This window comes from Prionailurus viverrinus, chromosome B4 (assembly GCF_022837055.1).
Source record: "Prionailurus viverrinus isolate Anna chromosome B4, UM_Priviv_1.0, whole genome shotgun sequence".
In the NCBI taxonomy this organism is placed as follows: domain Eukaryota; kingdom Metazoa; phylum Chordata; class Mammalia; order Carnivora; family Felidae; genus Prionailurus; species Prionailurus viverrinus.
Window position 1 is genome coordinate 77330044 of NC_062567.1, and position 138007 is coordinate 77468050.

At 53.2% G+C, this 138007-nt stretch overlaps 6 protein-coding genes and 2 long non-coding RNA genes across 16 annotated transcripts; 7 read left to right on the forward strand and 1 right to left on the reverse strand.

Moving 5' to 3' along the window:
* Positions 1-3457: 3457 nt before the first annotated feature.
* HOXC10 (homeobox C10) lies at positions 3458-7650 on the forward strand. Its single transcript, XM_047867054.1, has 2 exons — positions 3458-4208; positions 7373-7650. The coding sequence occupies exons 1-2, from the start codon at positions 3458-3460 to the stop codon at positions 7648-7650; spliced, it is 1029 nt and encodes a 342-aa protein (XP_047723010.1).
* A 10774-nt stretch (positions 7651-18424) lies between these two features.
* Positions 18425-21652, forward strand: HOXC9 (homeobox C9). The gene is made up of 2 exons (XM_047866848.1): positions 18425-19071; positions 20803-21652. Exons 1-2 carry the CDS (start codon positions 18534-18536, stop codon positions 21045-21047), a joined length of 783 nt encoding a protein of 260 aa, XP_047722804.1. The 5' UTR covers positions 18425-18533; the 3' UTR covers positions 21048-21652.
* Positions 21653-23512: 1860 nt separating this feature from the next.
* On the forward strand, positions 23513-74191 carry HOXC4 (homeobox C4). 6 transcript variants are annotated; one of them, XM_047865789.1, is made up of 4 exons: positions 23513-23635; positions 71335-71451; positions 72096-72540; positions 73035-74191. In XM_047865789.1, the coding sequence occupies exons 3-4, from the start codon at positions 72102-72104 to the stop codon at positions 73388-73390; spliced, it is 795 nt and encodes a 264-aa protein (XP_047721745.1). In that variant the 5' UTR covers positions 23513-23635; positions 71335-71451; positions 72096-72101; the 3' UTR covers positions 73391-74191. The 6 variants fall into 6 exon arrangements, with proteins under 6 accessions (XP_047721745.1, XP_047721743.1, XP_047721741.1 ...); XM_047865787.1 differs by having other exon boundaries at positions 23535-23635; positions 71600-72540; XM_047865785.1 differs by lacking the exon at positions 23513-23635 and adding an exon at positions 35770-35897 and having other exon boundaries at positions 71600-72540.
* On the reverse strand, positions 23678-27230 carry LOC125169913 (uncharacterized). Its single transcript, XR_007153837.1, has 3 exons — positions 27109-27230; positions 24812-25083; positions 23678-24359 (listed from the first exon to the last, which is right to left on the reverse strand). It is a non-coding gene; the product is annotated as an uncharacterized LOC125169913 (long non-coding RNA).
* On the forward strand, positions 27768-31285 carry HOXC8 (homeobox C8). Its single transcript, XM_047865790.1, has 2 exons — positions 27768-28225; positions 29598-31285. The coding sequence occupies exons 1-2, from the start codon at positions 27790-27792 to the stop codon at positions 29888-29890; spliced, it is 729 nt and encodes a 242-aa protein (XP_047721746.1). The 5' UTR covers positions 27768-27789; the 3' UTR covers positions 29891-31285.
* On the forward strand, positions 35770-49169 carry HOXC6 (homeobox C6). Of its 2 annotated transcripts, XM_047865792.1 has the most exons (3): positions 35770-35897; positions 46927-47272; positions 47997-49169. In XM_047865792.1, exons 2-3 carry the CDS (start codon positions 47119-47121, stop codon positions 48302-48304), a joined length of 462 nt encoding a protein of 153 aa, XP_047721748.1. In that variant the 5' UTR covers positions 35770-35897; positions 46927-47118; the 3' UTR covers positions 48305-49169. The 2 variants fall into 2 exon arrangements, with proteins under 2 accessions (XP_047721748.1, XP_047721747.1); XM_047865791.1 differs by lacking the exon at positions 35770-35897 and having other exon boundaries at positions 37449-47272.
* HOXC5 (homeobox C5) lies at positions 49638-53857 on the forward strand. Its single transcript, XM_047865794.1, has 2 exons — positions 49638-52028; positions 52743-53857. Exons 1-2 carry the CDS (start codon positions 51575-51577, stop codon positions 52955-52957), a joined length of 669 nt encoding a protein of 222 aa, XP_047721750.1. The 5' UTR covers positions 49638-51574; the 3' UTR covers positions 52958-53857.
* A 22523-nt stretch (positions 74192-96714) lies between the features above and the next one.
* Positions 96715-113202, forward strand: LOC125170367 (uncharacterized). 3 transcript variants are annotated; one of them, XR_007154001.1, is made up of 5 exons: positions 96715-96777; positions 109635-109690; positions 109770-109937; positions 110025-110158; positions 112443-113202. It is a non-coding gene; the product is annotated as an uncharacterized LOC125170367 (long non-coding RNA). The 3 variants fall into 3 exon arrangements; XR_007153999.1 differs by lacking the exon at positions 96715-96777 and adding an exon at positions 109485-109518; XR_007154000.1 differs by lacking the exon at positions 96715-96777 and adding an exon at positions 109498-109553.
* The last annotated feature ends 24805 nt before the right edge of the window (positions 113203-138007 follow it).

The window sequence follows — 138007 nt, forward strand, 5'->3', positions numbered from 1 at the left end:
ATCCCTGCTGCCCTTCCAGGTTCTGCTGTCCTACCGGGAAGAGGCGCACACAATGCCAGGGTTCTCCGGGTGGGTGGGATTGGTCGACAAGTAGGCACAGCCTGAGCACTGGTCTGGCCGGCAGCCCTTGGATTTTCACATCCCCAAATTGAGGCAAGAAGGGGAGCCCCGGCGTCAGACATAGGCACAGGTCTCTCAGCCCTCCCGGAAAGTTGGGAAAATGGTTTAACAGGGTGAATGCAGCAGCGCAGACTTCTCTGGACCCCAATCCAGTTCCCCAGGGGCGCAGGCCTGAGGGTCTTGGCTCTGCGGGGTAGGGCCGGTGGGTGCCGGCAGCGGCTTGGCCCGTGGCAGCCGGAGTGCCTTTGAACGCCAGTCCCGGACAATAGGACGGAAACGGCCTTTGCTCGTGGCCTCGGAAAAGACGGAGCCCAAGGGGGCAGGGCTGGGACCCACATCCGACTGTACTTCCTTGGACCCGCTCGAATGCTCCCCTCGCCCCCATCCTCACCCTCACGCTTTCCTTTCTTTCGCCTCCACTGGGGCAGAATCCCAAAGTCTGCAAAAACCCAACAAGTTATTCAAGTCTGCGTCCGCTCGGGGTCTCGTTTAACAGCTCCGGGTTTGCGTTTATCCTGCGTAATTAGAGGCAAACGTTTGTCCCACCGGGGGTCCCACTTAGGCTGATGAATTTGATTTCTTTTTTCATTAATGGGCCGTGTTTATCATACTTTTAATTATTTCAACTTTAAACACTATTCGTTCTTGTGAGGAGGTGAGAGCCGAGGCGGGAGGCTCCTTCTCCGGGGGGGGGGGGGGGGATAATTTCCATTAATAATGGCAAGAATTCTGAAGCGACTCCAACCCCTCCCATGGCTGAGGTAAGGAGTGAGTTTGGGGTGGGTGTCGGGCTGGTAGGGAGAGCCGGTCCGGAGGCGGAGTGACTCCGCTCCTCTCCCGTTAGTTCCCCAGGTTAAGTCTTGGGGCTTGCTGTTTTTGAGAGGTAATCTGGAGTTTGTCCTCTTCACCCCCCACCCCCTTCCTCGCCCCCTCCCAGGCTGGGCTCCCATTCTTTCCCCGCGAAGCTCTTGGCAACCCTCCACCACCCCAGCCAGATCCCAGCGTGGCCGGGGCAGAGGCTCCGGGAGGCCCCCAGCCACGGACACCGAGAGAAAAACTAGGAAAAGCTAAGGTTGGCCAAGCGGTACCTGGGTGTGAAGGAGAGGGCCCAGCAGACCCCCAAACAGGGGGCAAGGGCAGGAGACTGGGACGCCAAACTCCAGGGACAGGCACACCAGGCGGGAAAATAAAGGAGATGTGAAAGAGGGGGGGAGGGAACCCCCCCAAAGCCATATAATTCTCAATTGCTTTGGTCTTTAATTTCATCGCCCCATAAATGAGGAAATATCAGTTCCCATACTAAATTTTTATCCCCGGCTGATAAATATGACGGGGAATTTTCGTTGGGTCCTCGTAAAAGCGAACAGTTTCGATCAAACTGGTGGGGAAAGACTTATGCAGATAATACAAACAGAGTGGCCATAAAGTCTCCGCCGTTTCCCGCGGGGTGGGCGGTGGGACAAATGGCTCCCTGGATTGAGTGCCGCCCGGGCTGTCCCAAGTCTCGTCTGGGGCCTAAACAGCCTAACCTTGCCCCGGCCAACCCCTGCGCCGAGCCCACGGCGACCCCTGCAAATGAAAACACAAAACCCTTTCTACTCTCCCCCTGGCTGGCCCTGCAAACAAGTCACACATTACACATTTTCTTCCAGGATTCCCGGGGGTCCAGGGACCCCTGTGCCTCCTCTCTTGCCCCTTGGATGAGAGAGTTCGGCTGATTTCTTTCCGAAGTCCTTTTCTAGCAGCCGCTGGCTTGGGCCTCTCCAGGAGCGATCCAGCCTCCACACTCCACGCCAGGGCGCCCTGAGCACCGGTCCTTGTCCGGCCAGACTCCAGCCCTTTGGAAAATCGAAACCCCCGGCTTCGTCCGGGGTGGGGGGAAATGCGGGGCGACCGGAAAGACAAGTTATTCTCCAGATTCCGTTTCCTGAGGAAGGGGTGGAGAGTTTAGTTCGCTTTGGGAGAAAGGCCATGGAGAAACGGAAAGAACTATTTAAAATATACCCTGTCCCTTATTTCTCCTTTCCCTTTATTAAAAAATAAAACCCACAAAAACAGGCTGGTTCCTCTCCCCCATTTAAAAACACCCCCCCTCCCAGCCCATTCGTTCTGCAAAGGACACGTCTCTGGGTAGGATTTTGTCGCATCTGGTGTCCTAGTTTCCCCGTGTGATACGTGACTCCCCACAAACCAGCGGAGGCCCCGCAGGCTCCCTCTTTCTCTCTGGGAATATTCCCTGTTTTAGTGGGGGCAAGGTCAATTGGAAAGCGAGGGCCGCCAAGGCCTGCAGCAAAGCAGCCGAACCGACTCCAAGGCCAAAGCCTTCCAGCCCCTGAGATGGTGACCCAGGAGCCGCCCACCCTGCAAAGGCCCGGCTGCGCTCCTGGGGTCGGGGAGCCGGTGCCTCTGGTCTTCGGCTTCCTCCTCCCCCGACCCCTAGATCCACTGGAAACCTCCTTTACCCTCCTGGAGCAGTCCTGAAGTGATGGTGACCCTCTCCTTGGTCCACTCCAGACACGGGAGGTTCCTCCGTCAAGCCCCACGGGGCACTTAGAACTCAACCAGCTTCCATGAGCGGAGAGGTCCGGGAACTGAGCTCCCGGGCCAAGCCCGGCGAACCGGGACGCGGGAGAGCAGGAAGTTTAGTTCTGTTTGGGATTCCTTAACTTTTTCTCCCTTTCTCTGCCCACTGGAGCCCTCCCCACCAAGTTCACCCCACACCCATCCCAAGGGAAGAAGCGGGGCCCAGAGGCCAGGAGAGGAAAAGAAGAGGTGAAGCGAAGGGAAGAAGTACCTGAATCGTGTCTTGACCTTTTAATTTGAATTTGACTGTTTTGAGCCCCGAGATGCCTTGATCTCTCCCTCTCTCCTGCATTTCCCCCCTCTCCGCCCCACTTTCCCCAAGAGTTACAGGCTTGTTCCCGGGTAAACAAACCCCATTCTTCCTAGAACCCCCCCTCCCACCTTCCTCCACCCCTCTCCTGCCCCTGCCGCCCCCGGGGCGCTTCCTTTGTTCGCTGGGAAGGGCTCCGGCGCCCCTACCCCGAGGCGGCTGCTAGGTGGCGCTGTTACTCCACGCTGCGCGCTCCGCCTGCCGACAACTTGACCCCGCTGACGTCACGGCCGTCTGAATCATCAAGGCCATTTTCAAATCCCATTGGTCTAGCCGTCACATGGTGAGGACTGAATGCGCGGATAATTATGGAGCTGATATTTCCCCCCCCTCCCCTTCTTTTCCCTCCCGCCCCTCCAACCGCCCCCCCTCCCGGATGGGGAAAAAAAAAGATGTCAGCTCCTCCGCTGTAGTATTGCTCCTTAAAAACCCCTCTCTCTGAAAATGACATGCCCTCGCAATGTAACTCCGAACTCGTACGCTGAGCCCTTGGCTGCGCCCGGCGGAGGAGAGCGCTATAGCCGGAGCGCAGGCATGTATATGCAATCTGGGAGTGACTTCAACTGCGGGGTGATGAGGGGCTGCGGGCTCGCGCCCTCGCTCTCCAAGAGGGACGAGGGCAGCAGCCCCAACCTCGCCCTCAACACCTACCCGTCCTACCTCTCGCAGCTGGACTCCTGGGGCGACCCCAAAGCCACCTACCGCCTGGAACAACCTGTTGGCAGGCCGCTGTCCTCCTGCTCCTACCCACCTAGTGTCAAGGAGGAGAATGTCTGCTGCATGTACAGCGCAGAGAAGCGGGCGAAAAGTGGCCCCGAGGCAGCTCTCTACTCCCACCCCCTGCAGGAGTCCTGCCTCGGGGAGCACGAGGTACCCGTGCCCAGCTACTACCGCGCCAGCCCGAGCTACTCCGCGCTGGACAAGCCGCCCCACTGTGCCGGGGCCAACGACTTCGAAGCCCCTTTTGAGCAGCGGGCCAGTCTCAACCCGCGCGCCGAACATCTGGAGTCGCCCCAGCTCGGGGGCAAAGTGAGTTTCCCTGAGACCCCCAAGTCCGACAGCCAGACCCCTAGCCCCAATGAGATCAAGACCGAGCAGAGCCTGGCGGGCCCAAAAGGCAGCCCCTTGGAGAGCGAAAAGGAGCGGGCCAAAACCGCGGACTCCAGCCCAGACACCTCGGATAACGAAGCGAAAGGTAAGGCCGCCTGGGCCGCGGCCCGGCTGGGACGCTCGGGCACTTGGTCTTCGTGGCTGGGGCGGGGGCAAGGGGAGGGTTGGGCCGAGGAGGCCCTGGACGGTCCCGGGAATGCGATCCCGGCTTGCGACTCGTGTCTGCTGAGCGCCAGGCTGGTGGCGCGTCATTTGGCTAAGGAAGGTAAGCGGCAGAGTGGAGGGGCCGGGCCGGCAGCGGCCGTGGGCGCCGAGACCCGGGAGTGGTGCGCACCGCGGGCAGCCTGCAGGCGCCTTGTGCTGCCCAGGGCTGATGACGGCTCCCGGGCGCGTGCTGGCTTCGGTTTGCTTGCTTTGCGGTGGTGACTGGGGGGGCTGATGTCCCCCATACGGGTCAGAAGCTGGCAAAAAGCTTAAAATGGCGATCTTGGGCCAGGGACTAGGGAAGGCTTAGGAGAAGGGGGATTTCGCTTTCCTGCGTTTTCCCAGTTGAAAATTGTTTCCTTCGAAGCGCGATTTGTTGTTTGTGAGTCTGATTTGTGCTTGTGGTTTGGGCTCCTGCGGTTTGGGCTCAGCTGGGGGGGCCTCAGGCGGCGGGGCTGGGGCAGAAAGAGGTGGAGGTGAAGGGCTGACCGCCACGTCCCTCCCTCCCTCCCCCAAACGCCTGGCTTGGGGATGGCGTTGGAACAGGGCATTTGGGATGTTGTAAGTTCTTTTTTGTCTCCCCTGTTAATTTTTTTTCCTTTTTCTTTCTCTACTTAAATTTCAAAAAAAAATTTTTTTTTCGTTGTCTTCCAAAAGCAGCTTACAAATGAGTGGTTGGAAAATTTCTGTGTGCGTGGCAAGCGGTCTTCTCCTGAAAGGGAATGTTGCTTTAGTTGGATTTCATCGTGATTTGGGTTGGAGAGAGAAAGCCTATCCAGAGTTCAAGCTCAGGGTTCAAGATTCATTTCTGCTGCAGGAACTGGGGGCCTCCAGGACCTTTCTCTGACACCTGGAGAAAGAATGTGGGGGAAATGGGAGCAGCGGAGGGAACCTGAGGGGACCGACTTTCCCTGAAAAGTTGAAACAAAAAACATCAGAAAAGGTCCAACTGGGAGGAGAGGAATAAACCTGTTTCCCATGGCACTGGCTACTGGAGGCTGTATATAAATGGGGCTCTTTGGGTGTAGGGGGAGATGGAATACTGAGAGAGAGCTGAGCAGACTGGGGGCGGCCTGGATCTTGTGGCGCTTTGTATATGGATGCGGCGCACACGCATGCCTGGCGGCGACCTGTGTCACACTCACACACACGCTTCTCTCAGGCTTCGCGCACACTCACGCATGCTCGCTCCCTCTCAAACACGCACACACGCACACACGCTGTTTTGGCGGGCAAGGGTAGAGCTGTGCCCTCTTGGGTGTCTCCTCAGCCAGAAGATGAGCACGGGTGTGTTCATGAGGCTGCAGGAGTGAGGTACACACACCCACGGAGGCTTCCCTGTGGTACATGTGCAGCGTGAAAGTTTAATTTTGTGCCCCCTCCCCAGGCTCTGAGCTTTGTTGGGACACGATTTTAGGATGGGAAAACCTGCCTCCTAACCCCCCACCAAAAGCAAAGTCAAGGTTAACAAGTCTACCTCCTAACTGGGACTGCCCCCTTTGGGGTAGGCAACCCTTCCTCTCCTCCCCTGTCCACAACAACCTAAGCCCCTCCACCCCAACTAATCCCTCTAACTCTGCACTTTGCCTCTGCCTTTCTTGCTTTCACCACCCTCCCCCATATGGTGTCTCAACCAGGCCACAGCCAAGAGGGCTTTTGGCCAGACTTCCTCATTTGTAATTTCTCCCTTCCCCCCCCAAACCCAACAACCCCAATAAGAAAATAAATAGGACAGAGTTAGATGCGGAGAGCCTCGAAACAATTTGGCAAGAGGCTGCAGGTGCAGAGGCTGGAGCGGAATTAAGGACATTCAAATGTCTTAAACTATAGCCTCAAGTTTGCTTTTGTGTGTGTGTGTGTGTGTGTGTGCCTCTTGATTCCCCCAGGGCCCCGTCCCGCTCCCCAGGAAGATAAGAGCAAGGAATCTGGCAGTTTCATTTGGCAAAGCGGGGAGATAGAGCACAGAGCCATCAGCAGAGTCCTTTGCTGGGTGCCCTTCTTGAGTGTCTGGACTCTGGGGTTTTTTTCCCTAGAAAAGATGGCCAAGGTCTCCTGCTGCTTGAGGAGCAAGGCTGGTCCATTCCAGCCAACATGTGTACCAAGGAGAGAAGTTGTCAATAAGATAATGAGAAACACACACTATGTCTATAGCGTCTCCTTATATAAATAGACACGTGTGTGCCTATGTGTGTACATATGTGTGACAGTGTGCATCTCTACAGGAATACACATGTACGTACAGGCATACATATCTCTGTAGACTAGGTGGAGATTTCCAGGAGGCTGCATTTCCTCAGGATATCTCTCTCCCTTGACCTTAGGTCCCATGGCTAGGGCAGTTGTCTGAGGACCCCTCAGCACGCCCCAGAGCTGTTGCCCCTGACCTCTGCTGCCTGCACCAGCAACCCTGCTTCAGCTACTCACACCTGGGGGAAATGGCCAGGAGAGGAAGAGCTGGCAACGGGAGATTGAAAGGGGCAGAGTTGCTCTGTGGCACTTCAGGTGGGAACAAGGGCTGGGGGTCTGGTGCAGGGACAGCTGCGGTGGCCTCTGGCCACAGAGCCTAAGGCGACAACATCCCTCCACTGAGTTGAAAGGGGTCAAAGCTCTCTGGGAATTGCTCTAGGCAGCAGGGGGGACTCTGCAACCCCGTATTAGGCCTGGGAGGCGCTTTTCCTTCTAGTTGGATTTTTCCAGAACTGGAATGAAACACAGAGGAGGGAGGGCCTGGTGAGGTTGAGAGCGCGTGCCAGGGTCAGGAAGCTGAGGGAGAGTGGGAGTACTCAGAATCTGCTAGGTCAAGGTGGATTGGGGTAATTTAATTAATAAATGCTTTGGAGGCGAGAACTGTCTGTCTTTCCCCCCACGTAAGTCAGGACCCCAAAGAAATTCTAAGAGCCCTGAGCCCAAGAGGACCCCACCAGTCAGGCCTGTGGGGTGAAAGCAGCCCCCCTGTGCTCCCTCAGCCGCCCCCACAGCTGGCTGGCAGCAGCGAGGGTTTGCCTCTTCAAGGGATACTTATGTAAATAATGTTATTTTTAACAGAGGAGATAAAGGCAGAAAACACCACAGGAAATTGGCTGACAGCAAAGAGCGGAAGGAAGAAGAGGTGCCCCTATACTAAACACCAGACGCTGGAATTGGAGAAAGAATTTCTGTTCAATATGTATTTGACGCGAGAGCGCCGCCTGGAGATTAGCAAGACCATTAACCTTACAGACAGACAAGTCAAAATCTGGTTTCAAAATCGCAGAATGAAACTCAAGAAAATGAACCGAGAGAATCGGATCCGGGAACTGACCTCCAATTTTAATTTCACCTGAGCGCGCGGCCTCCCCTCCCCCTCCCCCCTCTCCCCGCTCCTTCCTTTCCCCGCCCCTCCTCCCTTTGTGCCTGGTGGTATATTTTTTTTTCCCTCCCTGAGTATAAATGCAACGCGCCTGCAAAAAAAGGCAAAGACCTCAGACTCTCCTTCCAAGGGACCTATGGTTCGTGCTGCGAAGATGCATCCACCTAAAGCATGAGAAATGGGGTGCCGGGGTGTGGGGTGTGGTGTGCCCGCATAGACAAGGGTGGGAGTGTGGCTGGTGTGTGTGTCAACCCCTCACTCACCCACGCACTCACACACACCATCCTGTCCTCCATGCAAAGTTAAGGTCGAATCCACCCGATCATAGGGGGGAAAAGAGGGGAAAAAAATCAACCAGAGAAGGTCTGTAATCTCGCAGAGCACAGTCAGAATCGCTCCTTCCTTGCTGCATTTCCTCCTTAGGATAATAGACGTTTTGGAAAGTTCGGCTAGTGTTTTGTGTGTTTGTCGTAGCGCCCAGCGCCTCCAGCAAACCCTCTCCGTGTCTTTACCTCCTGGTTGCTCTGAGAATCTGCTTGAAGTCTCGTATTTGTACTGCTTTCTGCTTTTCTCCCAATCCTCCCAGCACCCCCACATCCCCCCGCCACTGACATCTCAGAAATTCCATCCAGAGGAATACAAAAAAAAAATTTAAAAATTTAAAATAGAACATAGTGAAGCAAAGACAGAATTCCCCCCCCCCCTCCCAAATATCGCCCTGTCCCTGTCTGGGAGTTGTGTTATTTAAAGATATTCTGTATGTTGTATCTTTTGCATGTAGCTTCCTTAATGGAGAAGAAAATCCTAATAAATTTCCAGAATCGTAATCCTCAAATGGGTGGTTTTTTGTTTTTAAATGTTTTTTTTTAGCAACCCCCCCCCAACGAGGCTGAGTGTGTGGATGTGTGTGTTTTGTGTTTGACTCATCTCCTAGAGCCTTTCTAGAATGTCTCTTGGCGGGTTTAATGTAAGTGAGAGACCATAACGTTGATTTAAATATTATCCAGGTGACCACAATAAGTCAAGGTCATAAAACAGTAATGTCAGGACGGTCTTGGTGCGCGCGAGAGGTGGATTTTATGATCTGCAAATATAATGTGGTGCTGCAGTAAAAGATGCATTTAAAGGTGACTGGAGGAGGGAAAGAGGCAGAGAGCAAACTGCAATCTTGAGGAGCAGACGGATCTGATTGCCTGGGGTGCTGGGCCAGGCACACCCCACTGCTGCTGGGGGAACCCCAAGAGCCCCCCACCTATCCAAGGAGAGGAATAAACTTAACCGCCGGAGGGGGACGAGGAGCTCAGCCACCCCCCCCCCTCCTCGACAGCAGCAGCAGAAGCTCGGGCAGAGGCAGGAGGAGGAGGCGGCGACAAGGTAAGAGAAGCGGTTTCTTGTTCTTCTCTTGGCGGCGGAGTGGGGACTAGCGGCGTCCCCAGGTGCCCGGCCGTGCCGCGGGCACAACAGGGAGGAAGGTGTTTCGGGCATCTGAGCTTGCTGAGAACCCAGGCTTGCCTTGTGGCCGCTCGCAGTGGAAGGCAGTGGCCGGGAGCTCCCTCTCCTCCCCTCCCCGACCCCGCTGCCTTGGGGTTCGGCTGTTAAAGGGGTGAATTGGTGGTTTTTGGCTTCTTTCGCTACACGGGCACTTAGGGTCGCCTTGAGGTCGACACATGGGTCTAGATGTTTCTCAGTCTGGTCGTCTGCTGGGGGAAGCAGGGGGAGATTGGGCTAGAAAGGGCTGGAGCTTGAAGCTTGGGTTTCCTGCTTTCTGCTGGTTTGGATGTGAGCCTTATTCAGGCTCTCGGTCCCCACGCTCCCTGGCTGTGGGGCTTTGCCAGGCAAGTGGCCTGATTGGAAGAGGCTCTGGAGCACAGGCGCCTTGGTTCGGCCACCCATAGATGCAGGGAAGCAAAGCAGAGCTGAGAGAGGGAGAGGATCGGAGGGATTCCAGGAGGAGAGCACAGGAGAGCCAGATGGACAAGACAGGGGACCCAGCTCAAGAGTGGAAGGACCCTCCAGCCTCCCCCAGGGCCAGAGCCAGAGGCAGGGGAATAGCTCCACTGCGGTGCTGGGGGCGGGGCGGGGGGGGTTGGCGGCTGGAGGTCCCATTTCACCAGAGTTTCCCTGAGCAATTTGCTTAGACCAGAGGCTGATGAGGGCAGTCAGACCCCCTACCCACCCAGCCACCCAAAGTCTAGTCTCTAGTCCTTAGGGAGGTTGTGGGGGCGGAAAGGGGGACGGGGCTGAATTTCTTCCTTCCCCAACCCCCTTCCCTTCTCCTCCCGATAGATGCAAAGCCGAATCTCCCGCCCTGCTCGCTCAGCTGATCTGTGGCTTAGGTAGTTTCATGTTGTTGGGATTGAGTTTTGAACTCGGCAACAAGAAACTGCCTGAGTTACATCAGTCGGTTTTCGTCGAGGGCCCCAACCCACCTACCCGGCTCCTTCCCTCCCCAGTGGGACTGCCCCACAGCCCCCTCCCAGATAGGGCAAATGGGCACAGACTGATGAGGGCAAGCTGTGAGTGGGGCCGCAGGACAAGTCTGGAGAGCCCCGTTTTATACTGTCCACTCCTCAGCCTGTCCCAATCCCTGTGAGTGAGGGAGAGGAGTTTTTTCCTGCAGCTATTGTTTCCTGGGCCCAGCTGATGGAGACAGACAAAGAAAGTCTAGCCAATTCCAAGGAAATTCAGGAATTTGAGTAAGAGGTGGCCTGGTGGGCCAGCTCAGTTGGGTAGCTGGGTGGGGCAGGATCAGTAGAAGAGAGGAGAGCACAGAAAGAGAAGGGAGTCTCTGGAAGGGCCAGTTTCTCTCACCTGCCACCTCCAAAGACAAAAATCTGCCTCCAGTTGGCTGGGGCTGGAGCTTCCCCTTAGAAAAGTGGGGTGAATGGGGTGGGGGGGGTCCCAAGAGTTGGGGAACTCTGAGCGCCAGCTCAGCCACCCCCCCTTCCCCTTCTATAGTTCCATCCCCAATGAGAAAGGGCATATTTAGAGTATTAGTAGGTTACAGGGAAGCCATCAAGTCCAAGTAGAACCCCCCCCCCCACGCCCTACTGGGAAACATCAGGACAGGAACCTGGCTCTAGTCTCTGTCTTGCTGTCTGTGGCCCACAGGCCTGGGTCTGTTGTGTCTGTGGCTGTCAGGCAGCTGCTTGTCTTTGCGCTGTGTGGAAATGTCTGGGTGAAAGGAGGCTGCCAGCGCCCACCATTACCATATTGTTGGGAAGGTTGTTGGCTGATGCCAGGGGGAGGAGGGGAGGATAATGGAGTAAAGGAGAATCTGAGCAATGTGAAACTTTGCAAAGCTTCTTCCCCTCCTTTCTCCATCTGGTTCCTCAATCCTGGCCCTGGTGGCTAAAGAGAAGGCTCCCCAAAAAGGCTTCTCTGCCTGCAGAGAAAAAATGGGGGGGTGTCAGGGAGAATGGGGAGATACACCCCTGCTCTCAGAGAGATTGGGAAAGAGAAAGCCAAAAGGAGGAGGACAGGCTGTTGGTTCTCTTACTTTGGAAATAGTATGGTTATTAACACATTCTCAACTTGGAGACGGGAACACAATTGTGTCCCTGTAACAAAATATATACCTGGAGTTCTATATTCTCACAGTGGTCTGCTGGGGGAATATTTCTAACCCTGTATGAGTGTGAGTCTCTGTTTCTGTATCTCTGGCTCCTCCAGGCTCTCTCAAATCCCACGTCTATTTTTTACGTGAATACTTCACGTATTTTTCTGTCTTTCTTATACAAAGAGATTTCCTTTGACCCCAGGGAGGCTAGAGGAGAAAATGGAATAGAGCCTTTCTTCTCCCTAGCTGAATTTGTTAGTCTGTCTTTCCGTCTGTCCCCCAGCCCTTTGTGGGGGAAAAGAATCTCTTCCCTTGAAGGAAAACGCTCAAATCTCTCTATTGCTCCCGGGGAAATAGGGAGGTTTTCAGAGAGGAAGGCCAGCTGGTGCGAGGCAGGCAGGGGCTCCCCTGGTTTGGGAGCCCTTAGCAGTCTCTGAGTTTTCAAGCTGTCAGAATCACAGGGCCAGTTGGAGTGAAGGGAGTCCCAGGCAGGGGCGGGGTGCTCAGGAGTGCCTGGCTTGGGGAGAGCGTCCCTCATGGGCCGAAATTCACCAATGAACGACTTTTGCTCTTTGAGTCTCTCTCTGCCCCCATTTCCGTTTCAGAGCTGGTGGGCTTGATGGGGGGTGGCCACAGAGCCACGAGTCTGGGGTGCCCCCCTCCCCAAATCCTGGGAAATGGGGTGAGTTCTCATCCCGCCAAGGTGAGGGCCAGGCTGGTGGCCAGAGTCCACCCCGGGGCCCTGGGACTGTAGATTATGGCTAAGGCGATGGTGATTATTTATTCGCTTCGCTGGAAGGGAGTCTTCAGAAGAAACAGCGTGAAGAGGAGGGAAAAAATTATCTCTCTCGTCTGCGGATATTAAGATGGATTTTTATTTCTTAAAGGACCCTCCCCGCCGAGAGCGCATAAGCGTAAACTTAATATATGCTCCGCAGCCCAACTCCAGAAATCGCAATAAAAGTTAAAACCTCCCCTACTGGTTTTTTTTAATTATGATATGGGAAAGAGGAGCAGGATTTATAGAGCTGAACTCTCGGCGTGTGAGTGTTTAAGACTTGCGGGAGACGGAGGAAAAGGCAAGAGCTCGCCAAGGAGAGCTTTGGTCTCTGAGATAATCTCGTGGGCTGCGGGGGCTCCGGCTTAGCCCGGCGGATCTTCTGTAGCCTCCCTGGGACTTCGGCTCCCCGGTTCCCCCGGCACCCTCCGCCCAGGCCCACGGCTTTGCCCCGGCTCGGAGACGCAGCCTTTCTCGGGAACAGGTGAAGGGTAGCAGCGGCTGGGGACTGGGGGCTGCGGGTGGGAGCGTCAGGGCACTGGGCTTTGTGTGGGTCCCGTGCAGGGGACGAGGTTTGCAGTCCCGGGCAGGACCGTGGGCCGAGTGTGGCCCGGCGGGCGCCTCGGCCAGGAGGGGCGTCCGGGCCCGGCGCGAGAGCACGGGCAAGGTGGATTGTGTGTGGACTTTGGCCGCAGACGGAGCAGAGCGGGCTCCGGGGCGGGCGGAGGCCAGCCTCGAGGCGGGCGACCGGATGTTGAGTCTGTAGGAAGGACCTTGAGGTCTGTTTGGTGTTTGGGCTGCCGGGGGGCGGCGGCCCAGAGTGTAGAGCGCGCTGTGCGAGGGGCGCGGCGGTCAGCGTGGGCGAGGCAGCAGGCCCCGCACACCTCTGCTGCTACAGGGCCGTGTCCAGGGCGTCTGAACAGAGGCCGGCCAGTGGTCAGAGCTTGGAAAATAAACGCGGTTAAGGGTCTTTCTTTCTTTCTTTTCCACGTAAGAGGTCCTTCTCTCTCTCTCTCTCTCTCTCTCTCTTTCGGAGATACCTGGATTTGGTCCAGAACAGGTTGCCCGCGGGAGGGCCCCGCGAGCGGCAGCGCGCGAGGGAGGGAGAGAGGGAGGGAGGGCGAGAAAGAGGGAGGGAGGGAAGGAGGGCGGGCAGCGGCGGCGGCTGCGGTGGCTGGGGCTTCCCTCCCCCGGCGGGAGGCGGCTGCCCTGCATCTGTGGCCGTGGGGAGCCGAGGAGCAGGTAACGAAGGCGCTTCCCGAGGCGGGATTGGACCAAGCCAGAGGGACGGAGTCTTCCGGGTCTCTGCCCAACGCCCTGGAGGGGAGAGAAGGTAGGGAGATCGGCGCCTGCCCGGCCTGGCAGAGAGGCCTCGGGAATGTTGAACCTGCATTTGATTTTAGGCTCACACTCATGTTGTGAGTCTGTCTGCCTCCGGAGATGCGGTTTGCCTGTCTGTCTGTCTGTCTGTCTGAGACGTCCCAGACCCTAGGCTCTCCTTCCAAAAGCTGAAAAAACCGGGAATTTTCGTCGGAATGTGCACTTTCATTCATTGGATTCGCTGCAACACAGCAGGGCTGGTTGCTGCGCCCCCAAGTTGGAAGGGAGCTCTCCTCCAACGTTCTGGATGCCGGATCCTCTGGTTCCCTCCGGCACGGGCTGAGTTTCTGGCTCCAGGTTCGCGGGTTGCCCTGAGGTTTGAGGCCAGACAGCTCCTAGTCTGGCAGGGAGGGCGGGGGAGAGACTAGCGGCTCTGGCCCCTTAATTGTACTTCGGGCCCGTATTGTCTCTCCTTTCGCCACCTCCGCTTCCTCAGTCTGGGCTCCAAAGTCACTGCAAATTTCCTTGTGACACACACATCACACAAAGATCAGGTAACAAGGCGCCCAGAGCCATGGGGGCTTCGGGCAGAGAGCACCCCTGGTTCTGGGGCCGCTCCTCCTTCAGCCACTCCCCAGGCTGGGAAACCAGACCGGGTTGGGGGAGCCGGAAACAGCCCCGTTTGCTGCGGGGCGGCAGGGCGGGCAGGGGGCCGGCGGGAATGCAGGCCGTGGCGTTGAGAGGGCCACGTTCACAGGCCCTAGGGGTTTCACTCCTGCTGGGCTTAGGGGCCTGACTCCTGGCTTGTAGGGATCCCAGATACCCACCTGGGGTGGGGGCAGGACGCGGTCTCCTCGCGGCGGGCCAGGAGAATTCAGTTTCTGCTTCCAGCGCAGGCCTTAGCCAGGAGGAGTTGTGTGTGGGTGTGTTTTTCCCAACAAAGAGGGACCAGGAACGAGAAGGGGGGAAAGAAGAGGGGAACCGGGGAGGGGGCGGGGAGGGGGAGAGGGCAGCGGAGAGGTGAAACGAGCCCATTTCAGGGGGAGAAGGAAAATGAAAGCAAATGGAGCACGGCCTCCTCCGCGCGGGCGGGCGGGTGCTGACGAGCCGGGGAGCGGGCTCCCTGCCTGCGGCGGCTGCGGACCGGGAGAAAAGCCTGTTTTAAATTTAATCCGAACTTGACGGTGTGGATTGAACCGGAGGGAATTTAAATCACTGAGAGGGAGGCGCAGAGCAAGGGGAGGGGATGACGCTAACCTGTCCGTCTGTCTGTCTGTCTGTCCTTCCCACGGTGGTGCTAGCTTGGTTGTGGTCGCAGCTGTGCAGGTCTGAGGTGATGGAGTAAAGGTGCCCCTCCCCCTTAGGGGGCTCTCCTGTGCCTAGTGTAATCTTTTGGGGTCGGAGGCAAGCTCTAAGCACCAGAGCAGATGCAGAAGTGCCAGCTAAAGCTGGGGTTTCCCCCCCTCCCCAACAGGGACTCCCAGTGTCCTCCAGTCCCTCGGGTTTGCCCCATCGGTGCTGAGGAAAATTGAAGGGAGTGGTGGGGGTAAGAGGGAGTCTGGGAATCTGGCAGGAGATTCAGAAGGAGTAGGTGATCCTGGAAAGACGAGCGATTCCTTACTGGTGCCCCCACATCCTTTGTGCCCCCACATCTATAGGCCTGGCTTTGGGGGGGTGTGGGGGGAGCCTGAAGTTCTGCTTCAGGGCCCTGACCTGCCTGCCATCCCACCTCCAAATGCAGAGACTAGGGGGTACAGCCCACATGCAGCTGTGGAGCCCGAGGGGCCTCGGCCTGGTGAACTCAGGGACTCCCAGGCTCTTTCAGCCCCCTCCTCATGGCTGCTGCTCTCTGCAAGGCCTAGGCAAAGCGGGGCATTGGTGGGGAGGGGGCTGTGGGCGAGGCCTGCTTCCTGATCCACAGCTGTGTCTGTGCCTGAGTGGGGAGGGTCTGAGTTCACGCTCTCAAACGAAGGCGACAATCTCCCCTCAGTTTCACGGGGAATTTGACGGCAGCAGGGAGCCTGGGCCTTGGGATCCCGGCTGCCCCGCTGCTGTCGCCTCTGCTGGGTGGGCAAGCCGGGTGGGCAGGCAGCTCAAGAGTTGAAAAGAAGGCAGTGGCCAAAGGGGGTAGGAGAGAAAGGGGCATCTGCTTCCAGCCACTCTGTCTGAACGGCTCTCCCAAATAGTAGAGGCCCATGGAAGACGGTCTTTCGGGGCGCCTTTCTTCTAGGAGACCTGAGGTTGGGGCAGATGGGCCCTGTCGCCTGGCGAAGACGAAAAAGGAGGAGCAGGGCTGGAGACCTTCTCCTTCATCATGTCTTCTTAGCTCCTTGGCTAGAGCGTGGCTCAGCCCCCAGCCGCCTGGGTGGCTGCCTGGGCTGAGACGGGGTTCCACATCCCCCGGAGGCCTAGTGTACCCACCCCAGCAGGTCGCCCGGGAGGGGCCAGAGAGGAGGCCTCTTTCTCCTTTGTGTCCGGACAGAAGTGGCCGCCGCGCCCTGAGCCGGGTCCCGCGGCAAAGGCCCGGCAAGCAAGCGGACTGCACAATGCCACGGCTGCTCCCAGCTCGCGCCCTGCCCCGTCCTGCCTGCCTATCGCCGCCCTTCCTCCCTCACACTCCCCGCATGCCTTCCTCTCCCTGCTCTCCCATCTCTTTTCATCTTGCCCCCCCTCTTTCCTTTAATTCTCCCCTCTCCTTTTCTTTTTATCCCAGCCCTCCGTTTTCTTCTCTTTCCCTCCTTCCTTCCTCTCCATGGGCCTGGCGCCGCATTTCAGTTGTTATGTCTCAGGCTCAGTCTCTCTCAGGCTCTGTCCCCTGATGTCCTCTAGGTCTCTGTCTGGCCCCCGGGCCCGCTGAAGGCTACGCGTCTCTGCTCATTGCTGCCAGCAGCCGCCCAAGAGCCAGGCAGGGTCCCCAGCCGCCAGGGCTGGGGGAGGTGCTGACGGTGCTGGGGATTTGGAGAAAGCCTCGGCAGGGGGACGGGAGGGAACCTCCTGTCTTTTCCTTGAACTAGTGAGGGAGAAATTTTGACTGACAGCTAACCGGACTCCATCAAGGCCAAAGAGATATTCTATTTCTTGCTGTAATTTGGATTTCCCACACCAGTCCAGCCCGGGGGAGGGGAAGACAATCAGAGCTGAGGGTGAAGAGGCTGAGGCCCCGGGTTGTCTATCCCCAGCCAGGCACTTCTCACACACCCCCCTTGAGTCGAAATCTCAGCCCCGCTAGACCGAAAAGGAAAGAACCGGAGAGGGGGAGGAGCAGGGACTGGGGAGGGGGCCTGGAAAGCTGGGGTCAGTGCTGCAGGCTGTAGATCTCCCCTTCCCCCCTCAACTTTCCTCCCCCCCCCCAACATGCATGCTACACTCTCTGGGACACCTCTCTCTAGCCCTTCTCCACCCTAGAGGAGACAGGTCGACAGAGATGCAGGAGAAAACCATCCTCCACCCCCACCCCTGGCGTTTGGTCCCCTCCTGGGGACAGGAGTGGGAAAGAAGGGCAGGCGTCTCATGTCTGGGAATCCTTGTCCTTCTGCTGCCTCAGAACCTGCGTCTGAGCCTCAGCTCCTGCCTATCTCCCATAGCACAAACTGGGACCCTTCTTTTCTGACCCTGAAATTGCACCCCTCCTTCAAACTCCCTCTGCCATACCTAGGGTGCATTGTGTCCCTGGGGACATCACCTGCCCTTCTCCCTACCCCCAGCCAACCTCCCTGCCCCCTCTCTTGCACCCACACTGAGAATTCCCTGCCAGCTTAAAGCCCACCTTTACTAAACCACCATGGGGCAGTCTGATGGAAAGCAGAGGGCTGGGCAACAGACCCCAAATTCAAGGAGGAAGGTAGCAACCAACTTATTGGGGGGAGGAATCCAAGTTGTCTGATCTTCCCTACAATCACACTGCCCCCTCCGGAATCCCTGCGTCCGACCCCAAAGAAACTGCTCTCTCCCATCCCTCCGTTGCTTTTTTCCCGTTCCAAAAACAGCCTACAATTTTATTTAATGAAAGACACATTTATGAACAATCAAATGATCCTCATAAAAATTTTATTGAAGGACGTAAAAACAAGCTACTTGCCCACGACCGAGGTCGCTCTCTCTCTCGCCTTGCCCGCACTCACCCTGGCTCTCTGCAGACAGAGCCCTGGAGTGACTTCTTTTGGGGGGGCAGGGTGTCGCAGAGATGGAGTTGGGGGCAAAGGAGGGTGAGCAGGAAGACGGGATGGGGACGCCCCACTTAACTTGTGCTGATCTCTCCTCCACTTCTTCAAGCTGGCAAAGAAAGATAAATAGATAGAGACAATAAATTTAAAATAAAGGAGCTTGCATATCTGTGCCAAAGCAAAGAGAGGACTTCTGAGGATAAAGGTGTATGAGGTCCCGAGGTCCTACCCCTCCCACAGGCGGACCACCTTCCCCAAGCTGCCCTACCCCAGATTTGGGGGGCTGAGTTGGCCAGTGGCAGAAGGACGCTCCCCTTTCCCTCCTTCCCTCCCTCCACCCCAGCCTCCCCAGTCCCCTCCCACCCTCCCTCCCTCGCTGCTGCTGCTCCTGAAAGAAATACATACATACACACTATTTAAAAACGCATTTTTAAAAGCCACGTTCCGAACTGACAATCGCTGATCTCGGCTCGCGCAGAGACTGCGGGAGCGTCGGGGCGACAGAGACGGATTACGTCAAGAAATAGTTCCTCCACCTACCTCAGCCGGCCTCTCCGCCCCTGCGGGGCTCCCGCGCCCAGCTCGGCCCTGGGGGTCCGGGAGCCCTGGCTTCGGGGACTGGCATTTTCACCCCATTAAGAAATCCTCCAGGGTGGGGGGGGGGTGCGGGAGGCCATCTGCTTATGGGTGGACATGGGCAAGAGAGTGCTCTGATGAGATACCAGTTGTCCTGAGGGGGTGGCCGACGCTTTGGGTCCAGAGTTCCGGACCCCCAGGAAAACGCAGGTCGCGGGGATCAGCAGAGAGAAGGGGGTGGGAGAAGGGAAAAAAAAAAAAAAAGCAAGGAAAAAAAAAAGCCCCTGCGCATTGATCCGCGCCGTATTTTTGGGTAAATACGATCACGTGGGGGCCGGGGAGCCAATGAGCTGCGGGGAAAAGGCTGGAAAAATAATTACCTGCCTTGATTGTTCTGTGAGCAGATAAAAAGTACATATACAGTTCATACAATAATCTTATGTATGTAAAACCCTGTTACGATGTCGGCGACGGGGCCCATCAGTAACTATTACGTGGACTCGCTCATCTCTCACGACAATGAAGACCTCCTAGCGTCCAGGTTTCCGGCCACGGGGGCTCACCCCGCCGCCGCCAGACCCAGCGGTTTGGTGCCGGACTGTAGCGATTTTCCGTCCTGTAGCTTCGCGCCCAAGCCGGCAGTGTTCAGCACGTCGTGGGCGCCCGTGCCCTCGCAGTCGTCCGTGGTATACCACCCGTACGGCCCCCAGCCCCACCTCGGCGCCGACACGCGCTACATGCGGACTTGGCTCGAGCCGCTGTCCGGCGCCGTCTCCTTCCCCAGCTTCCCGGCCGGGGGCCGTCACTACGCCCTCAAGCCGGACGCCTACCCCGGACGCCGCGCCGACTGCGGCCCGGGCGACGGCCGCAGCTACCCGGACTACATGTACGGCTCGCCCGGGGAGCTGCGCGACCGCGCCCCGCAGACACTGCCCTCGCCCGAGGCGGACGCACTCGCCGGCAGCAAGCACAAAGAGGAGAAGGCCGACCTGGACCCCAGTAAGTTGGGAGCAATTTTCCTTTACAACCAGCGCGGGAGGGGAGGGGAGGCCGGGCGGGGGGGAGCCGGATTACAGCCCCTCGGAGCGGCGCAGGGAGCGCGGGAGAGGGGCGAGGGCGAGGGGGCGAGGACTCAATAAAAGCGAATTACCTTGGGGAGCTTTCAGGGGCAGGAAGGTCTGAGAAGGGAGCCCAGGGAGCCAGGTTGGGAGAGGGCTGAGGGGGGCTCCTCTCCCTGGAGCTGGCTTTGATGAGAGACCCCCCCACACACACAGACACACACCCCCAGCCCAGGCTTTTTGGCTCAGTTGCTACTTTCGAAGAAATGCAGACAGGGCCAGGGGATGGGGTAGGGTTGAGGTTCATTTTATGGTTTGAGGTGGGACTGGAGTGGGGGGGGAGATGAGGAGGACACTGGGGACAGAGAGGAAATACCCCAGGGAGAAAAATCACCCCTACCTCCCAGCCAGCATGGGGAGTCTCACCCCAGGAGGAATTCCTTAAAGAGAAGGTGCATGGACTTCTTATATACCCAGGAGCACTAGGTGAGGGGTCTGGGGGATTTCACAGCCTGGGAACTGGAGAAATCAGGACTTACAGAGTTGGGGAAGAGAAGTGGGGTCCCAGTCTCCTTAAACTTGAGAGCCCTCTTCTGAGGGTCTGAAGGAAAGAGGGTTGAAAACCGGGCTCAGGGATGAGGAATGGGGGGGGCATCTCCCCAGATTAGAGAATTATACACATACACACATACACACACTCCCCATCAAGGAGACTGGAGCCTTCTGAGTATTGCAGAGAAGGGCAGGGGTAGGTGTGTGGGGGTGGGGGTGGGGGCAGGTGGGAGCTGCTGGGCCAGAAAAAGGGGAAAGAAGGAGAAACAGCAGGGGAGGGGGTGCAGCCCCTGGGTGTGAGGAAGTGTCTGGGGGAGTCCCAGGAGGGGGCTGCAGGAAATCCTTTCCTCCAGCCCCATAAGGGGCCAGGGCCTAATTATACCCCTCTGAAGGCTTCCCTCCTTGCCCTCAGCTACTCCCATAAACCTGAAATTGGAGGCTTGGCTCCTGCAGAGCCTGTCCTGGGGCTGGCAGGAGGGGGGCACTGGAAGCCAAACAGGGAAGCTAAGATATAGGGGAGCCTGTCCCAAGGCCAGCAGCTCTCTGGGGAGAGGAGAAAGGCTCTCCCCATTCCAGCATCACTCTGAGAATTCGCCTCAGCAGGGTTGAACTCCGAGAGCAGAGATGGGCGCTGAAGAGGGTGGTGAGGGGCTTAGGGACTCTCAGGGTCAGGAAACAGAACTGCTGAAATTTCAGGACTTGGTCGTGGGCTGGGAGGGTGGGAGGGGGCAGAGGAGGAGGGAAGTGGGGAGGAGAGAGACCTCGCTATAAAAATAAAAAACAAGAGAGAGAAGCGTTTATGGGCCTATGAAACAGTTGGGAATTTGGACTTTTTATGAGCATATTCTCGAATTACTACTCTTGAAGCTGAGGACCAGACTGTAGGGGCTTTGATAGCTTTGATTTCCTATAGTTTTAGGTGCTAGAAACCGAAGAGGGGGAAGATGGGGAGAGGGCAGAACGCAAAAGGAGTCAGGGAGAAAATTCCAAAAACCAAACGTGTCCAAATTCAGGTTCAATCATTGCGTTTGGGGAGCCTGGCTAAGCCTAGGGGTAGGGTGGCAGGGGTCCTGAGCTAGAAAGGGGCTCCGCTGACCCCTGCCTGTGTTTGGCCCTCCAGGCAACCCCGTGGCCAACTGGATCCACGCCCGCTCCACGAGGAAGAAGCGCTGCCCCTACACCAAGTACCAGACGCTGGAACTGGAGAAGGAGTTTCTCTTCAATATGTATTTAACCAGGGACCGTCGGTACGAGGTGGCCCGGGTTCTCAACCTCACCGAGCGGCAGGTCAAAATCTGGTTTCAGAACCGGAGGATGAAGATGAAAAAGATGAATAAAGAGAAAACCGACAAGGAGCAATCCTAAACCCTGCCCCAGCCTGCTGCCTCGGCACAGCCATGGGAAAAACAAAAAACCCCACAAAAATACCCCAACCCAGGCGGGAGAGAGCACGAAAAGAAAAGGAAAGAGCAAGATAGAGAAAAGCCCATCAGCTTAAAAAGAGACAAAAAAAAGGAAGGGGAAAAGGAAAACTCTTGCGATTTGGGAGGGTTCAGTGTTGAGAAATTGGTGTTTTAGAGTTAGTTCTACCCAGCGAGGAGGAGGAGGCGGGGAGAGAAACCGCGTTCTCTTCTCCCAGCGCAACTGAAATAAATGACACACACAAATGTGATTTTTTTCCCCTCCTTTCTTCAGAGAAGCCAGTACTTGAATCGCTATATTTCTATTTTTTTTTTTCTGTATCATATGTGGTCCGGGCCATCCCTCCCCAGGCCTGGGGTGCTCTGCGTGCAGATTTTGTACAAAAAAAAAAAAAAAAAGACACACACACATACACAATAACAATTCCCAGCCCAGGAGCTGAGGGGCGAGGGCCCGGACCGTGCCGCAGGCTGGGTCCGGCGGCGCAGGCCGGCGCCTCGGGTGTGTACATAGCAGTGTTTCTTCTGATCCCCAGCGTCCGTCCTGTAACGTGCTTCTGTTTGTTATGGTAGAACAGCTCTGTGTTAATATATCGAAGTCACTTAAAAAACCAGAAACCCAACCGCATCCAGTTCTCGTTATTTCTCCTCCCTGTGGCTCCCAGGCTGCTGTCGTGGAGGAGGCAAGTGCTCAGATCCTTTGGGGGAAGCCGGAGCCAGGGAAGGGGCTCCCTCTACCTCGGAAGGGCAAGTGCCTGCCATTGCTCTCCAGGCAGGGTGGGGTGGGCGTGAAGACTCCAGGGGTGGGGTGGGGGCTGCTGAGGCCCGAGCCCAGCTCGTGCCTGCCCCGGCTGGCTGCCTTGTGAGTTTCCTGGTAGCTCGTCGTCGGAGTCCAGGGGTGGGGGGTGGGGGCATGGCATGAATGGTTTTCCCTGGCTGTAATTAATTGTAATAATTTATGAGTACACGAGATCGGAGGGAAGAGATAGGTGAAGATGAAAGTTGGGTGCTGGGTGAGGGCCCGGGCTGGATTCTTGCCTGTCTGCATTGGTGCTTCGAGGGATGGCTGGGAGGGAGGGAGGGTGTGCGGTGAGCGGTGAGGAAGAAGGCTGAGCAGGCCTCAGGGAGCAGAAGAGGCACTGGGGAATGCGTTGCGAGTGAAAAAAGGGAGAGAGAGAGAGAGAGAGAGAGAGAGAGAGAGAAACAGAAGAGGGAAGGAGAGAGGGAGAGAGGGAGGAAGTAGGGAGGAAAAAAAGGAAGAAAGGAAGGGAGGGAGGAAGGAGAAAGATGGCAAAACCAATACAATCAGATTTAGATCCACTTTCAACTTGTCAGTGCATTCTCAGCTTCTCTCTCTCTCCCTCTCCTAGTTCTCTTTTCTTCTCAATCTCTCTCTGGTGTTTAGTTTGAACGTTGGTTTGGGGTAACAGGCTTATGCTGAGTGGCTGCAGCATTTCTGGGAGATGACGTGGCCAAGGCCCAAGGAAGTTGGTCAGGGATTAGCCAGGAGTGGGGTGTTCCCTGGTGGTGGTGGGACCGCAGGCGCAAGGGTAGGCGGCCATACGTGTGTAACAGCCCGAAGGGGCTGGTCAGTTGCACTGCACCCCAGAGCGCCTTCCCCAGAACCGGCAGTTTTCATCTGCTAATCAGAAGCAGACACAAGCTGCTGGGTATGCTTCGGCCCGGCGCCCCCTTTCTCGGAAATCCCCCAATCTGGAAACTATTAAACTCAGACTGCTTGAAATATAGCCCTTTAATATCTCAGGCTGCCCATTCTGGTGAGGGTGCAGGGTGTTGTTCTGAATACTTGGGGAATACCACCGTAAAAGAAAATAATTGGGGATCCCAGTCCTTCCGTCGCTTCCTCCATCGCATCGTCTAACAGGATTGGTGAGGCACTTGTAGGGACCAGCCCCTTCCCCATCATTTGAATCTCCTACCCCCTCCTTCCGTCCAGCACGCCAGTTTGGGGGGCTGGAGGAAGGTGGGAAGGCACAAACATTTTGTTTGGGTGATATTTTGAGGGGAGCCATCAAAAGTCGCAAACGCTGGTTTTCCCAGTGGCTGAAGCACCCTCTCCTTTTTCCCACTTAAGAGACCTCCTCCCCAATTCCAGAAGCAGTTGTTCTCTTGGTCCTTTTGAATGGTGCTTTGCCCGTAGTTTTGTCTCTTTTCGCAAATCCTCACTCTCCCCTTTGGCCACTGCGCTGTTCTGAGACCCTGGCGTCAGTTCGCACGGGGCGGAGGCCAGGGCATCCGTGTCCCTGGGTCCTGACTGCGGGGACTGGGGCTTTTCTCCCAGCCCAAGCTCCGCGGCGTTTCCGGGCTTCCACCCCGCCCCTGCTCCAAGGCCCTGTCGCCTCCCCTCCTCCGTCAGCGCGGCCTGCTTCCTGCAGCCCGCCCGAGCCGGCCTTACTCCGGGCAGGAAGGAGGGCCGCCGGGCTCCGAGGGCCCTGGCGAGACCGTGGGATCCAGAGCAGGCCCACCCGGCCCAGCCCACTGTTCAGTTCCAGCTCAGCCTCCAGCCTGCAGGTCAGGATTCGATTCAATTTTTATTTATTACAATTCGTGAATTTAAACCACAACACAACGCAAACCCACATCTAGGGAAAGAAACGAAAGCTGGGGGAAAGAGGGGCTGGCAAACGCCCTCCTGCCCTAATCTTCCCCTCCCACCTCTCCTCTGCTCCTTTGTCAGAATCACAAAACCCTAAAGGTTGTTCCACTTGGGAAGGCAGCGGATAGGTACATTTCCGCAGCCCCGAAATGCCACTTTTATGGCGCTGTTTGTCTCCCTGCGCTGGATTCTGAATGGGGCCGAACAAAACAGCAGCGCGGAGCTGGCTAGACGTCTGGGCTTAATTGTTTTATGGTTTAAATAAGGTGGACACTCTTTCCTTTGAAATCGGATTATAGGAATGTTTTGTCTATGGCCCACGGAGAACGGGACCTCACTGGCTGGGAGGGAGAGGTGGAGAAAGAGCGCGCGTGAGAGACAGAGAGAGGGATGGGCTACAAACCAGGGGGCAAACAGTCGGGAGAAGTCACAGTCCCACCCCAAAGTCCTGCAGGCGGCGGCGGAATAGGCAGTGCGGAACCAACGGCAGGGTAAGAGGAGCGAGGAGTTTAGGGTGTGCGCCGCGGGCAGGAGGTCGCGGGAGCCTCGGAGCGTGCATCTGCGTGAGCGGAGGTGTTCTGAGCCCAGAAATGCGCCTGAATAGGGGGGAGATCGCGGCAGTTCCTTTGCACAGTGTCTCTTAATGCGGGAAGGGAGGGTGACAAAAAGAGAAAATTGTGTGAAACCTTTGACAAGGTTTATTTGGAGAACTTGGAAAACAAAAGGACAGAGGTCCCGATGAAACTCCCTTCTGGGGAACCCCCCCCCACATCTCTCTCTCCTCTCTCTCTCTCTCTCTGTGTCTCTCTCTCTCTCTTTCTCGCACCCATTTGGAAACTCCTTCCTCTCACTTCCCACCTTTGGGCCAAGGCTGGGACCTGCCTGCTCTGTTGGCTTTTTCCTGGCCCGACTGCATTGGAGAAAGTGGACGCGAGGTGGCGCTGTTGCTCAATGTTAGAGGCGGCGGCAGTGCCCCTGGCCGGCCTGGCCGCACTGACATTTGAGGCCCGGCCCCGAGGAGCAACCGGGAGAAGGCCCCGCGCCCCGGCCCAGCCCGGCCCCAATGGCTCTGAGCAAATCAATCCTCTCACCTGCGAGGTGTAAATAAATCGCGAGTGGCGGCGGGAGATGGGCCCTAGCTCTGGCAGCCGGCTCGAGAGGCTCAGGAGGGCGGGCGTCGAAAATAATCGCTTTGCGAAGGAGATAAGCACCAAGCAGGCAGCGCGTAATTAACACAAAAAGGCAGAATGACCCGGACAAACGAACATAAATCCGTGGTACCTAGGAGGGCGGAGCAGGCCTCGGGGCGAGGGGCAGAGACGCCCCAGCGAGGATGGCTGCTTGCGGTTCCTTTATATCCGAGCTCCGGGAGCGAAATCAAGCAGATACGTGTAAAAGAAAAAAAAAGAAAAAAGAAAAAAAAAAGACAATCAAATGAAAAAAGAAAAGGCGAGGGACCCCCCCCCAAAAGGGGAAATCGAGTCCAGCCAGGGGGTTCAGGACTGGTGGGCTCTCAGAGCAGACGGTGGTGGCGGCACACTCGGGACAGTTGCATTCCAAGACACAAAGGCCTGGAAGAATAGCTCTGTGGCAGGGTTTTCGCTGGACCATAAAATGTCGAGATATCCCCCCACCCTCTAAAAGATAAGGCGCAGGCCCCAGAGCGGATCTGGCCTGCGGAGCCTCCTCTTTCCAGGCGGAGAAGGGAAAATATTTATGACAGTCCCCAATGACCCAGATGCTGGGAACCCAGAGCCCATCTCCTTCAGCTTGGTACTCTGAGCAGAGTAGGCTCAGAGACCGCAGGGCTGGGACCAAGGCTGCAGCTGGCTCTGGTAGTGAAGGAGACCTCTGTCATGCCCCACACTGTCCTGGACCCTAGGGAGGCCTGCAGCCCTGGCACGGCCCTCCTCTGACCCTCCCCTCCTGCTGCTCCAGGGCCAGAGTTCCCGGATGTTGCAGAGTTTGGGCAGTCCCTAATTCAGGTGGAGGTGGGTTCCTCCAAATTCAAGGGATCCTGGAAGTGTCCTTTGCTGGGGCACCAGGGAATCTCCTTTGGGAATTGGGCTGAGAGTGGCCATCTTCCCAGCAATTATTTAGATAATAGAGGGACTGGGGGAGGGGTCATTCTACACCGTCCTTTCCTGCACTGCCATTCCTTATCCATCCCCAGAGCTGGGCTCCAGATGGGGAAGGCAGAGACCTGGATTCCTAACAGCCTCCTTCCTCATCCAACCTGGAAACCCCAGGATGTGGAAAGAAAATAGGTAGCAAATTTTTTCATGATGCAAAAAGCTAAAGATGCCTGTGTGTCTGTCAGGTCTTATTTTCCTGTGTGCCTGAGTGCACAGGGTCTGCGAGGTGACAGGGGCGCTTCTAGGCATGCATGATAGTTTAGGGAGCATGCACTCGATGTGTCTCAGGGTGGAAGGTGGCACATACAGGATGTGTGTATCCTGAGTGTGCCCCAGTATTGCCCTGTGTGTGACATCCCCGCACAGCCTTGGAAGGGGAAGACCGGAAAAATCGTTCTTGTTCCTCTTCCTCATTCGTATGCACACAGCACACGTATCCACAGCTCTCCCTCTTCTCCCTCTTCTCCCTTTTCTCTGTCTGTGTTAAGCCCCACATAACTGTACATGCTTATGGCCAGAAAAGGGTCCTGATGGACTAGGGTTCTTTTATCCGTTAGAATTACCTTGAATTTCCCTAGTCTTGGAGATAGGGGAGGAACCCCCTAGAGAAACTGTGGGTAAATATTTAAAGAGTGTCTGTTGACAGTTCCCATCCACATCCCGGCCTGGGCAGCCGGCTTGGGGAAGTAGGGGGTGCAGTGAAGCCAGGGGGCCCCTCCGGGCTGAGCTGGCATTTCCTATAGGGTTAGAGTATGTGGAGACAAGTAAGAGGCCTGCTCCAGTCCCTTCCAACCCAGATACAAATAGTCTCCTGAGAAGAAACATCCTGGATCGGCCCCGCCAGAGGGCCAGGGACCCTCCAGCGGCCCTCTCCTCTGTCCCCATTAACTGCTTTGCTCTCAGAGCCCCCAGCCAAGCCTCAGGCAGGAGCTGGTGTCTGAAGGGGCAGTGCTGCCCTGACTGGGTATATGGAGAGCGCCCCACCTCCGGCCCCTCTCCTCTACCCACAGCGGACAGGCCAGGGAATGTTAGGGATGGTGGAAGACAGGGCGGCCTCCCACCCTGAGGAGGGGCAGGAGACATGCGGGGTTCGGATGCCTGAAGTATTGGGGGATACGAGGTACTCATGTGCTAGCTCCTTTTGAGTGCCAGGCTTAAGGACCCCCTGGGGAGCCCATCGTTTGGGTTAGGGGACCTGCTCTCTCTTCGAGGCATCCGACCCCCTGGGGCGGGGTGGGGGGAGAGTCTCATACCTGTTGAGGTAACCTGAGTTGACCTGCTGGCTCAGGTATCTCTGAGAGGAAGGAAACGGGAAGGGGGGAGAGGCACCTTCAAATCCGAACGCGCACCTTGGAGAAGCTGGCCCCAGCCATTAGCTGGGGCTGGCTCACCACCCCCCCCAACACACACACACAGACACCACACCCCCCTCCCTCCCCCTTCCTCCCCTCCCCTTCCTCCAGGTCCCCCCAGCCCTGAACCCCTCAACCCCCCGCCACCATCCCTCCTTCTCTCTCTCTCTCTCTCTCTCTCTCTCTCTCTCTCTCGCCTGTCTTCATGTCGTGGATTGATGAACGCGAATCGCGTGTAAGCGCCGCCACCGCCGGGAGTCTGAGGAATTCGCCTGGGCTGTTAAAGGAAAGAGCTAAGTGCGAGAGCGCGAGCTCTACCTACCGACAGTGAAGAGAGCCGCCGCCGCCGCCGCCGCCGCCGCCCGCCCGCCGCCCGCCGCCGCCGCCCGCGCCCAGCCCCGGGAGCCGCGCGCGCCGAGCCGGCCGGGCCCGGCACCCAGGCGCCCCCCACCTGCCCAGCCCAGCCCCGGGGAGCCGGCCGGCCCGGGGTTCGCTCCCGGGGGGAGGGGACTTTCGGGGGTACCGGGCGGGGGGGAGTCGCGAGCCAGAGGGGAGGGGGCGGCGGGTTTTCATGTGCCCAGCATGAGCTCCTACTTCGTCAACCCCCTGTTCTCCAAATACAAAGGCGGCGAGTCCCTGGAACCGGCCTATTACGACTGCCGGTTCCCTCAGAGCGTGGGCAGGAGCCATGCGCTGGTGTACGGGCCCGGCGGCTCGGCGCCCGGCTTCCAGCACGCCTCGCACCACGTCCAAGACTTCTTCCACCACGGCACCTCGGGCATCTCCAACTCGGGCTACCAGCAGAACCCGTGCTCGCTGAGCTGCCACGGAGACGCCTCCAAATTCTATGGCTACGAGGCGCTCCCCAGACAGTCCCTTTATGGGGCTCAGCAAGAGGCGAGCGTGGTGCAATATCCCGACTGTAAATCCTCCGCCAACACTAACAGTAGCGAAGGACAAGGCCACTTAAATCAAAACTCGTCTCCCAGCCTCATGTTTCCATGGATGAGACCCCACGGTGAGAAGCCTTTTCTCTTTCCCCCTTGGTCTCCCGCGCTCCGGGGTCTTTCCCCCCTCCCTCGCCTCCTTTTTGTCTGCCCTCGCCTTCCCTCCTGGCTTTGGGGTCTCTCCGGCCCCACCCCCGGGGGCCTGAGTGGGTTTCTCGAGGTTGGGAGGTTCGGCTGGGGGTGGGGCGCGGGGCTCGCCTGGGGTATTGGGGGGACGGGGGGCGAAGGTGGTGTCCGGGTGCAAAGGGTTAAAAATCGTTTTCTCCACCACTGTCTGTCTGTCTGCCCGTCTCCCCCTCTGTCTCCCTCCCTTGCCATCTCTACAGTCAAAGTTGGGGAGGTGGCTGGGCAGGGGCCCCGAGGACCCTGAGGTTATCAGCCTTTGGAGCAAACCAGTCTTTCCATAAGGCAGAGAGCCTCAGTCCAGAACAGTGGCCAGGCTTTCTTGGGGGCAAAGGGAGACTCCTGTTTCCTTCCCCTAGCGGGATCAGAGGGTGACAAGACCCCAAGGACAGGTGCCCTGGCTCTCTGGGGGTACCCACTGCCTCCTCACAGAGAACTAGCCTTAGGGCCACCACCCCAACTTTGCTTTACTTCCCTCAGTTGGAGAGAAGAGAGGGAGCCAGAGAGGAGAGAAAAAGAGTGCACGGAAGGAGAGGGGCCATGCAGATTAGAGGGCTCTGGGCTCCAGAGGACCCAAGCCCAGCTGCCCCCAATCAAAGGTTTGTGGGCTTTCCCTGAGACCTTCAGAGTGGCTCAGGCCATGAGCCCCTCCAAGGGTGGCCCCTCATGGCCCAATTTCGAAGTAAAAGGGGAAGCGAGAAAGCGACAAGTTCCAGCGGGGATGGCCCGTGATTTATTTGCTGGTCTCCAGTTAGCAATCAGGCCAAGCAGTGATACATTCCAGGAGATCAATTATTTTTCTTCCTGGCAAGGCATTAGGCAAAGAGATTCAAGGAGGGGGCAGTGAGCAGAGTCCCTCTTCCTCACCCCCAGACCTTTTTCCTTTCTTTTGGAAACAAGACTGTCCCCAGCTCTGCTCACCAAATGCCACTCTGCACTTGTAAACAAAGCTGCAAGGGCCAGTTTCCTGAGCCTGCAGGCCTGGGGGGGACTCTGCAGTGCTCCCTTGGCCCCTGCCATCCCCCAGTTTCCTGACAGACCCCAGTCCCTGCCCCCACCCCCACCCCACCTCCCAAGGTGAAACCAAACAAAACAAGCCCCCAAACTTTCCTGCCCTTGCCTGCTCCCTGCTCTCTCGCCTGGTCTTCAGGAGGGAGGGAACTGGGGAGATCAGAGGGGGGACTTCAGGGGAGGAAGAGTGGCAGGGAAAAGCCGAGCCCCCACCCAAACATAACCAGACTGGGGTTCTATTCTGTCCAGCTCCGGGGCGGCGCAGCGGAAGGCAAACTTACAGCCGGTATCAGACCTTGGAACTAGAAAAGGAGTTTCTCTTTAATCCTTATTTGACACGAAAGCGCCGGATTGAAGTCTCTCACGCCCTGGGACTGACTGAGAGACAAGTGAAGATCTGGTTCCAGAACCGAAGGATGAAGTGGAAAAAGGAAAACAACAAGGATAAACTGCCCGGAGCCCGAGATGAAGAGAAGGTGGAGGAAGAAGGAAATGAGGAAGAGGAGAAAGAAGAGGAGGAAAAGGAAGAAAACAAGGACTAAGCAAAAAAGAGAGACCCCCCCCCCTTAGCAACTCCCTTGAAGTTTCGTTTTATGGTAGCGGATAAATTGAGAAGTTTACGACTGTCATTTGCTTTTATAGAGAATAGAATGACACTCACAACTCTAACTACCTGTCAGATACTTGCAGCTCTGGTTTTATTACCTTTGGACTTCCCCCGATCTTTATTTGTTTGGGGGCTGGAGGGGGGGGGGAGACGGAGACACAGCGAAAAGTTCGGACTCTGTCTCAGTCGTTGCCCCAACACACACACTTGTCCCTACCCCCACCCTCCGGAGTCCTGCCTGGATTTTGAGGTCTGAGACCTGGCCTCTTTGCCCCTCTCTCACCCCTTCCTGCCACTCTCCCACCTCCCTGCTTCTCTGGTATTTATTTTAGAGGGGAGCCCTCTCAAAATGCAGAAGACGACTTGTGGCTTTGTTTTTATGCTAGGGTTAGTGTATTAGGTTTACTTTTAATTTTTTTCCAAAAGAAAGGAAAGAAAAGGGAAGGAAGGAAGGGAAGCGCAATGTTTAAAGAAACGTTTAAAAATGATAGCAAGGAATGTCCCTTCCTCCTCCCTGGGGCTCCCCCACTTAGAAAGACTCCCCCCCCCCCTTGACTTTCTCTAGAAACCTGATGGAAACCTGAAGGAGATGCGGGTCTCTCCCCTCCCCCCTCCCCTCGGGGTAGATAGGAGCCTGCAGTCGCCGTTAAAATCCTACCTAGCCATCCCATGGTCACTCGGGCCCATGCCTTCCTCCCCTTTGCTGTCTGATTTCTGTTGTTGGGCCCAGCTTCCTCTGAGCTGTACCAGTCTTAGCGCTCAGAAATCACCATAATCATGAAAATAATAAGAATGATAATAATAAAAAAAATAATAATAATAATACTGATAATAAATCTTTAACATACTACCTAAAGGGAACCTGCAATAATCTTGAAGAAAGAAAAAAGACATTTTTGAAAATCCTAATATGCAAGAAAAAAAGAGAAAAAATTTAAAATTAAAAAAAAAAAGAAAGAAACCTCCAACGTATTTTATCACTACCTATAGAGAGAAATCCTGCTTTGAGAGTATTCGTAATGCGGTTTTGTTGTCGTTTGTTGCTGCTTAATTTCACTAAGAAAACCCCAACAACTGAGACTGCCTAGCCCACCGGTCCCGTGCGCTTTTATTGTGCTTCTAACCCCAGTAGAGTAGAGCTAAATTGCACTGAATGTATAGTTAACTCTGTCTTGAATTCTCTGTTTATGCAATGTGCTCGAAAGAAAAAAACGTTAAAATATATCTATAATAATAATTTTTGGTCATTTGTCTTTATGTCCAGCTATGAATGTAGATTTTGTGTCCCGGCAGCAGCCCTGTTCCTGGTCCAAGTACTTTGTATTGTATACGTGAGTCATAATAAAAAAAAAAAAGGAGAAAAACATATTTGAAGCTGGAATGACTTGCTTTTTTCCCAACGCCCCCTCCTCCCCCCCCCCCCAATTCTTTACTCCTCCTTCCCTCCTTATCCTCCTCTCCCAACACTGTGGAAAAGGTGTCCGCCACTGGTCTGACTGGGCTGGGGGAGCTCACGTGGAGAGGCGCCTAGGAGTGGAGAGGGCAGGCTGGGCAGGGAGGGCAGGTGAAAGGTGGGGGAGGTGTAGAGGAGGAGGAAGAAAAGCAGTTTGCTGCAAGTGTGCTTTTGGGAGAAACTTGGCTCCAAACAAAGTGGGGTTCTGGATCCCAGTGGGAAGAAAGCATCTCCCCCACTGAGTCACCTTCCTCTTCCTCAGCCTTGGGCTGGGCCCAGACAAAGAATATGCCCCTCCTGGGCCCCTCCCACAGCTAGGCTCTTTTCTTCCAGGGGCTAAGGATGAGACACTGGGGTCCTTTCTGATCTCCACATGCCCCTCGTGACCGTGACCAACCCTGGGCACCCAGCACCCAGCACTAGGACAGGGAGCAGGGTGGGAAGGATATGAGGCTGAAGGCCGCCTGGAGGACTTGGCTGGAGGGAGGTGGCTAAGGGTGGGGAGGAGGAAACTGAAGCCTGGAGGGGGGGAGGAAAGAAGGGGAAGGTGAGGGAGTTGGTACACCAAGCAGCCTGGGTCCATATTCTGATATTCAGATTCTGCCAGCAGACTCATCACTGTCCCCCAGGTCGCTAGCATCTACTCAAGCCTCTGTTCTGGCTGTTTCACGCTGGCCCCTGGCTTCACCTTGGCAATTGGGCAGCCAGCCCTGCCCTCATAGTGTGGGCCACTGGCCTGGGGGGTGGGTAGGATGGACCTGCTGAGTGGACAGTCCTCCATCCCAGCCACAGCAGGGGAAGGGGGGGTCTTCGTGGGACCCCTCATTCCCCAAAATAAGGGGTTGAAGGCTAAGGGACTCAGGGGGTAAAGGGGTCTCTCACTCCTTCCTGGAGCGTCCTAGACAGAGAAATCTGTTTATGCCAATAAGATTCTGGTCAAATAATACCAAATTCCAGAGATAACAAGTCTTCTGACTCAGTCAGGAGAAGGGGGAAAGGGAAGGCGATGGGATCTTCTGGTCCTTAAAACCAGATCCCCCCAAAGACTGAAATATTTTTGACAGCAGATAGCTCTCTGTCTCTGTCTCTTGTCTCTGTCTCTCTCTCCCGGTCAATTATTTCCCCTTAGGCCCAGGCTGACTCTTATTTTTGTGTAATTTCACCCGCATCTGGGTCCCTGGCACCCACGCAAAGTGGTCGTGAATACAGGATTGGGTCAGGCATCCTTGATAGGGGATGCCTGCGGCCGGAGAGAGGCTGCCGACTGCAAGCACAGGCTGCAAGCAGCAGGGAACAGCTTTGCACAGCTCTGGGGGAAATCTTTGGAAACTTGGGGTCCCTGCTGTGAGCTGCTTCGCCAGCCAGGTAACCCCGCTTGCTGCGGGAGGCCCAGGCTACCCACCGGGGAGGCCCCAATAAACAGCATTTCGCTCCGACCTCAGGCCTTCCCACGGGCGCCCCTTCCAGACTCCGAGGGCCGGCCGCGGGCTGTTTCATTTTTTAATGTGTCATTATGATTTCTTCTAATAAACATCGCCGGCTCCGTAGCCAAGTTGCTTGAACCCTACACTAAGTGGCTCCGGAGGACCTTGCCGAATTTTCCCCACACCCAATGCCCCCATTCATCCCTGGCCTTCTCAGCAATGCCCGTGGCCCCAAGCCGGGCGTCGGAGGGCGGGGTGCGTCTGGCGCCCGGCATCGCTTGAGACGCAAAGCCTCGGGTGGGCCAGACCAAGAGAGCTCCAGCCGCCCGTTCTTGCAGCACCCGCTCCCCCACCCCTTCTGCCCACCGCCTCTTTTTTTCTCGTTTGGAGAGAAAAGGAGGTAAAACCCGTTTTATGGGGGAACTTAATTGTGAGCGGGATGCGCTCTCTTTAGAAACGCGTCCTCCCAAATGCTCCCGCCGTCCCATTACCGGAATGGGGACCATTCGGCTGCAGCAGATAGGACTTTCTCCCATTCTTTACTTTTTTATTAGCCAATCAAAGTGGCTTCCGAAAGCTATTTGTGATTTGTGAAAAATAGTATCTTTCAAAATGCTGAGTTGAAGCATCTCGCTCATTTCGCCTTGAATTTATTATTCTAATCTCAACCGTAGAGACGGGATAATGCAGCTATTAAGTTGGGGGGTAAATTCGTTTCTCTGGATTTTTTTTTTTAATTCTCGGCATTCTATCTCCCTCCCATTTCATTGCAGAGGCCAAGGGAGGTGTGGGCCTGCAGGGGACCTGGGTGGGGGGTTGAGGGAGGTAGTGAGTGCTCTAAAGGGCTTTGGGGGGGGGACCCTAGGGTGAAAGAGTTGACTGGCCTTCCCCAGGCTCATCTTCCTCAAATGAGACGCCCCACTGGCTGCCTGACGGCTGCAGAAAGTTACGTGGCCCCAATTAGAGTGAACTCGGGACAGGTTGTGCCACAGACTAGAAGTAAAATTTCCCGTGAGCAGGCCGCAGTGCCGTCCCATTCTTCCAGTGGCCCATTGTGAAAAGCTGGGCCAGAGCTTCCTTGTCGTAATTTTTAACTACCTGTTATAAAATTTATGGGTGGGTTTGTAAAAGAAACTAGGTCTCTGCATCCGGCTGAGGGAACTGCTTCCCTCACTGAGGGAGGAAGTTTGGGGAGGGGATGAGGGACCCCCTATTGGTTGGGGTGGGGCACCCAGCCCTGGAAGTCCCTGTGCCAGCTCCAAGCGGGATCAAGGGGAGAGCTTTGGGCTTTCAAATCTCCAGCTGGTGCAGAGTCTTGGGCTGTTGACTAGGCTGGGTTGCGAATGGTTGGCAAATGATCTCTATGGGGGAATTTATTCTGGGTTCCCCCACATTGGACTCATCGCCAAAATTAGGGGTCTGGAGAAAGTGGGGGGACACCTTGGGTGCTTGGAAATTAGCACAGAAGGTGGAATTTGGAGAAGGATAAGTTTCTTTTTTTTTCCGGGCCTCCAAGGTGTATCCCAGCTGCTGGGACACCAGAATTTTTCTGAAAAAAGGCAGGTGGGTGTGGGTCACTTGACAAGGCAGAAAAGGCTTCAAACTGCCTTACACTCAAGGAAAAAAAAAAAGCGGGAACCAAGATCTTGGACCTTCATTTTATTTTCAATTCTAAAAAGATTGGGAATAAGCTGCCCTCTGAACCTAGGAATTGAGGAGACTTGACACCAGGGATAGTCTTGGAGAAGGAAAAATGTCATTTTCTCTGAGAAAGGAGCCTGAGGATGACGGGCTCTTTGGGGGTTCTGGAGGCCACCCCCAACTCTCACCCCTCCTGCTGCCTCCGCAGGGCTGCCCAGTATGGGTCTAAACCCTCTCCGCTCGTCAGAACACGGCCAGGTCAGGCTTGGCTAGGAGGTTTCCAGCGGCGTGTGTCTCCTGTTCCCGTCTAGGGTGGAGTGGGGGGCTGCCTGGGCTCCCCACTGGGAAGGATGTAGCTCTCTTCCTAGAAAAAAAAAAACGGTCGGAGTAGGAAGCGCATCCCTGCTCAGTCCCTTCACCCCTTCAGCAGTCACTGCTCCACCAATGGCACAAACCTTTGCAAAGCTTCGGTTCCCCCAGATCCGACCTTAATACCCCATTTATTAAGAAAAAGATTTAAAATTCCGTGTGGCAAAGGGAGGCGGCCGACTCAGCGCCAGAATCCTTCCTTTCCTCCTGTCGCGTCCCTCCTTTGCCCTTTCGGCGCTAGCCTGGAGCTGCCTGCCCCATGGGGAGTGGGCGGTGGGTGGGGGTGGGGTGGGGGTCGGGGGATGCTCCCTCTCCGAGAGAATTGGGTAAACATGGCGACCGCGGCGCCCATTTGCACACGCTACACAAATGCATCGCATTCCCGGTTGTTTGCAGAAAATTTACAGCTGAGTAATAAAAGTTTACGATCGACTCACAAGTTGGATTGGCCACAAGAAGTCATGTGGATTCCATCCATGAACGTGAACTTTTTATTGTGGTTTGTCCGTTCGGAGCGCTCCGCAGAACAGTCCTCCCTGTAAGAGCCTAACCATTGCCAGGGAAACCTGCGCTGGGCGCTCCTTTCATTACCAGTATTTTTTTTTATTAATCTGATTAATAATTATTTTCTCCCCCCATTTAATTTTTTTTCTCCCAGGTGGAGTTGCCGGAAGCTGGGGGCACCTGGGGAGGGACGATGGGGGGGAAGGGCAGGAGTTGAGGGCACCTCTCTCTCCCTTCCCGATCCTCTAGCCCCCCAAGGGGCAGGAGGAATGCGGGAGCAGGAGTTGAGATAGGGAGCTGCAGATGCCTCCGCCCCTCCCCTCCCAACCTTTCCCTCCTGCCCCCTTCTTGCAACTCTCTTTAATTTTATTTGGCTTTTTGATCATTGGGACTATTCTTTTTTATTTTTAAATTTATATAAAGTATATATGTGTGTGTGGAGCTGAGACAGGCTCGGCAGCGGCACAGAATAAGGGAAGACGAGAAAGAGAGAGTGGGAGAGAGAGAGAGGCAGAGAGAGAGAGGGAGAGGGAGAGTGACAGCAGCGCCCGGTAAGTGTTTCCTTATTGGTTCAAATATGTAACTAATGGTCCGTAGCTGGGTGGCGGTTTCAAGATAAGGACAGCAGCGGCTTGTCTTGGTTAGAGAGGAGAGGGGGGCTGGCGAGAGGGTGGGCGTGCGGGCAATTATGGGGAGGAAAAGTGGGGGGGGGGCGGTTAAGCTGTAATATGGTAGTGTGGGAAGTCTGTTGTCCTGATGTCACTGTGCGCCGAAGTTGGGGGTTGGGGGGCAAGGGGACTGCGCCTGTGGGGCTCAAGGCCGGGGTCTAGTGCGCTGGCCCGCTGCCTTATGCCCACCCTGTCCTTACCTATTATAGATCCGCGGCCTCTTGGCTAATAGGACTGGGATGGAGGGGGCCCGGAAGCTCAAACTCCAGGGCAAGAGAGAGAACCTGTAGGCTGTAACCATTGCCCCCTAAGCAAAGTCAGCCCCCCAACCCCCAAACAAACTTTCCGGCGCCCCCTCCTTGCCCGCAGCCCCCTCCCTCCCGGAGAGCGCCGCCGCTAGAGCTCACACATGCGCAGTGCGGGCCCAGGGCCGGGCTGCGGAGCAGGAAGAGAGCGCAGCTAGGCTGACGGCGGGGCCTGTTAATTGGCAATTAGGGGGGAGGCTGTTGGCTGGTGCGCGTCAGCGGAGGGGAGTGCGTCTGCCCACCCCCAGCTCCCGCCCCCACTCGAATGGACCGAAAGATGGGAGGTGCCCTGCACTGCGGGTGGATGGGTGGATGGGTGGATGGGTGGATGGGTGGGGGTGGGGGACGCGGTACTCAAAAGCCATCTTGTGCTTGGAGAAAAGGGGCCAATCTGCCTTCTCTCACCCGGCCCAGCGTCCCCCACCCCCAACCGCGGCCACCGCACCAGGGATACCCACTGGGCTGCTTCACCCGCCTCGCCTGGCTGCCCTGGGCTAGGATCTGCCTAGTCTGGGGCGGAGGTGGGAATTGGGGAGGCCCCAGGCTGGGTGGGGACAGGCCTAGGTCTCGCTGGCGGGGCTTCTTGGGTGAGTGGAGGCAGTGAGGACTCCAGGCGCGGCTGGCTCATGGGGTAGGGACGTCAGAATTGGGCGGCCCGGAGGGTCCTGGGCGCTCGGGATCTTCCTAATAATTGGTGCTAATGGCGTGTTGTATGGTCTTAACCCGACACATATGGTTTCATAACACAGTGGCTTAATTTCTTCCAAATGTACGTGGCCCTGAATGTGTTGCAGTTTGATATATGACCCCGCCCTGCTGCCTGGCCTGGGTCCGAGGCGGCCCCTATATGTGTGAGCTTCTGTTTATAAAGGGCGATGCACACACAAACGCTTACACACCCAGGCAGACACACCCCAGAGCTGGGGGAGGGGAAGCGCTTATTCCTTGGAGAGGTTTGAGAGTCTGGGGGCCAGACTCACCTTCAATCCGAGCTAAGAGCTGCCCCCCACCTCCAGTCCTCTCTCTCGTGGCTCGACTGGGCTTCTCCGCCAAGCCCCAGTGGGGGAGGGGAACGCTCCTCGATTTCCTGTTTAAACCCTGACCCGTCGCCTGGGGGTCGGGGGTGGGGGGGGGGGGGTGGGAGGAAGAACCTGTTTTTATCAAATTCTTAAAAAACATAATTCGCCTGCATTCAAATCAAACCCCTTGGGTCCGAGTTGATGGTGAATCTTCTCTCCCCTCCCCCCACAATCCCCTTCCCTTCCTCTGCTGCCCCCCCAAAATTCCCGTTTCATATCCGACATAAAGGCCTCTGAGGTATTCTCCCGGGGGAAGAAATGGCATTTTCTCTCCCCCTTTCACTCCCCCCCTCAATAGGACTTGTGTGTCGGCAGAGGCGTCTGCCGAGGGGCTAATTTCGCGTTCCTTGTTTACGATCGAGAAAAGCGCTTGGCTCTCCCCAAATGGGCCCAGCCCGCCGCCTGCTCAGGCTGCCGCGCGCTCTCCCGCCGCTCCAGCGCGGCCCTGGGGCTGATGCCCCGGGTACCAGGCCGCGGCCGCGAGACCCCGTGTCTGTGGGACCTGAGAAGGGCAAGGGGAGTGCGGTGGGCCAGTGGAGGGGCCCTGGAGGCCTGAAAATGGGAGCCTTTCTCCTGGCGTAATGTGGGAACCGCCGACCGGTGAGGCCTCTATTTCTCTCTTTCGCCTGTATTTTGTCTGCCCCCGCTGTCTGCGCCCCCCCACCCGCCCCGCCGCCGCCGAAGGCCGCACTGACTGTGGGGGGGGGGCGCGAGTCTCCTTTGTTTGCCCCCCCCCCGAGGAAAACAGTTTCCGGGGAAGGCCACTCAGGACAGTGGGGATTCACCTGGGATATTAGAGGGGCCCCCTCCCTTCGGAGGGTTGGGCCTGGGGTAAGGCTGGGGTATTTATCTCGGCCTACAGGGATCTAAACAGATGTGCTGCTGGCGAAATTTCAGGGTGCTGGGTTCATGGGTGACGGGTTACCGGCTGCATCTGAGGTGTCCTTATATAATATTTTTATCAATTGATTTTCTGTCCCTTCCTGGCTAGGGTCCTGCAGGCCCCCACGTCCTTCACCCCCTAGATCCTCCTCATGAGACAGAGGGATGCAGAGAAAGCATAGCAGCAGTGACTGATCCTGGTTTTCCAGTTTTCTAGTCTGGCCAGGGGATAAATCCAGCCCCAAACGCCAGCCCCTTCCTTCCCTCCTTACTTTCGATTTTCTTTCCCTTCTTTCTCTCCCTCCTGGTGCTCAAACAGAAGCACAAGAGGGGCCACCAGTGGCAACCCCCAGCATCCTTGCAGGCCAGATTCCCTGTAAACGCGGTCCTTAGTGCAGGAAAGCACTGGTGTGATTATCTAATAATAGCCAGGGCGGCTGAGACTAGAATCTGGCTCAAGGACTCTGCACACGCCCAGGACGCCCAGGAGGAAGGCTGGGCAGAGGCACTGAATCTGTGGGTCAGGTTCTGGCAACACTCCCTGGAGCCCAGGGCCCCTAGCGTTCCCCTCTTTGGGCACCTCAGGCCTGCCCCTTCTAGGCTTTGTCAGCCCTGCCATGGACTGTATTTCATGCACCAGTTCCTAGCTAAGGAGAAATGGGCAGAGCAAACCCTTTCTCCCCCTGGGTCTGACAGTTGTGATCCCCACGAAGAATGCACCCTTGTTTGGAGAAGGCGGCCTTTTTGGGTTGGCTGTTGTGTTGCAAAAACCAGGCTTGGTAGCTTTATACACTTATTATATACAGGCTCAAATGTACAGACTCTGACTTATGCGTGAATATATACAGACTCATGTTTCCTCGGTGGTTAATTGTATATTACCATGCTTATACTCGCTCAAACACCGTTTTATGTGCATGCAAAATTTTGTTAGATGGGATTGGGCTCAAGGAGGCACTGGGTGCACCAAGAAGGCTCTCTGGGCATGCTCTCCTGGAAATGTGTGCACGCTGGAATCGGAGTATGCGGGTTCCAGTAACCAACGGATGCCACAAAGGCTCTCTCAGACCTTATTGCCTTCACAGTCCAAGCAGCTGGGCCAGGGAAATATTGAATCCCTTCGGCTTTCTCTCCACACTTCCCCCCCAAACTTCCCCAACTCAGAGGCTGTTTACCAGGGGAACACTGTTGTGTTGAAAGTGAGAGTTTTGTGGGAAGCTCTTTTCGTGTTTTCGTGGGTAAAGTGGACGTTTGAGCAGTTCTGAGCACTCGGCTAGGCCCTGGTGCCTGAGCATTGCTGGGACAGCAAAGGAGATCTGAGTGGCTAGTTAATAAGGTGGCCTCTGGGAAGTAGTCTGGGGCAGCTGTTTGAAAAGGCTGGTGGAGAAGGCGAGACAGAATGGGTTAGGGGTGCGGTGAACATCTATCCCCGCTCTTACCCCTGCTCACCGGACCCCAGATTTGCCTGCGTTGTCTGGGGGGCAGATTAGGGGCTCTCTACGCTTCCCAAATAGGCAGATCTGGTTACGGGTGAGATTTCGTTTTAATTCTCTCAGCTACCGACTGAAGCGGGGCAAAGGCTGACCGGCAGAGCCGGAAAAGAAACTGGGTCTAGCTGCCTGTGGGCCTGGGGCACTGAGTGTGGCCCGGGGCTGGGAATTAACAGCCTCCTTTCTTAGCCTTCCTCCCTTTTGGGGCCCCGAAAAGACAGAGCAGGGGAGAATATAAATGTCCGTGAAAAGCTCATGAAAGAAAGTAAGAACAGGAAAGGGGCTAGTGGGGCTTTCCTCCACTCCCTAGGCAATCAGGTTCCTCCCAAGACTCCTGTCCAGACACGCTGCGGGTGCCGGGTGCCAAGACATGCAGCCTTCTTCCACCTTCTCCTGCCAGCGCTGGGGGCAGCCTTGGGCTTTTGGACCTCGGCCACCCGTGGGTGCTGGAGTGACATGACCCCCAAATCGTGCCCCTTACGCAGCCCCCCTGCCTCTGCCGCTGTGGCTGCAGCCGCCCCTGTTTATTGTGTCTGTGAGTTGTTTACTTGTTTTGTCTGCTGCCACCCTGCGTCAGAAACCCGCCAAACCAGCAAACTCACCCAGGAGAACAAAGTGCGGCGCTATCCTCTGCTCCCTCCCCTTTCCGGCACCCTGCTCCGGCCATTACCTCCTCCCTCACTCTCTCTCTCTCTTTCCCAGGGGACTAAGCAGAAATCGGCCTAAAATAGGGCAGCTGTTTATAGGGTTGGGGGAATTATGGGGACACCATAAACCTCCGGGTGTCCTGGTGGTGGAGAGACTTAGAACTGCCCTCCCCTCACCTCCGGCTTTTCTTCTTTCCCCTTGGCAACTGCTTGGTTAAGGGGGCCACAGTCATTGAGGAAGCCGAGCCCCCCTTACCCCACTCCTCCACTCCTTTCTGCAGGAGTGTTCCCTGAGACACAGGTTGTTGGGTTTTAAATCAGGGTAATGTTGGTGGATGCATAAAACTAGATAAAATGTTGTCACTCTCCCCTCACCCTCCCTTCTCCTCAGCCCCCCAAAATAGCAGTGAATTTAAGCAAATCCTACAAAATTAAATTGCCCCTTCGCTAAAGATCCTATAAATCTCCAATCCCGCCAGGTATAGAGTCGGAGAGGCCGCTGTTTGCCTCTAATCTTGCTCCTGGCTATCAAATCTAAAAGAGTATCATCGAAGTAAGTAATATTCTCATTTCTGAAATTAATTCCCCCCATCTCTCTCTCTCTTTTCGCCAGTGCAGATTAAATGGTTCTCTCAGATCTGCAAACAATAAAGGATAAAATTATTTATAGGGAAATGAGGACGATGTTTCATTGTTGGCTTATTGTTCCAGAACATAATAACATTTTATTTTCAACTGGGAGAACTTACGCCAGGGGAAAAGGGAAAAGGAAAAAAAAAAAAAAAGGCAGGGCACACCCCCCCACACACAAAACTCCTACTGTATATAACTTATATGACATTTACAATTTCCTCATGACAACTCACTGTGACGTCATAAATGCCATGCTCCTGAATTTTACAATGCTCATAAACCAACAAAGTGGGTCCAGTCAGTGCTTAGTGGGGAGGGGATATGCGAAGCCAGGAATTTGAGGATCCTTTGGCCTCATTCTGGGGGCGAAAAATATTCTTAATATTCTAGATTCTCATTCTTCCTCCTGGGCCAACCAGGGCCACTTGTTTTTCCGCCCTGAAATGTCACTCAGCATCTGAGTTCCCTCCCCATGCCCAGCGGGGATGAGATACTGTGTCCAAAGGCCCTTTCCTCAGCTGGTATTCAGCTGCTTGGGACAGATGTGGGACGCTTGGGGGCCAGGCCCCCAAAAGCCAGAAATGATTTCTTCCAAAGGGAGCCCAAAGGGGCTCAGGGCTGAGTGGGATGGGACAGAGATGCTTGGGATCTATTTTCCTTTTTAACCTTCAGTTAGTGAAGTGAATTGAGAAGCTAAACAAATGGCATTGTGGGAGCTTGTGTCGGCCTAGTGGAGTGGTGGTAAAGAAAGGTCAGTAAGAAATCTGGAAAGAGAGAGGGAGGAGAGAAAATAGGACGTGAGTTAGCAGAGCCTCTGCATGTACCTTTCTTCTCTGCTTAATTGCAAATAAAGCAAAAGCAGCTTGGGCAGCCTCTCAGCCTCTTAGCTCAAAAGAGGAACTGCCAGCCCAGGCCTCAGAGGTGTTTGGGGCAGTTCTCAGGCACTTGACATGCCCCATCTGGCCTCTTCCTCCTTCTCCCCTCCCTGCTGACCCCCAACTCCATTCAGCTGGCCAGCCTGGGCCCTGTCCCCAGAATATCAGCACCCCCAAATGGGATCCATTTCCGGGTTGGATGTGTCAAATTTCGCTTTTCTCCAAGTGTCTCCGTGCCTGAACTTTGAAAGGAGGAGGAACGTTCTGTTTTGGAATGCAGTGTGTGCATGGGGAGGCATGCGCTCAGACAACTTCCCCGGAGCATATCTGGCAGAAACTGGAGGCTCCTTGGGTGAGCTATGCTTTGGTGTCCCCAAGCCGACCCGGTCTGCCGCATTCAGGTTCTCTGTCGGACTTGGAGACTCTCTTTTTGCAATCCTTTTACTCCGGATTCTGTGGAGATCAAAGGAACTTATACGCAAAACACTAGACATTTGGAGTAGGATTTATTTTTCAATTTTTCAATTGAAAGAATTCTAATCATAAGCCAGTCGGGCCAACTGAGCAACCACTCTAGAACAGCAAAGCCTTAACCAAACAGTGCAATTGTAAGGTGAGCTGAACAATTATTGAAACTGGGGTTTCTCTGCAAGAGGGATTTCGGCCCTTGCCCAGTGGCACAGAAGGGGCTGGTGGGGCAACCGCTCTTCCCCTGCTCTCAGAATTGAGAATTGGCAGGGGTGGGTCCGGCAGCTGCAGAGGCTTCCGGGCAGCCAAGCGCCCAGGCCGAGCGCTGAGTCCTGGCGGCCCCGGTGTCCAGGTCGTTGAGCAGCCTCCGGAGGCGCGAGCTATAGTTGTGGCGCGCGGGCAGCCCGAAAGGGAGTGTGTGTATCTGTGTGCGAGGCTGGGTGAGTCACAGACATCTGCGCAGAAGTGGGGGATCTAGGGAGAGAGAGAAGACTGGCAGAACACAAACTAACCGGGACCTCTGGAAAAGACTGTCCAGCAAAAATTCCAGACCTCATCCCTCTCACTTCAGATCCCCTTCCCCAAGAAATTAATATATTTCCCAGAGCAGAGTGGAAAGCAAAGGCAGGCAAGATGAGGCCTGCCCACGAACCCCTTCCCAGCCAGAGTCCAGTCACACCTATCCTCTCCCCAGTTCAGAGCTGCCCCGGGCCTCCAGCCCCTGGCCTGGAGCAGGTTCAGGCTGGGGTAGGAGCGCTTGACTCGTTCTGAGAAACCTTCAAGTGCCCAGCCTCCAGAGCACCCCATAGCCTTGGGGACTCCAGGCCAGTGACTGCCCCCCATGCAGGCCCATGGCGCCTGCAGAAGGTCCCTCTCCTATAATTAGCGCTCATGAAAAGCATGTGTTTTGGGCTGGGGAGATAGGGGGACTGGAGCAGCGAGCGGCAACGCTCCCCCTTTATTCCTGTACTGTGTTTTTTGAATTCTGTTTCGAATCCACTAATTACAGCTCCGAAAGTGAAAATCTGTTTTCGCCGCCAAACCCCCTCGGAATGCCTGATTCCGGAGGCCCAAGGGGCAGAGCAACTCGGAGACCTGCGGGCCTGATGGGGGTGTTCTCTGATTGCTCTAGGCTTGTTTTATAGAAACAAAGAACAAGTCCCCCCCCCCAACCCCTCCCAGGACTTGTGCATATTTACAGAGCTCAACTGCAGTTTTAATAAAACATCTGTTCTTGCTTCTGCTGATGAGTTTCCATAATTGTTTTCAGACAAATTTAACAGGAAAATATAAATATATTTAGAAAAACCCAAGTCCCAGCTATCCCCCCATAGACAGTCATTCTTTTGCCAAAAAAATAAAATTAACGTAAGATGAGAAAAGGAAAATATAATCCAATGGAGGGAAAATCGGGCTCATCTGACCTGCTCTCCCCCCTTGGAGCGAATCCTTCCAGCAAATTTCAGCTGCATAATTAAAGATCCAACTGAAAGAAGGAGGCTTCTTTTCTCAGGAATGGAAGGTGATGGGGGAGAGTATGTTGGAAATTAATTTGGCTGAAAATCTTTAAGCAGTGGGGAAATTTATTTGTATTTCTGCTTCCCCTCCTCTCCCCCTTCTAGCATTTCTGCCTTTTTCCCCCAGCAGCTGGTTTCTGTTCATTATAAATCGGCGAGACCTTTCAGTCTCTGCCCTCTGTTTAGGGACGTAATAAAACACTTAACTTTCCGGGGCTGAGACTTACATTCTGCTCCTCAGGTCGCCCACCCCCGCGCCCACTGCTTTTAGGCCCCAAATGAGACTATCCCCAACTTTGGGGCCCCTTTCCCCTCCAGACTTTGTTTAGGAGGGGCTCAAGGAAAGCCAGGCATCCTTGCTGGGGAGCTGCACCACATGCTTCCCTAGAAGTCCCTTCTTTCTTCCAAGGTCCTTCCTTCCCCCACTCCCCCACCCACCCACCCATAAAAGAGATTTAAAAATACATAGAAAATCAACACTCATTGAAAACGAAACCTCATTAAGACATCCTATCTTCCATCATTCAATTTGTTGTACATTGCAACAATTTAATATCTTGAAGGAAATATCACTGACATGATTTATCCCTCTAGCAATCTCTCTCTGAAATGGGGTGGGGGGGCGGGGAGGAGGGAACTTATTCTCTCTTCCGGCCTGTTCTATGTGTTACACTGTTACCCTCAGGGCAGAAATGAGGCTGGGAACTCTGGCAGCAGCTACTTGTGTCCAGGGGTGCGCTGACTTGTTTCTTAGCTCAGCCCTCTGGGTCTTCGCGCCCCCCCCCCCCCAGTTCTTTCTCACTCTACCTCTTTGCCCTCCAGGGGGCCTGGAGCCCCAGCCAGCTGTTGAAAACCTCTGTCCAGGCATGCCATGAATTTGAGGACAGCTGGATTCTAGAGCAAAAATCAAGTCACGCTGGTGTCTGTGTTTATGTACCTGCCATGTCACCCCCAAATGAGACAACTCCTCTCAGAATTTCCCTCTTAAATTGGAACCCTCCTCAGTCTTTCACTTTTATCTCGCTGGGTAGAAGAAAGTATGGTCCACAAGGGGGAACCTTTATAATATGGGGGTCTTTCCCTTAACCCTTTTAAATATCAGCAAATTTCCCTCCTTTCTGAAGGTTTGGGGCTGTATTTTTAAGAGCCAACACAAACTGTCAGACAGGGAGACTCCTCAATCCCCTAACGAGGTTCATGTATTAACTAACATGTTGTCTCCACCAGCTCCTACACACTGTCTGCTTTTGGGTTCGAAACTTTATTTTTCCCCCCTAGCGACACTCCAGGGAAACCTTAACGTTACAGAAGATGAATAAACGAGTTTTTTCCCAGCGTAGTCCCGTTTATGGCTTTATTGCTACCCATTGATTACTCCGCTTTGTTACACAGAAGGAAAAGATCATAAAATCCGGCGACATCCGGGTTCTTGTTATAGCCCCCCCCCCAAAATGGTGAAGAGAAAAATATGAGCTTCCACTGCTTCCTTCGCTAGCCCCACCGCCCCCTCTTTGTCAACTCAAAGCATTTTCAGTCTATGTCACGATATCAAATTAAGTTTGGATTAATCAGGAGAAAACCCACATCTGCACACCTTCCGCTGTTTCAGTTCGCCCACTGCGGCTCCCTCAGAAGCCTCGTACTCAGCTGCCTTTTTCCTAACCTTCCCTTCCTTTTTCTCGGCCCCAAGGTGGAAAGAAAATGGGGGTGGGGGCTGCTGAGAGGCCCGGCTCTACCAGGTGTGGCTGGCCCTTGAGGGAGCTCCCCAGGAGCCCTTTGCTGGAATCTCCCAAGCCCCCAGGGCTCAGGTCCAGGGGTGCCTCCCTTGGCAGGGGCAAGGGGCTTCTGACCTGTGTAGGGGCTCGAGCCTGCCAGATGCTAACTGTCCTTCAGAGCCCCACCAGCCTTGTCTCTCTGCCTGGATCTTATGTGAATTACCCCACCGGCCCTCCCTGGCTCCAAATCATAAATTCTCACCAACATAAACAGGAGTTGATGTGTCTAGAAAGATTCTCAGAGTTCTTTCTTCTTCCTTATTTTCCTTTCTCTCTCCCACCTTTTACTCCTTTCTCTCTTTTTCTATTGTATTTTCATACATTTTCCCCTTTTCTACCAAAATGCTGCAGCAGCTTCCCCCCAAAAAGGGGGTTCTGAGAGGCAGAAGGAGGCTAAAAGGAAGAGGAAGCGGATGCATGGCCCTTTTGCCCACTTTAGCTCGCCACTGTACCCTGAAGTCTCATCCTTACCCCCTTTAGACTTACTTACTCCATACATCCCCCTTACACCTAAGCCTACCAGCCACACTCTCCTTCCTCTGAGCGCCACGTTTTATGCAGTTTCTTTCTACTTTTGATTTTTTTTTTTTTAATTACTGGGGTGGGGGAATCCTGGCTTAGTGATGAGGACTCACTCCATGGAGGGTCAAACCAGGATTTCCTGCAGGATTTCTGGGGATTCCCCCCCTGAGCTGGGAAGGGGCTCTTCCCATGGAGAAATCAGGGTGTAGTTTTAGAAGGGGGAAGATATAAACGATGAAATCGGATCGAAAATAGAGGGATTTCTCCAGCCCTGGCTCTAGCCACAGCACAGTAAAGTTAGCTGGAGCTTAGAGATTTCCTAGCAGTGTAGCCCCTCTTTCCTGGGCCCCAAGGCCCTGCTAATGCATATTCACCCTTCTCTCACCTCCAAATCAGTTCCCTAACATATATATTTTTAAAAGAAATCCAAGTCTTACTTTCAAAGCACACACTTAGTCTCAACTAGGGAATCAACAGAAGCAGAAGCGATTTTTTTCCCCCTTCTTGACATCTGGCTTGCGATTGGCTGGAAGGGGGTCAGCTGACTTTGTCATTTTGTCTGTCCTGGATTGGAGCCGTCCCTATAACCATCTAGTTCCGAGTACAAACTGGAGACAGAAATAAATATTAAAGAAATCATAGCCCGACCAGGTAAAGGCAAAGGGATGAATTCCTACTTCACTAACCCTTCCTTATCCTGCCACCTCGCCGGGGGCCAGGACGTCCTCCCCAACGTCGCCCTCAATTCCACCGCCTATGATCCAGTGAGGCATTTCTCGACCTATGGAGCAGCCGTTGCCCAGAACCGGATCTACTCGACTCCCTTTTATTCGCCACAGGAGAATGTCGTGTTCAGTTCCAGCCGGGGGCCGTATGACTATGGATCTAATTCCTTTTACCAGGAGAAAGACATGCTCTCAAACTGCAGACAAAACACCTTAGGACATAACACACAGACCTCAATCGCTCAGGATTTTAGTTCTGAGCAGGGCAGGACTGCGCCCCAGGACCAGAAAGCCAGTATCCAGATTTACCCCTGGATGCAGCGAATGAATTCGCACAGTGGTGAGTTTTACAGCTCCGAGATATAAATTAAATAAACTGAACTGGCTTTATGACCGGCTTCCCTAGAAGAACGGGCGGAGAGAGTTTTTTATGGCCCCATAAAAACAATCACGCTCGTCTCCTCGCCGACGCCGAGACAGGGCCCCCTCTTCTGCCCCCTCTGCTCGCCTCCCGCTTGCTCGCAGGGGCCTGGCCCCCTCGGCCCCTGACGCATTGGAGGGCTCCAGGCTGAGGGGGCAGGAACAGGGCAGGGTATGAGGGGAGGGGGCAAAGGGTAGGGGAGCCCCCCAAAGTCGAGTCAGGCTGAGGAGAAAGGAGGGGGAGAGTAGGAGGCAGAGAAGTGGGGAGAAGTTTCCAAGGAGCTAGGGTGCTTGGGGAAGTGGGGGAGCCCAGTCGTTGAGAAATGGGGCCCTCATCCCCAGTATTTGGGATTTTTCAAAAACCAGTTTTTAGACTTACAGCTTTCTGCCTGATTCTTGCCCTCCCCCCCCAAACCTTTCTTTGGGACACTCACCCACCCACATACGGTGGGGGACTGAATGAAGTTGGGATCCTGGCTGTACCCCCAGTGGGGGTGGGGCAGGGCAAAAGGGAGAAGGCTGGAGTCTGAGGGGGCCCGTCAGCTGCTGGCCAAGTTGGGAGGGTCAGGACTTTGCTAGGCTAAATCGTCTACGGAGGATGCCTTGCTGATTGTTTTTAGTGTGTTTTGTGCCCGGATCTCTAGGGGTTGGCTATGGAGCGGACCGGAGGCGCGGTCGCCAGATCTACTCGCGGTACCAGACCCTGGAACTGGAGAAGGAATTTCACTTCAATCGCTACCTAACGCGGCGCCGGCGCATCGAGATCGCCAACGCGCTCTGCCTGACCGAGCGACAGATCAAAATCTGGTTCCAGAACCGCCGGATGAAGTGGAAAAAAGAATCTAATCTCACGTCCACGCTCTCAGGGGGCGGCGGAGGGGCCGCGGCCGACAGCCTGGGCGGAAAAGAGGAAAAGCGGGAAGAGACAGAGGAGGAGAAGCAGAAAGAGTGACCAGAACTGTCCCTGCCACCCCTCTCTCTCCTTCTCCCTTGCTCCCCCCCAATTCCCTCCTAATCACACCCTCTATATTTATCACTGGCACAATTGATGCGTTTTGACTCCCTAAAACAAAATTAGGGAGTCAAATATGGACCTGAAAGTCAACTCTGGACCCCTCCCTCACCGCACAAACTCTCTTTCACCACGCGCCTCCTCCTCCTGCTCCCTCGCTAGCTCCTTTCTCGGCTCCTCTGCAGGCCCCTTCCCCCGCCCAGGCCTTGGGGGCTCCGTCCCTGAACCTCGCTTCAGCTCCACAGATCTCCTTCCAAATGAGGACTTGGCCTCCCACCCCCTCGGCGCCCCCACCCCCGCCCCTGCGCGGAGAGCTGGCTCCCGGGCCGGGGCCTCCGCTCCGGGGCCTCAGGGCCCGGCCTGGCAGCCGGGGAGGGCGGGAGGCCCAAGGAGAGCGCGTCGTGGCCCCACAGCAACCCCCAGGGCCTCCCCGCAGCCCCTGCCCGGCCCCTCTGCCCCAGCAAATGCCCAGCCCAGGCAAATTGTATTTAAAGAACCCTGGGGGTCATTATGGCATATTACAAACTGTGACCGTTTCTGTGTGAATATTTTTAGCTGTATTTGTGGTCTCTGTATTTATATTTATGTTTAGCACCGTCCGTGTTTCAATCCCATCTTAAAAGGGGGAAAAAAAGAGGGAAAATTACAAAAAGAGAGAAAAAAAAAGTGAATGACGTTTGTTTAGCCAGTAGGAGAAAACAAAATAAATTTTAAAAAATCCCCCTCGTGTTACCCTCCTGTATAAATCCGATCTCTGGATCCGTTCTCGAATATTTAATAAACTGATATTATTTTTAAAAGTTTATATTGGGATTTCTGTTAATTCGCTCGCCCGCCGGCCTGGGGTGAAAGTTGGAGCAGGCTCCGAGCGCTCCCGCGTCCGCCCGCCGCCTGCAAGCCCCCAGCCCCCTGCGCTCGCCTTTCCCGGGAGCTGGGCGCAGAGCCGGGGCCTCCCCGCTCTCCTGGTGGACGTGCTGGGGGAGCTGGGAGGCCTCTCTGGGCTTCCCAGCGGAGCAACACACTCACCCCGCAAAAAAAAAAAAAAAAAAAAAAAAAAAAAAAAAAAGGCTGCATAGGCTCTCGTTGGGGGTGGGGGGAGAAACCCGGTTGCTCGGATTGGTCTCCAGCCGCACACAGGCCTTTCTTCCAGCCTGTGGTAGTCTGGGGTCCTCGGCTTCTGAACCCCGAGCCCCCAAGGGCCAGAAAAGAAGCATTCTCCAGGCACCAGGGCCTCTCCCGTCCACTTCTGGGAGTGAGGATGGGGGGCGCCGCGCGAGCAGCCCCCCGGGCCCGCGCCAGGCCGACTGTTGCGAAACGTGGCGGAGGCGGAGAGCCGAGGGGAAAGAGAAGACCGCGGGATTTGAGCCCTTCCGCAGGGATTGAGCGATTCAAGGACATCTCGAAAAAGAAAGCCTGGAAACTGAGCCTGCTCTGGGACTCCTGACAGGGCTGGGACAAAATTCCTTCTTCCTTACAACCCCAGTCCCAATCTGCTTCCTTCCTCCTTCTTCTCCCCTCAAACTCGGCGAGTGAGGAGCGCAGCCAGACTCTACCCTAACCCTTTCCCCAGCTCAGGCCTTCTCTCCTTAAGCCCAGACAGAGAAACCTGAGTGGACCTAGGGGGTGAGGTGGTGAGGGGGTCTCCCGGAGGGAAAAAATCCGCCAGAGTTTTCCAGACCTTCCAGATCCCCGCCAGCGCCCCCTCCAGCGCCTCCGCCAGCGGGGGGGCAGGAGGGGGGCTTCTCCTGGCAGGGGCGGGGATTTCCTGGGGAGAGGCAGGCAAGAAAGAATAAGACTTGGGGCTAGGGGAGGGGGTTCGGAAAGGGGCCGAATGGCTGCGGAGCCCCTGGCCACAGGCTGTGAAGGTTGCCCAGGCGCCTGACCTGCCCACCTCCCCCATCCCCCACCCCCAGCCAGGTCCTTTACACGCCTCCAAATAGCTCAGAAATTGCTCTCCTGTGGACCTTCTGTATCTAGGTCCCTGGAAAACCTGTTCCAGAGGCATTTTCCAAAAAGGGCACAAAACAGGCCTTTTCCTCTGCCATGCTCATATATTTGTGGAAGCTTGAATCTTGCTTCTTTATGCCCTCAATTAACATCTATTTTCTATCTCAAATATCTGGCAAAGGTACCACATGAGGATCATGCATAGGGATACAGAGCAGTCCTCCAAGCCCATTGTGTCTGGTTACACACACACACACACACACACACACACCCAAACACACACACACACACACACACACACACACACACACACAGAATTGCCTTTTGCCACTCTGGAGTCCAAACATGGTGAGGTCTACCCAACTCCCCCTGTATCCTCACCTCCAGGATCATCCCAGAGTTCCCAGGACTCTCAGATTTGTGACCCTCAACCCCCCCTATCCAGTTCTGCCTACCCAGGACCCCTTCTTCTCTGGACATCCTGTCCACCTCTCCAGGGACTGGGTTCACTTCCCCATGCTGACAGTCACCTCCTCAGCAGTAGCAGGGCCTTGGGGCCTCCAAGGAGAGGGACTTCAACACTTAGTTTAGAGAAACTGAGATAAATCCCCTGGGATCTCCAGCCTGGGCAGATTCCACCCCCCCCCCCCAAATCTCCTTCCCTCAGCCATTTTTGGAGATTGAAAGGCTCTGGGGGTGGGGAGGACAGAGATATCCGTTAGTTTTTGTATCCTAAATGAGGCCTCATCTTTTCTTAAAATTAAACACAATTTAAAAGGCCATTTCAAGGGTTTGTTGCAGGAACAACCAGCTTCTCCTCTACATGGTAGAAAATCCAGCGGTCTGAAGGCGAGCCGAGAAGCCAGGCTGCAATTCCTCCAAGTAGGCACCAGGTGTCGCTGTGGGCTCGTTGTCCCGGCTACCCCCCAATTCCAAGAACCATTTTTTTTCTCCCCCTTCTCTCTCTTTCTCTCTCACTCCCTCTCCCCCTTGGTTGGGCTTTGCCAACATATCAAGATGCGTTTCGCCGGCTTCCATCACTAACCTCCCGGAGGTCATCAAGCCAAATTTATGAGTGGCCGCTCGAGTCACGTGACTCTATTTAAGGCTCCCTTATTTGGGAAGAGCGCATAGGATAAAGAAAGAGATATCTCCACCTATAAATTGTGCACTTTGGAGAACAAAAAAACCCTCAACTTCAAAGAGTCACAAATCACCCTTAATCAAAAAGGGTGCAGAAATTTTTTTTGGGCCCTCCCCGCCATGAGCTCCTACGTAGCCAATTCATTCTATAAGCAGAGCCCCAATATCCCTGCCTATAACATGCAAACTTGTGGGAACTATGGATCGGCCTCAGAGGTGCAGGCATCCAGGTACTGCTACGGTGGATTGGACTTAAGCATCACTTTCCCACCGCCTGCGCCTTCCAACTCTCTCCACGGGGTAGACATGGCTGCCAACCCCCGGGCTCACCCCGACCGCCCCGCCTGCAGCGCCGCGGCCGCTCCGGGACACGCTCTGGGCAGAGATGAAGCGGCTCCTCTGAACCCCGGGATGTACAGTCAGAAGGCGGCTCGCCCAGCGCTGGAGGAGCGAGCTAAGAGCAGTGGGGAGATCAAAGAGGAGCAGGCGCAGACAGGGCAGCCCGCCGGACTGAGCCAGCCACCGGCCCCGCCACAGATTTACCCGTGGATGACCAAACTGCACATGAGCCACGGTAAACTTTAGGACTTCATTTTGCGCGCTCGGGTCCGCCTGGGTTTTATAGGCCATGCGGGGCAAATAAAGAAAAAAAACCTGCGGCCATAAATTTTACGATCCAGGCATCAATGGCTCGTAAAACTGTCCACTAAAAGGCTTAGAGGCTGTGTGCGCCCAAATTTACGACGACATAATTGGATCATAGGAACAAAACGTGTATAAAAGGCAATATTCAATTTTGGGGGGAGAGGGAGGGAGTTAAAAAAATAGAGGGATCTGAAGGGTGAGGAGCGCGGGGCTCCAGAGCGGGGATCCCCCCGCGGCTCCCTCCCTCCCTCCCCTGTGGAGCCGGCTCGGCCGGCGCTGGCCGCTCCGGAGGATTCCAGCGACTCCGGGAGGGGCGGGAGGGGGGTCCCCGGTGCTCGGATCTCGAGGGTGCTTATTGTTCGGTCCGAGCCTGGGTCTCCCTCTCCCCCCAACCCCCTCAGCCCCTCCGGCTTGCTGAGTGAAGGCTGCGGCGGAAAGTTTCCTGCCAGGGCGGAGGCGCCTCTCCCGGGGCTAGGCTGGGCTAGGCTGGGCTGGGCCGGGCCCGCCTGCGGCCCGCTGGGCCTCTCCTGCCCTGCTCGCCTCCTCTCCCTCCGGCCGCGGGTGGGGGCCTGGGCTGGGGTCGGGACGCTGGGGCGCTGCACGCTATTCACCCCTTCCTGGCTTGGGGGGGTTTATATTCCAGAGACGGACGGCAAGCGGTCCCGAACCAGTTACACGCGCTACCAGACTCTGGAACTGGAAAAAGAATTCCACTTTAACCGCTACCTCACTCGCCGCAGGCGCATAGAGATCGCCAACAACTTGTGTCTCAACGAGAGACAGATCAAGATCTGGTTCCAGAACCGCAGGATGAAGTGGAAGAAAGATTCCAAAATGAAAAGCAAAGAGGCCCTTTAGAGGCAGCGGGGAGGCCCGCAGATAGCGCCCTGAGCCCGCTTTGGTCCCTGCGCCTTTCCTTTTCGGTTTTCCGCTCTCTATATTTTGGGGCAAGGGCGGGGGCTGCAGCACCGGCTCCGGGGCCTCACAGACAAAAGCGCTTTTCCTTGGCATTCCGCATCCCCACCGACCCCAGGTTCCCGCGGGGCTGCCCGCGCTGCCCGGACTCCCCTCAGTTCTGCTTAGCACCGGGGGGGCCCAGGGCAAGCTCCGCAGGGGCTCTCCAGAGGGCTGTGGTATATCGGCTGGTGCCGAAGGAACCCTGGCCTGGGCCGCCTCTCAGGCTTCCAGCCCCAGAGCGGCCTGCCGGAGTTAAGGTCGGCCTTGCGGGCGCCCCAGGCCCCGCGCCCCGACCCTCCAGCCTCCCCTCTCCTTTGTTCCTGGCTTAGGCTGGCCAGGCGGCTGCGGGCTGGCGAGAGTGGTTGTGCCTGGCGGAGTCCGGCGCCAGACTCGGGGTGCTTCGTTGTAGCGACTAAACTCCTTGTTTGGTTTTTAAATGATTTGCATATGAAAGGGGGGAATGACTGTAGGTCCGCCTAGGGTCCCCTCGGTTGCCCTCGGCTCTCCAAACCTTCTCCCCCATCCCTAAGCCCGGTAACCTCTCCAGCCTGCGCCCTCTGCATGTCCTCTCAGGTCCTCCCCACCCCACCCCCGCCGCAGACCATTAGCTAGCTCAACTATTGGGGTTCCTTGCCACTGGACCCCAGCAAGCAGTCCTAGAGGCTCCTGGCTGCCCAGTAGTCCCTGCCACGACTTTCTGTGCCCTCTTGCCCCCTCGCTGTTGTCCAACTATTTATTGACTCCAGGTCTTTCCTGAAACTATATTTTGTCATATCAAATAAAGACAAAGAGAGAACAGGACTAAAGATGCAGCAGTGCCTCTCTGTTTGGGGCATGTATTGGGTAAAAGTGTCTAAGTGGGCTCTGGGGTGTAGGGGAGGCCCACGGCCTTTCAGCCTCTTTTTTTTTTTTTTTTTTTAAAGAATTCTTAGGAGCTTCTAGGGGTATTGAGAAGAGGAGGGTGAAAGTGAGCTCCTTTCCAGATCCCTGGTTCCCAGAAGGGCCTCTGGAGAAAGGGGAGGGCACCTAGGCAGTCTGTACTGGCTTTTTCCCTGCTGTGGCTCTCCAAGGCTTGCAGGCCTCTGCACCCCGTTCCCACCTTGGCTGGCTGGATCTGAGGCCTCTAGACTGGCAGCAGCCTCCACTGCTTGCCAGAGCTAACTTGCAGGGACCGGTGGCTCCGTGATACCTCTGAAGATCTCTCCCAGGGCCAGGGGGTCCCTGAGGGGCCTCGCTGGACATTGAGGGAGGGCTGAGCCTTCAGCCCAGGGGCCCATTTGGTCCCAGAAACATCCTCAGGAAGAGTTGGTACTGCTTGGTGAAGGGGGTGTGGGGGAGTTGGAGGAAATGTGTCTTAGCTTTTTATGATACTGGGGGAGATGGGAGCAGGGAGGGCAATCTACAGCGTACCTGCCTGGCAGGAAATGTTCTGACTGCTTCCCCACTTCTAGGGCCTAAGGCTATGCAGGACAATTAGCTGGGAAAGGAGCTGCATAGACTGGTGCCTGAGTCCTGTCTGTCTGCCATCATTTGTCTCAGTCTCTGGGATTTTGTGTGGAGGGGGAGGGTGGGCTAAGGGGAAGGGGGAAAGGCAGATAATTCAGGTGGTGCCCGAGGCTGGCTGAGGCCCAGGCTCTGCTCTGCCCCAGGCTCCTGGGATGGGATGGGGGAGGAAGTACTTTATGGGAGAAACAAATGTGGGAAGGGTCCATAAAACTTTACTGCATTTCCTCTCCCGCCTCCCACAACGGGGTGATTTCCTGGAGCCAAGCCTAGGCCCCCCACACTGGGGGAGGGTGCGGTTCAGGAGCTGGGCTAGAAGACTGCTATAGCAGCCAAGAGGGAAAGGGAGCAGAGAGACTCTGGGGAGGGGCAAGGGGAATATTTATGATTATTAATGCTGATGCTCCTTGGATTTATTATAAGGACTGACTTCTCTGCATCCCACTGCCTAAGCTATCCATCTGTCTTTTTTTTTTTTTTTTTTTTTTTAACCCAGGAGCCTCTCGTCACCCCATGCCTAGCACGTAGGAGGTCTGGACAAATGATTATTGAACTGCACCCATCGCTGTACCCTTACCTTCGCCCTGCACTCAGGCCAGGTTAGGGCGCCCGTAGTGTCTCTCCATGACTAGCACACAGCAGTCTGCCCAACCTAGCACCAACTCGGCTCCTCTCTCAACCTCTCACTCTCTCTCTCTCAAATAAAATGTGTAATTTTCTTCAGGGAGTTATTTTAATTTTTTCTCCATGCTGAGGAAAACTATTGGGCGAGCGGTGAAGCGTGGAGAAGCACTGGCGTCTCCAGTGGGTAACAGTTAACTAAGAAAGAGGCCCGTGGCGCCCGCCATCGCGCGAGCCGGCATCCCGGGCTGCCGAGGCCCTGAGCTTCCTCCCCAGGGGACGCACCGCCCCAGGGATAGAACCGGGGGCTTGGCCGGGGCCAGGGCCTAAGTGACTCAGACCCGCAGGGTAGGGCGCACCGGCCCCACCTTGCACTGAAGGCCTCCTTCCGCCAAGGCAGGGCAGGGTGAAGGCCTCTCTTTCCCTGGAGCAGCTGGAGGGCTGACTGAGGTTGGCCGGGCTGGGGTAGACGCAGCCGCGCCCGCCCGCCCCCGCCCCTGCCCCTCCTGTCAGTCTGCAGGCCTGCGCCCAGGCCCCAGCCTCTGCTCCAGCGGCGTCAGCGGCCACAACCTAGCCAGAGGCCTCGGACGCACTCCCCTACACTGGGAGTAGGTACCGCCCAGACCCTCGCTTTCTCTCCGAGCAGAGGCCTCTGCTTTGAAGTCTGAGGTGGTTCTCCCACCAGCCAGCCTCCTGGAACAATCTGCGAGTACCAGGATTTGGCGTTGCTCTGGGAAAGTTGGTGGAGGGGCTTCTGGGTCCCAAGCAGAGACCATGGAGCCTGCCTCTCCACTTTGCCCTGAAGCCCACCCCCTCTGGCAGCGAGAAAAAAGGGCAAGAAGCGTGACTTACCTTCCCCGGGGGAGTGGGAAGAGGGGGACACGGCCCACTCTGAGCAATTAGAGGAGAGAGGAGGAAAAAAAAATAGGAGGAAAAAAATATCAACACGACCTCGAAGGCGACAGGTCCTTATGGAAATAAGTAAGTAAATAAATAAATAAATAAGGATCCACCCTCTCCCCCCTCCCCACCCTGCAAGGGGGGTGTGGGGGTGGGGCAAAGGAGCAGCACAAGGGCTTTTTAGTGTAACTGAGCATTAGAGAAATACGCACGGCTTCTATGTGAATTTAGGAGTTTGAAACTTTTGGAGGTTATTTATGTGAATGGCCCGAAGGCAAGCCCGTGAGTGGCTCTTGGGGGACCACGTGATGTCATTAAACCAAGTTTTATGGTGTAGGGAGAGCTGACAAACCCACAATATATTTACATCATATATAATCTTAACTGTCCAGCCACGCAGCTGCTGGTGAGGTTTAATGCTAGGACAGAGGGCCTGGCAGTTAGAGGGGATTACGGCGCTGGGGATGATGGTGAGAGTTACATCTTCGCAAATGAATCCCAGGCGAACGCTGTAAGTTAATTTTCTCTCTCTCTGACCCTTTCTCCCGTTTACCTAATCCCCCTCCCCAAGATAGGAGGCAGTTCCCACTCATTAAGGGGAGGGGAAGAAGGCCTCCCCGGGCATCCCCAGGCTAGGGTGGAAGAAGAAGAGAAGAAGCCGCTGGGAGGTAGGAGGATGGGGGAGCTTGTCTCCTCTGACCAGCCCTCCCCTCCCTGCCCTTTATTCCCTCCAGCTGCGAGTCAACTGCGGTAAAGAGAGGCCTGGGTTCTTTAGAGCTTTGCTAGGTCTTCCTGACCCCTCTTCCTCCTCAGCTGGGAAGAAAGACTGCGGCACACACATGGGTGTTGGGTGCTGGTGAGAGTGTGTAAACTCTAGGTGCAAGCGCACCTGGGGGGCCCTGGGCCAGGGAGGGGCCAGTTCGGCCCTTGGGCCAGGGCAGGTCAGGCAGCTGGAGAGGGAGGCCGGGAGGGAAGGCGTTGGGACTTCTGAGCCCATAGGCTGAGACCTGAAATGGCAGGAGCATCTTGAAGGTGGCTGGTTTGAATCCAGGGAGTCCCAAAGCGTTTTCTCTTTCCTCACCACCAGGCCCGGGTGGGCAGCTGTCCCAGCGTCTGTAGTCTGGGGTCTTAGTCTGGCTGGGGCCAGTGTGGTTTCGTGCCTCCTCCCTCTAGCTGCTGGGGTCTTTGCTGGCACCCCTAGCCCTTGCCTGAGGTAAAAGTAGGCCGGGAGGCCTAGAGGTTCTGCTGTGAGTGGAGTGTAAATGAGTGGGAGAGTGCAGGCAGTGTCTTTACTGGGCTGGCCAGGAAAGATCCTCAGCCCGGAGGAGAGAGTGGCCTCTGGGGGATGGAGCCATCAGGGCCCAATATGGGCAATGATTCCTGGGGCCAGTCTCAGGCTGGGGCACCCTAAAGATTTCTAGGAAGGAGCAGCGAAGGCGTCGGGCACGGGAGGCACGTGTCCTCCACACCTGCAAGTGCATACCCCTCCCCATGAGTCACCCGGAGCTAAGCCAGGATGGCGAAGACATAGAAACTCAGACTCCTTGAAGGGGCCGACCATATCTCCCATATCTCGAGGGATTCTGAAGCAGGGAGGAAGGCGGGCCCATGGAGGGCTACTGGCCTAGGCCAAGGGAAAGGGGAGGAGAGGGGAGGGGGCGAGCCAGGTCAGCGCCTACCCAGGGGGAAGGACTACCTTAGGGCTCGAGGGGGGCCTGGACACTGTTTTTGTGGAGAAGTGTTGGTGGGGGGACGGGGAGAGGACGCTGTCAGTGTGCCCCTGCCGCCCAAAGAACTGAGGAAGAAGCGGGACTGAAGCAGAGACGGAGAGCCCAGGCAGACTCCAGGAGGGTGAAGGGGAACAGAGACCCAAAGACATCCGTGTCTGAGCCGATCCCCATCCCTGGCTCTAGCGGGCTCTCGCCTGCGTGAGGAGCGCTGGCAGGGGACATGGGGAACTCCCGGATGCCCTCCCTCTGGAGCCCTCTGTCCCACACCAAGATTGGGCCTTCCCACCATCCCCCCCCCCACTCCTTTATTTCCCAGGGAAGCGTGAGCATCCCAGAGGATTTCCCCAGTAGCCCATTCAAAAAGTTAACTCTCAGTTTCTCCCTTTCTCATAAGCGGCCCTCTCCATTCTCCCCTCCCCACCAGTCTGTGATTTTAAGGGTTTCTGGAAACCTTCCATTCAAACCTCAGGGAGACTGGAGTTTTCCTCGGTCTCTAACTTGACTCTGCCCTTCCGCTGGCCTCTATAGGGCTTTAGGGAGCGAGTCTAATGGCCTTTAATCAAGAATTTAGCCGGGGCCAGAGTCCCACACCCAGGCAAACTCAGCCTTCCCAGACTCCTGGCCAAATTGCAGTCCATTCCCTTCCTGTCCGTGGAGAGGGGTGTGTGTTTCTGTTTCACAGATTTATGCAACGTCTGTTGGGGGTTCTATGACTTCTTCATCTCCTTTTCTGTGTCTTAAGCTCAACAGTTCCATTTAAGTATCACCCTCTCTTCCTGCCCCAGTAGTAATAGATCGTCCTTCCTCTCAAATACCTGGGCCAGTTTTTTGCTGTTTTGTAGGACAAATACACAATACACAAATGGAAGAAAGACAAATACAAATTGGGCCTGAGACTCTTGGTTTTCCACCCCGCCCCCCACACCTGATTTTGGGGTCTCCTGGAGCAGGGAATGGGTGATCAACCAGGTGCCAAGGTGCCCCAGTCAACCTGGGAAGCTTTTGATTTTGTTCCTAGGTCTTTAACCCTAGAAAAGGTCAAACAACCAATCAGAAATGCGCTAAGCAGGGTCACATGGGCCCCACAAACCAATCAGCCAAAAAGTACTTGGGTCTCTGTCTCACTTTTCCCCTCAACTCCTCTTCCTCTTTCCCTCCCTCACCACCCGCGTTAGCCCCTGAGTTCACCCTTTCTCAGCTACAAATGGGACAAGCGATACTGAGAATATTCTAGCCCCTCTCTTTGTCCCTGAACTAGTTCTGGGGAGTCTTTGGCTTGCGTTCTCTGGTTCTAACAATGTGCCTCGAGGTGAATATCAATTGTACGGGGATCTGAAGTTGGAGGCGTCCTCTGGATCATTCCCATTTCCCCCCCAGTGAGGTCCTACCCAATTCACTGGGCTTTATAGACGTAGACTCGAGATTAGGGTGTACAGTAGGTGTGGATAGGGACTCCAGCCCTGAATTCAAATTCTGACAGTGATTATTCCCTAAACACTTACCTTGTAGAGTTTTCATTCTCTTCAGATCCTCCTGGAGGCAGGTGGGGGTGATTAGAAGAGACCTCTTTTGATTTATCATTCTGGAAGTGCTCAGGAGCCATTAGGTTTATCAAAGGACCTCTGAGGTGGTTGGGGAAGGGAGCAGACGTGGAGATTTTTGCAAGTTGTGTTTGGTATCTTTAGTTTGTTGAATAACTTTTGAGCCAGTTGAAAAAGAGATTTGGTAAAGGAAGTGAGCACAGAAAATTAGGATCCTCCCCTGTTATATTAAACAGTTGATCAATTTAAGTCCCTTTCCTTTCCATTCTTTTAATATAATAATAATAATAATAATAATATCAATCTTATACAATTATTATACAATAATAGTAACAACAATAATAAACTAAGTGATGATCCTGTGTCCTCGCCACAAAGGACACAGACACTGAAAGTGTGGATTTCTGTGTTTGTGTTTAGATGGATCAAGTCAGAACAAGCAATGGGTGAGAAACTGTTTTGGAGCAAGATTGTCTAATGGCACAGAAACTGTGCACGTAGGACAGAAAGGCTGTGTTTTCTGAATGCTGGGGCTGGGCCCTAAGCCAATCCGCTCGTGAATCCAGACCCAGAGATTTCTCCCTCCAGTACCCCCCATGCTCTAGGGCTTTGTTTTGTGGTTAATTTTATGGTTGAGTTCCCTCTCTTCTCTTGATCTTCTGCCCTCCTTGAGCTGACTGAGGGGCAGGAGCTCTGATGGCCTGTGCCACTCAGACCTCTAACCCCTCTTTAGGGGCATCAGGAGTGCACGAGTGCAAGTAGTAACCCAGTTTGAGCTGGGCTTTGTCAGCACCACTCTGCTTGTTGGTCTTCTGCGTGGGCCTGATTTGGGGACAGTGCCACAGGACAGAGGGGAAGGATTAGAATGAGAAGTCAGAGGGAGGGCAGCTCTTCTCAGAAAGCATGGGACCTCCACTTCCCACGTCTCCGTCAACCACACTGCACCACTGACCTCTTTCATGAGTTTGAATTAAAGCACGCACATTTATTTTTCCCTGGTAGATGGTGTGGGAGTCTTTGAGACCAACTTTCACCTCCACTGTGGATTTCTCACACTGGAGTTTCGAGATCTCATGAAGGGTGGGAAAAGAAAGATGGGGGCTTGCTTCTGTGCCAACAGGCACTGGGAAGAGAGGTTTGATTGCTCCCGTCCCTTCTAATACCCATGTGAACTTTTTCTGTCTCTTTGACTCTCCCTTTATGTGTATAATTGCTTTGGGCTGAGTTTTTGAGCTGAAACATCATTGTCCTAGGCTTCAATTCTGTGTTTTCTTTTGCTGGGGAAACAAGAATTACCCTGAGCCTCCTGCTGGTGGGACTGGAGACCCTGGAGCCCTTTCAGATGGAGAAGGGAGACAATCCGGATTTGAGACCCCAAGCTAAGGCTTTCTGGGTTAGAGATTCCATTTAAGGAAGGAACTAGATTGCTGGAGGGCCAAGAAAATCACATTCCCTTTTATTGGGTCTTTGTCACCCAGAATAGTGTATCTGTATACTCCCAGATATACTATTAGTATATATACTATTATACTAATAGTATAATACTATTATATTAGTATATATACTAGTATAGTATATAGTATAGTATATAGTATATATACTAATACTAGTATATACTACTAATAGTAGTATACTATTAATAGTATATCTCCCTTGGCTGCTTTGAAGGGACGCCAGAAGCCCAAGGAGGCTGGACTGAGGAACTGGGGTGAAAGAGATCTCTTTGTCCTTGAATCCTACAGAACCCTGGGATTCACCTGCCTCTGCCATTGCTAAGGCTCACTGTGGGGCAAAAGGAGAACAGAGATACCCAGGAGATTTTCTGAGTGTGTGTGTGTGTGTGTGTGTGTGTGTGAGAGAGAGAGAGAGAGAGAGAGAGAGAGAGAGAGAGAGAGATTGGGGGTGTGTGTGATGCAATTTGGGACTTGGGAAAGTTGGGCTAGGTAATCCAGGACCTTATTCAGCCTCTGATGACCAGGCCTTAAGATCTACAATGAGAGGTTGGATACGTTTATGCAGGAAGGCAGCTACTTCTCTACACCTGACACTCATACAGAGAAAGTTCTACCATGATCTTCAGCCCCACATGGGCTGGGTGGGATGTGTGGGTTCAGTTACCTGGTGTTCCTTCAGTACCGCAGGTGTCTCAGCTCTCTGAGAGGCAGAGCAGGTTGGGTTCCACCCTTGAAAAATCCCCAGCCCTCGGCCCCAAACACCACACCAGAACACACAGTAGCATATGCACATGCCCGGAGAAGCCCAGTAAACCAACAGACTTGAGCCAACCTCACACTCATTGTCCTGCCCCATTTTTCCCATGGGTTCAGCCTGAAGACCATTTGTCCTCCCCAGCTCAGCCCTGCCCCTCAAGCCCTGGGCAACTGTTAAGTTTCCTCTCTCCTGCCTCCCTGGAACACCAAAACACTGGAGCAGCCCCCACAGATGGGGGCAGCCAGGCTCTTGGTGACCTTTAGTGTCCTGTTAGCCTGTTGGGTTGTGGGGTGTTGAAAGGCATTGAACTGGGACTTTTGAGACCAGACCCATCTCTGATCAGATTCTCCTTTTACTTGCTATCCTAGGCTCAAACTCCAAAACTCCAAATTTCTCAGGGCTGCTTCTTTGGTCAGTGGGGGACAATTTTGTCTAGTAAATACTTCTTTAAAAAGTCAACTTTCTGGAAAACCCTGTGTGTGTGTGTGTGTGTGTGTGTGTGTGTGGTGTGAATGAAGGGAGTAAGGGTCAGGTCCCTCATTTTAGATTGGGTCTCTCCCCCTTCTCTGGGTGGAGGATGGGGGCGTGGGCTGAGGTTTTATTGAGGGTGCTTTTCCTGTTGGGAGTAGAGATGGGGTCATAAAAGCCTAGAGGAGGCTGTTTTGATCTGGTGACTTCTCAGGAAGTAGCATCTGAGGTTTTGCTTTGTAAATCACTCTCCCCCAAGCTGGCCAGCTAGATTGGATTGCACTTCCCGAAGCCCACCTGGGGCCCTCTTGCCTCCCTTTCCCCAGTAAACCAAAGAAGAAAAAATAAAAGGAAGTCCAGGGCTTTCCAAATCTTATGCCTCCAATAAGAAAAGCACTTGTTGGTGAATTTTCCCCCCTCAAAGCTCCAGATTTAAAAACCATGCAATCGCTCATTTTTCTTTTGCCCACACAGACCTTAGTGTCCCCAACCCCTCAATTAAAAAGGAACTAACATAGAATGCAATCAGCTTTTGAGCCTGGTGGTTGATACTATGACTCCTGGGGGCTCTACCATGACTTCTGGATCTGCTATCTCCCTGGGACCCCTTTCCTGAGCCCAAACCCCTTCTTGACAAGATGGGACTTCAGAGGTAGAAAGAGCTCTTGAAAAGAGGCATTGGGAGTGAGCATATAGAAGAACCCATCCAGCACCTAGCACCGAATGAATGGAGAAAACCCTCTGTGACTGGGTTTTATGTAATTAAGATGGGTGTAGGTGTGTGTGTGAAAGCCCACAGTCTTCTGACAGCTCACTGTAACTGAACTGTCTCCAAACAAAATCATATTTTACCTGAGTAGCTCCATTTTGTAATGTTAATGAGCCTTCCCCTTCTAAAGACACCCCAACTTCCCAAGGGTCCCCCCCCACCTTCCCGAGCCCTGGGCTAGGGAGGAGAAGGGAAAGGAAGAAAAGAGCTCTCTACCTCCGTCTCAGCAAGGGCTATATCAAGTCAGGACGCTTTCAGGCCCAGGGATCAGGGCTCCTATCCATTGCCAAAGAAATGCCCCCATATGCTGGAAATGAGGCCATAGATTATGAGTTCCTGGGCTTCTTAGCACTTGCACAGGTCCTAGTTTACCCTCATTTGTTTCCCAGAGAAGTCTGGGCTAGGACATCCCAAACGCACAATCACTAGAGAATCTCCCTCATTCCTAGGACTCAATGCAAATACACATATTGTTATAGAGAGCTGAGCAGTCCAATAGCTATACACGTGAAAATGTATTTATAGATCGATCTATGTCTATATAACAGGATGTATGTTTTATATCACTTTCTGCTCCACATTTAAATGCAGGTATATAGATCTTTAGATTTATAGATCCACAGTGAACATACCAGTCCTCCGTCGAATTCCTGCGTGCGCATTACCAATCTTTCTGTAGTGTTTGGATGTATACGCTGGGATGTATTGGTACAGTCTCTCTAAACATCTAGATGAATCTTTGGGGTTTTTTTTTTTCCTCTCGATGGGAAAGAACTATGTGTGTGTTGCTCAACCTCTATTTTGAAAATTTTATCTAGATTTATGCAAGGGCCTCTCAACCCGTAAAATAGCTACATATTGAGGCTACACATTTGGAGATCTTTACGGCCTTTGCAGTTTTGCTGCAAACTTAAACATTTGAACATATGTTTAAAGGGGTTCCATAATGCATACATCTGTATGTAGGGGCATAGATCTCCCTCTGGAAGGATTTAAACTTCCTGCATCTCTCTATCTCTGTGATCAATAGAGACATCAGGCGAGTGGGGATGGAGAACAAATACCTTTTGGATGTTTTGCTTATTAAAGTGAGTGATTCTGTTGCTATCTCTAAGGCTATCTCCAAAACTAGTCCAACTGAGTCATCTGCCCCTTGAAAACCCACTCTAGGGACCATAGCCTCTCTCTCCAGGCTGTCTCTGTGACAGCCAGGCTCCCCATTCTGCAGTACCTCTCAAACAGCCTAAGGAGAATGCGAGAGAAGGGGAGAGCCCTCAGCTGGGCCCGTCTTGGCTCTCAGGGTGGAGAGGCTGACACAGGCATGAAAGTCTTCCCCAACCCCAAATGGGCCTTTGAAATTTGGGAAAAGGGCGTTCAAGTCCCCGACTATTTTTGTAGAGTGCCCAAATGGTGCCAGAGTCACTGCCCGACCCCTAGGTGCCCCCCTCCCCAATTGTTCTTGGTGCCCAGGGCCCAATTAAGCGGCCGCCTCGCTCCCGGCAGCCACTCTCTTATCGGCCCGGGATTGATGCCTCCGCGGCTCCTGTATATCATTTCCAAGATTTTTTCTGTCCAACTCCTCGGCTCCTTTGGCTTCCGCGGCTTTGACTAATGATTGCTACAGATGCCAACGTCTCCAGAATCCTAATAGCCAGGCAGGCGGACTCTTATTTACCCGGCAACATTGCTGCGGGGTCGGGGTTGGGGGGGAGGTTGGGGGGAGCAGGGGTTGGGGGTGTTGTAGGTCGGAGGACAGGGAGAAGGTTGTGACCAACTCAAGTTTCCCTGAACTTCTTCCCCAGTGGGCAACACATTCATGAGTCCCTCCTCTCCCTGAAGGAAAAAATGTGTGTGTGTGTGTGTGTGTGTGTGTTTGTGTGTAGTCATAAAATACTGCTAATAGTAAACTCATTGCTTGCCTCGTTGGAAGGGATCAAAGAATGAACAGGACGTGGGAGAATACTCAGAGAAGTGTTTATTAGTTGTATAGATGAGAGAGTAAGCGGAAAAGCAGTGGTTTGGGGAGGAAAGGGAGTTGTGTTTTGTTTTGTTTTGTTTTGTTTTTCTTCCGGAGACAGGGAAAGAGGTCAGCCACGGTGGGCGAAGGGGCTCCTTTTCTTTATTTCATGGCTTCCCCTTCCTCTCCCCACCCCAAACCTCCACTTCTCATAAATGAAAATTCCTCCCCTCTTTCCCTTCCTTCGCCTCACCTTCAGTCCCTCCGGGGAACGGGCTGTCGCCCGGCGTGTTCCTGGACGCAGGTGCCCGCGGCCGGGCCCGCTGGGGCTGCCAGGGCGACGGGCCTCTGTCTGGGGCCGGGAAGCCAGAGCAGACTCAACGACCGACGGCAGGCTGGGGGCCGCCAGCCCCACGGGCCCGCTCGCGCTCGGTGGTGCAAAGTTGTGGCCGAATTTGCTTGTCCCGGCGCTTCTCGAGCTCCCGCGCGGGGCTGCTCTTTGGGGGAAGCGGCTCGAGCTCCCCGCGGAGCCTGGAGCCGGGCGTGGTGCCGCCTCGGGTCTCCATCCAGACCTTCTAATGCACACCACATTCGGGGGAAGAGAAAACACAAAAACGCGGAGCAGCCCAGCTCCGGGCCCAGGCATGGAGTGATAACTCAAACATGGAACATTTTTCTATCAGAGGATAATGGAGCACAAAATAATTCAGGAAGGCGAATGGGCAGGACCCGAGTATCAGAGCCCGGCGGCGTGGGGCTGCTGCAGCCAGGGCCGCGCCGAGCACCGTGGGAGGACCATTTCGTTGGCGTGTAGGGCGAGGCAGCAGCCCGGACCCACCGGACCCAGGCCACCCGAGGGGCAGTCTCTAAATTACAACCCGTCAGGAGGACTCGGAAACACAAAAAGGGAGCCGAAAGATTTAAACAGTCGGAGGCAGAGGCGTCCCGACGCGACCAAAGCGAAAATCAATCACGTAATTAAACCGGGGAGAGGGCGAGGCCCGAGGCTGGGGGTCCTGGGTCCGGAGGAGGCGGCCAAGGTGCGGGCCGAGGCAGGCGAGCGGCCTGGGGATGGGGCTCGCCCGCTGCGGCCAGAGCGCGGAGGGGGCTGCGGGCAAGTTTAGATCAGATCGCAATGGATTCCCGCTTGGCTGGGAAGTCCTGAAGCCGCCGATGGCCCCTTATCGAGCTCCCCCATTTTTATGGAGCTGTGGTGCAGCATTAAAGGCTGCTCCCCATATTCCAGTGGTGCCAGGGATGTGTCTAGGGAAGTGTGTCCGGGAGCCCAGGTGGCACCAAGATGCTGCCTCTGGGTTTGAGGGGATGGAGGGAGGTGGCACCCTAGTTTCGGCCCTTACATGTTGTCCTGGGCCTTAACTCCCCCAACCCAGGAATCAAGGCAAGCCTTTGGAATGACTCCCATCTGTGGGCCAAGGCTCGGAAGGGGAGTAGGAGGCAGGTAGACTTATTAAAGGAGAAACTTGGGGCTGAGCAAACTGGGCCCCTTTGGGCAGGGAAGGAGAAGGGAAGATTCCTGGAAGAAGAAAATTAGGCACACTGGGAGCTCTGTTTTGTGAGGGAATGATGCTCTTGTTATTATAGAGGTTAATAATGGTAATGATCTTGAATGGCTGGGTCAGTCCAGAGAGACCAAGCTCTCCACAGTCCTTCCTCACAGAAGCTTTTCTGGAGAAGTCAAGGGGTCCCCAACTTGGTTGTGGTTGAGGAGAATAAAATAAAGACCTTTCCTCTCTCTCCCTGCCCTTTCCTCTCCGACTCCTTGAGGGCCCCAGGAAAAAAAGGAACCTTATAAAATCGCCATCACCTTCCCCACCCCCATTATTTTTCCTCTCCTCTTTGCAGTTCATGGAAAATGCACTGTCTTCTTCGGGAGGTGGGCTTTCCTGGGGTGCCCTGTTCATGAAGCAAGCAGTTACCATTCCACATCCCCAGGAATTCTGTCTCTGACCCTGGAGGAGAGAGATCCAGGATTCTCTTGCCTGATCCATGGAATTCTCCCTCTATCCTTAGCCTTTCCCAAGCTCTGCCTTCCTTGGTCCTGGGTGCCTGGTCCCATGGGTCTCTGGCCTCTCAGAAGCCAAGAACAGATTGGGGCATTTTGAGATGCCCTCATCAAGCCCCTATCGTTTCCTTAATTCTGGGTTCCCAGCCTCCTATCATTTCTTTAATTCTGGAAGCACCAGGCCAGGGAGCCCTCCATAAGCTACCCTAAAGCCAACCTAATTCCTAGAACTTTCAAAACTGCCTTTCAGCTCCTTTAAAAGTAAAAGTCCTTTCCCCCTCTAACAGGAAAGTTTAGGTTACAAATCTCCAGCAGCGCAAGCTTCCTGAAGCCTTAAGTCAGAATTTTCAACAGCAACAACAATGTTAATAATAAGAAGAATTAAAGCTTGCATCAAAGGGAGAAAGGGACACCCCAGCTCAAGTTTTAAAGGGGATATAATCCAGCAGCCTTGGATGAGAGTGGGGTAGGGGGGTCAGTGAGGCCAGGATGAGCAAGGAAGGGGGTGGGGAACCCAACCTCTAACTAACAATTTCTCCAGCATAAAAATGAAACATCAAATTCGTTAGCCCAGGGCCTTCATTTTTCCTCTTCCACATTATAACTAGTTATTGAACTCGCTGGAAGATCTAAAGGCCATTTGCGAAGAGACAAATTTCAATGGAGTTTCCCCATCAATAACCCCATGGCAGTGACCTATTGGAACAAGTCAAACACCCGAGGTGAAATGCAGGTCACTCTGTCTAACCAATATTAAAATGCGGCCACTTTTTAAAAAGCCACTTTAAACGAGATTTGAGGAAAATTGAATTCCAAGGAAGGCAAGGCAAGGAGGGGGAAATCCACGAGAGGACCTTGCCTATGGTCTCCGAACAAACAAGAGAAATTCATCTTTAATATTTTAAAGGGGGGCAAATTAACATTCCATGATTGCTTTTTTTTTTTTTTAACTATAAGCGATTCCAGGAGAAAAAAAAGGTTTAGTATTTTCTGGTGACATGTCCGGGTTATTAAAATCATTTTAGACCAATTCATTACTTTTACTGACAAGAGATTTAAGAAAAAATCAATTAAGCATTTGCATATTCTTTTGCATACATTACCTCTGCCTGCTGGCATTAGAAAGGGACAAAAACACCCATCTATACGTACACACACGACAAGAAATAAGATAGGAGTCTTGCTTTGGTTTGGGGTTTTCCAGTTGCTTGGAGAAAAAATAAAAATGAAATGAATTACTTGATTGCATACCATCTAAAAGTCAATTTATTTGAGGAAAAGGAAAGAGATGTGTTGTGATTTTTTAATCTCTAAAACAACAACAAAACCACACACACACACACACACACAATCCTGCACTTCGGAGAGTGGGAGAAGGAATGACCCTCATTTTCCTTCTCTTTGCCCTCCAAATCCTGAGTTGGCTCTCCCATTTATTTTCTCCCTAGGAAAATCTAGGGAGTCTGAGAGGTGAGATTTTAATGCAGCACAGAACGTGTGGAGCCGCCGAGGTCCTTCAGCCGGCTGCTTGTTACTGGGGAGGGGAGGAATATGGGTTATCCAACGGTCAGTATGGTAATCCGGGCACAATAAGGCCTCGCACACAATGGACACATATTTTTCTTCAGTGGTGTCAGAAGGGAAGCGCTTTGTACTGAAACAGGTTTCCGAAAGAGAAACCAGATCGAGATTCAGAAAGGAGATGGGGAGGGTGGCATTCAGAGAGTGTTTGGAAGCTGGCAAAAGGTGGTCAGAAAAAATTTAAAAATAAAATTGGGTCAGGGAGAGAGAGGTAGAGGGCAGAGCAGGGGTGGGGGGGGGTGGAGACCCCCGGGCTGGCAAGGCAGGAGCAGGAGGGCAAAGCACAAAAGGAGACAGGACCAGATAAGAGGGCTCAACACAGGCAGGAGCGGCTTTAGTACTCCCCCCTCCATAAAGCCAATGCTAAGTGCACTGCCTCTCCAGAAGGATTTCATTTCTGTGATTATAATAATATCCAGGTGAAAATGTTTGCATGTATGTGTATGGTGGAGTCTGGCTGGCTTGCTATTTTCCCTTGTGATAGGTGACTTTCTTGCTATTAAGCTATAGGCACCCAGAAGGAGTTTTATGGCGAATGATGTAGATGAATGTGGACAAATTTGGGGGAGTCTCCCAGATTTCACTTTCTGGAGGTGCGTGTTGAATTGGCTGTGCCAACGTGGAACGAGAACCCCACATATTTATGGCTGCATAAGGAGGCATCTGATGTATTAACAAGTACTAATAGTATGTATGCATATATATTTGTTAGCCGTAATAACCAAAGACAGACTTGACATTCAGCTGGAGGCAACTGAACTCTGTATCTATGTCTACATATTGGCTCAAGGTGGCTTTTCTGCTCCTGCTCCCTTGAACCACCTGCAGGAGCTCAGAATCTTGGGGAGTGGGGGTGTGGGACCGGCAATGCCTTGGGAAGAACTCCCTAAGAATCCCCAGAAGGTGAAGAGAAGGAAGAAAAGAGGGTTGTGGTGGGGGCAGGGCTGGTAGAAGGAGAGTGGGAGGGCTGGGAGCAGAAGAGCCAGGCCCAGACCTCACCTTTCCAAGGTGGGGAAGAGAATATTCCGGGCCAGGACTGGGTGGGCCAACCTGATCCAGGTGCTGGCCTGAAAGGGAGGTTGGGGGTGGGGCTGGAAGGCTTTCTTCTTCTTCAGCAACCCTCCCCCCACCCTACCTGAGCTCTCTGGAGCTTTGGCTCTCCCTGTGGGGCAGTCTGGGGCTGCGGTTCACACTCTCTGTAGGCAGCATCCAGCGTTGGTTTCCCTCTGCCCTCTTCCAGCAACTTATGATTAACCTGCCCCTACCCCCAATAAAGACGACAAATCAAACCCTCCCAGACTCCACACCACTATCACCCAAGTAGCAGCCTTCTCCTCCTCACAGTTTCACGTTCCTCTTCCAGCCAAACTGGCCAGTCCTCACACGCACACGGTCCCAGACAGGAATGGGCAGAGGTTCTCAACCCACTTGGGAAATCTGGAAATCTCCTCTAAGAGATGGTGGACCTTCAGGGAATTCCTGTTTCCTCAGCCACCTGGTGGGAGGGGGGCAGGGCACTGTCCTCTTGGGGAGAGGGTATCCAGGAGCCCCCAAGCACTCCTCACTCCTGGTGAGCCTGGGGTGAGGGGGGCCTCGGCATGACATCGGAGGATGTAAGGTGGTCAGCGGGCCCAGGCGGTTCTCATTTCTGCCCTCAGGGTGAGCCCTAATTTGGAGATGGGAACCCCCCTCTCCCGCATCCCTAAGGTGGTGAAAGATAGGTGGGGAATCTCCTGCCTTCGGTCTTCCCTCTCATGAGAGAGCTTTATTTTTTTTTTTCCCTTTCCCCTCCTCATTCCCTTAATTGCAGATGTTCTAATTAAACCCTCAAATAGTTGTTATGCCGTTTTAAAAGGTACTTATTCAAGTGTCAACCAGGCTGGGCTGGGAGGAGGCAGCGTAGGGCGGCGAATTAAAGGTAGATTGACTAATCACGGCGGCGATCATAATAATAAAATCAGAGGGAAAAAAATCACATTACGACTTTTCGTGGAAAGGAGGGAGCAGGCAGCCAGTGGCCGCCAGCCCTGCGCCGCCGCCGACACAAAGAGTGCGGGCGATTCCGCGAGACTGATTTATGACGTTTTACAGCCCTATAAAAGCTGGAGCGACGAGGCAAGCGCTCCTACCACCGCTGGCAGATTTAGTCTAATAAATAAAACATAAACAGTTAACTTTATGTGTCACTTTTATTGTTATCAAGTAAAATATAGCCGAGCCCCGGCAAGCTATGATTTTAAACTATAATTGTTATCAAGTACAACAAGGGGACCCAGCTCCCTCCCTGGGCTCTCCCTTCTGCCACCCCCCAACTCTGAGTTATGGGATCAGCTAATTGGAATTGGTGGCACGGTGTGGCCACCCCTGGCTGCGGGGGGGGGGGGGGGCGTCGGAAAAAGCAGCCCTTCCTTGCCCCCTCCCTCCTCCAGGGCCCTGCCACCCCGCCATCAGGGTGTTCCTGTGGGTGGGTGGCAGAGACAGGGGAGCGTGGAGGAATGGGCTGGAGACCCCCGAGGCCTGCCCAGCCTCCCCAGCTCGGTGAGCTCACCCCTCAGCTTTTGGAAGGCAGCCTGGAGCTGCCCCTTGGGAGTGTGTGTTTACATGTAAACACATGTGTTACATGGATACAATCCCTGGCCGGAAGCAGGCTCTACCCACACAGGCCTCCCTCTCAGTTAGGTCGGCTCACTGTGGGGATGAAGAAAGAAGAGCGCTCAGGGCCGTGGCTGGGCACCATCACAGGGCACTGGTTCCTGGCAGATCCCACTTCTCCTCGCCCTAGGTCCTTAGGAACCAGCCCTGGAGGTAGTTGTAAGAAAGCAGCAGGCCAGACGGAAGGAGAGTGGAAACAGCAGCCAGCGGTGGAAGAGATCATCTGCTCTGGGGCTGGGGCAGGGAGGGTCAGTGGGTTCTAGGGGAGGAGGGCAAGGCTTCTGAACTCTGCTTTTGCCAACCACTTCCTGTCTCTCTTCAGCGGGGGCTCAACCCCCAGACTTCCAGAAATGACGTCAGAATCATTTGCATCCCGCTGCCTCTACCTGCCCGGTCCAGCTGGGACCCTGCCTCGCCGGCCCCATGGCCAGAGGGTTGGGTGAGTGTGTACGGGGAAGGGGGCTGGACTCTGGTATCCTTGGATGGGGGGCACCCCAGGCTCTCCAGCCTCCTGGGCTTAGCCTGGGCCCCTCCCCATCCAACCTCCACTCCAGTCCTCCTCATTCAACTTCCTCTTCCTGCAAAAGAGGGGCGCTGCCCGGTGACCTACACAGACTGAGACAGGATCGCCATGAATGGAGACCTCTGGAAAAGCTCAGGAGCCGAGGCCCAGGGGGCCCACCGGAGGCCCAAGGGGAGACCATGGGAGGGGGCTGAATCACAGCCTCCCGACAGCCCCCCAGTGCCCAGGCTTTGGAAGAGAGCTGGGGGCTTCCCATCTCCTTTTGCAGGGGAGGGCTGTCAGTCGGCGGCGTGCGCACTGGGGGCACCTCAGCCCCCGCCAGCTAACCCCACATCACCACCACCACCACCCCCAGCACCACCACCACCACCACCACACACAAAAAAAATTGGATACATTTTGAATAAAGCGATTCGGTTCCTTATCCGGGGACTGGGTTGCTCCGTGTGATTGGCCGGCGGAGTCACATGGTGAAAGTAACTTTACAGGGTCGCTAGCTAGTAGGAGGGCTTTATGGAGCAGAAAAACGACAAAGCGAGAAAAATTATTTTCCACTCCAGAAATTAATGATCATGAGCTCGTATTTGATGGACTCTAACTACATCGATCCGAAATTTCCTCCATGCGAAGAATATTCGCAAAATAGCTACATCCCTGAACACAGTCCGGAATATTACGGCCGGACCAGGGAATCGGGATTCCAGCATCACCACCAGGAGCTGTACCCACCACCGCCTCCGCGCCCTAGCTACCCCGAGCGCCAGTATAGCTGCACCAGTCTCCAGGGGCCGGGCAATTCGCGAGGCCACGGGCCGGCCCAGGCGGGCCACCACCACCCCGAGAAATCACAGCCGCTCTGCGAGCCGGCGCCTCTCTCAGGCGCCTCCGCCTCCCCGTCCCCAGCCCCGCCAGCCTGCAGCCAGCCAGCCCCTGACCATCCCTCCAGCGCCGCCAGCAAGCAACCCATAGTCTACCCATGGATGAAAAAAATCCACGTTAGCACGGGTAGGCAACTTTGCTTTTTGCTCTCCCCCTCCCTCCCCTCTTCCCCAGCGCTCCCCACCCTCCCCGGCCCCCTCCGGCCCCCGTCCTCCTTTCTCTCCTTCCCCCTCTCTCTCCAGGAGCGACTCTGGGTTAGCACAATTGAACTGGATTTACGAGCGAGAATGGGTAATTACATCCCCCATAAATTTTATGGCTTAGCTACTCTGGGCAGTCCGAGCCATGTGCTACGATCTGTTATGTATGTGTGAAAACTATGCTCGCTTTCTAAGGGCGCATAAATAATTCAGTGTCGTTACAATGAGGATTCCCCTCTTATTACACTACAAAGTCTCCAGCTTCCTTCAACTTCTTTATAACCCATTTAGCTTGATGACTTTATTTCCACCACCCCCTCCTCCTGTTCCACAGAGCTGAGGATGGGGTGAGGGTGGGGGGCGGGAGCCTGCTGCCTCTGAACCCCACTATTTGCTTTTCCCCTCCTCCTCCCCCCCCAGTGAACCCCAATTATAACGGAGGGGAACCCAAGCGCTCGAGGACAGCCTACACCCGGCAGCAAGTCCTGGAATTAGAGAAAGAGTTTCATTACAATCGCTACCTGACCCGAAGGAGAAGGATCGAGATCGCCCACTCGCTGTGCCTCTCTGAGAGGCAGATCAAAATCTGGTTCCAAAACCGTCGCATGAAATGGAAGAAGGACCACCGACTCCCCAACACCAAAGTCAGGTCAGCGCCCCCGGCCGGCGCTGCGCCCAGCACCCTCTCGGCAGCCACCCCGGGCACTTCTGAAGACCACTCCCAGAGCGCCACGCCGCCGGAGCAGCAACGGGCAGAGGACATTACCAGGTTATAAAACATAACTCACACCCTGCCCCCACCCCATGCCCCCATCCTCCCCCTCACACACAAATTGACTCTTATTTATAGAATTTAATATATATATATTTTTTGGTTCTTTTCTCTCTTCCTCCCACCTTATCCCTTGTCAATTCCAAACTGACAAAACAGATAAGCCCTCTGCCCTTCTCTCCCTTCCACTGTTAAGGACCCTTTTAAGCATGTGATGTTGTCTTAGCATGGTACCTGCTGGGGTTTTTTTTTTTAAGGCCATTTTTGGGGGGTTATTTATTTTTTAAGGAAGAAAGCTGCAAAAATTATATATTGCAAGGTGCGATGGTCTGGTTTGGGTGAATTTCAGGGGAAATGAGGAACAGAAAAAAAGGAAAGAGATTTTTAAGCCAATTCTCCTCCTTCTCCTCCTCCTCCTTCCCCCCTCTTTCCTTAGGCCTTTTGCATTGAAAATGCACCAGGGGAGGTTAGTGAGGGGGAAGTCATTTTAAGGAGAACAAAGCTATGAAGTTCTTTTGTATTATTGTTGGGGGGGGCTGGGAGGAGAGGGGGGAAGACAGCAGACAAAGCTAAATGCATCTGAAGAGCCTCTCAGAGCTGTTCAGTTTGAGGAGCCAAAAGAAAATAAAAATGAACTTTCAGTTCAGAGAGGCAGTCTATAGGTAGAAACCCCCCCCCCCATCGTGGTTATTGTGTTTTTGGACTGAATTTACTTGATTATTGTAAAACTTGCAATAAAGAATTTTAGTGTCGATGTGAAATGCCCCGTGATCAATAATAAACCAGTGGATGTGAATTAGTTTTACGTCAATGTCTGATGGTTTCTTTTTATCCCCTCCTCCTTCTGGCCTGATAACATCCCCCCTTCTCGATAGTTGCCTAAGTTTACTCTAAGCAAACACACAAATCTTAACTCTCCACTCCGTTTCCAATGTCCTTAGAAGAACCAGCAAGGGGGTTGGGGCAGGGGATCCTCAGAAGAGGGCATATGGAGGATTAGTGCTGATCTCTCCTGTCCCTTCCCTGAGTCTGCAGAGGCCAGACTCTTCTGGGGGTACTTAGAGTGGAGCTGGGAGGGCCTCACTTCTCTGTAGTTAGGTACCCTTCTTCTTTTTGTTGATTTCCCTCTCCCCTCTTCTCTTTTCTCTCTGCTGAGTAGGCCTGCCTGATTTACAGACAAGAAGGCAAGTTTAGGGAGTGGGACAGAGAAGAGTTTTCATCGTTTTGGACCCTTTAGGGATGAGGGATTAAGGAAGATGCCCCCTCAACAGAGTGTGCTCCTTAAAAGAAGGAAGATTTTGAGCTGGTGATTCTGTAGCAGTGAAGTGACCTGTCAGGGTGGCTTCTCTGTTTGTTTAGACTTGGAAAGAAGGGTGAAGTGGAGGCCAGAGGCCTGGGAGGCCCCCTTGCATGGGTAGGCCTCAAAGCCTGATGCCTGGAGATAATGAAGAACTTTTATTTTTTTCCATAACTTTTATCATGGACCTGCCAGGTGTTGAGAAAACACACAGGGAGAGGCAGGGACCACCCCTTTTCCTATAACCTCCCAGGTCCTGGCAGGGATTGAAGTTAGCTGAAACAAGGCTCTCCGGCTGTTAAAAAAAAATTTTTTTTTCCAGTTGTTTCCCCGGGGGCTAAAATGAGGGAAACAAACAAACAACAACAACCAAAACTGGCCTGGATTACCTGAATAATTAATTTAAGCCAAAGGCTCCCAAATAATCCTGATCTTGAAGACCAGGCCCTAAGCAAGGCCTGCTCAAATTTTTGCTTGTTTGTTGGGAGAAGGGGTGGGGGGTAGTATTTGGTGAGTTTCTCAGACAACTTATCCAAATTTCCGAATTGAGGTCTCCAAGAAGTAGAAGAGATGAGGGAGAAGAGATCTGGGATTTGTAGAGGAGCCAGGGATACCCTTATCCTCTCTCCCTAAATTCTGGAGTGGAAGGTAACAATGGGACCAGTTGTGAAAATCTGTTGTTCAGTATGCTTTGGATTTATTTCCTCTTGAACCACTTGCTGGCTGGTACTTGGAGTGGAGTGTGTGTGCATGTGTGTGTGTGTGTGTGTGTGTGTGTGTGTGTGTGTGTGTGTTGGGGGGAATCACTTGGTCCTGGAGGTCTACTTTCCCCTCCCTCAATGGTGCCCTGGAGACAGCAAAACATGCTGCCTACAGTGTGCGGAAGCAGGGCCAACAATTATCTGGAGTTATTTTATGTGATCAAGTGAATTAGGAGCCAAATCTGACTGTAGCTCCTATCATCTTGAGGCAATTGACTTTGGGGCAGTAAAAGGGGGTCTAACTGTGCTTGGGAAAAGGGAAAGAAGGTCTGGGGGGGGGCAACTTGGGTGTCTTTTCAACCCTGTAAGGAAGTTTAAATGGAAAAGGGGGGTGGGGAGAAAGAAAAGGAACTTAAGACCCATAGTCTTTTCTAACTTTGCTTCTTTGGTTTTAGAGGAATTTAATCCCCTCTCCTCCCAAAAGTGGAAGAGATGAAAGCAAGGAGGAGAAAAATTACCATCTTTTATTTCTTAAGCTTCTCTCTGAACTTGCGAAAGGGACGCTGTCTAGCGCAGGAAAACATCCGGAAAGGATTGGGACTGTTCCTTTATTTCCCCTTCTTTAGGGGCTTCTCTCTCCTCTCACACATACTGTACACATAGTTCTCTGTCCCGCTCCGTCTGAAAAGGGGAAACATTAGAAATCTGTAATTCTTGACCAATGAAACAAAACGAAACCCCCTTACATCTGAGTTTGTGAAGATTTTGGCCTCTGGCCTTCCCTCCAGTGGGCTCCATTCTCTCCTCTTTCCCCAAAGCTCTCCTTTCCTTGGACCTGACTGCCCAGAATGGGATCAGGGTGCCAGAGAGGGATGGGGTGGGGGGTGCGGAGGAGGGAGTGAGGGGCATGAAGGGCCGACCCTTTGGCCGGACCCCTAGTTCCAGAGGTCTGGGTCCCCGCTGCTGCTCCACTCGGGGCTGCTCCAGCCTCACTGGGAAGCCGAGGGCTGGAGTTTTTATTGAAGTTGGGTTGAGCAGAGGGGAAAGGCTGCTGGGGGGGTGGGGTGCGGGGAGGACGCAACCCAGGTTCACGGGGAGGACACAGCATTTTCTCTCCCATCGCCTTTATATTCGGCAGCGCCTCTGACCTCTCCCCCACCCCCATCTCCGACCCTCCCAAACCAGCCCTCGCTCAGCCCCTGGTCTCCAGATACGATGCCACTGCTTTTGTAGGGCTGGAGATTTCTTGCCCACAGTAATGGGAGAGGCAAGGCGCATGAATGCCTGCCAGCGCGTTGTATCTCTCTCTCCAATGGCTAAGTTAAAAGAAGACGGGGTGAAAGCGGCAACGCCAGTCTTCCAAGGTCCTTCTCTCCAAGCACCAGGAGATCCCCACAGGTCAAAAATCCCCTTGACATGTAAGTAGTTAGCACTCGATCTGCTCAGGGCAAGGAGTACAGCATTTGCAACTCTGTCTCGTTTTGCCATTCAGTTTTTAGCTCAACTCCCGATCTTGGGGAGGGAAGGCGGGAAATCCAGTCCTGATGGAGGGCTTCCGCTTGGGGGAAATGGAGTTTCTGGGCCGAGTCTTGTACCTGGGGAGTGATGAAACTTCGCTCCAAAAGGAGAAGGTGGGGAGGGAAAGTGAGCCTGGGGTGGGGGAAGGAATGGGGAACTTTACTTCTCCGAGGGCCTCTCGCTGCTGCTTGCATGAAGTTTCCTACAAAGTTTTCTCTGCAATCTGGGCATCAGCTTCTGGGTTGTTTTTTTTTTTTTTTTTTTTTCTCCTGCGTGGACTTAGCGGATTGCAGTGCAGAGCCGCCTTCCTGCTGTGAGATGGATGTGTATGTGTGTGTTTGGGGGAGTGGTAGGGAAGATAAAACAGGGGGTTCTCAGAGCTTGGGACCAGGGTACCCTCTGCTAGGCACCATTTGTCTGCTTGTCCAAGATTAGGGGAGACGGACTCCGAAGGGGGCCCTTGAAAGGTGGAGGGTGCTATGATGGGAGAAGCAGCATGCCGACGTGATTCCACATCTTTGCCTCTGCTTTTTGCCAAGTCCTGGGGGGAGCATTGGTGTTGCCCTCACAAAGCTCCTTCTCGTGGTTTTCCACAGCTTCTATCTGGTACCCCACCTTCGAAGAGCTAATTCTAAGAAACCCTTCCCAGCCTCGGAGAAAGAGACGAAGGATTCCCCCCCCCAACACCAGCGGCCATCAGAACAGAGAGGATATTTATTACCTCTCTGGATATCATTATCTAAGAATACAATTTTATGAACTTCCTAATCTGTTAGCTTGATTTATCTGGTGGGCAGAAGCCCAAAATAAACATTTGGGGGATTTGGTAGGAAAAAAAAAAAAGCCTTTGCCTCTGACCACTCTTTCTGGTAGAACTGATCACCCCCTACCAACTTGGCCTGCTTTTGCTACACCCCATAGAGCTAGCCCCATTTTAATTTTTCTCTGCAGCGCGTGACTGTTTGGGGTATCGGAATTTTAGCTGCCTCTTGGGGGTTAAAAATGGTAGGGTACACTGTGTGAACCAGAGACCTGAAGGGGTCCCTCAGCCACCTTAAAGTCTGTGTACCTCCGGGAGCTCAGATCCCTTTTGGCTTTGCTAGCAGGGAGAAACCAAGGTTTGCTCCTCTGCCCTCTAGGTCCAGGAGTCCCTTCTCAGACCTGGCTCTGTCTCCACTCCTAAGGATTTGTCTTCTCTTCTCTCTGCCATCAGCTCTGTAGCTGCTTTTTTAAAAAGGGTCCATCCAGCAACGGAGCCCACATCCGCGCAAACAGGGTCAAGGGCCTTTGCAGTTTCATCCTCTTGTAGACCCAGCTAGCTGATGAATTAAATTAGGAGGCAGAAAAGACAAGGATGGGTAGGGAGGGTCTCCCATGTTTGAGGGTGACTAGGGTTACATAGCCTAATAAATGGAAAGGACTATTTAAAATTTCCAGTCCCCAGCAGCAATGGCCAGATTTCCTAAAACGTAGGGCACTCCAGGGTCTGTTCTGCCAGCCGTGATGGGGATATGGGTCAAACCCAAAGAAGTGTCACCTCGGCTCACTCCTCCTTTCTGACCCTCTCTTCCCACTTCCAGCATCTAGAGAGGGAAGTATATTTGAACTTCCGGGGGCGAAGCGTTAAAACGGAGCGTGTGGGAGGCACTGCCAAACAGTCCGACCCCAGGTCCCCGCTGCCGGCCTCTGGCCTCCCAGGCAGCCGGTGCGAGAGAATGGGGCCCAGAGCGGCTGCCGCCACCGGGGGTCCCGGCTCCCTTCTGGAGCGACCGGGGTCCTGAGGATGGCGAGATGGGGCCGGCCCGGGCAAAGGTGAGGTGCGAGAGGCCGGCAGCGGCCCGGCGCCCCCTCCGGGTTCCACGCCACGGCCGCCCCGGGCGCCGTGTCGCCTTCGGCTGGGTCACGACCCCGGGCTCGGACCGCGGACAATAGGGCTCTGGGCGGGGGCCTCGGGCTGCGCGGCCGGCCGAGCGGGTTCACTGCGCGGTGAACTCCGCTCCACCTCCGGGGTCTCGCCCTTTAAGAGCCCAAGCTCCCCCCCCCCCCCGCCTTTTTTTTTTTTTTTTTGCCCTCTTCGGCCTTCATTTTTTTTTTTTTTCGTGGAAAATTGAGCACACTCTCAATTGCTCCTCGACCGACCGATCCCCCACAGTTACCACCACCGAATGAGATTTCATTTTCGCTAGCAATGAATGCATACTTTTCCCCGAGTTACAAGAGCGGGGAAATGGGACCCTCTCAAGATTTTTGTGGGCACAGAGAGAGAAGCATCCCAGGTCATCAAACCAACAAATGGTCTCCTCCATCACAGGAATTCCAGGCCAATGGGTCCTCCCGGCACCTCCACCCCAACTCAGGAAGAATTGCTTCCCTCTTCCCCTGGCCTTTGTCTCTGGGCACTAGATTAGGATTAGGGCTCTTATAAAAGGGGGAATTTGCTCTTAAATCTGATGGGCAGGGACAGGGCTGGGTGATCCACGGGAGGGTGGGGTAGGTACAGAGTGAGTAACTTGGGAGATGTCCCCCAACCAGTTTGTTCTTGTTCGCCCCATCTCTCCCCATCCCTACGATGGCCTGGCTCTTGTTTGTGACTCTGTCCCTTTTGTCAGTTGCACAGTGTTTGTAACTTTGCGCGTGTGGAGTCCTTCTACTCAGCTAGAATAGACCTTGGAAAATATGGTTGCTGAATAGCAGTTGGTTCTAGCTGGAGGCAAAAAAGGAAGGCAGTTTGGTGACAGGAGAAAATGGGGGAGGCATGGAATATTCCCCATGTACATTTGCTCCCGTCTTTCCCCAGCCCCCCACCTCAAGCCCTGTCTTGCCTGAGCAAGCTCAAAGGTCACATGGAGAGATGTGTGCCTCCCCCCACCCCTCGTTGGAAACCTTTCTTCTTGGACTCTGTCTCTCTGCCGATTTCGACCCATTTTGCAATGTGACTGCCTGCAGCCCTGCTTGTCTTTGCTCAGCTGTTTCAAGGTCTCTGCCTGGCATTTCTACTGCTTCCAGTGCTCGGTGTTTCCTCATATCCCTGCTGCTCTGCCCCTTTCATCCTCCAGCAATCCTCTAGGACATTCCCCAGCCCCAGTGCTCCTCCTAGAACTCCCCTCCAACTGAGAAAGTGGAGAAGAAGAACCAAAAGGTGGGGGGCGGGCAGCAATCTGGAGGGACAGCTGACGTTCAAAGGTTCCTGGCTGAGCCTCCAGTCCAGGCCACCTCAGGGGCTGATCTGACTGCTCCAGAGCCAGCAGCAAATAGAGCAAGGTTTTACAGCCTGGGCAGATGTCTGCTTAGCCAACTCACTCGGATTCCCCTTTATCTCCTCCACCAAAGAGGCTCCAATCCCCACTATACCTTTGTTCTCTTTCCTTTCCCCCCACCTCCCCCTCCTCTTCCTCCGTTTGATCCTGCCTTTCCCCCTCAAATTATTTCTTTAGATCTGGAAGCATCTGTTCCTGCCTGCCCCTCCCCCCCACACCCTCCTTTCCTCCTTTTCCTCCTCCCTCCACTTCTGGGAATCAAAGAGGCCCCCAAATGGAGGGCCTCTGGCTTCTAGAGGGCTCTGCTACCCCAGGGCTCAGAGACCTGTGAGGCCAACCCTTGAGAAGCTTTCCCAACCCCAAGTCACTTGAATCTCACCTTCCCAGCTGGAGAGGCACCCCCCCCCCAAAATGGTGCAGTCTGAGTCCCGGCCCCCAGGGATCAGTCTCTTCTCTCACTGGGACAGCTATCCATTAAATTCAGGTAAAAGCAAGGTATCTGAGGTCAAAAGGTTTGGTGCAGAATTTTTAAATAATTGCCCCAGTTCTCTGAGGGCTGTTTTGGGCTTCAGAGTTTGAACGTATCTTCCTATCCTGACCACAGAGGGGAGATGGCCTTTCCTAACCTCTCTGTCTGGTCATTCTGCCCCTTCCTTTGATGGCAAACACATTCTCTGAGCAATTAGAATGTCCCTCAATAGCTCCCAGAATTCCGTAACCCAAACTGAAGAAATCAAGACAGTGTCCGTACTGTGCACACTGGAGGGCCTCTTTTCTCTATCTCTCAAAAAAGAAAAAAAGAAAAGAAAAAATGACTCCCTGAGATCCTCCTTTCCAACACTCATATCCAGGAATGTGTGGTCTCCGAAGCTTAAGGAGAGTACGGTAAACCCAGTCAGGGTAAATAATAGGCTATCTTTTCCTCTGTGTGTCAATCCAGTTGGGTCTGAGTCCAGATAATTCAGGCCAAGACTCTTGAACTCTGCCTGGGAGACCTGTCTTTAGCAAGAACCCACTTCATATCCCAGAGCCCCAGACTGGAATAATCCCAAGGTCTTTGCCCTAGTGCCCACAGTTGAAAGCTGGTAGGAGAGCATAAGTTCCCCTCCTCCCTTCCTTCCCTCCAGCTCCTTCCCGAGATTTAGCCTTGCCTGGCATCCTGCTCCCTCTTCTGTCCTTGAAGACCAGTGGTTGGCCAAGAGCCCCAGATTCATGCTCCCCGTGGCTTGCCACTCAGTTTCCATGGCAATGAGAGGCAACTGAACTATTCCCCCCTGTCCCTCAACTGTTTGGATAGACCCATACCAGCCAGAATGTTCTCTGGGGGAACCTGACCCAAGAAAGATACAGGAGGTGGTGGGAGTCTGCATTTTGTTATGGAATTTTTGCTAATGGGGACGGAAGAGGAAAGACTGGGAAGAGAGTCCCTCCCTCCAGCCTGTAATTTCACACAGTCCTTTCTCTCTGCACACGTTTACCTACAGACACACCCTCAAAACACTCATGACAGATTCATGCTAGGACCTCAACACATTCGTTTCTTCTGTTCCTGCATGTGTGGGTAGGTGACTTTGTTGAAGGCGCGCGCGCGCACGCGCGCGTGTGTGTGTGTGTGTGTGTGTGGAGGTGATTTGTGACACAACAACATCCCAAGTAGAGCGCCTATGAAGTAACTTCTTTGACTTATCCCTGGTAATCGAGGCTTTTGCTGTCCCCTGTTCCCCGAATGCTGCTCAAAAAGGCTTGCTCCTTTACTGGAGATCCTGTGGCCTGAGGACTCACCCTTGATCCTGCAATTGGGCTCCTTAGGCCTTGGGTGGCTATAGAGGCAGGTGGAGTTAGAGGCCTCCGGACGATAAGATTCCTCACCAAATACTTTCACTTGTTCACAGTTCAATCAAAACCGCAAACATGTATCTAACCCTCTAGTCTGCACTACTCTGCTCGGAGGCAGGACCTAGGAAACCACTGCCACGGCCACACTAACAGCAGCGACTGCAGAATAGTTCTCTCCTGAGGTTGCTAACTGCCTTACAGCGGCATTGGAGGAGTAAGTGGGTTAATGTATGAAAAGCACTTCGAAGAGTGCCTGGCACACAGTGAGCTTTCAATTAGTGCTATTCTCCGCCTCCTCCTCCTTCTTCCTATTATTATTATTAACAATAATAGGCATTTTCTTAAGCGCTTACTATGGAGCAGGCACTGTGCTAAATTTGTTATCTTACTTGAGCCTCATGACCACACTGTAAGGAAGCTATTGTATTCCCTTTCTACCCAAGAGGAAGTTGAGGGAGGCCCAGGAGGGTAGAGATATGCCCCATGGGCAGAGCCAGGACTCCAGTCAGACTTGCTGGACTTCCAGAGTGGGCACTCTGAACTCCTCCAATTCTTTGCTCGTGATGGACATGGGCACTGGCCTTCAGGATGCCATGAGGTTGGCAGGGACCATTGGTGAGGTTGTGGGGCAGCGCCAGCCTGGGCGCAGGCAGGGCCTACAGTAACCTCCGGTTCTTGCCATCGACAGGCTCTAACCCCAGTGGTTCTCGAACTTTTTGGTCCTCACACTCGTGCACTGTCTACACTCTTAAAAATTATTGAAATCTCAAAGAGCTTTGAAAAATACTATCTCTCAGGATTTACCTTATTCGAATTAAAACTCACACCTTCTAAAAATCTTCTCAAAAAAGAAAATAAAGCTCTTACATGGTAACATAACTAACTTTTGGGAAAAATAACTATATTTGCCAAAACAATTTAGTAAAAAGGATGTCCTCGTTTCGCATTTAGGCAAATCGCTTTTCTTTTTTAAAGCTTAGTTATTTATTTTGAGAGAGTGAGGGCGGGGGGAGGGGCAGAGAAAAAGGGAGAGAGAGAGAGAATCCCAAGTAGGTTCCACACTCAGTGCAGAGCCCCAAAACCACGAGAGCATGAACTGAACCGAAATCAAGAGTCGGATGCTCACCCGACTGAGCCACCCAGGCACCCCTACGCAAATCTCTTTAATGTCTAGCTGAGAAGACGAATGGATTCTCACGCCTGTTTCTGCATTGAGTTTGCTGCAATACATTCATTGTTTTGGCTGAAGGATACGAAGTACAGAGCCTCACGCAGATAGGTAGTTGGAAGAGGAGGGACCTCTCTGAGAGCTCCTGAAAGGGTCTTCAAGAACCCCCAGGGGTCCTTGGGCCACATTTTAAGAAACACTGATCGAACTGACTGAGCTAACCAGCAGAAGCCACTCCATAACACTTACATTGGACACCGTTTTAGCTCATTAGTGGTGTTTCTGACTCTAAAACCTATCATCATTTCACGATTCCATGCCGTCTTTGGAATGTGTTATCTTAGGCAGTCGATTCAATTTTTCTGTCCCATGGATTCGATGAACAGATATACAGGCATACGTGCATATATGTTATGCATGTCATAGATTCATCGCCATCATTTTTAGTATGACAGTGTGGGGTAAAATACAAATTTATAGGCAAAAATGGCCTTCCTGCATTTAGCGTCGTTTGAGATGGGCAGCTTAGCTATTAATATCAGTCTTGTCTTTCAGGAGGAGAAACTGAGCCAAAGAGAGTGATGTGACTTGCTGAAGATCTATGCTCAGCAAGTGGTGGAGAGTAGACTAGAACTCCTGCCTTCTAACTCCTACACCTGCACTGACCTACTCTAGAACCCCTCTCTCTAGAGACACGGCTGTGTAACGTGTACCGAATGTGGATGTACACCACGCACGAACTCTTTAAGGAAGCATATGTGACAGTTATATTTATCTGAACATATCTGTGTGTAAGAGGAGAAAACTATCTTGTACCTGCGCGCAGAGTTGCAGTTTTTGTCAAGAGGTACAGGGCACCAGCCTGACAAACTCTCCACGTGTCTGTGGTCCTGGGGCTTGATCCATCCATCGTCGGGAAACATTTCTTCCTTCCAGGTCCCCTGTTGGTACCTTCTCACTGAGGGTATGTAAATTGCCCAGATCTTCACACGAGAACACAGAACCGATGTAACGATCCGATCCCCTTCTTCCCCGCCCCCTCCAGCCCACACGTTGTGTCTAACACATCTTTTCAAAATAAGTGATCTAGAAGCGTACAACAAAGGAAAGCAGAGCTGTGTGAACGGAGGTGGGGAGCCCTTGGGGGTCCAGATACTTGTCTGGGTAAGCCCCGTGCAAATGTATGAGCAAGTGGAGTCTTAGTTGTTTCATTAACGTAATAGGTATTTATTCACAAATTCTGTATTTTATGGCTGCACGAGGCTCACGTTTACGCAGGATCCAATGAGAAGAACCTTTGGTAGGAAGTCAGGCTGCCTGAATTCTGCTCCCGGTTGCCTCAGGCAAATCCCTTACCCAGCCAGAGCCTTCACTTCCTCACCTGTGTAATGGGGGGAAACAATTATAGCTACATCTCTGGATGAGGAGTGCAGGGGAAAAATAGTAGGAGATGCCTGAGTGGACACGATTCTTTTTCTACTATTGAAAAGTCCAGGGGCGCCTGGGTGGCGCAGTCCGTTAAGCGTCCGACTTCAGCCAGGTCACGATCTTGAGGTCCGTGAGTTCGAGCCCTGCGTCAGGCTCTGGGCTGATGGCTCAGAGCCTGGAGCCTGTTTCCGATTCTGTGTCTCCCTCTCTCTCTGCCCCTCCCCCATTCATGCTCTGTCTCTCTCTGTCCCAAAAATAAATAAACATTGAAAAAAAAATAAAAAAAAAAAAAAAAGAAAAGTCCAAACACGATAGCAGAGAAAATAATATGAGCAGACTCTCATATACCCGTCACCTCACTTTAACAATGATCAGCCCATGGCCAATCTAATTTTTATCTAGATCGAACCCAACACTACCTCATATATTTTGAAACAAACCTCAGACGTCATGTCATTTCTTCTGTGAACAATGCAATGGATGTCTCTAAAAGATGAAGACTTTTTTTTTTTATAACATAACCACAATATGCTTCTCATAACCACCTAAAAAATTTTTAGTAAAATTAGCTTTCAAAGAGTGGAGAAAGGGCTTTAATAACTCAGACCAGCTGTCTCCCCTGTGCCTGGTGCTCAGAGTTGACGAATATCAATAAGGGAAAAGGTAGATGAGGTGCCTGGGAGGCTCAGTTGGTTAAGCGTCCGACTTCGGCTCAGGTCATGATCTCATGGTTCATGAGTTCGAGCCCCGCATAGGGCTCTGTGCTGACAGCTCAGAGCCTGGAGCCTGCTTTGGATTCTGTGTCTCCCTCTCTCTGCTCCTCCCCTGCTTACGCTCTGTCTCTCTCTCTCTCTCAAAAATAAATAAACATTAAAAAAATTTTTTTTTAATAAGGGAAAAGATAGAATGGGCAGGAAATGATAAAGTCTCCTCTTCTATTCCTGTCTTAAATTCTCAGTTCACCTCCAGACACTCCCTTCCACTCATTAGGTCCATTAAAAAATGGCCTGAGAGGGGATCCTGGAGGTCTAGAGCTGGTGGAGGCTGCCAGAAGGGGCCCATGGAAAACACTGCAAACCTCATTTTGGAGGAAAATAGTTGTTGAGCCAGAAAGAATCTGAGCAGAGGGCCTGCCTGACCATCCTCCAGCATCAGATTTCATCCTTGGCTTGCCAGGCACAGACTTCACAATGTCTGAAGTCTCCTTGGAGCTACCGATCTCCAAAGACATGCAGATATGTACACGTAACAACGTCCTCCTACAGAAACCCAAAAGAAGATACAGACAGAGGCACAGGCAAATCCATGCACAGGCCATGTACAAACACATGCAAATGCTCAGAGACAGATGCAAATGTCCAAGTACATATCAGCGGACTTAACCACATGGGAAAACGCTGGGACACAAATCCAAACGCTCAGACATGTGTGAATATGCAGGGATACAAACTAAGCCCTGGTACAAAAATACAGAAAGTCAAATACAAAAGCCGGGATGCATGCAAATACACGTTGGCCCGCTTTTATTCAAGACCAGTTAACATGGCCAAGGTCCGTTCTAGCTGGCGCCTTCCCTCTCATCCCACCAAACGGGTCACGTAGCAGCCAAAGCTACAATCTGTGTCATGTTCACGTAGACACGCCCCTGAGATAAGTCATCCCAAGGTCTTCCCACTGCCCCTGACAGCACAAGTTCTCTATCGCCCAGTCCTCTCTCCTCAAAAGACAAGACTGAGAGTACTGTGTGTCCATATGAACGTACGTCTCTTGTCCTAAGAAGTCAGCTCAGTAAGAAGGGGGAAGGACATGGGCCATATATAGACTTTAAGCTCAGACTGACAAAGGAACATTGTTTTGCCTATGCTGTTTTATAGGTATAGGTTGGACTGATTTTTGACTGAATTGGTTAACCCAGGTGGGTGTTGTGGCATCTTCTAGACATGACCGGAGAGTGCTTTCTCAAGGGCCTGAGTGAGGCTGTGTCAATTGTCATTGTCTGAGTTTGACTCTTTTGAGTGAACTTGCCAATCCATTCAAAGAAAAAAGGTGACGCTGCTCAATGGATCAGATGGTGGTTGACTAGGCCTTGCATGGCCACAGAGTGATTCTGAATCCAAAGGGATGGCCACGGGGCATCTGGGTGGCTCAGTCGGTTAAGCGTCTGACTTTGGCTCGGGTCATGAGCTCACGATTTGTGGGTTCGAGCCCCGCATCCGGCTCTATGCTGATAGCGCAGAGCCTGGAGCCTGCTTTGGATTCTGTCTCTCCCTCTCGCTCTCTGCCCCTCTCTTGTTTGTCCTCTCTCTCTCTCTCTCAAAAATAAATAGATATACTTAAGGGGGGTGGGGAATAGATGGCCAGAATCTGACAATTTAAAAATAAAATCCATCAATTAAATGGGGATAGACCAGTGGGGCTCTGTGGCACCAAGTTCACCAAAACCAGTCAACTGACTAAAATATTGTCATTTCAACCAATTTTGGTGAGGCGCAGGAGCAGCCACAGCCTCTGAGTCAGGGGACCCAAATACGTTTGCGTCGAAAGTTGAATCTACACTGGCATTTTGGCTAGGGAACGGGCTGTGTACGTTGACTGTACGATTTTGGAAGGATAAGGTGGTGATGCAGCGCTGTGTGTGTGACTGGATGAGGACATGTATCTGGAACTGTGCCTACTTACAATGACATGAAAGTAAACATTGTGTAGTGTAAGCAGGGCTTTCCCTTTCCCGGGACTCACAAGATGGGACCTTTGGGCTCACGTGGAAACTGAGGCTTAGAGAGTTTTAAATGTCCGAGATCTCCCGGCAAATCAAATCAATGGCTGAAACATACTTAGATGCTGTATTAGTTTGCTGGGGTTGCCCTAATAAAGTACCACACACCGGGTGGCTTAAACAATAGAAATTTATTTCTTTTGCCGTTCTGGAGGTTTAGAAGTCCAAGATCAAGGTGTTGGCAGGGTTGGTTTCTTTCGGGGTCTCTCTCCTTGGCTTGTGGATGGTCTTCTTCACGTGGTCCTGGCTTCCTGTGGTCTTTGTGTCTGTGTTCTAATTTCTTCTTATAAGCACACCTGAAATACTGGATTAGGGCCCACCCATATGACCTCATTTTATTTTAATTACCTCTCTAAAGGCCCTGCCTCCAAATATAGTCACCCTCTGTGGTACTGGGGGTTAGGACGTCAACCTATGAATTTGGGGAGGAACATAATTCAGCCTATAAGAGACACCAAGACTCTGGACTCCCGGGCCAGTGCTGTTGTACCCACATCAGACTGATAAGGGATCTGGCGGATTTTGTTCCTGAACTGGTTCGATTTTGTTTGGTTTCTTAAGGATGGGGAAGTTGTTGAGGACCAACGTGAGATTTAAAAATGTTTCCCAGGGCCAAGGCCCAATGGGAATCTAAGATTAGACAGACCACCAAATACTGGGAAAAGTAACCAGCATCTTTGGACAGGAAGGAACCCTGTGAGCTTAACTTGACTATAGGGGGGAGAGGGGATGAGAATTTACCTGGTGTATTCAGAGATCCCAGTCGTCAGACGTCAGACGACTCTCCAGGCTGGCAAGTTCTTTCTTATGTGGAATCAGCATTCCTAATGCTAATTAAGCTCAACTCCCTTCCCTGGGCTTCAGTCATCAGAGTTGGACGATGAGACAGGTTTCTTTCCTTTGACAGCATATTAAGGAAACTTCTCTATTCAAAGCAGCCTCGGTCCTCACGTGAGGCTGCGAGGAACAAAAGTTGTGTTTACCCATTTGCTCTCTGCCTGAGCCCTCCAGCCCCTCTGCAGGCCCTGGCCAGCTCTGGGGAGTGGGGCAGAAACCAGGGGAACAGAGAGACCCTTTAACTTCACAGAAATCACAGATGGGCTCTAGCGGGATTATGGAGCATGGTGTGGGTATGCTGAAGCCTGTGCCCAAAAGTGGCCGCTCCTGGGCTGGGAGGGCTCCGCCATCATGGTGTTTGTTGGTGTCTGTGTAGACTGCCATGGAAGGTAAGCTTGGATCCTGGGGTTTAGAGGGAGCGATGAAAAAAGTATTCAGCTGAAGTGCAAAGAGAGCCAGATGCAGCACGGCTTAGGGATCGAAATACCTGGGTCCTGGTGTCTGTCTGAGCCTCAGTTTCCCTTCCTTCACAATGAGGTGGTTCGATTAGGACATCACTAAGATCCTTCCAGCTCTGAGAAAAAAAAAAACTAGAGGATGCTGGGGGGCAGGGAAGGAATACTCTTTGTAGAAAATCAAATGATGGACTATGTGTCTCCGTGAACCAAACCAGGCACAGAAAACTCTCCATCTTCATTCCAGAGTTGGTGGGGGGTGGGGGAGAGGGGGTGTTAGCTGTGGTGTCTCCTCATTTGACAACTCAACCTTTTCCACAGGGCCCCTGCAGCCACACCATGGGGAGCTGCATCCCTTAGGGACCCTGCCCCCCAGGGGAGGGAGGCAAAGGCAAGATGAGGCAGGACGATGGCAGGGTATCTGCCTGGTGCCAGCAGTCAGGTGAAAGCAGAGAAATCAGCCCCCTGTCTGCTCAGTTTCAAATATCAGAATAAGGGATCCAATTTGATAGCTTTCATCTGAAGTTAATGGATAATGAGGTGCAGGATCAGCCTTAGGCATTGATGCAGTTTAAAGCCCCTGGGAAGACTCTGTTTCCCCCCTCCCCAATGATCTCGCCACTGAAATGCCGTGAGCTCCACCATTAGAGCACGAGGTGTTAAGTGCGGTCCTCTGCAGATCACATCCTTTCAAATAGAAAAGCACCGCTGGGGTAGTTTATCAAACAAGGATAGAACAAGGAAAGCACTGCTGGGGAGTTGGGGGAGGGATGCTCAGGGAGTGAGGGGTTCTGAAGATTAATCTCGAGATACCTCTCAGTTTCACATCGGCTGACCCTGGTGAGGAAGCTAGACTCTGCCTGGGCTAGTGGAAAGTCAAGGGCTCCCCTAGAACCCAGAGGCCTCAGCTATGGGAAAGGGGTGGACTCCAAGTGGTGAGGGCAGTCATTATGCTGAGAAATCACAGGGGCTGCCAGTAACACTGAATTCAGAGAGAGAAAAATGCCAATAGTGTGCATGCACTTGGATTGGCCACTGTAGGAGCCAGTGTACAAGTGCCCTCCCCCCCCCCCGCCCCCCGGTATGTCCATAGGATGTAAAACTATTTTTTTTTAAATATCAGTTTCATTGCCATGACTATCTGCTGTTTATCTAACCCACGAGGCATGACTTGGAAGTGTTAAAACATAGCAGATGGGGAAACCTGGTTCAAACCTGGCTATGTGACCTTGGGCAGGTGACTTAACCTTTCTGAGATTACATTTCCTCATCAAATTCAGTATAAAGCACCTGGCATATAGTCATCTTCTCTTAATGGAAGCGATTATGGTTATGAGTATTGAGGGGGCTTCAAGACACTGTCCATAAATTGGAACTAAGTCATGGAATGAATGACCACCATGTTCAGAACAAACAGAGGCTCACATCGTGATAAATTGTGCATAATGTTCTTTTTACCTGGATGAATCCAGTTTCTTTCCAACTTCATTTCATCTCTCAAGATCTGTAATCAGTAATATTACTGTAATATGACTTTATCAGTAATAAAGATGCAGAGAGAGAGTTCTGGATTCCTCTAAGCAGCTTGGAAACCTTAGGTTCGGGGTGAGGATAGCCTTATCCACAGAGAGGATGGATGGCTGCCTCCATGATAGGGACTTAAAAAAAAACAAAAACATAAACTACCCTCACACCAATTTCTATCATGCCACCTGCCATGAGTCTGAAATCCCATCATTATGGCTATTTCCTTCCATCTGGGCAGTGGCTCCTGAAGACCTCTACCAAAAAGCACACTGTTTCCCAGGAGCACGTACATGTCAACACATTGGTGGCTTCCTGATCTGGCAGTCTGATTGTTACCCAGTCGAGATTAGAGTGGGGCTCGGGACAAGTAAGTCTTGATAGAACCGGGGGATATGAAAGGGCCAGAGGCCAACAGCGGAAAGTGTAGTCAGCAGAAAAGCGTGAGGACTACATAAAGAGGAAAAGACACCAAATGGGCTATGGGACCCGCCAAAAACGTCAACTCTGCCACCTATGGCTTAGACAGCTAAGAAGCAGATTCAATTCTAACTCTTCCAGCTCATCTTTATATTGAGTCTACCTGGTTTTTGCGTCCTCTAGCCTAGACTCGCTTCTTCCCAGGTGAACTGCATACTTGGGCAGCGAGGTGGAGGCTGACCTCAGGGTCTGGGTATCTGGGCAGCAACACCCAGGATCTCAATGACAGGCCAAGCTGCTCCGTCTGTGATGAAGACTCTCATGACATTGACTCTGGCTCTCCACCCTGGGCTGGGGCTGAGGAAGTGAGCTCCACAGATCACTGGGACTCCAGGGGGCTTTTTAGGTGGTCCAAGAGACTACTCGCAATCCGTCATCCAAAAACACGTGTCTGGTTTGTGTTTTCATTGTAATCTCTGAGAAGATACGATTTTTTATTTAAAGTGGAAGGAAATGCGTATTTTAAAAAGTGTAGCCATGGTCATGATTATTCACTCAGGAAAAATATATGTGCGAAAATGTGTGCATATACAAATGTATATATGCATATATATATATGCACATGTCTCCTTCCTTTCCCTTCCCTTCCCTTCCCTTCCCTTCCCTTCCCTTCCCCTCCCTTCCCTTCCCCTCCCTTCCCTTCCCTTCCCTTCCCTTCCCTTCCCTTCCCTTCCCTTCCCTTTTTTTTTTTCTTTTCTCAATGCCAAAAGAGACCAGGGGGATAGATGGGGCCCGGCATCTCTGAGGTCTGGCCTGAACAGTCTGAAAGCCCCTGATACCGATGTTACATTTGCAGGACCAGCCATTCTCCTGCACTTGACTCAGATGTTCTGGCATCATGCAGGCACCCGTCCCCTCTCTAACCCAGTCTGCCTCTAAACGATGTGCAGGCAATTTCTGCCCCCCAAAGCACAATCAGAGAAGAATCTGGTTCCTCCCACATCATCCTAAACATTGCTGTGAGGCCAGGGAAACAACATTCATACCCAAAACTCTCTGAGGCTCAGCTACTCTCCTCCCCAACCTTTCCCCCCACCCCAGATTAGGGGGAAATTCCCTTAACAGGGATGGGAAAAACTGGGAATGGGAGAGGAGAATTGGGAAGGGGAGACTGTGCTAAATAGGTGTAAACACGAGGAGGGGCTGTGTAAGTGCTCCGTGGATGGGAGGAGGAGGAGCCGGAGGGTGGTAATTAGCTTATTATTGTTTCCCCTGGGTGTTGTGAGAATTCCTTAGGAGACACTTGTAAAAAAGCAGAGGGAAGACAGTAAATACACATCTAATGATATGCTAAATAAATTATTATTGTTATTATTATGACTATTATCATAGCAATTGCAACTTGCTCCTTGCATCCAAGTTTCCACTAGAAACGGGAATTAGACCCCTTATAGCCAGGCCTCCATGCTGTCACTATGCCCTCAGGATCCCTCCCCCTGTCCACCCCCCCCCCCCCCAGATGAGTGGAGTAGTAGGGCAGTGTAGACCAGGCTTCAGTTAATAGCCACTCTCCTGGTTTCTGCAGGAGAGCCGATCGGGAGCTCGGCATAAGCAAGGCCTGTGCCTGGTGCCTGCTCTAGAAAAGGAAAGAAGGAAGAGAGCTCTGCCAAGAATGGCAGAGAAGAACTGCCTGACTCCTAAGCAGAGGCACTCAGGGAGGGTACAAGCAAAAGGAGATAACTGGAGATGGGTCACAAGAAGCAAGGGAGATTCAGCCCAGAGATCATGGGCTTCCTGGTCTCTGTATGAGCCCAGCAACCCTCAACAACACTGTGGGTATGCACATTTTGGTGGGGAGAGGGCAGATTGTTTTTATCTGCTTCTCAAAGGAGGTTGGGACCCAGAAACAGCTAGGAGCCATTCCAGCCCAGGTAAGAGAGCTAGAACTCTCCAGGATTAATGATGTATGGCCAGGGTTTCTCATCTCCCGTCTTTTGGCCAAGGACAATCATTGTCTGAAGCCACAGGTTCTGAGGTTTACAGCAACTGCCCCCACCCCAGCCTGGCCAGAGTCCAGGCACCTGCCCAGAGTCCTGCTTAGGCAAACCCATGTAAATGCCGGACCCTCTGTTCTCCCACTCAGCATTTCTTTAGGCAAAGCACCCACCATCTCTGTGGGCATTAGGTGTTCTGGGGAGGGAAGGGCTGGGTGTCTCAGGAGGAAACTGTCAGAGTCTGGGGCTAGAATTAAGGTTTAACTTAGATCCCTCTCTGGATCTTGGACCCTCACCCAGACACAGGACAGATTGCCCCTAAAGACTCTTATGGAAAAAAGGAATCGCATTTGGGAGAGTCTTTCTTGCTCCAGGCCTTGATGGGAGAGGCAAGGCTGACCCTTCCCTGCAGACCAAGATCCTCACTAGATAGAGAAACTGCCTACACTCACCCCATACACTCACGGTGACCTGCCTTCTCCAAACTCCAGACCAAATCTACAGGGAGTGATGACAGGTTAAAAAAGAAGGGCACCTGGGTGGCTCAGTCGGTTAAGTGTCCGAATCCTGGTTTCAGCTCAGGTCATGAGCTCGTGGTTCACGAGTTCAAGCCCCACATCGGGCTCTGTGCTGGTGGCTCTTCCCTGGTGGTGCAAAGCCTGCTTGGGATTCTCTCCCTCTCTGCAGCCCCCCCAAAACAAATAAATAAACTTAAAAAAAAAAGAACTATATGAAACAACCTAATTAGAGAATATTACCGAATCAGAAAATTTGTGAACTTTTTAAGTGAAAAAACTTTTAAAATATTTATTCTGATGCATTTGGTAGTATCCCTGGAGCCCAGCTGAGGGCTTTCCTTCTACCAGGGTGCCTGTCTCATGCTGATTTATTTTTTGTTTTATTTATGTATTTCTTTTTTTTTTTAACGTTTATTTATTTTTGAGAGAGAGAGAGAATGCAAGTGGGTGAGAGGCAGAGAGAGAGGGAGACACAGAATCTAAAGCAGACTCTAGGCTCTGAGATGTCAGCACAGAGCCCGACCTGGGGCTCGAACCCACAAACCGTGAGATCGTGACCTGAGCCGAAGTCAGATGCTCAACTGACTGAGCCACCCAGGCACCCCTATTTATGTATTTCTTAATGGACCAAGTGGTAGTTCCTTTTTGGAGCCCTCAGGCTGACAGGCAGCTCCTTCCCAGTCCAGGTCTCAGTTCTGGTTTAGTTTTCATGTGCTTGGGGGTCTGGGGAGCCAGGAGGCTGGGGTGGGGGGTGGGGAGTGGAGTCACTCTACGGGGGCAGAGCCTGGCTTCGGTGCCTCACTCCACCCCCCACTCGCCCATCTCAGCTCAGGCTGCTCTCTGCTGGGCACTAATCTCCAGCCACCATGGGCTCCTGGCCTGGCTCCAGCCAGGGCCCCCAGGTGCCTGCTAGCTAGCTCTCAGCAGTGGCCACAGAAGGTGAGATTCTCTCCACCAAAAGCTGTTGCACTGATCGCCATTCAGTTTATCTCCACAAGCATGCATTGGGCTACCCCTCTGTGTCAGGCAGAAGATAGAGTCCTTGTTCCAGAGAAGCTCCAATCCCATGGGCAGGGGTGTGTGGAGGGTGGCACTTGCCATTTAACCCCAGCCCAGGGGTCTTCACTTCCTTGCCAGAATCCTAGAGATCTTGGAAGCCTGACCGGCCACTGATCCTGAGTGCAGGGAAACTCCCTCAAACAAACCATTGAGCAAAGAGGTCTGTGACTTCCTGGTTTAAAGAAAGAAAGATGGAAAGAACCGGGGCCAGGGGAAAACTGTCTTTTCTCCTGGGATGGTTGGTGGCAGGGGAAGAATTGTGGAGTCCGGGCCCAGTTGGCACCTGGAAGGAGGCTGGAGAGAGAGCCAGGTAGATGTGAGCGGGAGAAATGAGGTCTAGAGGTGCCGATCCACGTTCCCCACACATTAGAGGCAAATTCTCCCCTCAAGGCCCAGGGCAGTGCTGGTAGGAAGCTGGAGGGTATAATAGCCTTCTGTACCCAGAGGGGAGGGAACCCCAAGCTGGGGAGCAACAGAGGAGTGACCCAATGGAGCAGGATTAAGCTCCTGAGGCCTGGGCCTCCAAAAAAGGGGGTTGAGCAAGGCCTCCTGAAACTCCCATCAGAATAAGCCCAACACTTGAAAATTCACCCTTCAAACTACCACACAGGCTCCTACCACACAGCCCCCCCAGGGGCACAGGAGGCCCCCGGTGAAAGCAAGCTTTATTTGGCCACAGTCCCTGGCTTTCCTGGCCGTATCCCCAGAGAGCAAAGGCAGTGAAAGCGCACCCCTCCCTGTCCTGTCCCTAAGTCTCCTCACCTCCGAAGCCACCTTTCTGAGACCCTGAAACTGGGGTTCAAGAGCAATGTGCCAGGAACGCAGAAGGGGCTAGGTGGTAGCTGACCTTTAGTGCACGAAAGCCAAACCGAAGGCCTGCTCCCGGGCCGCGGAGCTGAAGCGTACCTCCAGGTTGTGGTACTGTTCCCGGCCTCCCCTTCCACAAGACCCGCGCCCACGACCATCTGTACCTGCCCCTCACAAAACCAGCTCCCTGTCTTCAGGCGGGTGCCTGGGGTTCACCGCTGTCCTCCTTGACTGTTCCCGCCACACCCCAGTCATTTTGCCTCCTCTTCTCAAGGCTTCCTATGTTCTGTTTACCTTGTGGCCCTCTCCCCGCAAGTAAAGAACTCTGCTAGCTGATTTCCTAGATGGCCCGATCCTGCTTTTCAGGTGGCTCTCTGGAAATATTTCTGTGAATAAGTCTCTCTCAGCCCCTACATATAAATATGTCTGTATAGAGATAGACTGGTCTGAGCCCCAATACACACACATCACGAGGTAATTACACCCTTATATACATACAGATATCTCTACAGAGTTATATTCACAAGTGTCTATAACTCTACAGAGAGATAGCAGCATGTACATATAGGACTATAATTACTTATGTCTATTTTTATAACTATGTAGTTATAAATAGAGATGCCTATATATAGTGATAATAATATAGAAATATCTCCACAGCCATATATGGCTCTGAGTGAATGTTCTAACTACTCTATATCACAATCAATAAGTATATATCTCCTGATACATAATTCTAACGATATACATTTATCTATATAGCTGCTCAGAGATATAAATCTGTCAGGATATCAAATGTCCATAAAACTGGATGGCTGTAAGAGAGCCGTATATTTTCTCATATATAAATCTACTTCTATAACTATTGTATATGCACGAATACAATGGAAATAATTATATTTTCCTCGAGCATAAATCTGTAAATACAAGCACAGCACATTTAGGTATGGTTAGAGATAGAGCAATATTTTCTAGACATCAGTGCCTCCAAACAGGGAGAGTTATAGTGGGGGTTATAAATAAACTCTCCAGATGTGAACAGATCAGTAGAACTAGATGTAAACACGGCTCTAAGCCGGCCTTCTTTTTCTTCTCCTTCAAGATATTCCTGAAGTGAGGTCACCCATGACAGGGTGCAGAGGAGTCTGGCCACTGATATTTGCACCTCCCCCCCCCCCCCCCCACCAAGGAGGGTTGGAGGTCGCTAGACTTTGGGGAAACCATACAGGAGTGGGTAGGGGGCAGCCCATAAGCCCCTGTTGTGTCGGTCCCCGGGTGGCTGAGCGCCTGGGCAAGTGGAGAGGCCTAGGGGAGAAAAACGGAGAGTCTGGCTTGAGTCACTTTGCCCCTTCTTAGGTCCCAAATCCTCGCACCAGGGAGGCCGGACCAGGCATCCGAGCCGAGAGGGCAGGAGGGGCGCGGAGGCTGGAGAGAAGGGGGCCGCGGGCCGGGCTGGGGAGGCCGAGACGGAGCAGGGTCGCCAGCAGGAGCCCGGCCCCGCTCGGCGCCCCCCGTCGCCCCGGGCCGCCTGGAACCCAAGATCCGGCCTCTCCCCGCTCGCCCTGCACTCAGCGCTTCCCCCGATTTCATTTTATTTTATTAGTATTTTGTCCGACTGGTTATCAGTATCCTCCGCCTCGCGTGGTGTTCAAATGCAAGGACGCCCCGGGTTCTCTTGCGAATCTTTGTGTGTGCACCGGTCTTAAAGAAGTGACTCAGTGGCAAGTGTAGTTCTCCGTCCCTTTCAGACCAGATGGGTCACCGGCTGTTGAAAAAGAATCAAAACCTCTGAAAAGGTTTGTGACTTAAATCTTTAAAAGTTCTCAACGCTTGTTTGTTATGGTCATTTTTTTTTCCTTTTCTTTCCTTTCTCTTTTAAAAAGTTGGCTAATATGCGTTTTTATATTTCCTCTTTGATTTTTTCTTTCCTTTTTGGGGGATACAATTGTTTTTAAAGGGGGGAGGGTGGTGGTGGTGGTGGTGGATTTCGTTAGACCCGAAACTGTGGGGCGGCTTTCTCTCTGGGCGAGCGCCGTATCCTTACACATGTGACTCCCCACCACACACAATAAATACATAGATAAGATTACCAGAAAATTGTACCTGGAGAAAACGAGGCAGATGTGGAAGGATCCGGGAGGGAGCGTGGTCTTCTCTTCTTTTATGGAAATCCGCAGGCTCCGAGACCGCGAGGGAAAATTCAGCGCGCCTCAACCCCTCCCTTCTTCTTCTCCTTTTTTGTTGTTGTTGCTGTTGTGGTGGTTGTTTTTGTTTGTTTGTTTGTTTGTTTGAAAAGCCCCTAGAAAGGGAACTTTCCCTGGGCCTACCGGAAACCGGCCTTGCTCTCCCCTCTCTCTTGCAGGCGGCCATAAATGTTTTTCTGCTTCTGTCCATACCCGGCGGCAGGTCCTCCCCCAGCACCTCTGCGGCCCGACTGGCCGGGACCCCTGGCTCTGGCCATCGCCTCATCCATCTCTGCCCCCTCGTCTGACCCTGTCCGCTTGCTCTTCTCTTTAAAACAGGGGCTCCAGAGACCCCAAAGCCACTAATCACCCCCATATGTGGGGTCCCTCCCCTGATCGCACAAAGCAAAAGCCAGAGTAAAAGAAGCAGGAAAGAGTGGCCTCCTGGCTCTCCCTCTCCTCCTCTGGCCAGAGGACCTTGTCTGGAGAGGGGGTTCCCAAACCCAGCCCCCCCGAGGGCATAGGAAGAAGCTAACTTCCTTCCTTCCTTCCTTCCTTCCTTCCTTCCTTCCTTCCATCCTTCCTTCCTCCCTCCCTCCCTTCCTTCCTTGTCTTCCCCTCAGATGCTGTGATCATGACTCCTTCCCCTGGCCCCTCCTCAAAATATCTCCTCTTGCATTTTATCGTTACCCTGCTAGGGAGGGACTGTTAACTACTGTTTTATTGTTATTTATTATTTATTGTTATTATGACTGTTGTTAGAGATTTGTTCACCGGGTTCAGGGGACAGCAGCCAGGCCCAGAGGGAGGCCTGCTTCTCACACATGCACTTGCGTGCACACACACACCTAGCACACTTCACACTCACAGGTATTATGCCCACAGATATCTGCGAGACGCAGGCCCCGGCCTGGGAGGCAGGAGTCCTCCTACCCCAGCACACAAACACCACACTGCCCACACATCCCAGCAGCATTCAGGGCAACCACCACCCGAGCCCCAGCCCCAGCCCCATGCCGAAACCCACAGACACCGAGCTTGTAAGGAAAGCAAAATACATAAGAACCCACTTGCAGAGATCCCTTCTCTCCCACAACCTGGAGGGGTGAGTCAGGCCTCTGTCTCTTTCCCCCAGTCTCTCTCTCTCTTTCTCTTTTTTTCTCCTTGTTTACAGCTTCAGAGAGCTCAAGGCCCATAAATCTTGAGGGGCCTACAGAGCGCAGAGCACATTTGTATGCATCGTTAGGACTCGCTAATACCTAAGCCCATTAACGAGCGTGTATGCGCGTGGTTTCCGGTGTGTATTAACTTATAGTTAAATTCTGGAGGAAAGGGCATTGTGAATTAACATATACCAAATCCATCACCAGCTTTTGTCATATCATATTAGTCAGCCATGGGTTTGGGGGAGCTGATTACCTCAGTCGGGGTGTACCCACCCTCCAAACTTTCTGGAGCAAGTCTAGGGGTGGGTTTAGGGGAAGGCAGGACACCCCTACCCCAGCCCTGGTCATTCAGATCCCTCAGGCCGGCGGCTGCACACCTGCGGGATGGTGGAGGGGCTGCGCACCAGTTCAGGAGGCCATCGGCGGCGGCGGCGGCGGCGGCGGAGGGTGGCGGGCGAGGGGGAGGCCCTGACGGTGGCGGGCCCAGATTGTGCTGGGGCCACGGGGCTGCTTGGCCCATGGCCGCTGGTCTGTCTGGTTTCCGCTTTCGGAGAGAGAGGAGAAAAAAGGCAAGTGGAGTCGCTAAACTTTAATTAAACCGGAGAGAAGACGGTGGGGGGAGGAAAAAAAATAAAAAACGATCTGAGGAGGAGGAGGAGGAGGCCGAAGGCCAAGGAAAGGAAGCGAGGCGGGGCAGGCTCGGAAGCCTGGCGATCTCTGCAAGGAGCTGAAGGCTGGGCTTTCCCCCCACCCCACCTACCCCGCCCTCACCGTGGTTAATTCTAGCCCTCTTAAAAACAGATAAATACCTGAAATTAAAACAATAGAATTTTTAAGGGAAAGGGGGAAAAAAGGAAAAGAAAGACAAGGTAACGAAAAAGAAAATCCTTTCTAATTATGGCCAGGTGTTCTTGGTTCCAATGCTTCAGATCCTATTGGAACCCCAAGGATCTGTATAATTGGGCCCGTATAGACAGAGATGAAAGATGCCAGTTCTAGAGAGAAAAGGGGGAGTGGAAGGTCCATCTCTTGGGGTCCTGTAGAAAATGCCATAGACAAGCTAAATTATTGTGTCCGTGTGGATCCAGTTGCCTATTTAAATACAGCAAGCGGGGCGGGGTGGGGGCGCCGGCCGAGCGGCCGAGCAGCGAGCGGGCGGCGGGAGAGAGAATGTCCCCCCCCCCCCCCCCCCCTCCTGCGCGCGCGAGAGCAGCTCGGGGCCTCCGGGCGAGGCTCGCGCGGGCTGGGCCGGGCAGGCCGGGGGCCGAGGCCGGGGCCCGGGGCCGGGGGAGGGGAGGCGGGGGCGGGCCCTCCCCGGGCGCTGTGAACTTTAGCTGGGCCGCCGCCTGTCAGCCCCAGAAAGCGTTAAAGGTGCAGCAGCCCGCGCCAGCCTCCGCAGCCGCCTTTGTACGCGTGATTTATGACTTCAATCTTGGTTCACCGAGAGTTCACACGGCTTTCGCTGCTGTTGAAGGTTAAAAGATGGTCTTCGCTTGACAAGTGGGACTATTGAAAATTCCTTCTTCTTCTTTTTTTTTTTTTTTTTTTTTTAAAGAAGCGAAGAGCGGAGGCTCAGAAGAGAGAAAATTTGGGGGGAGGGGACAGGAGTTGCAGGTGGGGAAAAAATGGTAGATCAGGAAAGTTTGTTCCCCTACTTTAGGATTTTTTCGTAGCTAAGATTTTGGAGTACGTTGGGGAGGCGGGTAGAGAATAGGAGGAGCTAGGGAAGGGATTTAATGATCTCTGGAGGCCAAAGGAGTGGCATTTTAAGAGAACGCAAGTCGTGCTTCCACAATTAATTATCTGGATAATTTGGATCACGCCTAACTGATCCCTCTCTTGAGACCAAAAGTGGGGCCAGGGAAGGAGCTTGAAGTGAAGGGTGGATGTGTGGTCCCCATGGCAGTGGGTGCCCCCTGGGTGTGCCGCGCTGACCATCCACCTAGGCCAGAAGCAGATTTTCAAGCACATCCTCGCACCCACAGGTTTGGAAAAGAGTGCTTTAGGTCCGCTTGTGCCAACTCCCTTCATCCTGAGATGTAGCCTCACATGCAGATTTGGTGCAACTGCTGAGGCTGATGGGAAAATCATAGAATTGGGATTGAAAATTCTTTCTAATGCCAGATCCTCTTGGCCACTGGCCACTTGCTCCTTCTTCCTTCTAGAATATTGAAGAAGGTGGTTCCACAGCAGAGATGGTGGTCAGGGGTCTCCTAATGGCCAGAAGATAATAAGGCCCCTTTGTGGTCTAAGGCATTGAATTTGGGGAGAAACAGGAATCTCTCCTTTTCATATTCCCTGAGAGAGAGGAGATCTGGAGCTGGGAGGGTCTGAGTAGCTCTTTGAGCTTCCTTTAAGAGATTTAAAAAATGGGAACGTGGGATTATGGGTGTTGGAGAGGAGAGCAGCAGGGAGCTGGGTCTGGGGGTGGGTATGCCTCCTTGGCCCTGTTTAGGCCCCACCACCAAGACATCCCATGTAGATGTCTTCTCAGTAGGTCAGCGTCAGCCCCTCGAACCCAGACCCTGGAGCCAACAGCATCCACACTAGAAGGGGTACCCCCTGTTTCTCTTCCCACCTAGAACTGGAAGACCTTCCACCACCATGAGGCCTCCTAGACAATCCTCATGAGAAGGGAGGAGAGAGAGGGAGAAGAGACACCCATCTTTGTATAAAAAGCAGAACAGGCAGCAGGGGCCAGAGAGACCACAGAAATCCAAGGTCTAGGTTCTGAGGTCCCTTTGGCAGGGTAGAATGGGGAGGAAGAGTGGCCCTGTGTTTAGAAGCATGGGGGGCGGGTAATAGCCGTAAGGGGGAACCCACCAAGGAGCTCATGAATCTCTTCCACGTTCCGGTTGGGAAGCAGAGGAATGATCTTCAGGGCCTCTAGAAGTAATGGCCGCAATGCAGTCCCCTTCCCACCCCCTCCAACTGAATTCCTCCCTGGGAAATAATTTCAGCGGGCTTGTGCTTATCTGCAAGTCTGGAATAATTATGAATTATTAATTCATAATTAAGACCGTTGATTGTGGCCGTTGCTCTCCAGTGGGCTCATTTGTTTCCTTCTCCTCTGTGAAGCACAGGGCACCCTCTGTTAGCCCCTGCCCTCAGAACAAGCAAACTGAGGCCTGGTCCTCTGGAAGGCAGCCCTTGAACTTGGCCCCTGTGTGGAACGGTTGCCGCATTACCAGTCAGGTCATGTTTGCACCTCACAGAGTGTTTGCGCTCCATTAACCACCACCCACTAACTTCAGATTTCAAAGCGCTTTGTAGGCCTGGCTCCTAGAAAGGTGGAGTGGAGACTGTGAGTGAGACTCCAACGAGAGAAGCAGGTTGGCCGAGCTGTGTGTGGAGACAGGGGGTAAGGCCTGGTGGCAAAGGACACCCAGGTGCGACAGTCCACGTGATCTGGGATCAAGGGTGGGCCTCCTGCCTCCCCTGCCCTAGGACAAGCTGGTCTCCCCTCAGCCCTCCAGAGACCCCTGAATACTGGCCCCTCCTTTTCCTGGCCTCCCTTTCCTCCTACCCCACTCCCTTGAGGCGGCAAAGGCTTCAAGATACACCATGCTCTTGGATGTTTGGGGGTAGGGAGTGGGATCTGCCCGTTGTTTCACATCTGTAAGGGCCTAGAGAGGGAGAAAATTGTCTCCAGTGAGATAATTTCCATCCGAATCCCTGCCTGCAGCTCACCTCCCCCTGCACGGAGACATTTTCTTCATCCCCTCTTCCCTCCTTCCCTGCCCTCTGAGAATGCTGACCGGGATAGGGGTGGTGGAGGGGGGGTGGAGGCAGAGGCAGTTCCCAGAGTTGCATCTAGAGAAAGGCAGAAGGTAGAAAATGAAGGAGGGGGTTCAAACCTCCTATTTCCTGAGAGTTTTAACCTCTGTTCCTCAAACCCAGATCCGCACCCCAATCCAGGGCCTTCCCTTCTCCTTCCCCCAACTCTGCCTCATGGAGGCAATGCCTCCCTCACGCTGTGACTGCCCTGAGAACTTTACTCTGAGAACACCGCCACCTTTCACAGGACGTGTGGGGACCCAGCCCCTGTGACTCGCTCAGTGCCCGCCTGGTCCAGAGGGGACCTGTGGCCCGGCCAGCACATGGCCATTTCATGTCCCAGTGGAGCAGGCCGTGGAGACATCTCAGCTGCCATCCCAGACCTCAGCTGCTCTTTCCCCAAGTCACTCCAGCACCCTCGGTCTCCCCCAAGCCAGGAGGCAGGTAGGAAGCCCCTCTGGAGAGTCCCCAGGAGTTGGCGAGCATATTTTAATTTACTGTCTGATGGCAAATAAAGAGACCTTGGGAAAAAGGAAAGGAGCGACTGCGCCCAGGCGCCCTCCCCACCCGCCCCTCCTCTGGACATTGGCTTTCTCGATGAAACAGTGCGCTGTTGTTCTTGGACAACCATTCCCCACCATCTCCGTTCGAAGGGTTTGAGTTTCACCCTCCGTTCACCCCCATTAATCACCCCGGCCGCTAAACATCACCCAGCCCCCTCTGGCCCTTTCTCTTCTTCTTGCCCTTAGTATTCATGGCGGGCATTCCTCACTGCTGCGTGCCTCACAAAGACCCCTCCTCTGACACAAGGTCCCTCCCCCTCTCCAGCTACCCGGTCCTGGTCCTCGGTGGGCACAACTCACCTTTCCCAGCGTTCTGATTGCCGGCTCCTGCTCCTGAACCCCTTCCCCCGCTCCTGAACCCCTTCCCCCCCGGCTTTCTCCACCACCACTGCCCCCTTCCCTCGCCACACCTTCTTCCTCTTGGTACCTCCGGTCATCGGTCATCCCCACACACCCCGGCCCCTCCCCCCACAGCCCTCTTTTCTCTGAGCTCCATCCACATGCCCCCTTCTTGTCTCCCTTGCCTTTCCCCTCCCCAAGATGATCCCCAGGCCCTTTCCATACTAGCTTTGAAGCCCTTCCAGCCCGGAGAATCTGGGAGAATCTGTAACAGTGGTTACAGCACAGGCTCTGAGTTCAAATCCCAGAGCTGTCACTTGCCAGTTTGTAGAACCCGAGGCAGATTCCTTCACCTCCCTGAGCCCTCCATAAAATGGACATACCCACTGACCTCACAGAGTTGTGTAGATCCGATTAAATTTTATTTGCATAGATCCGAGCATTCAGCAGGGGCTTGATAAATGGTAGTTATTAATATTAGAAGCTTCTGGTAAGGGGAATAAAGGATGCTCTTCAGATTCCAATAAAAGTGAAGGGATTGTCCCCTCCACCACCTGAAAGGGAGTGATAAAAATTACATAGTCACACAGAGGAGCAGGGCCCCCTCACCAGGGAGCCATACTCTCCTGTTAGCCCCGGAGGGTCTCATCCGTTGCCGCACGTTGGAACCCACTGGGGAGCTTTAAAAAATCCTGATGCCCGGGTCCCCCCCATCCAGGGATTCTGATTTGGTTGGCCTGGAGTAGTGCCTAAGCATCTGGTTGGAAAACTCTTCTGGTGATGCTAATGTGCAGCCTGGGGTTGAGGTATGGGCCCTAGGAGGTGATATGGGAGGCGAGAGGCTGCCAGCTGAGAGCTCTTCCAAGTGTGGGCATTTTCGCAGCCTCAGCCCTCATTGCCTCATTGGGAGAGGGTGCCACTTAGCATTGGCTTCTCTGGACACTTCAGAATTTTAGAGACTCTCATCTTTTTCATTTCCTACCATCACTAGGGTTTTGAAAGGGGCCTCCCCAAGAGGAAACGGGAATGGACAGATTGACCTCGGAGAGGCCCCTCTCTCCTCAAAAAAGCATCCGGTCCCAGACCACCAGTGACAGAGGCAGAGGCAGCCAGTAGGAGAATTTGTAGTTACATAGTAAATGGAATTTCTACCTGGTTGCTACAATAATAGGCCAAGCAATTAGGATACAAGTTTCCAGGATCTTTTCCTATATTTCCAAAAAGATAAATCACCCCCAGGAACAGAATCTGCATATTGTAATTAACTGATAAATATTTCATGCCTGATTCAAACTTTCTCCTCTTCTATTTAATGGCCACAAACTTGAGCACAGAGGAATCAGGGGAGTGAGGAGAGGGAGGGAAGGGAGGCTCCACTTTGGCTTTGGGGGAGGGAGAACCTGTCTCAGCTGCCTCGTTGTTGACTTTCCTCCTGTTCCTTTAAGGAAACATTGCTCACCTGGGGAAAATTGGGTTGCAGGTGGTAGAGGGTGTGCCCCCCCCCCCCGACCTCCCCCAGGGAAGGCCAGTTTCTGGTGACCCCCCGGGGCACTGGGGGTGGCAGGCTTGGGAGTCCAAGGGCCCACTGTTTGAATACAAGCACCACTTTGCCATTTATTAACCGGTTGGCTTTAAGCCATTTACTTAATTTATCTGAAACTCAGTTTCTTCATCTGTGAAACAGGCGTAGCAATCTTTTCCTTGTAGGACTGCCTGTGCCCAGCACGTTCTCTAATACATGCTATTATTATCAGCAGGAACAACTTATAATAAACAGTCACCTCCCCCCAGCACTGTACCCATTCCTTTGCCCTACTCCATCCACCCCAGTGTTGAAGGCACTTAAGCAATTAAATGTTTACCCTGAATGCAGCAAATACGTATCTCATTTAATCAACAGAACAACCCTATGAAAGGAGCGTGTTATTATCCCTATTTATTGTTTGTGTTGTGCAAATGAGGGAGCTGGGGCTTGTAGAACTTTCTGTCTCACCCAGCTAAGTGGAGAAGAGCACAGACTGTGTGGTTTTACATTGGGGCTCTGCTGTTCAATGAATAGCTGTGGACGCAGCATAAGCTCCTGAAATTAACCGAAGTCTCAGTTTCTACATCTGTGAATTGGAAACATTCATGGTACCTCCCTGGAAGGTCATTGGGAGAGATGCATGTACAGGGCCCAGCTCAGTACTGGCATACAGTAGGCGCCCAGTAAATACTAGCCGGCATCTCCAACATCACCATTGTCATCACCATCACCATCACCATTATACCACCAATGGCATTCCTGGTGTCTCCTGCTCTTTGGTGGTGTTGGGAGGTTAAGTGTGTGTGTGAGGGTTCTCCACAGGCCACAGAGCAACTCTCTCATTAACTTCCCCCACCCCCCACGCACACTTCAGTACCCAGGACTTGGGAAAAAGGACACTAAACAGATTATGACTCCATTTCGGGAATTAAATCAAAACTCAAGACTAACTCAATTTGGTTCCTGACGAGAGAGAAAGGTTAAAAGGGAGTGAGGAGGCGTCTGGGTGTGCTCTCAGAATTGTAATTGGTTCTGGATCCTTGCCCCGGGCCCCTCTGCAGGGCCAGCCCCCCCCCCCCCCGCTCCCCCCCCATGGGGATCCCTTGGGTTGAAGGAGTGGAAGAGCCTTAGAACTCTGTGTCACCCGGAAGCGGGTGAGGGGGCTGGGAAATCGTCTGAGAACATTTCCCCAAGAAGGATTCTCTCCTCACAGCCCTGAGTCAGCCTAGCCCTGGATTGAAGGGGATCCCAAGACAGGATAAGGAATGAGGTTTAGGTGACTGGGCGGGTCTCAGTGGAGTGGAGGAAGGGTCCTGCTCCAGGCAGCCACCTCCCTGGAGAAATGTTGCGCTGCTGTGCTTCTCTTTAAACACACGTTAGCAACGCTGACTGCCATCTCTTACTTTCAGGTATACTTATTAGACACCCCAAAACATTATATGACATGCGGACGTGCATAAACATATGTTCTGTGTGTGGATATCCACCCAGCTCTCATTCCGAGCAGTACATTAGCCTGTATTCTTCTGAGCACTGTGAACTAAAAGTGAAAATCAATTTCAGCTTAAGGGAGACGGTAATTTCCCCCCGTGTTTTCTCCTTGGCTGTTAACACTCTCCATCCAGGCTTGGAAAGACCATTATTTCCTATTATACAGAAGGGGAAACTGAGGCTGGAGACAGATGAGTGAGTGGCTTGTTCAGAATCACAGTTGCAGCGTAGGACCCAAGGATGATTTCAAAACAGAAACCGAGGTCTCCGCGGGAGAGAGGGCAGGGAGAGACCCCATCTCAGCCCTGACCCGGAGGCCGCAGGCCTCTCCAAAGCCAGGTGGGTTGGGGGCCCCGCGCCTTGGAGGAGGGACTCCCGGGCTAGCCAAACAGCCGGCCTCGGGCGAGAGCGTCGCCAGCGCGTCCTCATTCCGCGATTACTGTCAGGGGACCATCCATCAGCGCCGCCCGGGACGCTCAGCCCAGACTGCCCGCCGCCCGCCGGGGTCTCTCCAGATCGCATTAGCGAGGGGAGAGGGCGCGCTTTGGCACCACTGCGGGGAGGGGGACCTGGGCAGGCCCCAAGGCTGCTCTGGGACCCCCCTCCTCCCAGCTCCCGCCCTGCAGCCTAAGGGCGCTGAAGGGGGTGCTAGAACCAGCGAGGGGCAGGGAGGGGAGCCCCAATACGGAGGCTCCGGGGAGGGGGCCGGGGCATGCTGGGAGGAATGGCCAGAAGCAGAAGAGAAACACCTGTAAAGGGCGAAACAGGAGCAAGTTGGCTGGCCCGGGTGGGGGGGAGGCACTGAGCAGGGGTGCAGAGAATGGGAGAGAATTCGTGGGAGAGAAGGGTTTTACTGGGGGGGGGGGGGGAGAATTTGGAAAAAAGAAGAGAGCAATCAAACAGGTTGCTGGGAACCTTAGGGATAAGCTAGGGCAGCCCCCTCACATTACACATGGAGAAACTGAGGCTCAAATGGGGGGAGCCAGTATCCAAGGCCGACTCCAGCTGCTGGCTGGCCTAGCTTTTGGCCCCCAGGCTCATTTATTCAGTCAACACATGAGTTTTGAGTGTCTGCATTGTGCTGGGCCCCGGGGCTGCCTAAAGGATGCAGGACCAGCTCCTGCCTTCCAGAAGCTGCAGTCTGACCTGGGCAGGGGGAAGGGGCCTGACCACCCAGAGGAGCTCCCTCACCTGCAGCCAGGAGGGGTTCTAGGAGCCCCACCTCTTCTGGCCTTTCCACCCCCCTTGCCCTCTGCTGCTCTGCATCCATTCTCATGGCCTGTGGCAGCTCCATAGAGGAACCCCTTCCTTCATGCTCCATGGGGCTCCCCAGGAGCTGAGACAGGTGCTTGGAAGTTTGGCCAACTTCTTTTGCCTCCCGTGGTCCACAGACTAGACCTGAAAGCAAGACCCTTATTCCTTGCTCAGTTAGTCTTCTGGGGATGGGCGACATCCCACAGTGACCGTGAGATCAAAGCAGGCTGTGGTAGGCAGGACTGAGGAACTTGTCCATGAAGCACTTCCGGGTTCCACAGTCTGGAATCATTTTTTGCTGGGACTCTAAAGCAGCTGTCCTTTCCTGAGGGCGGGGCTGGCAGCATCTTCCAGGGAAGGACTTGCCCTCCTCAGTCAGATTCTCCAGTGCCCGGTGTGAGGCTTTGTGCAGTTTGAGAGAACCTGGTCCCTGTCCGTGGGGTTTGTGCTCTAGACACAGATGAGCTGACATGTCCCTGGCTTCCCCATAGTCCCTGCGACATCATGGCATCCCCAAATCCTTTGCAGGCTCAGGTCATCTCCTTCCTCCTGCCTCCGGGGGACCTGAGTGGTTCCATCGAACCCCTCACGAAACCTCTCTCCTCAAGCCTGTTCCCAACAAACAGGATATGTCTCCCTCCTTCCCCATTGTCCAGCATCATCGCTTTGACTTGACTTGGGATTTTGTCGTGACCAAGGCCGAAGCGGCACACCTTTTCCACAAACATCCCTCCCTCCAAGTCATACTCACCCAATCTTCAATGGCCAGGCAGCGAGTGGGGACAATCTCTCTCCAAGAGCTCTGGAAACTTCTCTTTCCTCTATCTGAAACAAGCTCTCTTTTATGCTCTGAGGTTGTGGTGGTTGTTTGACAGAAGGGACCAGCTTTCATCCACAGCCCAGGTTAGATTTAGAGGGAGGCATATGTGAGAGTTTCCAGTCTAGAATCTTTGCCTCTGTGCCAGTCCCCAAGGCGGTGTGAGGCTCAGGAAGGGAGAGAAATGAGCAGAGGAGGACATGAGCAGATTATCAGGGATGGGGCCCCCAGAGGGCAAGAGCGGTGGACACTCTTCAAGTTCCAGACCAAAGACCCACAGGCGAATTTCAGCATTATTCCTTACTGCAGGCAAAGTGAGGCCCTCGGGATCTAGTCCAGTGGAAACGCCTGGGAAAAAGGCTATTGCTGCAGCCCCTGACACTTTCTCCAGAGGAGGGTGTCAGGAGCGGTGTTGGAAGCTGAGAGGTTGGGCATAGACTGAAGAAATTCGTCCAGGGTCATGTAGACGAGGACGTAGAGCGTCCAGCCCAGCAAAGCATCCAAGGAAGGAGGCCTTGGCAATAACTCTCTGTGTCTCTGTACTAATTCCACACATATTGTCTCGCGTGATCCTCGGTACTGGGTTCAGCGCCTGGCACAGAATACACGCTTGTTGTACAAATGGATGAATGAGGAGCCGTGGGAGGAAGGTCACGCTCCGCGCTTATAGATGAAGAAACAGAGGCACAGAAAGGTTAAATGACTGGCTCCGGGTCACGTGTCTTGTCACGGGCAGGGCTGAATTGCAGTGGAGAGCCACTTTGGTGGTCGGGAGAGGTGGAGAGGAGGGAGGCAGGAAGGGAAGGAATAAACTATCAGATGCACATGGAGGGGAGTGGGGCACAGAGGAGAGCTCCGTAAACACGCAACACTCTGAGAAAGATGGCATTTAAGACCATGCACCTTTTCAGATGCCTCTTTGTGGGGAGGGGGTGGTGGCGCCTGGGTGGCTCAGTAGGTTAAGCGTTGGACTTTGGCTCAGGTCATGATCTTGCTGTTTGTGAGTTTGAGCCCTGGGTCGGGCTCTGTGCTGACAGCTCAGAGCCTGGAGCCTGCTTTGGATTCTGTGTCTGCCTCTCTCTCTGCCCCTGCCCTGCCTGCATTCTGTCTGTCTCTTTCTCTCTCAAAAATCAATAAACGTTAAAAAAAAATCTTTAAAAAAAGGATGCCTCTTTGAAGGCTGATCTGTAGCATATGCACAGCCTTGCAAACAACATGGACAGGTCAAGGGGGAGAACAGACCACTGAAGACCAAGAGAGAAAGCTGACCCTGTCAACTTTCCAGAGTCTGGACACCTGGCCACAGGCCTTTGCTAGCCCCTAAATGCTGTGTGACATCAGACCAGCTACACCCCTCTCTGGCCCTCTAGAGAACAGAGATACCAGATGAGGAGGAGGGTGCAGAGGGGACGGAAGGGCCAGGTCAGCGTCCTCAGCGTCGCCATCGCAGGCATTAGGTTCCTGCTTCCCTGGATCTGTTCTTTGTTGCTGCTGTGGTTGTTTTGTCCCGTTTTAATTATTTTATGTCTTTTGAATAGGAAATACATGTACGTGGTTGAAAACTCAAAAGGCACCAAAAGTGATACGGTGACAAGTAAGTCTCCCTCCCAGGCCACCCGGGTCCTGTCTCCATTATTACCACACCAACCACTATCTTGTATCCGTCTCCAAAGATACTTTCTACCTCGCCTGGCTTGTCCCCTGAAGTCACCGCAAAGCTGAGCTGAGCACTGGGGATTTGAGGAGAAGTGCTAAAGGCCCGCATGAGGACCGGTGGGGTCTGGGGCACCAAATGCTGTCAGTCTCCCCTCCCACGCCCTAGGAGCTTGGAAGCCTTGCAGGTGACAGGGAGGGGTGGGGCCGGGCAGAGGCAGAAGCTGCTCAAGGGCCTGGCCTTCCACCCTGCCATCCCATGGTCTCTCTCACAGGCCTGCAGGGCCCTCGGCATCAGCCTAGCCTGCTCGGGATTCCCAGCGCACAAGGCTCCACACCTTCCCTCTACCACCTGTTACACGGTTGGCAAGTCTTTCTTGATGCCTCGCTCCACTTCCTTCTACTCCAGGTGCAGCCCGGGACCTTTTATTTTGTCCTGTGTGTGGGGGGGGGGGGGGGGAGAGGATCCTCCTCTTGGAGATGGTGACTTGGTTCCCTCCCCCGCCCCACGTACGCAATCAGCCACCCTCTCCCCACTTTGAAGGCCTCTGAACTCCTGGCCCAGCCGTTACTGCCAACCACGTCATGCTTGCTTGGCACATCCCTTCGGTATTATTAGCCCAAATTACACTTTGGCCGTGGAGATGAGGAAATCCCAACCTAAAGCCAAGTCTTCCAGCAGGGGGTAAATCCAGGCCAGTCCCTTTGGCAACTGAATCTCTCCTTTTTGGGCGATGCGCTGGCCCAATCTTGCACCATACCCATCACCTTGACTCCCAGATCCTCACACATGGCCCGTAGTGAGATAAGGCCCAAGTTAACCTCACACCTGGGATGGCCTCCCCCTGTCTTCCTCTCCAAACCCTCCCCTGGTTAACCTCATCCTTCATATTTACTCACTAAGCAATTATTGAGCACTATTCCAGGTCCTTGGGATGCATCAGTGAACAAAACAGAGAAAGACCCCTGCCTCTGTGGAGCTTACATTTTAGCAGAAGAGACAGATAATACACAATATATTTATTAAATAGGTAAACCATATTGTATATTAGAAGGTGATAGGGGTATAGAAAAAAAAACAGATCAGGGTCGGGACGCCGGGCGGGGGCGGGGGGCGGCTCAGTTGGCTAAGCATCCGACTTCAGCTCAGGTCATGATCTTGCTGTCTGTGGGTTCGAGCCCTGCATCGGGGTCTGTGCTGATAGCTCAGAGCCTGGAGTCTGCTTCAGATTCTGTATCTCCCTCTCTCTCTGCCCCTCCCCCACTCATGCTCTGTCACTCTGTCTCCCAAAAATAAATAAATGTTAAAAGAAAAAACAGGGGCGCCTGGGTGGCTCAGTCGGTTGAGCTTCCGACTTCGGCCCAGGTCATGATCTCGCGGTCCGTGGGTTCGAGCCCCGCATTGGGCTCTGTGCTGACAGCTTGGAGCCCGGAGCCTGTTTCAGATTCTGTGTCTCCCTCTTTCTCTGACCCTCCCCTGTTCATGCTCTGTCTCTCTCTGTCTCAAAAATAAACAAACATTAAAAAAAATAATAAAAAAAATAAAAGAAAAAACAAAAAAAACAGATCAGGGGAAGCGGGATCAGGGTGGTGGAGAAGTCCAGGTCCAGGGGCACCTGGGTAGCTCAGTGGTTTAGGCGTCCAACTTCAGCTCAGGTCACGATCTCACCGGTCGAGAGTTCAGTTCGAGAGTTCAAGCCCCACATCTGGCTCTCTGCTGTCAGCACAAAGCCCACTTCAGATCCTCTGTCCCCCTCTCTCCCTGCCCCTCCCCCGTTTGCATTCTCCCCCTCCACCAGCACCCCCCACCACCACCACCCAGCTTGCACTCTCGAGCATGCCCTCTCTCTCTCAAAAATAAATAAACATTAGGAGCACCTGGGTGGCTCAGTCAGTTAAGCTTAGGACTTCAGCTCAGGTCATGATCTTGCAGTTCATGGGTTTAAGCCCCAGGTCGGGTTCTGTGCTGACAGCTCAGAGCCTAGAGCCTGCTTCAGATTCTGTGTCTCTATCTCTCTCTGCCCTTCCCCTGTTCTCACTCTGTGTGTGTGTCTCTCTCTCCCTCTCAAAAATAAACATTAAAAAATTTTTAATAAATATTTAAAAAAACAGGATGGTAGAGAGGTCTGCAAGTTCAAATATGGAGTCAGCGGGGGTCTCATTGAGAATATAGTATTAGAACAAAGACTTAGAGGTGAAGGGGTAAGTAAGGCCCACAGATATTATAAATAAGGGTGTTCCAAGCACAGGGAGCAGGTGGTGCAAAGGCCCTAGGGCAGGTGCGTGCCTGGCAAGTGTGTGGAGCCTGGAGGCCAGAGTAGCTGGAAGGGTGTGAGCAAGGACAGCGGGGGAGGATGACAGCGGCACTGAGGGGCGAGATGATGATGCAGGGCCTTGAACACTGTCTTAAGGACTTTGATCTTCATTCACTCTTAGGGAAGCAGGGAGGAAAGACATGCTGTGCCAAGTTCTAAATGGTCCTTCTGCCTTTTGTACTGGGAATGGTTTGCATAGGGCAAGAGAAGATACAGGGGGCTTGTGGCAAGGTTACTGCACTAGTCCACGTGAGAGGCAAGTGGCTCAGACCAGGTGGCAGCAGTGCACGCGGTGACAAGGGTTCTGGATTTGGTGACCGTTTTCTCTGCCTCGGCTTCCGTCCTTTTGCTCTGTTCACTTTGTCTCTTTTTTTCCAGGTTGTGTGTTTTCTCTTTCCTGGACGACTGAGAGCTTTCTGAGGGCGGGGCTCAATTCCTGCCCCAGGATCTGCCCCGGCACCTGGGGCAGCACCCGTTCAAGGGCAGATGGCCCAGTGCTGCCTAGGAACAGGCTGACAAGCTGGGCAGCCTGGCAGTCCTCCCCCGGTCTCAGGCTCCCTGAGCCGAGGGGAGGAAGGAGGCTGCTGTCTTTAAAGACGACGTGATGGACAGTTATTGAAGGCGCTCAGCTGGGGCTCTACTCTAGTCTTAATCTGAGCCGCCCTCAAGGAAATCATAACCAGCTCTTAAAAACATGTTAAGACCAAAGCTGGTGTGTGTGTTTGAGCAGAGCTTCAGACAGCTACTTAACACTGGGGGCCTCCAGGCCTTTGATTCCTCTACCCCTCGCTTTGCCCTCTCCCCCCATCTGGCTGGTGTTTATCGGCCAAGACGTTGTTTAAATCACACTCGCTTCCTATAAACATTTCACTTGAAATGCCATCCGCTGCTCCAGAAATTCATCTATCACCAGCTCGGGGGTGTACTTGAGAAGCCTCGGGGCGATGACTCCCCATTCTCTCTCTCCTGTCCCCCCATCATCCCTCCTCCCCTGACCCATATGCTCAGGTTTCACACTGTAAGAACAACTTCCCCTCCGTGTAACAGGGCACTTAGTGCCAGGATTATTTATAACAGCTGAGGTGGCAACAGGCTGTGGGGAGCGGCCCGGCCCGTGGATGCCTCCGCTTGCAAAGCTCAATAAATGGACCTGGCACACTGTTTGCCACCTGATGTCTCGGCCTCTTGTGTGTTTCCTTCCTGCTTCAGGGGGACATGGCGTTTGGGGAACAGGGGTCTGGATCAGGCCAAGTCTGTCCTCGGAGTTTAAGGGCTTTATACGCTGGGCACCTCTATTCCCTGTGTCTCATTTCTGGCCACGCACTCCGTCTTGGAAAAAAAGAGCAGCTTGTGGGGCTTGCTCTCCAGCAGGGAGCCTGCAGCCTCCCCAGGAGCGCTGCCTCACTCTCCCGGCACAGTGGTGGTGCTGGGAGTCAAGCTGAGGAAGGCATCGGCCTGGAACGGGGCTGCAGGTGGCTCTGGGGGTTCTCCTGAGGAAATGTTTGAATTGGCTCAATTCAGGCTGGAGTGGAGGTAGGAGCTGGATGAATTCACTTCCCGAGGACTGAAAGCTCTCTGACCGTCCTCTTCCTCCCCAGTCCTAGCAATTCCCTAGTTGTCCTAATTTGAAGGCTCTGCTGGTTTGGGATTGCAGGATGGTAGCCTGTGCAATGGCTCCCCACCCCATCTGACTTAGCAGCCAGGGTCACGTTAACAAAAGGCACCATCCGACCTCCTAGTCCTTCCCAAAAGACACTGGGGCACCTCTACCTCCTTCCTCTGCCCACTCACTGCATGCCAGGCACCTCCTAGGTGAGCTCAGGAAGAGCCTTGGTGAGAAACTTCTAGAAGGTAGACAGGGACCAGGGAGAAACCTAAGGTGGGTCAGGCAGGGGAGCAGCCCTCGTCTTTGGGGGGTCAAGTAACGCTCCCTTTACAAGCCAAATGAAGAAAAAAAGTTCTAAGGGGAACATATGACTCCATAAAATAAAGGGACATAATTGGGAGCGATATCTAATTTATCTATTGAATGCCTCCTACGTACTCTTTTATCACTTAGATGGACAGAATATAATTGGTGTGCTGAACGCCATCAATCTCAGGGCCTGGGCTTCCTGTGCTGGCTACACCTATTACTGTCAGATTATGACACTGTAATACCAAGATCAATGACATTTTAAATGTGCTCCAGTTATGGGCAATTGCTGACAATAAAAACAGTGACAAATTGATGAAACTTGGGCAGCGATGATCTGATGTCAAAAATAAACCATAAATAATCTGCTTTCCAAACTGGGAGAGGTGCCTGGGACTCTGGCTTAGGGGGAAAGGGCCCAGGAGGAGAGAGCCTATCCGCCCACAGCATCTTGGCGGCTCAGGACGCCCCGCCTGCTGGGGGAAACTCCCTCCAGGGTGGGCTGCAAGGGCTCAGCAAGGAAATGGAGAGGTGATCTTTGGTCAAGACCTGGCGTCCCTTCAGAGAAAGTTCCTTATCGCTGAAACTTGGAGAAAATGACGCTTCCTATATTACACGCTCTTTCTAGATGCACTACAACGATCTCCTTCCCAGGCAGGCTGCCACTCAGCCAGGGGCTTCAGCCTCCCTGAGGCAGCGGGAGGCAGCTTGGAGTTGATCAGACTGCTGTCGGAATACTCACTTGGCCCCTTGACACCTGTGTGACCTTAGGCCAGCCACTTCACCTCGCCGAGTTCCACGTGGCTGTGACAATTTAAACGACAATGCATATAAAGCATTTGGCATGGAGCCTGGCACACAGGAAGTGCTCGCTAAGTGGTCGTCATCAGAGATGTAACTTTGGACAGTGGCGGAGAAGTATGACAAATCAAAGAATCAGAGAAGGAACTTAGGGGGCCACACACAGAAGCACTGCTCACCCGGGGTGCCGGTGCCCCAGGGCCACACTGCAGTGGCCGCATGGTAAAGGTGTCACAGGATACATAAGAAGCTTCTCTGAGTACCACAGAGGTTTTGATGGCAAATAGTTTAAAACATCATTTTTATTTTAACACACACAAAATATGCTATGTAATAAAATGCCCAGGTTGCATAGTTTTAAAGCTAAAACCTAAGGCCTGGGGTACGTGGGCGGCTCAGTCAGTTAAGCGTCTGACTTCGGCTCAGGTCATGATCTCACGGTCTGGATTGTGAGTTCGAGCCCCACATCAGGCTCTGTGCTGACAGCTCAGAGCCTGGACCCTGCTTCGGACTCGGTGTCTCTGTCTCTCTCTGCTCCTCCCCCACTCACACTCTCTGTCTCTCTCAAAAATAAATTAAAATAAAGATAAATTTTGGGGGGCACCTGGATGGCTCAGTTGGTTAAGCATCTGACTTTGGCTCAGGTCATGATCTCACTGCTCGTGAGTTCAAGCCCCTCGTCGAGCCCTGTACTGACAGCTTGGAGCCTGGAGCCTGCTTCAGATTCTGTCTTCATCTCTCTGCTCCTCCCCTATTTGTGTGCTCTCTCTCTCAAATAAAATAAAAAAAACATTAAAAATTTTTTTCAAATAAATAAATTTTTTAATAATAAAAAAAAATAAAACCAAAGGCCTCAAAAGAGGCCTGGTCCTTGGCCAGAGCCCTTCAAGCTGAGTCCCCAGACTGCTGGGGTCCATTCACTCACCTCTCTCTAATATCAAAGGGACTTTGGCAGAAAAGTTTGAGAATCTTTACGTTAGGGACAGAGCCTGGACAAGAGCCAGGGTTTCTAACTTTGTTACTCTTTAAAAGAGCAAAACATACAAACCACACTACTGTTCCCACCTGCCCAATGTTTAACCTTCAAGTTTAGCATTCAGAACATGAAGTGTTCAGTTTAAATTTACAGCAACTTATTCCTGATTCCTTCCTGTTTAATAATTACTAGCTGAACCACTAATCATCAACTGGGTGAACAGCATACTTTATAGAAGGCTGCAAAGCATAACACTTAAAATCGGTTGGATTCTTACAGAAAAACCCCAAAGCTTCCTGTCACTTAGATCTTTTAAGTTTTATGGCTGTGAAAGGAATTCGACCATCCAGGTCTTGTCGACCCTTCCTCTCTTTACCTGCGTTCTCATCCCCTGCAGATGCCCCTGTTAGCCGGGTGTGGGGCTGCCCAGGGCTCAAGGCTGCCGTGGGCTGGCCCTTTGTTCATTAGCACATCCACAGGACACACACCTAACTCGGGCTGTGTTACCAACTCAGCAGAAGCCACCTCCATGGCCCCCTGTAGCTATACTTCCTAACTCCTGGTCTTTCTAGAGTTTTACTTTCTCCTTAATGGCACAAGTAATATATATTGATTGCAGAGAAATTTAACCGTCCAGATAGTGAAAAAGTAGGAAAAAGAATCCAAATAGTTTCCCCGCCAAGGAAGAACCTTGGTTAGCTGGGGAGGGCACGTGACTTGGGGTAGCCATGTTGAGTGTCTACCTGTTTAAGTCACACAGTGTGACTCTGACGGTTTAGAGCTCTGGTCGGTGTAGGGGGTTCAGTGAGGTGGTATTTTGCCGGGTGTATTGCTCTGATAAAAGTCAGAAGCCTGCCCAAGTTCAAGGTGGGAGGGGACTGGTCACAGCATGGTTTGAGGATCATTAGGTTGGTCCTTTGGTGACTCTTAGGGGTTGGATCCAGAGGACAAAAGGCCTTTCGAGTGGATCCCAGCACCCCTTCACATGGCAGGTTCATGGAAAAGTGGGCTGACTGGACCCTGACCAGCTCTTCCAAGATTTCCCCCTCCACCTACTCCGTTTCTTGGTGATATTTAAAACTCCATGAATAAAGAACAAGTCTAAATTACAAGTACTCCTAGGAAAGGGCGTCGAGTGACGTGGATCTACAACGGCTCTTATTCTGAGAGAAGGAAATGCCTTACTCTGCCAAACAAAACTTAAGTGATGCTCTGGCCCCCCCAAAAGAGGAGCACCGGGGATGGTAAAGGCATTCCAGCCCCAGAACCCAGGGATGACATAGGGAAATGCCATTAATCATACCTAGGACCCAAAGAACTCTGAGGCCAAGCCATGGAAGGCTCAGGTGAGGGCTGGAAAGAGGGACAAAGACGGATGAGATTGGAGCTGAGAGCTGCAGGGTTCAGTTCAGGAAATCAGTGCTAGGGTGCAGGGGAGGGTGGGGCAGGGAAGGCTTCCAGGGGAGGGGAGTGTGTCAGAGAAAGAGAAGGAGAAGACAAACGAGAGACTGTTTAAAGGTGAATTGGCAGCGGAGGGTGGGAGGTGGCTGGGCCTGGGCAGGGGTGGGTGGGGTAAAGGAAGGAGGAGGGACAGTAGCTTTGAGGGAGCTCTTCGCAGAGGGGGCAGCCTTTCGAGGTGATGACCAGAACTCTGGGTTTTAAGAGCAGGAAAGCAGGTTATATTTCACATCCTTCCCTGAATAGAGAGATTGGATTTGGTCAAGAACAAGTCCCTAGGAAGCAATTGTGAGCACCCTGCCCGTCCATCTTGTTGATGAATATGGAGTGGGAGCAAAGTTGGGAGTGTGGGCACCTGACAAGGTCTTTATGATTCTAGAATCACTTATTACACCTTCTTCCTCCTCCTCTGCCTTGGCTAATGGGCTGCGGTACTCGCCACACAAAGGGCAACAAGGCATTCGTTGTGGGTAACGCGGAAGCGGCGGAAGCGGGGCCCTGCCCTCCTGGCCTTCTGAGGGAACTGGTGTTTGAATCTCGCTTGGTTTTCAACTCTCCCTTTGCCTCCAGCATGACTGAAACTTTCCCCCCCTCCAGTCTCTGGATCGCTTCAAATCCTTCATTGCCCTCAGTCCTGAGAAGTGGGAGTCTGTTCTGCTCCCTATCATCAACCCCTATTGTGCAATGCAGCCCCATTTCCTCCAGCCCAGAAAGACAGCTTCTGGATTAATCTTTCCCCGCAATCCAGTTCCTCTTCCTGGGACCCTCATCTTGGATACTAGCACCATCATCCCATCAGTCACACTGGGATGAGAATCTGGGAGTGGATCTGGATTCCTCTGTCCCTATCAACCTCTCTGATTCAACAAGTATTTATTGAGCATCTTCAATCAACAGGGCCCTGTTCATGGTGCTGAAGAGCAGCGTGTACAAAACAAACCCGTGCCTTCCAGGCTCGCCATCAGTGACCTCTGCTGTGGATTCTACCTTTTGAACATCTGTTACCCCCTTTTCCGCTCTTACCATCCTCAGTCCTCCCTGTCACCTGGAGTCCTCCACTTGGTAGCCAGAGTGATCTTACAAACCCAGATCTGATCAGTGCTTTGCCAAAAACCTCAAATGAAGACTTTTTTTTTTTTAATGTGGAATGAAAAAAATCAAGTTGTAAATTATATCATAATAGTTGAAGAGTTTTTTAAAAAGCACCGAAGCAGGGGTGCCTGGGTGGTTCAGTCGGTTGAGCGTCTGACTTTTTTTTTTAATTAAAAAAAAATTTTTTTTTAATGTTTGTTTATTTTTGAGAGAGAGACAGAGCATGAGTGGGGGAGGAGCAGAGAGAGAAGGAGACACAGAATCCGAAGCAGTCTCTAGGCTCTGAGCTGTTAGCACAGAGCCTGATGCGGGGCTTGAACCCATGAACTGTGAGATCATGATCTGAGCCAAAGTTGGACGCTTAACCGACTGAGCCACCCAGGGGCCCATTTTTTAAATTTTTTTAAATGTTTATTTACTTTTGAGAGAGAGAGAGGGAGAGGGAGAGGGAGAGGGAGAACATGAATGGGGGAGGGACAGAGACAGAGGTAGATACAGAATCCAAACCAGGCTCAAACTCATGAACCATGAGATCATGACCTGAGCTGAAGTTGGACACTTAACCAACTGAGCCACCCAGGTACTCCCAGCATCCAACTCTTGATTTCGGCCCAGCTCATGATCCCAGGGTCATGGGATTGTGCCCTGTGTCAAACTTCATGCTGAGTGTGGAGCCTGCTTAAGATTCTCTCTTTCTCTCTCTCTCTCTCTCTCCCCCTCCACCCCCTTCCTGCTCTCTCTCTCTGTCTCAAAAAAAAGCACTGAAGCAATGGACATATGTGTGTGTTAAAAATATGAAAACATAGACTGGATGGATGAACAACTCCAAATTTATGGTGGTGCCTCTGGGAGGGAGGAGAATGATACTGGGGAGGGGGGAAAGGGAGCTTTAGTTTTATCGGTAGTGACCTGTTTGTTTTATTTTTAAAACTTCAGAGCAAAGTTGACTAACGTTTAATAATAGTTTAATAAAACCTCAATTCTGGATAGCGGGAACAAGAGTATAGAAAAACTTGTCAGCATTTTATACCATAAATACTTCCAGGGTCCCTCACTGTCCCCACCCCCTTAGCCTGACAAATTGGCTCTTCACCAGCCTGTGCCTTCTCCTCTCTACACTGGAGGACCTGCGGTTTCCCCAAAGAGACCACAGGCGCTCTTGCCTCTGGGCCTTTGCCCAGGCCCTTCTCCCAGTGCCTTTCCTACTTTGCTGCTTCACCCCTGCCCTTCCAGACTCAGCTCCAGTGGGGTAGTGAGGATGGCTCGTGTAGGGAGCTGGTTAGGACTGAGGAGGCAGAAACATTCTAGAGAGGACAATTCTTTCTTGTCCTGGTTTGTATTCAGCTGCAGCCAGAGAGACCATCACTTTGTTTCTTGTTATTTAAAATCTGGTTTGTTTCAAAACCGTTATCAGTAAGGGGGATGTGGAAAGAGTAAGACCCTCCACAGAGCCCCCCTGCCCTCCAGCCTTCCCAAACAGCCTAGCCCTGAGGCAGAAGCTTCTCGGGAGAATAAGGAAAACTGATAAGCTCGTTCCCTGGTCTGGCTCTGTTGGGATTATCGTCTGGCTCTCCCTGCAGCTGATGGAAGAGCTTCGGTAATGCAGGCCAGTGCCATCCTGTGCCTAGAGGAAGGAAACATGGCCTGGGCCTGCTGTGACCACAGCCCCTGCTGGGATGCCGAACAGACCCACAAACTCTGGGCCCTCAACATCCTCCCCATGCCATTCTGCCCTTGATTTCTTTTTTTTTTTCTTAATTTTTAAAGTTTATTTATTTTGAGGGGGGAGGAGCAGAGAGAGAGGGAGATAGAGAGACTCCTAAGCAGGCTCCCCGCTATCAGCACAGAGCCTGATGCAGGGCTCGATCCCTCGAGCCATTGAGATCACGACCTGAGCCGAGATCATGAGTTGGACGAGTAACCGACTGAGCCACCCAGGTGCCCCTCCCCTCTTCTGCCCTTGATTTCTGTGCATCCTTTGAGGTAGATTTAGTGTTGCCTTTTCAACGTTTATTTATTTTTGGGACAGAGAGAGACAGAGCATGAACGGGGGAGGGGCAGAGAGAGAGGGAGACACAGAATCGGAAACAGGCTCCAGGCTCCGAGCCATCAGCCCAGAGCCTGACGAGGGGCTCGAACTCACGGACCGTGAGATCGTGACCTGGCTGAAGTGGGACGCTTAACCGACTGCGCCACCCAGGCATCCCTAGTGTTGCCTTTTCTACATTGTCCTCGCTTCCCCTTTCACAGACTAGGGTGGATGTCCCACACATGCGCCCCCCTCCCCCCCCCCCCCCCCCCCGCTGCACATGGCAACGGTCCAGTCCCCTGCAGAGCACACATCACCCTGAATTCTAACTGCCGGTTCTGCTCCTATCTTCTGCAGCAGACAGTGATCTCTGAGAAGCAGGGACGGAGTCTGTCTGGTTTGCACTTGTATCTCTAGTGCCTGTGGCACTGCCTGATAAGAGCTCAGCACTTTCTCTGAATGAGTGGATTGTCCTCCCCACCAAACTGTGAGCACCTTGTTGACCAGGACTGGGCCTTGGTCACCTCTCGGTCCTCAGTGCCTTGTATAGTGCTTGGCACCCATATCTGGTGCTCAAAAAACTTGTCGATTTGAGTGACTGGAACTCTGTTTCTCCCCCTTACACTCTGGATGCAGGGAAAGGATTTTGCTTCTCTCTCCTTCCTCCCCTGTGTCAGGGCTGGTGGTTGAAACTGTGGAGCCCTGCCTCCAATGGCCATATTCCTGGACCTTCTAAAGGGACAACAAAAGGTGATGGCCGAGTCCCCGGGGCCGGGCATCTCTCCCCTGGCCTATCCCAAGTACAGGAGGACTCCTTGGGAGAAGGGATGCTCAGGGCCCCTCCCCACTCACTTCAGTCTCCAGCATCATCGAGATCCCATCGTCTTCCGTGAATTCTTCCTGCTATCACACAAGTTTTGTTTCATCTTAACCTATTTTCAGAGACGTGTTTTAGCCATGTGTACCTGTTCCTCAACCCAAAATAAAATACAGGATCTGTCCTACTTCGGGCCCAGTGTTTCCCCATCTGGAACTTTCTTTTCCAATTCATATCACCATTCGACTTCCAAATCAGGTCTCCTCCAGAAAGTCTCCCTTAAACTCAGCATGTTTTCATTTTCATTTTCATTTTCACTCCCTTCTCCCATTACTCTCTGTCCCAAAAGCATTGGTTTGTTTCCTAACTGTTCAAATGTGAATTCTGTCTTCCTAACCATACTGCATCAGCATGCACTATTTTATTTTTTTAATTTTTTATTAAAAAAAATTTTTTTAACGTTTATTCATTTTTGAGAGACAGAGCATGAGCGGAGAAGGGGCAGAGAGAGGGAGACACAGAAACCGAAGCAGGCTCCAGGCTCCGAGCTGTCAGCACAGAGCCAGGTGCGGGGCTTGAACTCACGAACTGCAAGATCATGACCTGAGCTGAAGTTGGACGCTCAACTGACTGAGCCACCCAGGCACCCTTGTTTTATTTTTTTTTAAAGTAAACTCTACTTCCAATGGGGGTTGGAACTTACCACCCTGACATCAAGAGTCGCCTGGTCTACCCACCAAGCCAGCTGGGCACCCCAAGCAAGCACTATTTTAAAAGCAGGATTGACAGATGATTATCACAAATTGACAAGAAGAAAAAAAAATACATACCAAAAAGGGAGTAGAGGAAGATTTTTCTTTTGCTGCTTTAATGTAGAATTTGTCATCTTGGTTCTTGCAAGCTCCTTAGCACAATGGGAAGAGAATTTGATTTCTGCAAAAACTTCAGGACACATTAAGTATCTGTAAGTACACAGGAATAAAGACCATGTCTTTTACACTTATTATTTTTCTATTCCGCGCCCGTCTTCCTGGGGTTTGCCCAAAGTCCTTGGCTTAAACCCTGAGTATTAATTGGTTGACTTAGGTTTGGACTGCGGTCCACTAAGATCCCCAGATCCTTTTAAGCTAAAGAGTTTACACCCTGCCATGTGGATGTAGGTAGCAGAAGGGCCTTTAAGCGTGACCCATGAGAGAGAAGGAGGTTCTCCCAGGCGGCAGCCTCCTGGCTGTGTGCATAGGAAGGTGGGGGCAGGGGGGGAGTGGGAAGAGCCAGACTAGAGACAGACATACATACTGGGCTGGCAGTTGGGGCAGGGTTGGGGAGTGTAGAGAGGGGAAGAGAGGAGTCTGGGCCAAGGCCAGAGGTGGCTCCCAGGGGAGTCCTCAGAGCGGGCAGCCGGACGTCGCTCCATCCTTCCCGCCTGACGGATGGGTCTGTTGCTCAGGCACAAGCTGTCAGGCCGGGCCGCTGCCAAGGCAGAACAGTGGCGCTTCTGTGCGCGCTGCTCCGCGCCTGGAGAGTGGAGCCGCCCCGAAGGCCGCGGGAGTGATGGAGAAAGCAGACGTCCCGGAGCAGGAGCCGCGAGGGGCGGGGACCCGCGGCCGCTGGGTCACGCGAAGCGAGGGCCACGGGATGCCAGCAAGGGGGATTGGCGGGGAGCCGCGGAGGGCGGGAAGGGGTGGGGGGATGGAACCAGCTCTGGGGGTGGGGGCGGGAGCCGTGGGCCGGAAGAAGGGGCAGAGGGAAGGACGCCCAACGAGGGTCGGGGCGAGGCGCTCAGTCCTCCGGCCCCACGCCCCCTCCCCTTCGATAACAAGAGCCATTTGCCTTCAGTGACGCGATGTTCGTTTCCCGGTCGGACGCTCCGAAACCGTCCGAGCGCTTCCCTCCCCTCCGGCTCCGCCACCTCGGCCCGCGCGTTCCGCAGCCGCACCGGCCGTCCGCGCTCCGCGTCCGCAGACCGGCGGCGACATCCCCGCGGCTCGCGCCCGGGACCGGGCTCCGCCAGCCGCCCCGGGGCCCGGCTCCGACCCCGCCCGGCAGCCGCCTCCCCCTCAGCGTTAATTAAAACTTGCGAGATGGAGAGGCTGGCGCGGGCGGCTCCGTTTTATTTGCAGCATCTTTCATGCTGCTGACGATCGTAAAGGGCTTTAATATTGAAATATGGGCCATTTTCCCAGCTCCAGCCCTCGCCGCGCGCTCCCCACACCCCCACACCCAGCCACCCCGCGCTTGATGAAAGAGCCCCTGCAAATCCATTAAGAAGAGATAATTGAAAACTCCGGGGTAATATTTAAGGCCGCGCGCCGACGCGGGGCGGAGGGCCCGGCTGCGCCCGCGGGGCCCGTCAGTGCGGTGCGCGCCTTCCTCCACCCCCCCCCCCCCCTCGCGCCCTTCGCGGGCCTCGCTGTACCCGCCTCACTCCCAGCTCTCAAAGGGCCTGCTCTCGCGTCCTGGGCGCTGCGGAAGGCTTGCCTCGAGAGACTTCTAGTTCCATAAACAGTGACAAGTCACATGGGCGAAATATGGCTCCGGAGCCAACGTGCGCGGTGGACACAGCGTCTCGCCCCACTGGTCCAGCTCGAATTTGATGCATCAGCACGAAGCCCTGCTTGGCGCCCGCGGACGCTGCGTTCCCCCTCTGCCTGCAGTGTCCCTCCAGTGCTTGCCCACACGGGGGATTGCGGCCTCTCCATCCAAACCGTCCAAAGGAATGGTGCCCTGTGGGTGGGAGGGAGTGACACCGCGTCTGACCACAAGGTAATGGTCGTTGCAGCTGGTGATGAGGACACAAGGATTTGTTATATGTGTATCTTCTCAATTTTCTACCAAAAATTTTTAGAAAGCAGCTCGAGTATCTTCCTTTTATGCCTCCCTCTCCCATTGACCTGTTGGCCTGTCCATTACTGTCCCTTAGCGCATTGTGTTGTCATTAAATGGTTTAAAGTCTGTCCCCCTACTAGGCTATGACATCTTGAGAACAGGAACCAGGTCTAATTTCCCTACATAGCCCTTGTGCCTGGCTCAATGCCAGGCACATAGCATGTGCTCAGTAAATGTCATTGACTTGGATGCTGTCTGTGTTCCTAGAGGTCTCCAGAGTTTCCATGCAAGCACATGGGGGGAGGGTGGGACAGAGCATGGAAGAGAGGCAGGATCTGTGAGGCTGGGTTGGGGGTCATGTCCATTTCCCACGGTGACTGGCTCCAGGATGTTCCCGGAATGGGGCAAGGGGGTGGGGGGGATTGCTGAGAACATTGTCGTGCACTGTGGTATAGGAATCCTTAGGTCTGTACCTGAGCTCTCAGGGTGGGGGTGGGAGTGGGATTCTCTACTCCATTTGGCTCACACTCCAATCAGGTCAGCCTCAAAATTCCTGCTGTGTGTGTGTGTGTGTGTGTGTGTGTACACACCCACACATGTGTCCCTATGTGTTTTGCGTGGGGGAGGGAAGCAGGGGGAAGGGAAACAGGTTATTTGAAGATCTACCCATGCAAAAAGCATGAGTGATTCAGGCATTTCCATCGATAACCATCAATAACCCCCTACCCCTCAGCAGGCCCCTTCTTGATCTCTTCTCTTGCCCCAGACTTCCCAAACACAGTGCCCAGCACCCTGCCAGGAGTGGAACTCACAAGAAAGCACCATTGAGGGAGGGGCTATTCTGGCTCAGCTTCCACCCCCACCCCCATTGGTCCCAGAGGCTACAGCTGCAGGGACCCCCTCTGTATGGCCAGGATGAGGCCCACGCCCTTCCAACTCTCTGTTTCCAACTGAAGGACTCCTCATCAAAATCACAAAATATATTGGGGCGCCTGGGTGGCGCAGTCGGTTAAGCGTCCGACTTCAGCCAGGTCACAATCTCACGGTCCGTGAGTTCGAGCCCCGCGTCAGGCTCTGGGCTGATGGCTCGGAGCCCGGAGCCTGTTTCCGATTCTGTCTCCCTCTCTCTCTGCCCCTCCCCCGTTCATGCTCTGTCTCTCTCTGTCCCAGAAATAAATAAAAATGTTAAAAAAAATTTTTAAAAAATCACAAAATATAAGAGCTGGAAGGAGCCAACAGAACGTCAGGTCTCGCCCCCTCTTTAATATCTACGGGGCAACTGAGTCCCAGAAATTGTATGTGAGGCTGTTGGTGACAGAGCCCATGCGAGAATCCCAGCAAGTTAGCAGAAGAGTGGGAGTTAGAATCCCAATCTCTTGCCCTACTTAAATACACACAATTAGTACTTGAAGTGCCTTCTGCAGACATTGCCTGTGAGGTTGTTTTACAATTCCCATCTACAGATGAGGAAAACGAGGCTCAGGAAGAGAAGTGATTTGTCTAGAGTCACACACAGGTAAACAACAGGTCCAGGATTTGAACCCCAGTTTGATTGGCTCCAATTCCAGTGCTTGATTCAATATCCACTCCCCTGCCCTCAACACACACACGGACAAGCCGGGCCCGCTTCCCAGACATTCACGCTTCATCCCTAGGACATCTGCAGTCAGAGGTCTTTCCTCTCCTCGGCCCACCCGTTCCTACCCAGGGCAGTGCTCTTTGTCCCAAATGAAGGCAGCGGGGGTGTCCCCAGTATGATTCTGGGCACAGACCGTCATGAACTGAAGCCACGCAGAGCCTGGTCTCCTGCACGCAGCCCGGCTCCTGTCCGTGGCCGCTGAGGCCTCAGCCATAAATCCCCAGGTCTCAGCTCATAACCATTAGCAAGCGATTGGGCTCATCAGGACGCATTTATGAGACTCAGGTCAGATAAATGGATTGCCGGAGGTCAGGAACAAGGGATCTCCTCGCCTTGCCTTGCTTCAGAGGTGTCCCCCACCACCCAGAGGCTGGCAGATTCCATTCGACTTGCAGCTGCACGTACAAGAGGGGGTGTTGTCACAGTGAGGTCAAGATGTATCCCCGGGTGTGGAAAAAGGCCAGGAGATGTCAAGCCCCAGATAGCTCGCAGTCCTCAGGGCTGGAGACACACACACACACAAGCACATACATAAACCCACATCCACTATCACACCTCATCTCGGGTTCAGATCTGAACTATTCAGCAGCCACCGCCGCCTCCCACGACACTCACCTCAGTGATGTTCTCGCACTGCTCCACCTCTGAGGTGTTCTCTAGATCGGTGCTACTCCAACATCGCCGTCCCTCCCAACGACTGGGCATTTTGTGAAAATGCAGATTCTGACGCAGGAGATCTGGAGTGGAACCTGGCGTTGTTTTTCTGATCAGTTTCCAGGCGGAGCCCATGCTGGATCTCCAAGGATTTTCAACAATGCGCCTGCATAAGGAAGGGGTACGAGTTTCAGAATTTGGAAGAGATGGGGGAGTATAGTTTGGAACACCCCTGCCCTCCCCCCCCCCCCCGCCACAGAGGGACTCCCCTGCTCACACCCAGGCGCCAGAGCCACTTTTGGAATGCTGGTCCCCTTTTCTCCACACAGTTCCTTCTTGCCCTTCAAATCTGAGCCACATGTCACTTCCTCAGAGAAGCCTTCTCCAGCCACCCAGTTTAATGGGTCCCCACATTAAATCTGTGATCACCTCAGCCCTCTTCACAGTATAGGTGCCACGACTTGCACTTACACATTTGCTTCCTTTTTTTGGTCTGCCTCATCCCCTGAAATGTAGGCCCTGGGGTCAGGGATCGTGCCCGGCCTGTTCTTTCGTGAATTCTCAGTACCCAGAGCCTCGTAGGCAGCATATATGCGGTGACTATTGCTGAATGAATGAATGAATGAATGAAGCGTTTCCATGCTGAGAAGTAATCTGAATGGGGAGCGGAGGCGAAAGGCAATTAGCGAAATCTCCTTGGTTGAAGGAAACTGGGAGGAACATTGTATGAAGGACTTCGGAGAGAAGACCCAGGGAAAGGAGGGAGGCAAATGGGTCTGGGTAACAGATTGGCCTCACTGGTCCCAGGTGACGTGACAGGCATGGAGAAGGGGCCTGGAGGGAGAGGTCCTGCGGGCAGGGGCAGGTGCTGCAGGATCTCAAAAACCATTCCCCGCACCTCATGGGCAAAGTTCTTCACTTATTTATTCTTTCCTATGCTTGACAGATGCTTACTGAGCCTCTACTAGGTGCCGGGCACTGTGCTGCGTGTTGCATTTGCAGGGATGAACACCATGGCTCTGCTTCCTGCCCTCATGGAGTATGCAGTCTGTCAAGAGGGACTGACATTAAACCAATTGAATTGGATTGTCCGGGTTGGGCTAAGCCTACAAAGGAGAGGTGCATGATGAGGGGTGTGATGGACAGCAGAGAAGCTTCCTTAAGACAGGACAGGTCACCCCGAGTCCTGAGGGGTGGGGCTCTTCCTCGCCAGCCCCCTGACCCCTCCGCTTACATCCTGGACTTCCCTGCATTCCGCTGCACTGCCCCTTTAAGAGGCGCGCCTCTTTCCTGAGCAAAGGAGGTTCCGGGCATACAGCCGAGCCTGCCAAGGTTGTGGGCTATAAATCAATGCTGGCACTCCCTTGGCAGTGGGCTCTCCTCTGAGTTGCCCAGATGGCGGGCAGGCCTGTGGCTCCAGGGGCAGCCAGGCTCACAAGAGGGGGGAGGCAGGCAAAGTGGGGACACAGCTGGGCCCTGGGCCCCGATGGCAGCTGTCCACCTCTGTCTGAGGGCCTTGGGCCAGAAAAAATGCCAAGGTCCTTCTATGCCAGTCACAGGGACCTTCTGACTCCTGAGTCACGAGCTGGCATTGACCTTTGGGGTCACAGTCCTCTCACCACTTCCTGGGATCCAGGCCTCACGGACATCCTCTGAGACCAAAGGCAATGGGGCTGTCCTTTCGGATGACCTCTCAGAGTCCTAGTCTGTTCTAGCATCCAACCCCCAAGTTCTGCCTGTGGGGCAGAACTCTTCTGCCCTCTTCCCTCTTGCTATAGCCAAGGTGTGCTCTTTAACCCTCCGAAGGACAGCGGCTTCCCATTTGGTGGGGGTTTGGGACCTGTCCCCTCTGCCCTCACTTTAAGCTCCCCAGAAAGACAGGCTAAGATTTCTCAAGGTCAGCTGCAGAGGGTGGCACTCTGCCCTCCTGGGGGCTGGCATCCCTCAGCCACCCTCACAGGTGCTGTGACAGAGGGAACATATGTTGCTCCCACCCCAGAGGACAGTAACAACATCTCAGCAGCCACAGCCCCACAGAGCTGAGCTCAGCAGGCCTTGACAGACCTGGAAAGGCAGCCTCTTGCCCGGGCCCGGGGCCTGGGTTGTGTGTGGAGGGGGAGAAGCAAAGCCTGGAGACCCTTCCCATAAAGGAATAGACAGGCTTGACTGCTCTCCCTTCTCCCCCCTGCCCCCAAATAACCAACAATGTATCTAGAACAGTGGGAAACTCCTGGGTTATAGAACACTAGAGATTTCCTGGGACGTTCTTGCCCTCAAGTTCTCCTGTGAAAAGTCAGAGCTCCCAGGAACTTAGAAATCCTCTCACACACTCGTTGTATAGATGAGGAAACTGATGAGGAAACCCCCATTGTATAGAGGAGTAAACCCGGGTCTATCAGCATTCAGGTTATTTCCACTCTATCACGTTTGCTTCCTGAATAGAAGAAATCCCCTGAGCCACCAATAAGCAGGATGTATCATGTTCCAGCTGTGATAGTGTAGATGGAGGTTAGAGAGTAAGTAGGACTTTCTCAGAATGGCGGACTACAGAAGAGGAGAAGACGGAGTGAAGAAATTGAGTTCTCCAAAACAGTGCGGTGGGAGCAGGGAGGGTTGGAATTTTGCAGAATAGAATAGAGGCAAAGGGGACTGGCATGGAGCCCGAGCAGGGCCCGTGGGACGTGGGGCTTCTGGGGTTCTTCACTGAGGACCTCCAGCCTTCACCCATTCCAGGCTTCTGGGAATCTCCGGTAGTTTAAATTCAGGCCTTACCTCGGCTGATTCTCTTGGCTTATTCCTTGCTCTCCCGGGATGGCTTATCTGGCTGCCAGAGTCATTTGCCGTCTCTAATTTGTGTTTAAATTAAAGTTCCCACAAACAGGGGCTTAATGTGCTGTTACCAAGAGCTCCCGGGCCCCCTGCAGCTCCGGGAAGTTGAGGGGGCTGGGGGAAGAGGCCGTTCTGCACGCATCGAGGCTGAGCCCACTGGGCATAGGCACCTGGGGTGAGTGAGCCAACTGGGTGCGTCCTGTCCTCACTGCTCTCCCCAGAATGGTGACCCCTCGGGGCAGGGCTCGTGCTCACAAAAGGCTTGGTGATGGTAGACTTGACAAGGGGCTCCCTTGGTGGTTGTTCACCCTTTTTCGGGACATTGGAAAGGAAGCAGGGGAGGTGCGCAATCAAAAGAAGGCTGGGGGCAGAATCAGAGAAGCTCCGATTTTTAGCACTTACACAGTGTTCCCTGTGTGCCAGCGCTGTTCCTAGGGGCCTCGTGACCACAAACTCACTTAAACTGTCTCCCCAACTCTATGAGGTGGGGGGTTGCTATTCTCATCAGCCCCATTTTTATGGATGGAGAAACTGAGGCCCAGAGAAGTCAAGTACCCTGTCCAAGATCACACCGCTAGTAAGAGGTGGATCCGGGATTGGCATCTACGCGGTCTGGCTCCAGATTTTTTTATGTGCTGGGCCACCACCGCGGCCAAGATTTGTCTGTTACCCTCCAACCTCTTGATCACCCAGCGGGGTTTCTCTTTGATTGCCAGTGTGAGGGAGACAGAATGATCCTCCTGTAGGCTCCTTCTTCCTTCTCTGAGTCACAGATTTCTCATCAGTAAGGTATGTGCGGGGATTCCAGGGCTCGAAAGCCTTGAGGAGATAGCTGGGCATAGCAGCCAGCAGAGGCGGGCCCTGGGCACCAGTCTGTTTCATTCCCCTTGGCCTGACCACAGCTTCCGGCTGCCTGTCCCACACTGCCCCTTGATTCTGCTTTCCAGGAAGGCAGGGATTCCTCATCCCTCAGGGAAAACCCTTGGTAGGGCGTTGTCCTTCATTCAACCTCTCTGTTCCCCGGGGGGAGCCCCTGGAGAAGAGGGGTAATAAAGCTGACCTGGGTCTCTGAACCACCGGGGACCCGGTCCTCTGCACCCAGGTGAGGCCAGCCAGAGTTCCAGTGGGAAACAAAAGACACATTCAGAAGGGCTTCACGGAAGGGAGTTTCATGATATGACAGTTTGCAAGGTATAGACAGGATTCGGGGAACCAATAAGGGCCGATGAGGCACCAGGAAAGCCCCAAAGAGGCAGGAAATGGAAATGTGCAGCAAAGCCTGATTCGAGCTGGGGTCATGAACGAAGGGCCACCCAGCAAAGCTGTGGCCACAGAGGAGCCCGAACCCCTGCTGGGACTCAGGCAGGAGAGAGAGCAGGCAGCAGGGGATGGAAAATAAACACAGTGGCTTCTCTCTCCTTCCCTGCCAGGACCCCTGCTGGCCAAACCCCACAGAAATCAGGAGGTCAGGAGCCCAGGTGATGCGGTCTGCTTAGGGCTGTTTCCCCAGGGCCCAGGGCAGCCTGGAGAACACAGGGGCAAACAAAATAACCCGCCCGCCCCACCTGGGATCCCCATATGACGGCGAAGCCTATCTCTGCTGCTTTATCACCACCCCTGTCCCTGCCTGCAGACCAACAGTAACTGACAGGGAAGGAGATCCAAGACTCCTTGTTTGACAGACACAGTCTGGCTCACAAGGAAGGTGCGGATCCAGGCAGAAAGAAGGTAGAAGGAAGGAGGGCTGCCTGGGCCAGGCGTGACCTGTGCCTGAGCGTGGGGAGAGGCCAGCAGGACAGAGCTGGGCGGGAGATGATGTCAAGTGGCGAGGCGAAATGACCGTACGACGTCCGGATTTAGTGCAAATCACTGGATCCTGCTTCTGCCTCCCCTCTCTAGACGGTGAGCCCCTGGAGGGCAGGAATTTTGTCTTGCCTATCCTCCACATCTAGCTCAGTGCCTCTTAGGTGCATGAATTAGAATGCATTGGATAAATAAGTGGATAACAAGTACATGAATGAACAAGCCTAGTCACAGCTCTTGTGCACACCCCTGGGCCCTCGTCAGGGAGCACTGTTGAGCGAGTAACACGCCACACTCCTAGAGAAGTGTTATTTCTATCATCCGCCACCTCAGATTTTCCACATGGCCAGTGAGTCACTGGCCGCTCCAGCCCACGTAGGTCTCCAAACTGGCCAGAGGCTGTGCTTTGATGGCACCTGTTCATACGTGCAGTGACTTCCTTTGGCCGCTCTCGACGAGGCAACGGGGGAAACGGCAAGTTACATCATTTTGCCCAGCAGCCTTCCTGTGAGCTCTTTCTCCGGAGAAACCTTGATCCATGGCAAACCGTCTGCGGTATTCCCGGCTGGAGCCTTTGGCAAGAGATAGGAGGCCAGAATGACAGTGCCAAAGAGGCAGCTGAAGGATCGTCACCCTGGGAGCCACAGCTCTGGCTCGCTTTTTTTCCAATGGGCCATAAAGACTGAGGGAGGCAGGGGGAAGGGGAGGGGGGTCACCAGAAAAACAAACTAGAGTTCCCGAGTGCAGTCGCTGTGCCGAGCCCACCTGGTGCAGCGATTACACGCAGACCGTGGGGCCAGGCAGCTGGCTTCTGCCTCCCTGCTCTACCACTCGCCCGCTGTGCGGCCTGGGGCAAGACACTCCATTACTGTGCCTCAGTTTCCTCATCTTAAAAAACTGCGGCTAACGCTCATGCCCACCTCATATGGTGGTAGAGAAGAGGAGATGGGCTAACAGTCGTGAAATATTTCAGAGTACGCGGTCCATACATACATAAATAATGTCATTACATACATACATTACATACATAATTCATTACATACATAAATTTCATTACATGAAGTTGAGCAGGACGCTTTGTGGACGCTAGCCCCACAAACTTTCTTTTTCTGGAACAAGGCCAGCCTTAGCTACCCCGCAGGTCTGTTGTGAGCAGGGAGCTAACGCATGTGAAAATTAGAACGTGTGAAAGCTTGTTATTTGTCGTCAAGACCACGGGAGCGGCCTGATTTAGCAGGAGGCGGCAGGGAGGGATGTTCAAGGACTGTCAGTCGTCAACTTCTTTTTTTTTTTTAATGTTTTTATTTGTTTTTGAGACAGAGAGAGACAGAGCATGAGCAGGGGAGGGGCAGAGAGAGAGAGGGAGACACAGAATCTGAAGCAGGCTCCAGGCCCTGAGCTGTCAGCACAGAGCCTGACGCGGGGCTTGAACCCACGGACTGTGAGACAATGACCCGAGACTAAGTTGGACGCTCAACCGACTGAGGCATCCAGGCGCCCCAGTCGTCAACTTCTGATTATCTGCCTCATGGAGGTCCCCTTCTTGCCAACGTCGTCAGCTCTTTGGCCTGTTCGAGTCTTTGGTTGACAACATCCAGGCGTCTCACGGGTCCCTCCCACAGAGCAAGGGAAATGGCTGGTCCTTCCCTTCCCACCTGCGAGGCAGGTATAGCCAGTGGACACAAGCTGTGAGAGAGGGACACACACCTCCGTGTCAGCCCGCTTTCCTTTGAGCAGGAGGGGCAGGACAGGGGAGGGCGGCCAGCTCTTCTGTACCAGGGCCTTGGAAAGAAATGGGTTTGTCTTGAATGTGGAGAGCTGGGAATGAGAACAAATACACATCCCAGAGCAAAGTACAAATGTTCTGCCACGTCCTGCTACCTATGGGATTTCAAAGACTCTTGGAGTCTCAGTTTTTCTCATCCTCAAAATGGGGATAATTATACCTAATTAAAAGGGTGAAAATCGGTGACATATATAACTCCCTTGGTACATGGCTAGTCCAATAAACGGCAGCCACTTGAGCTAACATTTTGCATTATCCGCACACCATCCCCTCCGAGGGATGGAGAAGGGCTGACATCTATCTACACCAGGAAGGGTGGTGGCGACACAAGTGATTTACAACTCCGATGTTTACAGTTTCTTTCCAGGGAACATACTAAGGGTTCATGCGTTCGTTCATTCAGCAAATGTTGCAGAATTTGTACAACTTGCCGTTATTTTGCTCACTCGTATTTGTCTGGCTCTCACCACCGGAACTGCGAGGCTTACGAGGTCGGCGGTGGAGTCTGTGGAGTTCACTGGATACTTAGTGAAGACTGGCTAGGTAGGTAAGTGAACGGACGGAGCCCAAGGCATGTCTGCAAGACTGAAATGGCGGGTGCTCCTGGGTGGCTCAGTCGGTTGAGCGTCCAACTTCGGCTCAGGTCATGATCTCACGGTTTGCGAGTTCGAACCCCATGTTGGGCTCTGTGCTGATAGCTCGGAGCCTGGAGCCTGCTTCGGATTCTGGGTCTCCCTCCCTCTCTGCTCCCCCACCCTTTCGTGCTCTGTTTCTCTCTCTCTCTAAAATAAACATTACAATTTTTTAAAAAGTAAAGTAAAAGACTGAAAGGAGGTAGGGGCAGGAGGCCTGCATTCTGGGCTCAGTCACGCCTCCAGGAACAAAACTTTCCCTTGACCTGGAGCCTCCACAGACCTTCCTTCAGCTGTGAGATACCGGAGGATCACTGGAGCCCAGACTCCAGGAATCTTTTCCCCAGTGGGAAGATATCTATACAACTGCTTAGGTGTCTCTAAAAGACCTGGAGAAGGGTTCGAGTCCCCCACTCTGAGGAATACAGCAAGTGACCAAAATAAGGATGATAAAAAAAAGAATTGATAGGAAATGGAAGGAGCAGCCCCTTCTTAGTAACTTAACAGAGGGAGGGAAATTCCAGCGAGTGGGTACGTAACTAACATAAAAGAAGACACGACCTAAGTAAGGCCCTGCTTTTGTGGATATTGGGTGCTCCCACATGTAAGACACACTCGTTCTTGCCCACAGACCTCACTTTGTGTGATCCAGGCTGTCCAGAGACATAAGAGTAAAGGGTGGAAACAACCCAAATATCCATCAGCTGAAGAGTGGATCCACACAGTGAGGCATATCCATACGATGGAATATTATTCGGCCGTGAAAAGGACTGAGCTACGCCGAAGTACTGCTACAGGCTGCAGCACGGATGGCCCTCGCAAACATTATGCTAAGCGAGATCAGCCAATCACAAAGACCACACATCACGATTCCCTTTACGGGGAAGTCCGGAACAGGGAAATCGACAGGGACGGAAAGCAGGTTAGTGGTTGCTTAGGGCTTGGGAGGGGGCCTGGGGGGACACGAAGGTGATAAGTAACGGGTATGAGATTTCTTTCGGGGGTGATGAAAGTTCTCAAATTGTGCTCATAGTTGCACGTTATCTGTGAATACACTGAAACCACCAAATCATACGCCTGAATGGTGAATTGTACAGTATGTGAATTATTTCTCAAGAAACCTGTTTAAAGAGCAAGCGAGCAAGCGAGGAGGGGAAGGGGCTTTGAGAGGGAGCAGGAGGGCTGTGCTCAGAAACAAAGCTCGAGGCCTGTCAGTCCTGGCTGCGCCCTCAAGCCAGAGCCTGCACATCACACAGGCAGGGTTATGGTAGCCCCCAAGCCACGACTCGGGAAGATAAATTGGCCCCAGAAGGTACGGGGCTGGGTCTCTTCTCCCCTGACAGCTCCCTCTCTGTGTTTTTTCTGGCACAAGAAACATTCTGTCTTCTTGTATAAATAGGGGAAATTTATGATAGTTTTCCCCCTTCTCCTCCCCGGTGGGCTACTCAGAAGGGGCCTGGGCGGGAGGAGGGAGATATAAATGTGGAAAGACTTGAAGGAGTCAGGGATCTTGGCTCTGGCCCCTGCTCTCCTTTCCCTCCGCATGTTTGACCATCTGCGTGAGGAGGAGGCTGGAGAAAAGGTGCAGGCCCAGAGAGGCGGGTCTCTGAGGCAGATATCCAACAGGAGGGGCACAGGGGAAATTAGGCAAGCATGGCTTGGCTATCCCGAAGCATATCAGATGAGATACAGGCCCCCTGCCTGGTTTGGGTTATTTCTGTCCTTGCTGCTGGTTGAGGCAGCTGATGGGGTGGGAAGAGAATTCATCTTGGATTCAGAAAATGGACAGAAAACCGAAGTGTGACCTTAAACAAGTCACGGCCTCTCTCTGGGCCTCATCTGTAACAAAGCGGGGGGTGGGGGGGGGGAGATGAAACCGATCAGGGGGTCAAAACTGGTTTTAGCTATGGGGTCCTTTCTCTAAATAAAATCCTTTCTTTAAGGTTTATTTATTTTGAGAGCGAGCCAGCATGAGCGGGGGAGGGGCAGACAGAGGGGGAGAGAGAGAATCCCAAGCAGGCTCCCCGCTATCAATGCAGAGCCCGATGCAGGGCTCGAACTCACGAACCGGGCGATCGTGACCTGAGCCGAAATCAAGAGCCGGACACTTAACCCACTGAGCCGCCCAGGCGCCCCTCAAAATCTTAAGGAGCAACCCAACAGCTAACATGGGGTGTCCCGCTGAACTTCTTGGGTTCAAATGAGGGCGGGGTGGGAAATGCCGAGGCCCCTGTCATGACTGTGAAGGGGTCTGGCCAAGTGTTACATGATCTCCAAGGTCCCCTCCTTCTCCGTCTGCAGGAGGGGACTTGCCCTGTATAGAGAACTCGGGCTCTGCACACTCGAGGTTGGGACCCCGGTTCTACCACTTACTGTGTATCCACTGGCACATCACTTATCTCCTCTGGGCCTCAGTTTCCTCGCGTGTAAGTGAGAATAATAGTGATCCCTCTCTCGGAGGACTGTCACGGGGGTTATATGAACTAACGTGCGTCGTATCTGGCACTCAGTACGTGTCATTATTGTAACTATTCCCTGACCTGATGTGACCCTGCCAGTGAGTCTGAACCACAAATCTGGTGTAAGGAGGGACGTCAGGAAAGACAAAGGCAAAACTGCTGTAAGAGAGAGGCCCCCAGACACAGGAACTTAGAGAAACCAAGTTTATTCTTCGTGTAACAGTCTCAGCGGAGCAGTTCTCGACGGCAGCAGTTCGGTGCCACCTGGTCAGTCAGAGACGTGGCTTCCTTCCATGTGGTTGCTTTGCTGTCTCTTAGGGACTTCTCCTCAAGTGCATGGTCAAAGCTCAGTCCCAGGTGCATCGGGTCCAGCTCGCGAAAGAAGAACTTACCCAATGTCTTAAGGCTCTGATGACATTACTTGGCTCCCACTCCCCTCTGGCCACACCTGGCAGCAAGTGCAGCCACGAAATGGGTGTCCAGCCGCAAGGCCGTCTGCTTTCAAGCAACAAGGAGAGAAGGGGTTTTATTGAACAACTAGTGGTCTTCATCCAGGGCTCAGACCCACACCTGAACCACCCTCTTCCCCTTCCCCTCTCAAAGGAGGGGGGCTAGAGACCACAGTCCAGAAAACAATGTGATCCCCCATGAGGTCACTGTGCTCCCCGATGGCCGTCATGCCAAGAACAGCAGTCACAGGACAGTGACTTGGAGGCCTTGCTCCAGGGAGAATACCCCTCCATCCATCTTCTTCACAAACATGTGAGACAAGCTTCTGCCCCCACTGCCCATCTGCCGCTTTCTCATGGTCCTGTCCCATTCTCTACCCTCTGTTCCCAGTCACTAAGTGTGACTACAAACGCGGGGACACAGTAGGAATGGGAGGCGAGCCCCGGGGAAGGGAGGAGGCCATGCTTTGCAGGCAGCTCAGGCACGGGGGTCAGTGCCGGGCAAATCCAGCTACCAAATGTGTGACCCGAAATGGGGCAGCTCTCTGAGCTTCAACAGACTCTTCTGGAAACAGGAATAAGACACTCACTTGTCAGGGTTGTTGTGAGCATCGAACAGGACACACCCAGTCTATAACGCTGTGCCCGGGCAGAGTAGGTCTTCAAGAAACGTAACGGATTTTACTAGGCGCCAGCAAAGCCAACCTGATCCTTGCCCCCTGGCCTCATCCAGCCTTTGCGTGGCCTTTTCTCCCTCCCCTTCCTGGCCAGTGTACCCCCCCCCCCCCGCCCTCTTCATTACCCCCGTCCTCACTGCCTTCCCACCTGAACCCACCTGGATCTGTGCTTTCCACCTCCGGCAAGTCTTCCCTGACTAAGCATTCCAAAACATTCCCACTTAGCCACTTCCCACCCCAGCCCCCACTCCAGAGACTCACTCTTGACTCAAGGCGGGTATTAGACCGAGAAAGTAGTTCCCCCAGCATGGCCGCCACAGGGAAAAAAAAAAAGTGACTTCCCCTTGAAGTCTCTGGGCACTGAGAGGGCGGCCAAGCGAAGAGCCACAGCAGAGGCTGGGGAAGAACTCAGGCATCCCAGCCTCCAGAGCCCCAGGGCTTCATTCTCTCCTGCCCCCGCTGTGTACACCCCAGCTGTTAGGTCAGTGTGTTGAGCTCATCAGGCTTAGAGAATCCATTGAGCCCTTAACCTCAAAGGGGTTCCACGCCTCTATCTCCAACCTTCTCAGGTCAGAAAAGCAACATCCATAATAACTAATGCTGACACAGTACTGCCCACTCTACTGACAATGTTCCAGGCACGTCACACACACGGAGTCATTTCACTTCCACAACAGCCTGTGCGCTAGGATTATTAGCTCCATTTTGCAGATGAGAAAACTGTCTGGAAAGGTAAAGTAACTTGCCCCAGGTCATACAGCTAGCCTAAGGCAGGGCTGAGATTCAAAACCAGCCAGTCGGGCTCCAGAATCCACGCTCTTAACCACTCTGTTATAATAAGAGCTAGCACCGGGGCGCCTGGGTGGCTCAGTCGGTTAAGCGGCTGACTTCAGCTCAGGTCACGATCACGTGGTCCGTGGGTTCGAGCCCCCGCGTGGGGCTATGGGCTAATGGCTTAGAGCCTGGAGCCTGCTTCTGATTCCGTGCCCCCCTCTCTCTGCCCCTCCCCCGTTCATGCTCTGTGTCTCAAAAATAAATAAATGTTAGAAAAAAATTTTTATAATAAGAGCTAGCATTTACTGGTAGTTTCCAGGTGCCAAG

Coding starts and splice junctions, on each gene's coding strand:
- HOXC6 (XM_047865791.1), top strand. CDS start 46,873: ATGAATTCCTACTTCACTAACCCTTCCTTATCCTGCCACCTCGCCGGG. Junction 47,273..47,996: donor GCGAATGAATTCGCACAGTG/GTGAGTTTTACA, acceptor CCGGATCTCTAG/GGGTTGGCTATGGAGCGGAC.
- HOXC5 (XM_047865794.1), top strand. CDS start 51,575: ATGAGCTCCTACGTAGCCAATTCATTCTATAAGCAGAGCCCCAATATC. Junction 52,029..52,742: donor CAAACTGCACATGAGCCACG/GTAAACTTTAGG, acceptor TTTATATTCCAG/AGACGGACGGCAAGCGGTCC.
- HOXC4 (XM_047865789.1), top strand. CDS start 72,102: ATGATCATGAGCTCGTATTTGATGGACTCTAACTACATCGATCCGAAA. Junction 72,541..73,034: donor AAAAATCCACGTTAGCACGG/GTAGGCAACTTT, acceptor CTCCCCCCCCAG/TGAACCCCAATTATAACGGA.
- HOXC9 (XM_047866848.1), top strand. CDS start 18,534: ATGTCGGCGACGGGGCCCATCAGTAACTATTACGTGGACTCGCTCATC. Junction 19,072..20,802: donor GAAGGCCGACCTGGACCCCA/GTAAGTTGGGAG, acceptor TTGGCCCTCCAG/GCAACCCCGTGGCCAACTGG.
- HOXC8 (XM_047865790.1), top strand. CDS start 27,790: ATGAGCTCCTACTTCGTCAACCCCCTGTTCTCCAAATACAAAGGCGGC. Junction 28,226..29,597: donor TCCATGGATGAGACCCCACG/GTGAGAAGCCTT, acceptor TATTCTGTCCAG/CTCCGGGGCGGCGCAGCGGA.
- HOXC10 (XM_047867054.1), top strand. CDS start 3,458: ATGACATGCCCTCGCAATGTAACTCCGAACTCGTACGCTGAGCCCTTG. Junction 4,209..7,372: donor CTCGGATAACGAAGCGAAAG/GTAAGGCCGCCT, acceptor TATTTTTAACAG/AGGAGATAAAGGCAGAAAAC.